Source organism: Lithobates pipiens, unplaced genomic scaffold (genome assembly GCF_037356315.1).
Source record: "Lithobates pipiens isolate NorthernLeopardFrog02 unplaced genomic scaffold, aLitPip1_a1.2 Scaffold_18, whole genome shotgun sequence".
Lineage (NCBI taxonomy): Eukaryota > Metazoa > Chordata > Amphibia > Anura > Ranidae > Lithobates > Lithobates pipiens.
This window is the reverse complement of record NW_027507758.1, coordinates 18232643-18376821: the sequence shown is the minus strand read 5'-3', so window position 1 is coordinate 18376821 and position 144179 is coordinate 18232643. Positions and strand designations below refer to the sequence as shown.

Below are 144179 nucleotides of genomic sequence, written 5' to 3'. Positions count from 1 at the left end.
AAGAATATACTGTATATAATGCCCAAGTATAAAGATTATTTTTTTTTAAAATGCACTAGCCTAAAGTGGAGGCAATAATAAATTAATATTTGCAGCTACTAGAATAAATTAAAATGTCTATGTTCCTAAAACCTGAACACGCATAAACACCCCATTACCCGCGTGTTTTATTTTGCTGGATCTTTCTTTCAGTTTCTGGCGGCAGATCTGACATTGACAGCCATAATTTATTCGATGGGCCCGAAAAAGTTTTGGCGTCACACGCATTTTTTAGTACATTGTGTTCGTTGATGGTGGATTTATGAACATCATATGAAGTTACAAACTGTTACAAAGTCCTGTAACATCCTTTCGGAGAAATATGATGAAGTTCTACAGGTGTGAATGTGCGCACAGCGTGGGACAGAGGAAACGGCGCGGAGCGAACGATCCTGGCTCTGTGTCAGCCCGCTATTGGCCCGTTTTTACCAATTAAGCTAATACATCTCATAAACATCTGTGAACCGACTTTATGAGCCCGAATATGGCTAAAAATATCATTCCGGAAACAGATGGCGCAGCGAGGGAAAAAAAAAACGGCGAGAGTGGCAGGTGCAGCTCCGCGCTCTCAGATCTTTGTAATGAATTTGTTTTATGAGGGAACACGTCAGATGCCTTGTATGCCATTAATATTCCAATTTACTCCTAATGAATAGTCATTACACCTCCTGCACCGCATTACAGAGATTAAACTTGGAACAAGACACATAGAAATGACGAGGATTAGAAGACCAAATAAATATCCACTTGGGAACTAAAAACATGCAAACATCATTCATTCTCTAGAGCAACCTTTCTCAAACTTTAACATGGAGGGACCCTTGAAATTACTTTCATGTCTCAGGGAGCCCCTAATATTAATTACATGGAAAAGTGCCCCCTTACACTGGTTACATTGGTGGTCTATGAAATGCTCCTTTCCAGTGCTGGTAAGTGGGAAAAGGGTCCACGTAAGCAGGAAGAATGCACAGCAGTGGACGTGGAAGGTAGTTCCTCCTCTGTGTTTATCCTGCCTGCTTCTGTGAGAGGCAGAAGGTGATTTCTATGGCAGGTCTTTACCGGCCCAGTGTGCCCTTCTGGTCTAATCTCATACACTGGGAGTTCTGGAAGTTTCCTGCACACAACATATGGCTGTGACTTCCAGCGGTCAGACAACTTATGTTTGCCTGGGATACCTAGATTTCTTAGTAGAACTCGGTCTCTGGGCTGTAGATCTTGGATTCTTACTTTAACCACTTGCCGCCCGCCCTATAGGGAATTGACGGTGGCAAAGTGGTTTCATAATCCTGATCGGACGTCATATGACGTGATCAGGATTATGAGCCGATGCGCGCCCCCGGGGGCGCGCATTGCGGCGATCGTTGTTGCGGGGTGTCAGTCTGACACCCGGCAACTACGATCTCGGTAAAGAGTCTCCGACGGAGACTCTTTACCACGTGATCAGCCGTGTCCAATCACGGCTGATCACAGTGTAAATGAGAAGAGCCGGTGATCGGCTTTCCCTCACTCGCGTCTGTCAGACGCGAGTAGAGGAGAGCCGATCGGCTGCTCCTCTGACAGGGGGGGTCTGTGCTGATCGATTATCAGCACAGCCCCCCCGAGGATGCCCACACTGGACCACCAGGGATGCCACCAGACCACCAGGGAAAAGGTAATCCTCCCTAGACCACCAGGGATGCCAGTCAGCACAATGGATGCCAATCAGTGCCCATAATGGATGCCAATCAGTGCCCACAATGGGCATCACTGATTGGCATGCATTATTGTTTGGCACTGATTGGCATCCATTAGTACAGTATAACACCAATGCCGCCTATGAGTGCCCACCTGTGCCGCCTATGAGTGCCCACCTGTGCCGCCTATGAGTGCCCACCTGTGCCGCCTATCAGTGCCCACCCATGCCCATCTGTGCCGCCTATCCATGCCCATCTGTGTCGCCTATCCATGCCCATCTGTGCCGCCCATCCATGCCAATCCGTGCCGCCCATCCATGCCAATCCGTGCCAGCTATCAGTGCCAATTTGTGCCACCTATCAGTGTCCATCCGTGTCGCCCATTCGTGTCGCCCATCAGTGCCGCCTATCAGTGCCGCCTATCAGTGCCACATATCAGTGTCCATCAATGCCCCCTCATCAGTGCCACTTCATTGGTGCCACATCATTGGTGCCCATCAGTGCCGCCTTATCAGTGCCCATCAGTGTAGCCCCATCAGTGCCCATCAGTGAAGGAGAAAACTTACTTATTTACAAAGTTTTGAAAACTGAAACAAAAAAAACATTTTTTTTTTCAAAATTTTCGGTATTTTTTTATTTGTAGCGCAAAAAATAAAAACCGTAGAGGTGATCAAATACCACCAAAAGAAAGCTCTATTTGTGGGGAAAAAATGATAAAAATTTCATTTGGGTACAGTGTAGCATGACCGCGCAATTGTCATTCAAAGTGCGACAGCGCTGAAAGCTCAAAATTGGTCTGGGCAGGAAGGTGTTTAAGTGCCCTGTATTGAAGTGGTTAAGGTCGAAATTCCTTTTGTTCCTCCTTCCCCTGACGTCTGATGTGGCTTGGGCCTGTTCATAGGCCATCTTCAAACACCTTCGCAGCCTTTCCACATACCTTAAATGAGAAGTTTCAGATGTATGATCCAGGGAGGTTCCGAAGGCCAAGTCTATAGGCAGTCTGGCTTCACGCCCAAACATCAACCTGTGGGGTGAATATCCCGTAGCATCACTCTTGGTGCTGTTGTAAGCATGTACCAAAGCAGTGATGTGCTTGCTCCAATGTGGCTTTTGCTCAGGGGTCAAAGTCCCCAGCATGTTCAGGAGGGTTCTGTTAAACCTTTCCGTTGAGGGTCCCCTTGGGGGTGATAGGGAGTAGTCCTAGACTTCTGGATGCCTAGTAGATCCAACAATTTTTTTTATCAAGGTGCTCTCAAAGTCTCTTCCTTGGTCTGAATGTATCCATTGAGGTAGACCATAATGGACGAAGAACTTTTCCACAAGAGTCTTTGCTACTGTGGCTGCTTGCTGATCTCTAGTGGAAAACACCTGAGTATAGCGGGTGGAGTGGTCGGTGATCAACAAGATGTTCCCTTGACCGCTCAGGTCAGATTCCACACACAAAAAATCTATACAGACCAGATCCATCGGTCCTTGGCTCTCTAAGTGACCCATTGGGATGGCTCGCTGGGGCACAGTCTTCCGCTGTATGCACCTGAGGCAGGAATGGCAATAGCTCTCCACCTCAGTTCTCATGTACGGCCAGTAGAACCTGTCTCTTACAAGCTGAAGGGTCCTTTCAGATCTTCGGGCTCTTCAGAGGGGCCCCTTCGGTAGACCACCCCTTATTGTAACTGCAAACGATCCCACTCTTTGTGAAGCTGCCGAGCTTCTCTCTGAGTGTTCTTCTGCAGAAGATCAGGCTGCTTACTCTCCAATGCCTTCAGGACCAGTCCACAAAGTGAGTCTTCCAACTGGTCTCTCCTGAGATCTCTTTTGGATAGTTTGGGTAGACCCTGTTGTATAATCTGAGAGATGTTACAGTAACATTTGGGCACCCCCATTGCGGATACTCCAACTTCCTCAGCTCTGGCTCAACCTCTTCCCAGCTGTTCCGTCCCTTCACAGAGGGCTCTTACACCTTCAGGGTTAAGTTGGGTCCAGCCTTCTGAGTGGTCTTGGGAGTAGTGGGGCCTTCTCGACAGAGCGTCTGCATCTCTTTTACCAACTCTTGGTCTGTACTTCGGGCTGAAGGTAAAGGCGGAGAGGGCAGCCAACCACCTGTGACCGGTTGCGTCCAACTTTGCGGTGGTGAGCAAGTATGTAAGGGGGTTGTTGTCTGTCTTGACCACAAACTCTGCTTCATAGAGATAATCCTTTAACTTGTCCACCGCTGCCCACTTCAAAGCCAGAATTTCAAGTTTGTGAGTAGGGTAATTCCTTTCAGCAGGGATTAGACTTTTGCTCACATAGGCAATGGGTCTCAGGTGTTCATCATACTCTTGGTAGAGCAATCCACCTAGCCTGTCTCGGCTGGCACGTGCAATTCATAGGGTTTGGCGTGGTCTGCATAGGCAAGACCGGAGCAGTGGTAAGGCTCCACTTTAGCTGCCTGAAAGCTTCATCACACTGCGGTGTCCACTGGTCTTAGATAGACTCCTCCTTCTTCCTGGGTCCCTCTTTTGGTCTTCCAGGTTTTTCTGAGTCTGCTCCAGCCTCCTCCTGGTTCTTCACAAGTTCAGTAAGTGGGTGAGCTATCTTCGCAAACCCTTCAACGAACCTCCTGTAATATGAACAGAAACCCAGGAATGATCTGAGCTCAGTCACATTTGTGGGTTTTAGCCAAGAAGTGACAGCTTCTAACTTCTTAGGGTCTGTCGCCACCCATTCTTCAGACACAATGTGCCCTAAGTAGTTTACTGAGGGCTGGTAGAATTGGCATTTTTCCATTGAGAGCTTCAGGCCCTCATCATGAAGTCTCTTCAGGACCTTCTCCATCTCCATCTTCTTCGTGTTCTTCTAGTGTTCTCCCAAACACTATGACATCATCCAGATACACCAGCACCTCAATCAAGTTCATGTCACCCACAGTCTTCTCCATCAATCTCTGGAAGGTCGCTGGGGCCCCAGGCAGGCCTTGTGGCATCCGATTGAATTCGAAGAATCCCACAGGGGTAATGAAAGCACTCTTCTGCCTATGTTTGGGACACATGCGAATCTTGGTAATATCCGCTTTTCAGATCCAGCGCGCTGAACCACTTTCCCCCTGACAGGCTCTGTAAGGCATCCTCTATCCGAGGTGTGGTGTATTGATTGGGAATGGTCCTTCGGTCCAGTGTCCTGTAGTCAATACACAACCGTAATGACCCATTCTTCTTTCACACGACCACTATGGGAGAGGCATATGGACTCCGGGACTCTCTGATAATCCCTGTTTTCTTCAGCTCAGCTAGCTGTTCTTGCAGGTCTTCAAGATCTCCCAGCGGAATCTGTCTGACTCTCTCCCGAAAGGGTTTGTCTTCCTCCAATCTAATTTTGTGCTCCGCACTCTTTGCCAATCCCATATCAAATTAACTTTTAGAAAAAGCATCTCTCCATCTCAACAGCTGGGTCTTGGCACTCTCCATCCAAGCAGGCATAAGAGGTGTGTTTTTGGGTAGAACTCTTCTGGGGGAATCTCTCCATCTTGTTCTTCACTGTTACCACACTGTGAACAGTGCTTTGGCGGGCACCCTTACAGGCACAGCTCTTATGTTGCAGACACTGACTAAAATCCTTCCTTTGCTTCTCTTCAATGCCTTGGTTGACAACACTTCAGGGATAACCTCCAGGCCTTTATGTTCCTTCTGGCTCTCCGTCTCAAGGGCGATGAAAGGACCAGGCTGTTTCCAGCTCAACTTGATGGAGGCTCTCAAACAGACTACCTCACCCAGCTGTATCAGTCTCTCACTCTTGTCCAGACGCCAGATCTTTCCCACTCCTTCTGGTGGGGCTTCCTCCTCTTGCACAAGATCCTGATACATCTGCGTCAGCATAGGGTGTATACTTGTGGAGAGAGTACTCTTCTCTAGTACAAGCGGTGTGAGTAGTCTTCCCACCAGGTTAGTGTTGGTTCCAATGATGATGGAACTCTTGTCAGCCCCTGGAGGGCGAGGGCACACTACTGCCAAGGTGTCAAAGGTTTCGGCCTTTCCTGCTGTACTCGGGTCGAAGGTAAGCTTGACAGGTAGGTAACCATCATATGGGATGTTCTGGGTACCTAGCCCCCATATCTCCAGTTCCTCCAACTTTTGTAGTGGCAGGTGTTTGAGATACTTCTCATAAAAGTCCCTGTAAAGCAATGTCACTTGAGCTCCAGTGTCCAGCAGGGCTTTGGTGTATTTGGATGGGGACACTTCTATTTGGATGTGGACAATTAATGAGGGCCCCACTAGCTTGGGAGGGAACCCAAGGGGAGGGGTATTCTTAGCTGGCTTGGTGGCTCACACCTTCACCCTTGGCTTCCGTGTACTATTCTTCTTCTTTTTTGACTTGTCTGGGGTTTCAGAGTTTTTCCGTGCTGGGGTGGGTTTGGAGTTAACTTCTTCTACAGGGCCCCCAGTTGAAGCCTTCACTGGGGCCCTCTGAAGTTTTCCGCCAGCTTTTGTTGTTTTGCTTCTGACTCTACCGGACTTGGACACACTCGTCTGTAATGCCCCAATCCTCCACATTTGAAACAGACTTTCTTCTTCATCGGTTTCATAGTGAGGTTAGTGGTAGAGGCTGCCAGGGTCTTGGGTGACGAGACTTCTTCCGTCTTTGTTTCCATCAGCCTTGCAATCAACATAGTCATCATCTCTAGTATTTCCTTCTGTGTCTGGAATAGTTTCTCCAGTCCAGGCTGACTTGTGGGTAGATGGTGGGTAGGTGAAAGCCACAATCTCTGCTCAACACTCATTGGCAGGACACTGGGTTCTCGAGTGCCTGAGGGGACATCCAATTGTGCTTTGGCCCTTGTTGTGCTGGGAGGTTGAAGTTTCCTCTGTTTCTGATCTCTCTCGATCTCCATCTTGGCTGCCTCATTAATCTCTTCAATGAGCACCTCATCTGGGGTCAGGAGATCTTCTACATACTGCTTCAACTGTAGCTTGATATAGTCACTCCTTAGTCCTGTAGTCACAGACCTCCGGAATTTTTTCTGAACCAGTTTGGCTCCAAAGTGTTCTTCAGAGCCCTCCCCCTTTGATACAGACAGCAGGCGGTCTTTTAGCTCAATGGCTCGGAATAGAAAGTTCTGGGGAGTCTCTTGACTACTCTGTGCCATATTTATCAGCTAATGCAATAGTTTAGCGGCATCTTCCTCCTCATAATAACTTTTTAGTATCCTCTTGAGCTGTGTCAGAGTCAATCCACTTTTCCTCTCCAACATGCCACTAATACTTAGGCCTGGACTAATGGCATGGATTATGGCCTCTCTGATTTTGGACTCCAAATATCCTTTTTGTAGCCCCAACTCAATTTCATGCAGGAGGTTTGTGTAGGACATTTTATATTTCTGCCCTCTCTCTCCTATCTGGCCATCAATACTGAAGTTTTTCCGGATGGTCACTTCCTGCAGGCGGCTTTAAGTGCGCCTCTTCTTTACCGACCCAGGTCTGGGCGTTGTCTGGCTGTCTTTCTGATCTCCGCATGTGACACTTAATCCATTAATGTGCTCGGCTATCATGCTGGAGGTCTCCTGAAACCTCTCCTGTATGTCATTGTATTGCCATTTCAGGTCAGCCAACTGTTGTTCTGACTGTGATTTAGCAGCGGCCCTTCCCTTCTTGTTAAGGGGTTTTATCTGCTTCCGCCCGGGACAGTCCTTTCTTGACCTGGTGGCATGCGTCAGGTAGAACTTTGTCCTTTCTGACAATTTTACACTGGTACCTTGAAAGTTTTCAGGGACACCTTTTCTCCACTCTAATAGTGCGTAAGTGCAAGAAGTCCCATAATCTGGTCTCACTGCAATCACACATGCCTTCCTGCCTCGAGACAGTACCTGTACAATTTCTTTAACCTGTTTCTCTTCCCAGTCTTCTCCTGGGAGTTCAATTGCTACACTCGCTTCTGAGCGCACGCTTTCCGCTTCGCACCACTGGACCACTGAGATAAGGTCCATACTGGCACCAAGGGGATGGGCTTGTTGGCAGAGTGGCAGGATCCCAGGAGAGCCCCTACGTGTAGCACTGACCCCCGAAGGAGCTACTGAATTTTGCTTGGGCCTGTACTCTGCTAATGAAACCTTACTGACTAGGCTCAGTCCCCTTGATACAGCTGTGGTGCGATGTTGGTTTAGAGCTAACAGTGAAAGACAACCTCAAAATACACAATATAATAACAGTATACCTTGTTATTAACTGAATGTCCTGTGTCTCCACCTGCTGTTGAAAAACAAAGAACAACACTCCACACCAGTTCACTTAACCAAAGATAACGTATTTTTACTGTAATAATGGTGAAGTAATATAATCACAGAAACTGCAATGCCTCACCGACGTAGTGCAGCAATGCAGTCTTTAGCAAAACCTTTTCTATAGGACTACAGGTCCCAGCAGTGCTGTGTCGACTGCTTAGGTTGTACAAGTGCGTAGCAAACAATGGGTAACAGCCCTCTCACCCACTGGATACTGAGAAATGTGACATCATTGCTCCGGTGCACTTCTGGCCGGCCGTCTCCGTTGCACTGCTCCACAAGTTGAACCGGGTCCTTCTGATGCTTCAAGAGATGTCTCTAGATCCTCAACCGATCCGGTCACTGTCTTGCTTCTGCACTCAGAGGGATGGCAAAGTCTGTAAATGTTCTGCAGTGGCTGTAGGCCGTGCTCTCCAGAGACCTCCTCAGCAGTCCTCACAGGCAGGCCATGCGTTCTGAAGAGTCCTAAGATGGCCATGCGTGGTCCTTTTAAAGCCTACCCAGCATACATTTCACTACAGGGTGATCATGGGTAGGTCCCCTGGCATTCTGGGTAGATAGCTCAAATATCAAAAAGTAACTCCATTTCTAGTTTTGATCACTAGATGGCGCCAAATACTAATAATAATATTATCCATAGGTTTACAAGTTAGAGCATTAGTAGGCAAAAATATGGGCACTACACTTACATTGGTGATCAGTGGGAAGAATGTCCCTTACATTGGTGATCAGTGAGAAGAATGTCCCTTACATTGGTGATCAGTGGGAAGAATGCTCCTTACATTGGTGGTCAGTGAGAAGAATGTCCCTTACATTGGTGGTCAGTGGGAAGAATGCTCCTTACATTGGTGATCAGTGAGAAGAATGTTCCTTACATTGGTGATCAGTGGGAAGAATGTCCCTTACATTGGTGATCAGTGGGAAGAATGCTCCTTACATTGGTGGTCAGTGAGAAGAATGTTCCTTACATTGGTGGTCAGTGGGAAGAATGCTCCTTACATTGGTGATCAGTGAGAAGAATGTTCCTTACATTAGTGATCAGTGGGAAGAATGTTCCTTACATTGGTGGTCAGTGGGAAGGAGGAGGACACACCCAAGGAGCTCTCTGTGAGAACCAGCCTTTTTTCAAGCCTGGGCCTTGCCTGCTAGTTTGGCCCAGGAATAATGCCTGATCCTGGGGGAGGCCCTGGGAGAGATCCCCCTGATGACACGGGGCCCAGTGAGGAGGAGGTGGAGGATCGGACTGTGGATCCGGGCCCTGGTGTGGATACAAGTGTCTTCAGTCAGAAGATTGTCAATCGCTTTAAGGCGATTGGAAGAGCAGAAGAGAAACTTAAAGTTTTGAAAGCTGAGCATAAAAACTTCAAAGCCAAATACTTCCAGGCATGGAGTGAAAATCGCACAGCTATAAAGCCTGAGTTACAGGATTTGGAGGAAAAGGTAAAGCAAACTTTATTGTTGGAAAAGCTGAAAGAAAAAAGTGGAGCATTTAAAGAAAAATTTGACAATGAGAGGATATTTGCCAGCCAGTCCTCAGCATGTTCCATCAGCCTCAGGTAATGGATGACCCGGGTCCATCTGCCTCTGCACCTCTCCCCCCATGTAAGGCCTTGGAATCGCCAGCGGCAACCAGCCAGGGGGTTGAGAGTGAGCATGGCACCCTGACCTTTATTCAGCAGATGGAGTCACCCCTGAGAGCAGACATGTTTCCCATTTCTGATGATCCATCAGAGGTCCCTGAGGATGTGCAGAAAAATCAGCCAGGGAATGGAGATGGACCTGCACCAAACACCCTGAACAGGGATGTTACTACTCCTGCATTTGCTGGGACCTGTAGTTCCTCTATCAAGTTTGCTGCATGTGTTTCACACAGTATGACTGACACCTGCAATGACATTGCCTCACCTGAGCCTCTCTGTGTCCCAGCAGAGCTGATTGATGCTGGTGGGGGAGGGGATCAGCATACTATCCTCTGCAGAAAGTCCTGTCCTGATGGAAGAGAACAGGCCAGCTGAAGATTCCACCAGCACAGCACTGGGAACTGACACTGTTGGGAACTGAGACTATACCAGCAAGTATTAAGAATTACAGTAATGATAAAACAATGAATGTGGTGTGTGGTGGTGGAGGGGTTAATATTGCTGGGAAAAATAAAAATGATATTTCTCTCTGCTCAGCAGAGGAAAGACTCATCGATTGTGCAGACCAAATCTGTACAATCGATATCTACTAGAAATGTGTCAGATGGTTCAAAACACACAAATGTCTCTTCTGCTGGGAGGAATGTGGGGAGTTATGCGTCTGTTTTTGGGAGGGTGGAAGGAATTTTGTAAATATTAGTGGTCACAATTTGGGGAGGTTTGGTGTTGGGATGGGTAGTGGGTACAGGAGGAGAAATGTGGTTCAGTTGAAGTGGGAGGGGGAGGGGACCCCACCAGTGAAGGGGATGGTGGTCGAGTTGGTTTTAGAAATGGGGTTTAAAGCCTTGGATATATTTGCTTTGATTTGCCCAGTGGGGAGTTATGAATTTTATTTGTCCTTTGTAAAACTTAAGGGCTTGGATTTATTTTGAGAACAATATAGGAGGTGCCAGGGCCTTCTGCAGTGGGGTGGTTTGGTGCCAAAGGTGATTTTGAGGCAGCCTCTGATAAAATCGGTGACGATCCTGGTTCGCAACGAATCCATACTAGAGGCTGATTTAATAGTATGCCTACGCCGATATGGTGAGGTCCTCGCTCCACTGCGGAAGGTCCTGGATGAACATGGAATATGGACAGAAGCCTGGACAGTGTCACTAAAATTGGGGGTGCTGGGAAATGTAGTTCAACATCTGCCCTGTTCAGCCTTTCTAGGGAGGGATCGGCTGACTATTTTTTACCAGGGTCAGCCTAAAGTCTGTAATAAATGCAAGGACAAAGGCCATTTTGCATCTACCTGTACCCTTAAAAAAAAGCTCACTATGCCAGGATCTGGACCATTTGGCTAAGGATTGTACCGAAATTTGGTGCAATTTGTGCCAAAAGCTTGGTCATCCTTATAGTCAGTGCCCGGAGGCATTACATAACTTGCCAGTATTGGAGGCTGAGTTGCAGAGGCTTAATAAGGAGGATGAGCCCTCTGAAACTGTTGTTGTCCCTCCTGTCTCTGTTACTTCAGGTTCTGTCCCCCCTAGTGATGTGGTCTCTGAGTCTGTCCCTCCTGTGTCTGTTGCATCTGTTGTTTCAGATTCTGTTTCCCCTGGTAATGTGGTCCCTGAGTTTGTCCCTCCTGTGTCTGTTACAGATTTTGTTTCCACTAGTTATGTGGTCCCTGAGTCTGTCTCTCATGTGGTAGTCCCTAATCCTTCTGTACGTAGATCCTCCAGACTAGCAGAAGCTGCTGGGGGGGGGGGCAGGTTTAGGGGATCTTCCCTCTCGGCCTCCAGTTCCTGTCCCTCAGCAGCGCAAACGTGGTCAGGGGAATGTGGGGGTGCTGGATGGGAGTGGGGCTGATGGAAGGGTGTCCATATCCCATATCTCACCCTCTGTTGAGGGGGATTCAGATGATGAGAGGTTTAGGAGGAATAAAAAGAAAAAGAGGAAGACAGGTACATTGGTAATTTCTTCCTCAGAGTCGGACCCAGGAGGGGTTCCTCTTGGTGATGCCTTTTCAGTTTTGTCAGGTGATGATGTATCTGATATATCTTTCTCTTTATCATCCATGGATGAGGGGGAGTCACATAGTCTAAAGAGAGCTCTTTCTGGTGATGAGAGTGTGGCAAAGGTTAAGAAATGACTACCCCAATCATCCTGATGGCAGTTCCCACTCCGATAAAGGTGGCGACCAATAATGCCGCCAGCATTAAATCTGCAAGAGCTCGCCTTATTTTTGTTCAGCGAGTTTGATACAGAGATTTTATTTTTGCAGGAGACCTGGCTCAATACTTTGGCCGATGTCCATCTAGCAAAAAGGGAGTGGAGATGTGGTCCCTCCTTTTGGTCTCTTGAGGCTGAGCCCTGCAGCGGAGTTGCGGTCCTTTTTAAAACCGATATCGTAACATGCTGGCGGGTAATTGAGGTAGAGATTGGGAGATGCATGGTCTTGGATGTCTCTGTTAGAAGGCAGGACCTGCGCCTGATTAATATTTATGGACCACAGTCAAATTGGGGCAGGAAATGCCTCCTCACAGAGATCAAGCCCTTCCTTTTAAGTCCCAGCAGGTTGTCTTTGGAGGTGACTTTAACACCATAATTAGGCCTGAAGACAGGAGAGGCTCCATAGACAGGCTGGCGTACGATAGCGTTTTTCTTAGAGATATGGTGAGACAAGCAGGCCTGGTAGATGTGCATATTAAGCATTGCCCTGGCAGCACGGGATTCACATTTTAGAGAGGGAAAAGTCAGAGTAGGATACAGTGGTGTGAAAAAGTGTTTGCCCCCTTCCTCATTTCCTGTTCCTTTGCATGTTTGTCACACTTAAGTGTTTCGGAACATCAAACCAATTTAAACAATAGTCAAGGACAACACAAGTAAACACAAAATGCAATTTGTAAATGAAGGTGTTTATTATTAAAGGTGAAAAAAAATCCAAACCATCATGGCCCTGTGTGAAAAAGTGATTGCCCCCTAAACCTAATAACTGGTTGGGCCACCCTTAGCAGCAACAACTGCAACCAAGCGTTTGCGATAACGTGCAATGAGGCTTTTACAGCGTCCTGGAGGAATTTTGGCCCACTCATCTTTGCAGAATTGTCCTAATTCAGTTACATTAGAGGGTTTTCGAGCATGAACGGCCTTTTTAAGGTCATACCACAACATCTCAATAGGATTCAGGTCAGGACTTTGGCTAGGCCACTCCAAAGTCTTCATTTTGTTTTTCTTCAGCCATTCGGTGGTGGACTTGCTGGTGTGTTTAGGATCATTGTCCTGCTGCAGAACCCAAGTTCGTTTCAGCTTGAGTACACGAACAGATGGTCGGACATTCTCCTTCAGGATCTCTTGGTAGACAGCAGAATTCATAGTTCCTTTTATCACGGCAAGTCTTCCAGGTCCTGAAGCAGCAAAACAGCCCCAGACCATCACACTACCACCACCATATTTTACGGTTGGTATAATGTTCTTTTTATGAAATGCAGTGTTCCTTCTACGCCAGATATACTTGGACACACACCTTCCAAAGAGTTCCACTTTTGTCTCATCGGTCCACAGAATGTTGTCCCAAAAGTCTTGGGGATCATCAAGATGTGTTGTGGAGAAATTGAGACGAGCTTTGATGTTCTTTTTGCTCAGCAGTGGTTTTCTCCTTGGAACTCTGCCATGCAGGCCATTTTTGCCCAGTCTTTTCCTGATGGTGGAGGCATGAACGCTGACCTTAACTGAGTGAGGCCTGCAGTTCCTTGGACGTTGTTGTGGGGTCTTTTGTGACCTCTTGGATGAGTCGTCGCTGCGCTCTTGGGGTAATTTTGGGCGGCCGGCCACTCCTGGGAAGGTTCACCACTGTTCCATGTCTTCGCCATTTGTGGATAATGGCTCTCACTGTGGTTCGCTGGATTCCCAAAGCTTTGGAAATGGCTTTATAACCCTTTCCAGACTGATAGATCTCAATTACTTTCTTTCTCAATTGTTCCTGAATTTCTTTGGGTCTTAGCATGATGTGTAGCTTTTAAGGATCTTCTGGTGGACCTTACTGTGTCAAGCAGCTCCTATTTAAGTGATGCCTTGATTGTGAACAAGTGTGGCAATAATCAGGCCTGGGTGTGGCTAGAGAAATTGAACTCAGGTGTGGACAACCACAGTTATAGTATGTTTTAACAAGGGGGGCAATCACTTTTTCACACAGGGCCATGACGGTTTGGATTTTTTTTCACCTTTAATAATAAACACCTTAATTTACAAATTGCATTTTGTGTTTACTTGTGTTGTCCTTGACTATTGTTTAAATTGGTTTGATGTTCCGAAACACTTAAGTGTGACAAACATGCAAAGGAACAGGAAATGAGGAAGGGGGCAAACACTTTTTCACACCACTGTAGATAGTTTTTTTTTTTAAAGGAGAACTCTGCTTTCTCGGCTCCTGAGTTGAGGGCGGTGGAGTTCTCTGACCACTGTATGCTGTCTGTGACTCTGAATGCCTCGGACACTCCACTCAGGGGAAGGGATACCTGGAAACTGAATTTGGCTCTCCTGGAAGACGTAGAGGTAAGACAATCCTTTGAGGCTTTTTTTCAGGCACAGGTTTCTATTCTGGACTTTTGCAGCAGTAAGTCAGAGTGGTGGGAACTTGTGAAACAAAGGGCGATTGGACTTTTCAAGGCCATAAGTAAGAAGAAGCAGCTTGGTATGTACATTGCCTACCAGCATTTGCGGAGGAAGCTTGATCGTCTTGTCTCGTATAGAGGAGATCCAGGGGAGATTTCTGAGGTGAAGTTTCTTCTTAGAAAGTGTCAATACGACCGGCATGCCTCCTTGGTTCTGGAGAGGGATTATGGAAAATATCACTCGCCTGATCCTTACCAGAACTGTAAGCAAGGCATAGCAGTTAAGACGGTCATAGGCCTGAGGGATAGTACGGGTTCCCGGGTAAAGTCCAGATCAGGGATCCTGGAGATCTTCAGATCATATTATGCAGATCTTCTAGGAAGAAAGGACCTTTGTCGGGACAAGATGGAAAGCTTTCTGGATTCTACTCTAGGATTGGGAAATGGTACGTTGTCTTTGATGGATTTGACAGAACCAATTTCAGTGGATGAGGTAGTTCATGCTATAGAGAAGCTGGCTACCAAAAAATCGCCTGGGCCAGATGGGTTGACAGCTGAATTCTACAAGTGTTTTAAGTCCATTCTGGCTCCCTTTTTAGCGGAGGTTTATAACAGCTGTCTAGAAGAGGGTTCGCTCCCTCCCTCCATGAGGCAATCCACTGTGATTCTCCTGTCAAAAGGTAAAGACGCTTTAATGATTGAGAACTGTTGCCCCATCAGTCTTCTTAATGTTGATAAAAAGATCTTGGCGAAGATTATTTTTTGGCGCTTGTCGTCAGTGGCAGGCGATTTGTTTTCCAGTCATCAGCACTGCTCGGTCCAAGGTAAAAGTACCTTTTCAGCAGTTTTAGCTGTCAGGGAGGCTTTGGAACGATGCAGGGCTGCTGGATGGAGAAAGTACTTACTGGCATTGGATCAGGTGAAGGCTTTTGCTAGAGTCAATCACAAGTACCTGTATTTGCTACTTGGTAGATACGGCCTGCAGGGGAGGTTTATAGATTGGCTGAAGACATTATATAGAGGGGCTGAGAGCTTCCCACTGCTTAATGGTTGATTTGGACGGCCTTTTGAGGTGGGCTCTGGTGTGCGCCAGGGATGTCCTCTGAGCCCCCTGTTATATGTATTCGCAATCGACCCCTTCATAAGAAGGCTAGAGAGTGGATCTTTGGGCATTGCTGGTGTGTCGCCTTTGAAGGTTGTGGCCTATGCCGATGATGTGTCTGTTATTGTCTCTGGGACGGAGGAGGCGCAGGAGGTGGTCTCTATGATAGAGCAGTACACGGAGGCTTCTGGTTCTAAAGTCAACTATGAAAAGAGTGAAGTTTTCTGGATGGGTGAGGAGGGTGAAAGCTTTGAACTTCCGGATGCCTTCCCAGAGCCCCAGCAGGAAATTAAAGTGTTGGGCATCAAATTTGGTCCTGGTGACTATGGTCATCGAAATTGGGAAAGCAGGTTGGTGTGTGCCAATGCCAAAGCAGCAAGCTGGAAGAAATCAAAGCTTTCCTTGAGGGAGAGGGTTGACTTGATCAAAACGTACCTGGTCCCATTTTTGTATATGTCAGCTTCGTCTGTATCTTGCCAGTATCTCTCTATACAAGGGCGTACAGCTGTTTTTTCCAACTGTTATGGGGAAGTAGGCAGAACCTGATCAAAAACAATGTAACTTACCTGTCTAGGTGGGAGGGTGGCCTAGGAATGGTCAACCCAATAGTTTTCTTTTCTCTGCTGTTTTTAAAGTACAATCTTGGTAACATACTAGTAGAGAACCCGCCGGGATGGGTGGGTATTTTTCAATCTTGTTTTAGGCCTTTTCTGTGATGCTGGGAAGATGGCGGGCCAGTGAAAAGTCTGAGAGTCCAACATGGCAAGCTCCCGGCTTATGTTGCCCCGTGTCTGAAAATACTTCGGCAGTGGCAGGTGACAGTGGAGGATATCAAGTCCCTCCCTAGGAAGCTTCTGGAGAAGAGGATTTTGGGCTCTGCTTTCAGTGTGTCACTGGCCTTAAGGGATTGCCCAGGCTCTGTAATGAGGGAGGAGTTGCGTTTAATCAATTTAGAAAGAATCCCCTTGAAGTTTAGGGATCAAGCCTGGCTCGCTTTCCATGGAAGGCTCTATGTGAGAGGGAACTTGAAGCATCGCCCTGTGGATGATCGGGATTGTCCTAGAGCGGAGTGTGTTGGTAAAGTGGAGTCTATGGACCACTTTTTGCTGCAGTGTCCCTTTAACATAGAGGTGTATGAAAAAAGGTGGGGAGGGCTCTAGGCATCCCCTTTTTCTATCGCATGAGTTATGCGAAGTAGGTGCATGGGGCATTCCCGACTCGCTGGGATTTTGATTTGGATACACTGTTTTTAGTTAGTATAGTTGTCCGTTACTTCATATGGAATGCACGGTGCCAGATTACCCTGCGGAAGAAAGTCCTCTCTGTTGAGGTGGTGGTGCATAATATTCTGGGTGAGGTTGGGAAAATTCGGGGTCTTGAGAAGGGCAGAGAGCCTCGGGCAGTCTGGATAAGGGCGTGGGGGAATATCAGACCTGCCTTTGGTGAACTGCCCATATCTGGGTGAGGAGCTCTTTTCTTGGTTGGTTAGTATCTTCTTTTTGAAGAAGGGCTGCATGCATAATGGGTGCGGGTTTGTTTCTTGACCTCACAAGTTTGATGTCTGGAGTAGTGGTGTGAGTCATAATAGGATTATCATCAATAATGGCATGTTCATGATGATTTATGTTTTTGCTGTAAAGTTGTTGTTTTTTTGAGAGCAGATTTGCTATATTTATTTTCATTTATGTAAATATGTATATATTTATGTATATTTATATATATTGATTTTATGCTTATTGATTGCAAGACTTTTAATAAAGAAAAATTGGGAAGGATGTGTTAATCACATCCCTGTAAAAAGCTTTAAAATAGTTACATATTCACCTTCTCTTTTTTTTTTTAAATCAGCCTCCCTGAATGCAGTTAAAGTTTAGAGTTTTAGTAATTTTCAGGGCTAAAACGAATATCTGCATCTTTAATAACTGGAGTTTAGCCAATAAAATCTAAAACTTTCTGCATATTTATAAAGGAAAAGGTCTGAAATCAGAATATAAAATGAAGCTTCCTATATTTCTGGTGGGGTTGCACTGGGTGGTCGTTTTTATATGAGAATTTCCATCAGAAGAGACGTCACTTTCCCCTGTACATGAGGGGCGAAGCCCCCCGGGGAGGGTGGCCCCTCATTATGATGCAGGGTATGATGTGTGGTGCCAGGAGGTGTTGAGCGGTTCCTTGCTGAGATTGAAAGGAATTTGGATCGGAACTGGCAGTGTTAGGATCGCCTCTGAGTCTCTCAGGTCATTTTTCATTTTTCACTGACAAGCCAGAGAAAGAGTTTAGGAGTTCTTCTGTTAATGTACTGTAAAGGGAAACAAATGTGTTTTGAGTGAGTTGTTCACATAAAAAAACTCTTTTGATGTGATTTTCAAGTTTTTACTTGTTTGCTGTTCCCTATTTTCATTTACAGATATCCATCTTCTTCCTCTAGAGGCTGCCCTTGTGTCAGGCAGCAGTGGTGGCTGGTGCTCAATATTTGGGGGGGGGGGGGGCGACAAACCAATGCCAAGGTGGACAGGAAGGTGGCGATCCCCTCCCATGGGAGGCAGACAGGAAGGAGGCGATCCACTCCCGTGGGAGGCTGACAGGAAGGCGGCGATCCCCTCCCGTGGGAGGCGGACAGGAAGGCTGTGATCAGAGGCCTCCATACCTTAGGAGGCAGATGGTAGGGCTGCCGCTCCCCGCTCTGGGGTTGTTGCTTCTGAGCAGGAAGGGGGTCCCAAGACCTGATTGGCTGGGAGTCTTAACACTCCCTGGCCAATCAGGTCTCAGGATCTGCTCCCTGATTGGCCTGGGAGGAGAATCAGGAAGACAATAGCGAATATTCATTTGCTATTGTCACACAACTGCGTGGGCCTATGACGCAGTGCTCTGTGCCCCGAGCCCACCCTTTTTTGAAGCCATTTAGAGCCTCAGACTCTAATCATGTGCTTACAAAAAAAAAAAATCCATTGAAATCCATGCGTCCGGCACACCACATGAAGATTACAGGCGGGCGTATGGAATAAGGGGCGGCACCCCTGCACCCCTTATGGACGGGCCGTCAGTAGCAAACAGGTAAACTCCCATAATAAACAGCTGCTAATATAAAAGGCAACGCAAAAAAGCTAAAAAGCATACCAGGCAGACTTGTAGATTCTCCCCTAAGTTGTATACAATAGATATCTATATCTATATATAGATGTAGCGCTGGCTCCTGACGAGCAGGAGCTATATGTTTTTCAAAGTTAAATATTCCTGAAACCACAGTTGGGTTTTGGGGCTAATTTTCTAAATTTATGGTTTCAGTACCAGTCCAGCTGGGTTGCACTGCATTCTCCTTGACCACAGGTGTCGCTGTCACGGCCGGCAAGAGTAAGAACGCAGTTTAGCTGGGTGTATTGAATGCCACTGTTCTTTCGGAAATCAGCCCAGTGGGAGTGTTCTCCTGCAGAGCATTCTGGGAGGTGGTATTTAAGGTACCGACATTACGTGCTTCGGGGGTTCCAGAGATTATTTTCAGTCTGTTTAGGCCCTCCTGGCCTGGGGTGCGGAACCATGCATTTCAAGTCTCGGGGCTGGCTAGCCCGAGGCAACGCAACTGCAGGGACAGGCCTGAATGGATTTCAGGGCCTATTGATCCAAAGGTGGTCCGGTGCCATCTCATCTAATGCCGCGTACACACGGGCGGACTGTATGGCGTACTTAGTCCGTCGAAACACATTTCAGCGGACAGTCCGCTCGTGTGTGGGCTTCAGCGGAATTTTTCAGCGTGCAGTCCGGCGTACTAAGTATTTCGGATTTTTCAAAATTCTGTCCGTCGTACTTTGGTTTCAGCGGACAATCCGCTCGTCAGTAGGCTAGTTCGACGGACTAAGAATGGCGCATGCCCAGAAAGGATTTACACGGCGGAAGGGTGCTTTGCTGTGTATTGGACTTCCTATTTCTAGTCCCGTCGTACGTGCTGTACACGTCATCGCGCAAGCTTTCGACGGACTGTTTGTGCATCCGTGTGTGGTCAAGTCCGTTCAGTCGAAAGTATGACGGACTGTCTGTCGGATTGTATGACGGACTAAGTACGCCATACAGTCCGCTCGTGTGTACACGGCATAAGGGAGAGGCCCAGCAACTGGAGAAGCACCCAGGGGAGGACACTTCAGGAGAAGGCCGTGCGCAAGGCTGGCTTCTCTGAAGGAGCCTGGAGGCTCAGTTGAAGGACACTTCATGGATCTATGCTCATGCGGTATCGCCGGACCGGCCGAGAGATACTGGTACCGTATATAGCTCTTTAAATTTGTCTATGTCCCTCAGTAATGCTCAAGTCTGTGGCAGAGACGTTACTTATCACCTAACCGGCTGCTAGGCCTAGTGAGAGGAGGTCTATCCGAGGGTTGCAAAATTCAGCTGTGAAACGGTTGCTATCCTCTGGATTTTTCAAATAAGAGGCTTTTCATTTTTGCAGTCTAAAGTACCTGAACTTACTCCTAATCCTCTACCCTAAACTGAGAGACTCTGTTTCTGTTGGAAATAAATAACCCAAAAGAAGATTCAGTGTCAGTTTCCACATTTCTTTGGGCCGTCTACCACAGGAATCCCTAGACGGAGAAGCGGTCAAGAAGGTAACGGTAAGCCCAATAAAACCAGCAGCTCCTTCGGGGGTCAGTGCTACATAGATATAGATAGAGAGAGAGATATATAGATAGATAGATAAGATTCACTTATTTTGTATTATGCTGCCCTGAACACGATCAAACATTTCCCCTTATTCTGTTGCCCCCTCTTGCACTGCAATCTGTCCAGGCCAGTTGTAAAACCCCACCCCACCCCACCCCCCCCCCCCCCCCCACAAGCCTGGTTTTATCAGCTTCTAATTGAATAATTTTGAATTATCCCCCCTGTATGTAGTTAATTTCTTGGGACGGCTGGCGAGGGTTTAGGCTGGTCACTCCTGCACAAAGTGTCACGCCGGCAACAAGTGTTTGGCACTTGTACATGGGCATTTTGACTAGGGCACTGCTACAAAAAAGTAAGTACAGACATTATTGTTCCACTGCTATTTGGCAGGAAGTTCCTCTTAATACTCTAACTTACCTCAGCCTTCCTTCTATTCACCTCTCCCCACCCTCCAACACGCTCACACTAATCTTTGTTATAAGGTCCTCTCTCCTAAAACTCTCATTTCTTTATCCCGCCTCTCTAGCCCCCAACCTGTACATATCTCCCTCTCTTCTGCCCACTCAATATCACTCCACTTACCACCTCCTGCTCATTCTAAGCCCACAGAGTATCACCACGTCCATTCCACCACAGCACCTACCCTCCTATAAATCCCACTCCCGCCTTACCACCCTCACCCTCCTACGACTCCTAATGTCTGGGGACATTGCACCAAACCCTGGCCCTCCCACACCCAATTCCCACCCCCAAAATATGCTGTCTACCTCCTCCAACAGCCGTGTCTCCCACCTTCTCATCCCAATTCCCCTGATTCCACAAGTCGGCCCCCCCTCTTTTATGTGCCCTCTGGAATGCCCGCTCAGTCTTCAACATACTAGCCTCTGTCAATGACCTTTTCCTCTCCAAATCCCTTAATCTGTTTGCTATAGCTGAAACCTGGTTCCAGGAATTCGACACTACCTCTCCAGCTGCCCTGTCCCACAATGGCCTCCTTTGGACTCACTCCACCAGACCCAGTGGATGAAAAGGAGGTGACGTCGGACTTCTCCTCTCCCCACAATGCACCTTCCAGGTACTTCCCGCACCTTCCAGGTACTTCCCACACCTCCCTCTCTTTCCCCCTGCTCTTTTCGAAATGCACTGCAGTCGTCTTTTCTCTCCTATTTGTCCGAGGGTCGCAGTTATTTATCGACCTCCTGGACCTGTGTCACGCTTTCTGGATGACTTCTCTGCATGGCTACCCTATTTTCTCTCATCTGAAGTGACTTTAACATTCCAATCAATGTTAATACTGCTACCACTTCTAGACTACTCAACCTAACGTACTCTTTTAACCTAACACAATGGACACAAACAACCACTTACTCCAACGGTAACACTCTCGACCTTGTCTTCTCCCATCGCTGCACCCCCTGCAATCTCTCGAACGCACCCTTTCTTCTCTCTGATCACAACCTTATCTGTTTCACTCTCTCCTTGTCTCCTACATCCCATGCTGCCAACCTACAAACTACTACCCACAGAAACCTTCGCAACCTCAACCCTTCCCGTCTTCACTCTGCTACTGATGGCCTTTATGACAAAATCACACCCCTGTCCTGCCCATACCTAACCACTTCCATCTACAACAACATGCTGTCATCCCTCCTAGACATACTTGCTCCTCTTTCTATAAGCAGAACAAGGCCCTGACTGCCACAACCCGGGCAAACAGAAGACACCAGAAGTCTCAGGAGACACAGCCGTGCTCTTGAGTGAGCATGGCATAAATCTAAGTCCCTGCAAGACTTTACCCTCTACAAATCTGTCCTTCTCAAATACAACTCCTGCCACCACTCTGCTAAACAAATCCATTACAACACTCTCATCAAAATCCTCTCACCCAAACCTCGTCAACTCTTTTATACCCTTAATTCCTTACTTCACCCCCCAACTGCCCCCACCCACCAACTTGCTTACCGCTCAACAGATTGCCAACCATTTCAATAGCAAAATTTACACAATTCGCAAGGAGATATCCAGCATTCAACTTCCTCCCCTACCCAACACAACAGGTCCAACACCACACTCAACACTCTCCTAAATGTTGCCCACTTACCACCAGGGCCGTCTTTAATGTTGATTGGGCCCTGGGCAAACATTTTCTTGGGGCCCCCAACTGCTATTAGACATATAACAAATAGCAGCAAGACCCAAATCAGTTTACTGCAGCAGATCAGGCAGCAATTGCAATTGGTTGCCAGAGGATACAGCATATTATTACCGATCACTGACTGGTTGCTAGAGGTTACAACACATAATTTCTGCTTCCACATTCATTGCTAGAGGTTACTGCACATCATTACTGCTCACTGAGAAACGTAAGACAGGAGATGACCAGAGACTGCGGATCTAATACAGGAGATGACCAGAGACTGCAGATCTAATACAAGAGATGATCAGAAACTGAAAATCAAATACAGGAGATGATCAGAGACTGCGGATCTAATACAGGAGATGACTAGAGACTGCGGATCTAATACAGGAGATGACCAGAAACTGAAAATCTAATACAGGAGATGACCAGAAACTGAAAATCTAATACAGGAGATGACCAGAGACTGCGGATCTAATACAGGAGATGACCAGAGACTGCAGAACTATTACAGGAGATGACCAGAGACTGCGGATCTAATTCAGGAGATGACCAGAGACTGCAGATCTAATACAGGAGATGACCAGAGACTGCAGATCTAATACAGGAGATGACCAGAAACTGAAAATCGAATACAGGAGATGACCAGAGACTGCGGATCTAATACAGGAGATGACCAGAAACTGAAAATCGAATACAGGAGTTGACCAGAGACTGCGGATCTAATACAGGAGATGACCAGAAACTAAAAATCTAATACAGGAGATGACCAGAAACTGAAAATCGAATACAGGAGATGACCAGAGACTGCGGATCTAATACAGGAGATGACCAGAGACTGCGGATCTAATACAGGAGATGACCAGAGACTGCGGATCTAATACAGGAGATGACCAGAGACTGCGGATCTAATACAGGAGATGACCAGAGACTGCGGATCTAATACAGGAGATGACCAGAGACTGCGGATCTAATACAGGAGATGACCAGAGACTGTGGATATAATACAGGAGATGACCAGGAGATGACCAGAGACTGCGGATCTAATACAGGAGGTGACCAGAGACTGTGGATATAATACAGGAGATGACCAGAGACTGCGGATCTAATACAGGAGATGACCAGAGACTGCGGATCTAATACAGGAGATGACCAGAGACTGAAGATCTAATACAGGAGATGACCAGAGACTGCGGATCTAATACAGGAGATGACCAGAGACTGCGGATCTAATACAGGAGATGACCAGAGACTGCGGATCTAATACAGGAGATGATCAGAGACTGCGGATCTAATACAGGAGATGACCAGAGACTGCGGATCTAATACAGGAGATGACCAGAGACTGCGGATCTAATACAGGAGATGACCAGAGACTGCGGATCTAATACAGGAGATGACCAGAGACTGAAGATCTAATACAGGAGATGACCAGAGACTGCGGATCTAATACAGGAGATGACCAGAGTACAGGAGGGGATAAACTAAGTAACCATTTTAAATTTTTTCATAGCAGTGCACAGCTATACTGTTCATAAAAAACAGGTTAGGGTTAATATAACAGTCATCAAGCAGTCTATGGGGAGAATTACCTACCTAGCCAGTCAGGCTCACCACCCGCTCTCATTGATTCAGGGATAGGGCCTTCAGGGGTCCAGGTGCGGGGCCCTCAGGGGTCTGGAGGCAGAGCTCGGAAAGTTCTGGGGGCGGGACTTACAAAGGTCTGGGGGCGGGACTCAAATGTCTGGGCGCGGGACTCAAATGTCTGGGGGCGGGACTAAAAGAGGTCCGAAGGTGGGGCTCTCATCTCTCCTACTCCAATGTCAGCTCCAAGCCTCCGAGCATACAGGCTGCATGGGCGGGGTCAGAGTGGCACTGGAGCTCCCGTCCCCGCCCCCATCCCTGGCTGGGGAATACAGCAATTTATTTCTGTGCTCTGCGGCGTTATCATGGCATGGTTGGAGCCCCAATTTGCAGGCAGTGCGGGCACAAGGGACAGCTGCTTTGGCGGGCCCCCCACAATGACAGGGCCCAGGGCAGCTGCCCCTTTTGCCCTGCGTTAAAGACGGCCCTGCTTACCACAGATGAAGTTAATAAACTCCTCTCCATTGCCCACCTCACTACCTGTTCCCTGGACCCTGTCCCCTCACAATTACTGCTACCACCTTCCCACTCTATCCTCAACTCCCTAACCCACATCTTCAATCTCTCCCTCTCCTCCGGCATCTTTCCTTCCCTGCTCAAACAGGCACTGGTTACCCCCATACTCAAAAAACCCTCACTAGACCCCACCTGTTTGAACAACCTAAGACCCATCTCCCTGCTCCCTTGTCCATGACCAAATGAGTCGCTACCTCATGGACAACAACCTTCTCGACCCCCTACAGTCCGGCTTCCGCCCACAACATTCTACTGAAACTGCCCTACTAAAACTCACCAGTGACCTACTAACTGCTAAAACCAATGGGCACTACTCCATACTCGTACTTTTAGACCTCTCTGCTGCCTTTGACACAGTTGACCACCTGCTGCCCCTCAGCAAATTACGCTCCCTTGGCCTCCGCGGTTCTGCTTTATCCTGGTTTTCCTCCTACCTATCTCAGTGCACTTTCAGTGTCACTTACAACTCCATCTCCTCCGCTCCCCTTCCTCTTTCTGTTGGGGTACCCCAAGGGTCTGTCCTTGGGCCCCTGCTATTCTCGCTCTATACCTCTTCATTGGGCCAGCTGATAACCTCCCATGGTTTCCAATACCACCTCTATGCTGACGACACCACCAGATCTATCTCTCCATTCCTCAACTCACCCCCTCCATCTCCTCACAGATCTCCAACTTACTGAATGACATATCAGTATGGATGTCACACCACTTCCCCAAACTCAATCTTTCTAAAACTTAGCTTGTTATATTTCCTCCTTCACGACCCCCCCCCATGACTTCACCATTAATATCAACAACACAACCATTGGTCCCTCCACACATGCCAGGGTCCTGGGTGTAATCCTTGACTCTGACCTCTCCTTCAGCCCCCACATCCAATCACTGGCTAAATCCTGCCGCCTTCACCTCCGCAACATCTCCAGAATTCCACCCTTCCTGACTAATGACACCACAAAGCAACTCGTTCACTCCATGATTATTTCCTGCTCTGACTACTGCAACTCTCTTCTTAATGGCCGACCCTTACATAGGCTCCTCCCCCCTTCAGTCTATTATGAATGCTTTCGACTGTCTGTGTCCCATCTGGGAGACTTGCCTTGACTTCCTGCCATGGATACACAAAAGGAAGTGAAAGGAAATCTCTTCAATGGGAGGGAAATAAGCAGTTTGCGTGTAGAGGAACTCAAGTGTCCTAGCAGGGCCCTGACCTCAACCCTACTGAACAACTTTGGGATAAACAAGTACACTGATAGTGAGCCAAGTCTTCTCATCCAACATCAGTACCTGACCTCACTAATGGGGCCAAATTCCCACAGACACGTTCCAAAATCTTGTCACTTGTTGGGTTCCTACATCTCTGGGGGTGACATTTTTCCTGCAGTCGATGCTATTGAATTTGGAGTTTGGAGTGTTCCCATATCAATTGCATTCTCCAAAATAAAATAAAAACCAGCAGAGATGGTGGGAACCCCTCATAATTGGCACAGCAGGTGTAAAGACCTGGGAACTCAGCTCAGGGATGGTGAGAGCTCCTCATAATGGGCACAGCAGATGTACAGACCTGGGAATTCAACACAGGGATAGTGGGAACCCCTCATAAAAAGTACAGTAGATGTACAGACCTCGGAACTCAGCACAGCGATACTGGGAACCCCTCATAATGGGCACAGCGGGTGTACAGACCTGGGAACTCAGCACAGCGATACTGGGAACCCCTCATAATGGGCACAGCAGGTGTACAAATCCAGGACCTCATCTTAGAGATGGTGGGAACCCCTCATAGTAGGCACAGCAGGTGTACAGACCCGGGAACTCAGCACAGGGATGGTGGGAACCCCTCATTAAAAGTACACCAGGTGTACAGACCCAGGAACTCAGCACAGGGATGGTGGGAACCCCTCATAATGGGCACAGCAGGTGTACAGACCTGGGAACTCAGCACAGGGATGGTGGGAACCCCTCATAATGGGCACACCAGGTGTACAGACCTGGGAATTCAACACAGGGATGGTGGGAACCCCTCATAAAAAGTACAGCAGTCGTACAGACCCAGGAACTGTTTTTTTTTTTCTGACTTCCTCTCCAGGCTTTGGTACTGCTTGGGTCGAGCGCCAGCTGAAGTGAAGACAGCGGACTGCACCTGCCTACAAATTCAGTGAGGGGATGGTGGGAACCCCTCATAATGGGCACACCAGGTGTACAGACCTGGGAACTCAGCACAGGGATGGTGGGAACCCCTCATAATGGGCACAGTAGGTGTACAGACCTGGGAACTCAGCACAGGGATGGTGGGAACCCCTCATAATGGGCACAGCAGGTGTACAGACCTGGGAACTCGGCACAGGGATGATGGGAACCCCTCATAATGGGAACAGCAGGTGTACAGACCTGGGAACTCGGCACAGGGATGGTGGGAACCCCTCATAATGGGCACAGCGGGTGTACAGACCTGGGAACTCGGCACAGGGATGATGGGAACCCCTCATAATGGGCACAGCAGGTGTACAGACCTGGGAACTCGGCACAGGGATGATGGGAACCCCTCATAATGGGCACAGCAGGTGTACAGACCCGGGAATTCAACACAGGGATGGTGGGAACCCCTCATAAAAAGTACAGCAGTCGTACAGACCCGGGAACTGTTTTTTTTTTTCTGACTTCCTCTCCAGGCTTTGGTACTGCTTGGGTCGAGCGCCAGCTGAAGTGAAGACAGCGGACTGCACCTGCCTACAAATTCAGTGAGGAGATGGTGGGAACCCCCTATAATGGGCACACCAGGTGTACAGACCTGGGAACTGAGCACAGGGATGGTGAGAACCCCTCATAATGGGCACAGCAGGTGTACAGACCTGGGAACTCAGCACAGTGATCTCAATGTAGAGTCTTTAAAAATGTTAAAAAAAAATAAAAATCATTCGGGTGGTTTAATTCTCCAACATTTACTAGACACCAAAATTTCAGTTCTGGGTGGAGTGGCTCTTTAAAACGTATTTTTCAAAAGTTAAAAAACGGTAAATGCTTCAGGTAGGAGAGACAATTCCAACACAATGACCGGTTTGCCACTCCTTATATTAGTGCGATGCGACCGCGTACAATGGACAACGCCTGGCACAATGTGACGCCAATCTCTGACCTCTTCCCTGTACATTGTGTAGCTCTGATGACCCCACACACATTGTATCTGGGGATCCATTAGTGGCCATTGTCAGGACAGGACGTCCTCGGGAAACACAGGGATGGGAGGCGGTCGGCTCCGCGTCCCCGGTTTTATAGCTGGCGAGGGCCCGGAGGTCAGGGCGGAGCGGGCTGGTGTAATCTCACATTAAGTACATCTAGTAATGAAGCCAGATGCCGAATGTCAGCGTAACCACAACATAGAGAGAGCGACCCCACCCAGACCTAGTGATATGTCAAGTTGTTTTGTTATCCTAAAAAACTCAGACAAAAAAGCACACAAAGTACTCAACAAATTCCTTCCACCAGCCTTGTTACTGAATACGCTGCAAATATTCAGCCTTCTTATCAAAGTCACTTCAGACACTTTTTCAGGGTCACCAGAAACTTTTAAAACCATTAGCTAGATTGTAAGCTCTAACGAGCCGGACCCTCTGATCCCTCCTGTATTGTTTGTATTGTAACTGTACTGTCTGCCCCCATGTTGTAAAGTGCTGCGCAAACTGTTGGCGCTATATAAATTCTGTATAATAATAATAATTAGATGTATCCACACATAGGTTGGACTTGTGTCTTTTTTCAACCTCACCTACTATGTAACTATATAGCAGGTGAGGTTGAAAAAAGACACAAGTCCATCAAGTCCATCCTATGTGTGTGATTATATGTCAGTATTACATTGTATATCTCAGTATGTTGCGGTCATTCAGGTGCTTATCTAATAGTTTCTTGAAACTATATATGCCCCTCCCCCGCTGAGACCACCGCCTGTGGAAGGGGATTCCACATCCTTGCCGCTCTTACAGTAAAGAACCCTCTATGTAGTTTAAGGTTAAATCTCTTTTCTTCTACTTTTAGTGAATGGCCACGTGTCTTGTTAAATTCTCTTTTGCAGAAAAGTTTTCTCCCTATTGTGGGGTCACCAGTCCGGTATTTGTACATTGAAATCACATATCCCCTCTCAAGCGTCTCTTCTCCAGAGAGAATAAGTTCAGAGCTCACAACCTTTCCTCATAACTAATATCCTCCAGACCCTTTATTAGCTTTGTTGTCCTTCTTTGTAGTCACTCCATTTCCAGTACATCCTTCCTGAGGATTGGTGCCCAGAACTGGACAGTATACTCCAGGTGCGGCCGGACCAGAGTCTTGTAGAGCGGGAGAATTATCGTTTTATCTCTGGAGTTGATCCCCTTTTTAATGCCAATATTCTGTTTGCTTTGTTAGCAGCAGCTTGGCATTGCATGTCATTGCTGAGCCTATCATCTACTAGGACCCCCAGGTACCTCATACCTCTCTACCATACATAGTGTCTCATACCCCTCTACTATACTCAGTGCCTCATACCTCTCTACCATACATAGTGTCTCATACCCCTCTACTATACTCAGTGCCTCATACCTCTCTACCATACATAGTGCCTCATACCTCTCTACCATACATAGTGCCTCATACCTCTCTACCATACATAGTGTCTCATACCTCTCTACTATAAGCATTGTCTCTTACCCCTCTACTATACACAGTGTCTCATTCCTCTCTACTATACGCAGTGTCTCCTACCTCTCTACTATACGCAGTGTCTCATACCCCTCTACTATACGCAGTGTCTCATACCCCTCTACTATACGCAGTGTCTCATACCCCTCTACTATACTCAGTGTCTCATAACCCTCTACTATACGCAGTGTCTCATACCCCTTTACTATACTCAGTGTCTCATACCTCTCTACTATACTCAGTGTCTCATACCCCTATACTATACGCAGTGTCTCATACCTCTCTACTATACTCAGTGTCTCATACCCCTCTACTATACGCAGTGTCTCATTTTACTATACTCAGTGTCTCATACCTCTCTACTATACTCAGTGTCTCATACCCCTATACTATACGCAGTGTCTCATACCCCTCTACTATACGCAGTGTCTCATACCCCTCTACTATACTCAGTGTCTCATAACCCTCTACTATACTCAGTGTCTCATACCTCTCTACTATATGCAGTGTCTCATACCCCTCTACTATACGCAGTGTCTCATACCCCTCTACTATACGCAGTGTCTCATACTCCTCTACTATACGCAGTGTCTCATACTTCTCTACTATACGCAGTGTCTCATACCCCTCTACTATACTCAGTGTCTCATAACCCTCTACTATACGCAGTGTCTCATACCCCTCTACTATACGCAGTGTCTCATACCCCTCTACTATACGCAGTGTCTCATACCCCTCTACTATGCGCAGTGTCTCATACCTCTCTACTATTCTCATTGTCTCATAACCCTCTACTCTACTCAGTTTCTCATAACCCTCTACTATACTCAGTGTCTCATAACCCTCTACTATACTCAGTGTCTCATACCCCTCTACTATACGCAGTGTCTCATACCCCTCTACTATACGCAGTGTCTCATACCCCTCTACTATACGCAGTGTCTCATACCCCTCTACTATACGCAGTGTCTCATACCCCTCTACTGTACGCAGTGTCTCATACCCCTCTACTATACGCAGTGTCTCATACCCCTCTACTATACTCAGTGTCTCATACCTCTCTACTATACTCAGTGTCTCATACCCCTCTACTATACGCAGTGTCTCATACCCCTCTACTATACGCAGTGTCTTATACCCCTCTACTATACGCAGTGTCTCATACCTCTCTATTAAACTCAGTGTCTCATACCTCTCTATTATACTCAGTGTCTCATTCCTCTCTATTATACTCAGTGTCTCATACCCCTCTACTATACTCAGTGCCTCATACCTCTCTACCATACGCAGTGCCTCATACCCCTCTACTATACGCAGCATCTCATACCCCTCTACTATACGCAGTGTCTCATACCTCTCTACTATACTCAGTGTCTCATACCCCTCTACTATACGCAGTGTCTCATACCTCTCTACTATACTCAGTGTTTCATACCCCTCTACTATACTCAGTGCCTCATACCTCTCTACCATACGCAGTGCCTCATACCCCTCTACTATACGCAGTGTCTCATATCTCTCTACTATAAGCTGTGTCTCATACCCCTCTACTATACTCAGTGCCTCGTACCTCTCTACTATATTCAGTACCTCATTCTTCCCTACTGTACTCAATGTCTCATTTCATTCTACTATACTCATTGGGGTCAATTCACTAACGTTTATCGAACGAGATAACACAGTCACTTGGCTCATTTGCATAAATTATTCAATTTGTCCAATCTCCCAAAAAAATTACCATTATGCTGTATCTATCGCAAAATAAAAAATGTGCCGATAAATATCGCTAAAAAAAACCATGTCCATGGCCAAGTCCAATTTACAAACGCAACAGAGAGTAATAAAAAAAGTGATATTTATCACCAGGATTTTGCTGGCGAAATCACATGCGGTATTTGTCAGAAACAGCCACGTCTTTAACAACAGATGATTCATCAGCTGTCAATGGGTTTCCCGCTGACAGCTGAATGTAAAGAAATGAAATGAAAAATTATGAAAAAAAAAACACGTGGGTCCCGTCCCCCCCAGTACATACAAGGCACTCCGGGTCTGGTATGGATTTTAAGGGGAACCCCACGCCAAATTTTAAAAAAGAACTACATAGGGTCTCCCCCAAAATCCATACCAGACCCTTATCTGAGCAGGTCAGAAAAGGGGGGGACAAGCGAGGGCGCCTGTGACATACTGGGTGGCCCCACCCCCTTTTGATATCATCTGGCCAGGAGTATGCTAGGGCAGTGATGTCGCAAGGGGCGGAGCTGGTGACATCATTGGGTGACTCCTCCCCTTAGCTATTAAAAGCGGAGTTCCACCCTAAAGTGGAACTTCCGCTCATCGTGTTCCCCCCCCTCCGGTGCCACAATTGCCACTTTTCAGGGGGGAGGGGTATGCAGATACCTGTATAATCCGAGTATTTGCACCCACTTCTGGGAATAGCTAGCCACAGATGCCCCTCGTTGTGTTCCGGGAAACACACAGTTCCCAGAACACAACGGGGACCAGTGAAGACGAGCAGCGTGACTCGCACATGTGCAGTAGGGAACCGGGCAGTGAAGCCGCAAAGCTTCACCTTCTGATTCCCTGGCAGAGGATGGCGGCGGGGGCAGCTGAGAGAAGAGAGATTGCTCGTCATCTGCTCGTCTTCAGGTAAATATCTCCTAAACCGTATAGGTTTAGGAGATATTTCTTGGACCTACAGGTAAGCCTTAATCTAGGCTTACCTGTAGGTCAAAGTGGTTTGTAAGGGTTTACAACCCCTTTAAAGCGGAGGTCCACCCTAAAGTGGACCTTCCGCTCATTGGAACCCTCCCCCCCTCCGGCGCCACAATTGGCACCTTTCAGGGGGGAAGGGGGTGCAGGTACCTGTACAGTACATGTATCTGCACCCACTTCCGGGATAGCTCTCTGCGGAAAGGGGCGTAGATTACGCCCCTTTCCGAAAGTCCCCCGCTGCCTGCTGGGAAACACACAGATCCCAGAGGCAGCGGGGTCCATCCTTATTGCGCAGCGAGACTCGCACATGCGCAGTAGGGAATCGGGAAATGAAGCCGAAAGGCTCCACTTCCTGATTCCCATACCCAAGATGGCGGCGGCAGCACCCGAGAGACGATCGAGAGATCGGCTTCGGGTGCCGACATCGCGGGCGCGCTGGACAGGTAAGTGTCCTTATTTTAAAAGTCAGCAGCTGCAGTATTTGTAGCTGCTGGCTTTTAAAAAAAAAAAACGGCGGAACTCCCGGCGGACTCCCGCTTTAAAGAATAAATCTTAAAAAAATTATCAACCTTTTAAGTGACAATAAAAGCCACCAAAAAATTTAAAAAAAATAAAAACCCACAAGAAAAACATAAAAAGAAAATGGAGGGAGTATTTATATTTGCTACATTTTTAATCATGAATGCCATGATGAAAAAATATTAATAAATTAATAAATACACATAAAAAGTTTTTTGCTTGTTTTTTTTTTTTTTGGACAGTAGTCTGGTATTAGTATTGTTTATTACTGTATGTTATTTTTGTATATTTAATTGTTAAGTCCAGAAAAAAATGGAATTACTAGGCATGCTTGATTCATTTAGTTATGAATAGAAATTCAGACTAAATTTTTCGTTATTTGGGGATTCAAATATATATCGCAATAGTAATGAACTTCAATGAATCCTAAATAAAATTACAATGAAATTGATTGATCTGAATTTGAAAATGAATTTGAAAATAATTTCAAATTTGAAAATGAATCTGAATTTAAAAAAAATGTATTTGAAATTGAAACATATTGCAATAAATACAGTAAGGTATATAAGTGAAATAAAATGATAATTCCTACTTAGGCTGTATTAAAGACTAGAATAAAATAGAAAAGATTAGAATACAATAGAATAGAAAAAAAAAAAATAGAAATTTGAATTTTGAATTATTTGAAAATAACTAATATACATGTTACATCTGCATATATGAAAGAAATTCCAAAAATGAATCATTCTATCATAACGAATATGATGAAACAAAGTGATTAAAGCGGGAGTCCGCCGGGACTCCGCGTTTTTTTTTTTTTTAAAAGTCAGCAGCTACAAATACTGCAGCTGCTGACTTTTAAAATGGTGACACTTACCTGTCCAGCGTGCCCGCGATGTCGGCACCCGAAGCCGATCTCTAGATCGACACTCGGGTGCTGCCGCCGCCATCTTGGGTATGGGAATCAGGAAATGGAGCCTTTCGGCTTCATTTCCCGGTTCCCTACTGCGCATGCGCGAGCCGCGCGGCGCAATCCGGACGGTCCCCGCTGCCTCTGGGAACTGTGTGTTTCCCAGCAGGCAGCGGGGCACTTGCGGAAAGGGGCGTAATCTACGCCCCTTTCCGCAGACAGCTATCCCAGAAGTGGGTGCAGTTACCTGGATTATCCAGGTAACTGCACCCCCCTCCCCCCTGAAAGGTGCCAATTGTGGCACCGGAGGGGGGGGGGATTCCGATGAGCGGAAGGTCCATTTTAGGGTGGACCTCCGCTTTAACTTAATGAACGAAACAAAACAAATTTTTCTATCATGCTGACCTCTACAAATTGCAATAAAATACTCTAACAAAATTACAAAATTGTGAACTGCCTCTTTAAATGTTTCAAGTTATAAGCTATTCAGGTGCTTTTTTTTTTGTATAAAACTGTAAGGCTGCTTTCACACTGGGGCGGGAGCGGCGTCGGCGGTAAAGTGCCGCTATTTTTAGCGGCGCTTTACCGTCGTTTTAGCGGCGGTCTGCGGGCGCTAGCGGGGTGGTTTTAACCCCCGCTAGCGGCCGAAAAAGGGTTAAACCCGCCCGCAAAGCGCCGCTGCAGCGGCGCTTTGCCGGCGGTATTGCCGCGTAGTGATGGCCGAACGGTTCGCCCGGCGGTCGTTTCGCGGCGAATTTCCGACTTTCGCCGTCCGCGGGTTCGAACGCCTTTTTCCGTCGTTCGCCCCGGCGGACTTACGTGTTTAATGTATACAAGAACTTTAACCTTTCGTGACACGTTTATCATGTGTTACAGGACAACCAATTGAGACATGACAGCTCATGGACACTTGGACATTCCCCCTAACCTATAAATACACCCGATCCGGTGGCCATTTTACATTCTTTCTTCTGTCACTGTAGGGAAAGGATCCTGTGTGGAGTAGGGACAGAGAAAACGCTAGCTATTTGGTACACAAAAGTTCTTTTCAGGACTGGTATAGGTGTTAGGTCAGCAGCCTGAGTTTCTTTTGTCAGTTTAGATAAAGGGACAGAGCGCTGTATGCTGCTATTTTAGGGACAGCTCAGCCAGATTAGTCTTTCTTCATCATCATCATCATCATCATCATTAGCTGTTACTATCAGGTCCACAAAAGAGCTGTTCCAGCTAATCGTTCCAGCCTACTCTTTTTTGCCAATTTGTATAGGGACAGGCAGGAAGCAGTGTGTCAGGCAGTGAGGATAATTTTAAAGACTTGCTGTTACTATTAGTTCCACAAAGGTTCTTTTCAGGACTGGTATCAGTGGTACGGTAATAGGCTTGTACACGTATAATATTCTTTCTTCCAAATATAGAAAGAATATTATACTTGACTGCTGCCCTTCTGCTGCAGTCTGCTAATCATTCACAACTCACTTGTTCCACAAAGCTCTTTATCAGGACTGGTAACTTGGTCTGTCTAGGGTGCTACGGTACATAGGCTTGGGTGCGGTACAGTCTGCTGTTCTGTAAGGACCGCTATCGGTCCACAATACATAGGGTTGCCGTGCACTACTGCTGACCGCTGCCCTATACTGCAGCAGTCCTTCAGCGGTATAGGGACTGACGCACAGTCTGCTAAACACTAATACACAACCTGCTTGGTCCACAAAAGTTCTTATAAGGACTGGTAACTTGGTATAGGGTGCTACGGTACATAGGCCTGAGTGCAGTACAGTCTGCTGTTCTGTAAGGACCGCTATCGGTCCACAATACATAGGGTTGCCGTGCACTACTGCTGACCGCTGCCCTATACTGCAGCAGTCCTTCATTGGTATAGGGACTGACGTACAGTCTGCTAATCACTAACACACAACCTGCTTGGTCCACAAAAGTTCTTATAAGGACTGGTAACTTGGTATAGGGTGCTACGGTACATAGGCCTGAGTGCAGTACAGTCTGCTGTTCTGTAAGGACCGCTATCGGTCCACAATACATAGGGTTGCCGTGCACTACTGCTGACCGCTGCCCTATACTGCAGCAGTCCTTCATTGGTATAGGGACTGACGTACAGTCTGCTAATCACTAACACACAACCTGCTTGGTCCACAAAAGTTCTTATAAGGACTGGTAACTTGGTATAGGGTGCTACGGTACATAGGCCTGAGTGCGTTACAGTCTGCTGTTCTGTAAGGACCGCTATCGGTCCACAATACATAGGGTTGCCGTGCACTACTGCTGACCGCTGCCCTATACTGCAGCAGTCCTTCAGCGGTATAGGGACTGACGCACAGTCTGCTAAACACTAACACACAACCTGCTTGGTCCACAAAAGTTTTTATAAGGACTGGTAACTTGGTATAGGGTGCTACGGTACATAGGCCTGAGTGCAGTACAGTCTGCTGTTCTGTAAGGACCGCTATCGGTCCACAATACATAGGGTTGCCGTGCACTACTGCTGACCGCTGCCCTATACTGCAGCAGTCCTTCATTGGTATAGGGACTGACGTACAGTCTGCTAATCACTAACACACAACCTGCTTGGTCCACAAAAGTTCTTATAAGGACTGGTAACTTGGTATAGGGTGCTACGGTACATAGGCCTGAGTGCGTTACAGTCTGCTGTTCTGTAAGGACCGCTATCGGTCCACAATACATAGGGTTGCCGTGCACTACTGCTGACCGCTGCCCTATACTGCAGCAGTCCTTCATTGGTATAGGGACTGACGTACAGTCTGCTAATCACTAACACACAACCTGCTTGTTCCACAAAAGTTCTTATAAGGACTGGTAACTTGGTATAGGGTGCTACGGTACATAGGCTTGAGTGCGGTACAGTCTGCTGTTCTGTAAGGACCGCTATCGGTCCACAATAGATAGGGTTGACGTGCACCACTGCTGACCGCTGCCCTATACTGCAGCAGTCCTTCAGCGGTATAGGGACTGACGTACAGTCTGCTAAACACTAATACACAACCTGCTTGGTCCACAAAAGTTCTTATAAGGACTGGTAACTTGGTATAGGGTGCTACGGTACATAGGCTTGAGTGCGGTACAGTCTGCTGTTCTGTAAGGACCGCTATCGGTCCACAATAGATAGGGTTGACGTGCACCACTGCTGACCGCTGCCCTATACTGCAGCAGTCCTTCAGCGGTATAGGGACTGACGTACAGTCTGCTAAACACTAATACACAACCTGCTTGGTCCACAAAAGTTCTTATAAGGACTGGTAACTTGGTATAGGGTGCTACGGTACATAGGCTTGAGTGCGGTACAGTCTGCTGTTCTGTAAGGACCGCTATCGGTCCACAATAGATAGGGTTGACGTGCACCACTGCTGACCGCTCACCTATACTGCAGCAGTCCTTCAGCGGTATAGGGACTAAGAGTTTTGTCACAGGGTCATTTAAAAAATGACATGCAGAGGAAGAGGCAGGCCCTTCCGCAGGGGTGGTAGGGGTAGGGCAGGAGCAACAGGCTTGAGCCAAAGTGGGAAGTTGCAGAAGGTGCGTTCAATTACTTTAAAGGATGCACCAGACTTGGTTGAGTGGCTCGCTCAGCCTTACTCTTCTGCACCCTCCTCATCCTCTCGATCTGCACCCTCTTCTTCACTCTCTGCTATGTGCACCCCCAAAGACACTACCACCAACAACACGACCACCACCACCACCACCACATACCTTCCGCTTGAGTCACTGGAATTATTTTCCGATCCATATCAAGAGGACATTTCTGATGCGCAGCCACTCTTGGTATTGGATCAGGAAGAGGAGGTAGCAACAAGCGCTACTCAGCAGTCTGACGCCAGTACCCAGATCAGCCCAAGGAGGAGGTTGGTCCCCGGTGTTGCTGCCTACTCTACTTATAGCGGTGGGGAAGGTGACGTTGATGATGACGTGTCTAGTGATGTCACGTGGGTGCCCACAAGAGAGGAAGAGGAGGGGAGTTCAGAGGGAGATATGGACCAGCAGATAGGGAGGAGAAGCAGCAATGACTTACATTGCACAGCAGGGACAAAGCAGACTGCAAATGTATCAGGAGCGAGTCATCGACCATGTACGGTCACATCTGGCGCTCCCAGGACACCGGCACATGGCTCCGCAGTGTGGGCTTTTTTTAACGTGTCCGCTGCTGACAATAGCGTTGCCATCTGCAATCTTTGCAGTCAACGCGTTAGTCGCGGTAAGCCCAATACTCACCTAGGGACGACCGCCTTAAGAAGGCACATGAGCAGCCATCACCGAGCCCAGTGGGAGCAACGGAACACACAAAGCCACACTGCAGGCTCTCACCGTCCAGCCTCGTCTTCTACTTCTCCTTCTCCTCTCTCCTCACAATTGTCCTCCACTCCACCTTCCATCACGCCAAGCTCACATTTTTCTGCAAAAAGGCAGGCTTCCGTGGGCCTAATGTTTGAGCGTAAAAAAATGATGACGCCGGATAACCCTCTTGCCCAACGGTTGGCGGCTGGCTTGTCAGAACTCATAGCCCGCCAACTACTGCCATATAAACTGGTGGACTCGGAGGCCTTTCGCAAATTTGTGGCCATTGGAACACCACAATGGAAGGTCCCAGGAAGGAAGTATTTCTCAGAGAAGGGCATCCCAGAGCTATATGGCCATGTTCAGCGGCAAGTGAATGTATCTCTGGCACACAGTGTCGGTGCCAAGATACATCTGACCACAGACACGTGGTCTAGCAAACACGGGCAGGGAAGGTATATCAGTTTTACTGCCCACTGGGTGAACCTTCTGACGGCCGTCAAGCATGTAACCCGTGGCACCCGTGTAGATTTGGTTTTACCGCCACGGATTGCATGCAGGCCTGACTCTTCTTCTCCTCCTCCTACTCCATCCTCCTCCCTCTCCTCCTCAGCTGCCTCCTCCTTTTCCGCTGCTAGCGTCTCTTCCACTGCACCGCCCAAGCTCCCCAGAACCTATTCCACATGCCAGGTGAGACGTTGCCATGCCGTGCTGCGTCTGTTGTGCCTGGAAGCAAAGAGCCACACTGGCCCGGCACTCCTTTCAGCTTTGCGTTCACAGGCAGATGAGTGGCTAACACCGCTCAATTTGACAGTTGGTAAAGTGGTGTGTGACAACGGTGCCAATCTGCTTAGCGCATTGAAACAGGGCAAAATCACGCACGTGCCGTGCATGGCACACGTCTTAAACTTGGTCGTGCAGCGATTCCTTGTCAAATACCCTGGGGTCCAGGACATCTTGCGGCAGGCAAGGAAAATCTCGGCCCATTTCAGAAGATCTTACACGGCCATGGCTCGCCTTGCTGACATTCAGCGGCGACACCATCTGCCGGTCAGACGTCTTATTTGCGATTGCCCGACGCGATGGAACTCAACCTTCTATATGCTTGATAGGCTGCTCCAGCAGAAACGTGCAGTTAACGTCTACCTGTATGAACTCTGCGAAAGAAACGGTTCTGGGGAGCTGGGTTTTTTTTCACCGCGCCAGTGGCTGCTCATGCGCGACACATGCAGACTTCTGCGGCCATTTGAGGAGATCACCAAACTGGTCAGTCGCAGCCATGGCGCCATCAGTGACATGGTACCTTATGCCTTCTTTCTGGAGCGTGCATTGCGTCGTGTCATTGATCAGGCTGTGGAGGAGCAGGAGCGGGAAGATGAGGAAGTCGCAATGCTGGATGAATTCCCAGGGGGGGCTACTCTATCTGAGACAAGTCAACAACAGGAGTCTGATGAGGAGTCAGAGGAGGATGGTGCCGGGGCGGATGAGCAGGAGCAAGAAGAGCATGCTTTAAACCTTTCTGGGATCCCTGTTGTGCGAGGATGGGGAGAGGAGAATGAAGAGGACGACATTATCCTGGATGATGAGCAGGAGCCAGGCCACCACACCGCTTCCACTTTAGTGCAAATGGGGGCCTTCATGCTCCAGTGTTTTAATAGGGACCCCCGTATAAAAAGCATGAGGGTCAAGGACCAGTACTGGGTGGCAACGTACTTAGACCCCCGGTACAAACACAAAATGGCGGAAATGTTACCGCCGTCGCAGAGGGCTGTCAGAATGCAGCACTTCCAGGCCTTGCTTCGAGAAATGCTGCATTCTGCTTTTGCGTGCGCTGGCAGAGGAGCAATTCCCACTCCCAGAGAAGGATTTGCGGGTACCAATCCAACAGCGCCTGCAAGAAGAGGCCGGTTTGAAGATGTGTTGGTGACTTCGGATATGAGGTCATTCTTTCAGCCGACCCATCGACAGGTGTCATCCGGATCCAGCATCAGGGAACGCCTAGACCGTCAGGTGTCCGACTACATTGGGTTAACGGCCGATGTGGACGCTCTGAGGAGTGATGAACCCCTAGACTACTGGGTGGGCAGGCTTGACCTCTGGCCAGAGCTTGCCCAATTTGCAATCGAACTGTTGGCTTGCCCCTCATCCAGTGTCCTGTCCGAAAGGACGTTCAGCGCAGCAGGGGGGATTGTGACCGATAAGCGTACTCGCCTAGCTCACCACAGTGTTAACTACCTCACATTTCTAAAAATGAATGAGGCATGGATCTCGGAGGAATTCAACACATGTGATCAGTAGACCATGTATATGTCTATAAACAATTTTTGGAATCAAGCACACAGACCTTCTTAATTCATTTGGCTCACTTCCCTGACCCAAAAAAGCACACCGTACTATATGCCCCTACCCTCCTCTTTGAAGAGGTTGAGCGGTGTCATATTTCTACTGGGGCTGCTTATTATGAGGGGTTCCCACCATCCCTGTGCTGTGCTGACTTCCTCCTGGGTGTTCTTATTATGAGGGGCTCCCACCATCCCTGTGCTGTGCTGACTTCCTCCTGGGGGTTCTTATTATGAGGGGATCACACCATCCCTGTGCTGTGCTGACTTCCTCCTGGGGCTGCTTACGGTGCTGCTGTCAGCGCTGTATGTCACGGAGCTGCTGTCAGCGCTGTATGTCACGGAGCTGCTGTCAGCGCTGTATGTCACGGAGCTGCTGTCAGCGCTGTATGTCACGGAGCTGCTGTCAGCGCTGTATGTCACGGAGCTGCTGTCAGCGCTGTATGTCACGGAGCTGCTGTCAGCGCTGTATGTCACGGAGCTGCTGTCAGCGCTGTATGTCACGGAGCTGCTGTCAGCGCTGTATGTCACGGAGCTGCTGTCAGCGCTGTATGTCACGGTGCTGCTGTCAGCGCTGTATGTCACGGAGCTGCTGTCAGCGCTGTATGTCACGGAGCTGCTGTCAGTGCTGTATGTCACGGAGCTGCTGTCAGCGCTGTATGTCACGGAGCTGCTGTCAGCGCTGTATGTCACGGAGCTGCTGTCAGCGCTGTATGTCACGGTGCTGCTGTCAGCGCTGTATGTCACGGAGCTGCTGTCAGCGCTGTATGTCACGGAGCTGCTGTCAGCGCTGTATGTCACGGAGCTGCTGTCAGCGCTGTATGTCACGGAGCTGCTGTCAGCGCTGTATGTCACGGAGCTGCTGTCAGCGCTGTATGTCACGGTGCTGATGTCAGTGCTCTGTATTACGGTGCTGCTGTCAGTGCTCTGTATCTCCTGCACCCTCTTGTTTGCCTACCCTGGTCCCTGACCTTCCCTCTCCTCCATTGCCTTCATTAGCTCCATAGTCCTGAATTGTCAGAACAATTTCCCAAATAAAAAAAAAATGCTTGTAGTTATCGATCCCAAATTCACCTCATACATGTATTATGCTATTGTCCAGGTGGTGGGACTACGTGCTACCCCCTAATAATTACCCCGTGGCCGCAAATTCGACCTAAAGGTTTGCGAAATTCGCCTCCCATTGAAGTCAATGGAGCCCGCGGCGAACGGTCGTTTTCGCGAACGTTTGTGTCCGTTCGCGTTTCGCGTTCGCGAAACGTCCCGTCGGAAGTTCGTCCATCACTATTGCCGCGGTGTCCCATTGATTTCAATGGGTAGGAGCGGTTTAGGAGCGGTGAATACACTGCTCCTTCACCGCTGCAAAGATGCGGCTAGCAGGACTTTTTTCACCGTCCTGCCAGCGCATCGCTCCAGTGTGAAAGCCCTCCGGCTTTCACACTGGAGTGAAAGGGGCCGGTTTTTTTCAGGCGCTACACAGGCGCTACACAGGCGCTATTTTTAGCGCTGTAACGCCTGAATACCGCCCCAGTGTGAAAGCAGCCTAAAAAAAAAAAAAAAACTGAAAAAAAGATCAGAACATGAAACTATACTAATTTGCCATTTAGAACCCATTTATATTTTTACAATGCAGTAGCGCTCAGTACTGTACATGATATGTGTTTGTAGCATTGCAGTGCCATTCATCATAAGGCAATGCACATTATTATTATTATTATTATTATTATTATTATTATTATAATACAGAATGCAATGTGCCATAACATCTTTGTGTTTCGGTAAATTACAAATTTGTGTCGTCTGATTTTCAGAAAAATTTGCATTTTGTGGAAATGCGTATTGCTTATTATACACTGTGCTGTGGCATATATTATTTGGTTTTCGTTTTTTTTTTCGTTTTTTTTTTTGCTACATGATAAAACTTTCAATAACAAAAAAAAAAAAAATTGAAAAAATATATATTTATTTGTTGTTTTCCAGCAATAAAACTTCTGATTTCTCCATACTAGTAAAAAATAAATAAAAAAAAGTATAACTAAAAGCATAACTTTTTTTTTTTTTTTATACTTGTGCAAGAATTTTTTTTATTACATTTTTTTTAGATTTGGATGGAGTGGAGGGGGATTAGAACAAGTTTTCACCCTCTCTATATTTGTTCTGTATACCATTATCATTAAAATAAAAAGTAAAAGAAAATCCAAAACTTTGAGCTGTCACCAGGACAGGAATAGAGGAGTTCTGCTGACACCCTGGAGGGATTCCCTCACCTTGGAGGGATTTTCTCTTACTTCCTGTATTGGTTATGGGACAGGAAGTGAAGGGAAATCTCCCCAATGGGGAACAAAGGGCAAAAAATAAAAAAATAAAACACACTACAACAATATACATGGGCCCTTCCTTTAAAATCACAAAAAAAAAAAACGACTGTAAATCCACCAAAATGTCATCTTTTGCTGGAAATTTCATCAAAAATCTGCAATTGTTGCCAAAATTTATAATGCGGTGAATTCAGCCAGAGTTTTTTCATCCCTCCCAATGTGACTGACAACAATATTATGTCTTCTGGTTGTCGTATCGGACCTATGTGATACCTCGCAACATTCTCCTTGTCTCTATGACAAGGCTGGCCATACACTATACAATCTGATTGTACAACCTCTTTTAGGTCTTGTTCACACATGCTTTGATCTCTGAGGAGTGATCTGGCGTTCGAATCGCTCTTCAGGGAACATTTGACAGTCTTATAATCGTCTCCTCAATACTGTGGAGAGAGAAAGATGATAGGGGACTCCGCGGGGGAGGACAGAGCAGCGAGGAGGCGGAGCCTGTGCTTTACACCCTCCTCAGCGCATGCACTGTTGGGAGTAAGTGGGAGGAGTTAGGCAGACCACACTACTAGATGCGCCGGTATTTTAATACATATTTTCCGCGTATTAGGCTGCATTCACACCTGAGCGTAGTATCTGGTTTTGAGTGTTTTTCTGGTGGGTTCTTGCATGTTTTTATGTGTGTTTCTGGCGCGTTTTTCTGAGCAATTTGTGCGTTTTTATACAGTGGTGTTTTTTTTTTGTTTTTTTATAGCCAATACAGAATACTATCATCTGTTGCATCATTTGTTGCTAGGTTTTTCTAAAAAAAATTATCGCTTTCCCATCAGATTTTATACTTTTTTTTTTTTTAATCTTATATTTAATTTATTTTTTTGTTAGTGTAAGGGGTTAGGTTTCGGGTTAGGTTAGGGTTAGGATTAGGGGTTAGGGTTATTTACTTTTTTATTTTTTTTATTTTAGCGTTAGGCGTTTAATAATACTATTACTACTACTAATAATAAATGAATAAATTAATGTAAAATAAATACACAAATAAATAAAAATATTCTTGTATAATAAATACAATAAATTAATACTATGTAATAATACATAAATAATTAGCCCTTAACTTTAACACATAACCCTTAAAAAAATATATAATAATAATAATAAATAACTAAACCCCTTAACCATGAAACAAAAAAAAAAATAAGATAGTATAATAATTATTATTCCTATATATTTTTTATTTGTTTGGGTTTGGGTGTTTATTTTATTATTATTATTATTATTATTATTATTATTAATAATAATAATTTATTTTAAATATTTTTTTAAGGTAAGAAGTTATTATTTATTTAGTATTACATATTATTAATTTTTTATATTTATTATTTATTTATGGTGTTTTTTTTTAGTCATTTTTGTATTTATTTTTTTATTACTTCATTTATTTTTCATTTACCATCGGGACAAGAAGTGAGAAAATAACTTATTTTCTTACAGTGGGAGGGGCTGAAATCAAGAGGAGGGGTTTATTTTGCCACGCCTCTAAACAAAAATGTCTTGTGTGTTTAGACACGCCCCTTACCCAGCTCAGACTCAGCTTCCAGGAATGATCCCATTAGGCGGGGGGGGGGTGGGGGGGGGAGTCTTCTCTGCTACAAACACAACTAAGTAACCAATGACAGGCAGCCATAGTCCCGCCCACCTAGCTACTAAGCACGACAAGACGCTGACAGGAATGGAAGGCGGGGTCAGTTTGCAACTTGGGAGGGGAAATAGCTGTTGTGTCATGGGATAGGCGGTCCTAATGGTCAGGGCACGCCTCTCCGGTGTTGCTAGGCCGGTGACGTCTTTCCTGGAGATGGGACGCGGTTCGGGGACGTCACTTCCTGGAGACGGGACGCGTCGCTATAGAGACAGAGCGGAGACAGAGCGGAGACGGGATTAGGGAGAGATGGAGGCGGACGGGCTGCTGATGGGGATGGAGATGGTGTCCGGCTCCGGTGTGGGCCTGAGCCCGGAACACAGCGCCGCCCTGCGGACATCACTGCTTCTCCTCCGCAGGAACATGAAGCTGTCCGCGGTTCTGTTCTGGGGGAAGATCCTCGGAGTCCGGGGGGACTATTATATCTGCCGGGGGACCGAGGAGGAGGGCGAGGAGCTCCGGGGGAGGAAGACCTTCTACAGGTGAGGAGACCCGATACATCATCTGTATGTATCTATATACTGGGAGAGGGGGCCTATAGATCCCTATATATCTATATACTGGGGAGGGACCTATAGATCCCTATATATATAATGGGGAGGGGGCTAAAGATCCCCATAGATCTACATACTGGGAAAGGGGGCCTATAGATCCCTATATATCTATATACGGAGGATGGGGCCTATAGCTTCCTATATATACACCATACTGGGGAAGGGGGGTCTATAGATCCATATATATATATATATATATATATATATATATATATATATATATATATATATATATATATATATCATACTGGGGGAGGGGGTCATGTAGATCCCTATATATACCATACTGTGGGGGGAGGCCTAAAGATCCATATATACCTATATACTAGGGAAGGGGACCTATATATACACACCATATTTGGGAAGGGGGCCTATAGATCACTATATATACATCATGCCGGGCACCTATAGATCCCTATATGTCCATATACTGGGGGGACCTGTAGACCCATATATATGACGGGGAATGGAGCTAAAGATCCCTATATATCTATATACTGGGAAGGGGACCTATAGATCCACATATACCTATATACAGGATGGGGACCCATAGATCCCTATATATACACCAGGGCTGGATTAACGTAGGGGCTATTGGAGCTGCAGCTCCAGGCCCCTACCTTAATATAGGCCCAGACACCCAAAAAGGACATGGAAAGCAATGGGTCAACGGGAAGGGATCTCCCCTGATGGGCCCTGCATTCCACATGCACCGCCTGGGCAGGGTGGTGGGATTGATAATGGGCACTGCATGAGCAGTCCTAACAGGAGCCTGGGGCACGCCAATGCAGGGCTCTTACAGAAGTCTGGGGCTTCCATAGTGTTAGACCTGCGCAGCTGCACTCTTTCAGCTCAGAGTGCACGCCAGTGCACGGCCCTTACAGAAACTTGGCAAATCAAATGCCAGGCTTCCCTAGTGTTATGCCTGTGCGGCTGCACACTTTTGAGTTTGGGGGCATGCCAGCACAGGCTCCTGGAAAGCTGAAGGGTGCCCAGTAAAAAGCCCACCAAAATCCTCAGCACCAAGCACATGATGCTTTTAATCCGGCCCTGATATACACCATACTGGGGAGGGGACCTATAGATCACTATATATAACAGGGAGGGGATATAGATCCCTATGTATCTATATACTGGGGAAGGGGACCTATTGATCCCTATATATCTATATACTGGGGAAATGGACCTATAGATCCCTATAACTATATGGGGGAACCCATAGATCCCTATATATCATACTGGGGAAGGGAACCTATAGATCCCTGTGTGTGTGTGTGTGTGTGTGTATGTATGTATATATATATATAAAACAATACTGGGGGTCTATAGAGCACTATATATATATATATATATCATACCGGGGGGAAACCTATAGATCCTTGTATATCCATATACAGGGGAGGGGTCCTATAAATCCCTATATATGATGGTGGAGGGGGCTAAAGATCCCTATATATCTATATACTGGGGAAGGGGACCTATAGATCCCTATATATCTGCATACGGGGAGGGGACTCAAAGATCCCTATATATACATCATACTGAGGGAGGGGACCTATAACTCACTATATATACCATACTGGGGGCGGGGACCTATAGTTCCAAATATATACCATACTGGGGGAAGGGGGGCTAAAGATCCCTATATATCTATATACTGGGGGAAGGGACCCATAGATTCCTATATATATCGATATATGGGGAGGGGATATATATATATATATATATATATATATATATATATATATATATATATATATATATATATATATATATATATATATATATATATATTACATTACACCATGCTGGGGAAGGGGGCTTATGGATCCCTATATATCATACTGGGGACCTATAGATCACTATATATACCATACAGGGGAGGTGACCTATAAATCCCTATATATCTATATACTGGGGAAGGGGACCTATAGATTCACATATACCTATATATGGGATGGGGACCCATAGATCCCTAGATATACACCATATGGGGGGCCTATAGATCACTATATATATATATATATATATATATATATATATATATAACACGGGGAGGTGCTAAAGATCCCTATGTATCTATATACTGGGGAAGGGGACATATAGATCCCTATATACTGGAGAAAGGGACATATAGATTCCTATAACTATATACGGGGAACCTATATATCCCTATATACAATACTGGGGAAAGGGACCTATAGATCCCTGTATGTGTGTGTGTGTGTGTATATATATATAATACTGGAGCACCTATAGATCCCTATATATCCATATACTGGGGAGGGGACCTATAAATCCATATATATGATGGGGAGGGGGCTAAAGATCCCTATATAGCTATATACTGGGGAAGGGGACCCTATCTATCTACATATGGGGAAGGAACCCATAGATCCCTATATATACACCATACTGGGGAAGGGGACCTATAGATCACTATATATGCCATACCGGGAGGGGGAGGGGACCTATAGATCCATATATATATACCATACTGGGGGAGGGGGCTAAAGATCTATATATATATATATATACCATATTGGGGGAGGAGGGCTAAAGATCCCTATATACAGGGGTCACGTCCTGGGGGAAAAAGTGTGGGAACTCCCACCCAAGATTCCCACCAAAAAAAAAAAAAAAAGATACGCTCATATGCACGAACACTTCAAAAGTGGTATTTTTCATCCAATTTTCATATTGCTCCTCCTCTAGGTTCTCTCATCATATGGCACTGAAGATAGAGGAGGGGGGGATTCAGCGGGACACACAGAGCAAGTATGCAGGAGACTGGGGGGGGGGGATGGAGAGACAGAAAATCAGGAGGGGCGGCGGGGAGGAGCATCACAAGAGGTCTGACTAAATACAATCTCTTAGCAGCAGGGACCTAATCTACCCGTCAGCTAGCTGTGATTGACAGGTAGATCGAAGAGGAAGCTGTCATGGGGCCCCCTACTGGCAATGCCTGAATGGTCAGGTGTGTGGCACTTACTATTGCGAGCTGTGTCGGCGGCTGCTGGTGTAGCACCTCCCACACACCTCACATACTTCAAAGTCTTGCAGGACGCGGCTGCTAATGGGAACTGAGTTCCTGTTGTGGAAAAAGTACAGGAACTCCGATCCCATGCGTTCCCGCAGGACTTGAGCCCTGCCTATATATCTATGTACTGGGGAAAGGGACTTATAGATCCCTATATATCTATATAGGGAAGGGAACCTATAGATCCTTATATATACATCATACTGGGGAAGGGGGGCCCATGGATTCCTATATATCGTACTAGGGGACCTATGGATCACTATATATACCACACCAGGGGGCTTAAAATCCCTATATATCTATATACCGGGGAAGGGGACCTAAATAGAAGGGGGCCTATAGACCCATATCTATATATCTCTCATACTGGGGCCTATAGATCACTATACACACACACACACACACACCATACCGGGGCACCTATAGATCTCTAGATACTGTGGAGGGGACCTATAGTTCCCTGTATATGATGGGGGAGGGGTTGAAGGTCCCTATATATCTATATACCGGGGAAGGGGACCCATAGATCCCTATAAATCTGTATATGGGGACCTATAGATCCATATATATAATGGGGGAGGGGGCTAAAGATCCATATATATCTATATACGGGGAGGGGACCTATATATCCATGTATATATCATACTGGGGGAGGGCATATAGACCCCTATATATCTATATACTGGGGAGGGACCTATCGATCCCTTTATATCATGCTGGTGGACCTATAGATCCTTATATACACCATGCTGGGGAGGGGGGCTATATATCCCTATATATCATTCTGGGCAGGGGACCTATAGATCCCTATATATCCATATATATATATATATATATATATATATATATATATATATATATATATATATATATATATATATATATATATATATACAATACTGGGGGAGGGGACCTGTAGATCCCTATATATACCATACTGGGGGAAGAGGGACCCATAGATCCATATATATACCATACTGGAGGAGGGGGCAGATAGATCCCTATATATATCATACAGGGGTAGCCTATAGGCTATATATAGAGGGGCCTATAGATCACTATATATAACATACTGGGGGATATAGATCCCTATATATAACATACTGGGGGAGGGCCTATAGATTTCTATATATAATATACTGGGGAAGGGAACCTATACATTGTATATACCCCTATATATACCATACTGGCCAGAGGGGGCTCAGACTATATCCAACCCCCAATACAAGCCATATTGAGGGGGGAGGGGGACCTTCTACAGGTGAGGGCCCCCCATAGACCATATACTGTATATACCATAGAGGGAAGGAGACCTTCTACAGCTAAGGGACCCCTATAGATTCCTGTAAACTATATATACACACCACACCCGCCATTGTGAGTGGGAGGGAGACCTTGTACTGTTGTGGGTCCCCTACAGACCATATACTACTCCCTTTTACATACCTTACTGTACCTTACCAAGGAGGACCTTCTACAGGTGAGGGGACCCTATATACTTTGGACTATATACATACCATAGTGTACAATACTGGGGGAAAGAGCTTTGATAGGTGAAGTTGCCTCTATATATAATATATACACCATACTGTACATTGCTGGGTGGGTCTTCTACAGGTGAGGGACCCCTATATATGCCACACTGTGCCTTACTAGAGAAGATAACCTTCTATAGGTGGAGACCCATATACATACCATACTTTTCATTATTGGGAGGAGGACCTCCTACGGGCAAGGCTGATGTAGTCTCACTATGGACCATATACCGCCTATATAATTCCATATATATATATATATATATATATATATATATATAATTTATTATTACACCATACTGTTTACAGGTGGAGGGGGACCATATACCCCCCATATATCATACAGTATATTACCTCCTATAGATGAGATAGGTTCCTATAGGTATTACTATATACTGTCCAGTGCTAATAGAAGTCCCAGCAGAGCTCTTGTGTTGGGGAACTCGATGACTGCCGGAGAAGTGATTTCCAGGCCCTTGATCCGGGTTGGTGGTTTATTGTTGGATATTTGGGGGTCCTCTAGGTGGGAGTTGATCTCACTAGAATCTGTTTGCTGCCTCCAAGGTTCATCCCCCTGTTCACCTTCTGTCCTCGTTTTCTTCTTTTCCTGGCAGCCTGAACTGTATGGACTGGTGTCTCCTGCCGCCACCCACCGAGGCCATCATTGCTGAGGGGCAGGTGATTAAAGGTCGATTTATGGGAGACCCATCTCATGAATATGAGCACACGGTGCGCAAGAAAGTGGGTGAAGGGGGCGCGGCCTATGAAGAGGAAGTGACGGTAAGTTGGGATCAGCTCTGTGAGCTCCGTCATACCAGATTTGAGTAAAACCGGAAGCAGCATGACCTACAATTCAACATTCTGAGCCATATGGTTTCCCATACATTGAGGATTTTCACTTCTTCATTCATTTGACTTGGATGGGGAAATCCAGACAGATGTGACAACCCTTCTGTTCTGTTTTCCCCCAATTAGAATCACATCAAAGAGGAAACGCGTCTGGTGGCCACCATCGCCATGATTGACAAGGAGGCAACCGTGGTACCGCGAGGGGCCTTCATCAAGGATCCACTTGGAGCGGTCAAAAAGAATCCATGTTTCCGAGGTAAATATGAGGGAGAATAGGAGGCCCAACAGATCCTCCGACATCGCAACCATCTACCACTAACTAAACTTGGGTCAGTTCCTGACTAACAGCGTGCTCCCTAAAACAAACAGGCAACTCTTGTCCCTTCTAGTGTTCTGTGAGCACTCAGCCACTTCACCCAGCAGCAGGATCTCACAGCAGAGAGAGAGCCCTGGACCAGAAAGGATTTGCCCCCTTAATGACCAGGCCATTTTTTGCGATACGGCACTGCGTCGCTTTAATAGACAATTGCGCAGTTGTGCGACATTGTACCCAAACAAAATTGGTGTCCTTTTTTTTTTTTCCCCACATATAGAACTTTCTTTGGTGGTTTTTGATCACCTTTGCGTTTTTTTTGGGGGGGTTTTTTGCACTATAACCAAAAAACCGACCAATTTTTGAAAAAAAAAATCAATATTTTTTTTACTTTTCGCTATAATAAATATCCCACAAAAAACAAATTTCTTCATCAGTTTAGGCCAATATGTATTCTTATAGATTATTTTGGTAAATAAAATCCCAATAAGCATATGTTGATTGGTTTGTGCAAAAGTTATCAAATTTACAAAATAGACGTGTCAGGTCACCTTGAGGCGAGGTGACAGGTGCACATCGTAGGGATCAGGAGTGCCCCGCAAGGTTGTGGACCCTAAGGCTGACTGCTGCGGACGGGAGACAGATCCCACCGAGGCTAGAGCGTAAGATTCCCTGGGGGGCGGAGTCTAAGAGCCAGCAGGTGTTCACCAGAGCCTCTAGTGGTGAGGATGGACTTGGCTGCAACTGGCTCCAGGTTGCGACCCACAGGGTCCCCCAGCTCGCACCCACAGTAGGCAACAGGAGGATAGGGATAGTGAGGGATAAAGCCAAGGTCGGGGCCACACGCAGACAGGAATAGTCAGGGACATGCCAATAGGTCAGGATCACAGGCCAACAGGGATAGTCAAGGACACGCCAATAGGTCAGGATCACAGGCAAACAGGGATAGTCAAGGACACGCCAAAGTCGGCAACGGAACAACAGAATAGCACACGGCAGGTAACAGGAAGCTAAACACACAAAGGAATACACAATGGTTGATCAGCGCATATATATATATATATATATATATATATATATATATATATATATATATATATATATATATATATATATATATATATATATATATATATATAATTTTTTTTTTAACTGGTAATGGCAGTGATCAACGATTTTTAGCGGGACTGCAACATTGCGGTGAACAGATCGGACACTTTTGACGCTTTTTTGGGACCAATGACATTTATACAGCGATCAGAGCTAAAAATAGCCACTGATTACTGTATAAATTTCACTGGCAAGGAAGAGGTTAACACTAGGGGGCAATCAAGGGGTTAAGTGTTCCCTAGGGAGGTGTTTCTAACTGTGGGGGGGAGGGGACTGACTGGGAGTAGAGAGAGATCGCTTTTCCTGATTACTAGGAACAGCAGATCTCTCTCTACTTCCCTGACAGAACGGGGATCTGTCTGTTTACATTGACAGATCCCCGTTCTGTCTCTCTGAGTAGCGATCGCGGGTGGCTGGCAGACATTGCAGCCGCCGGCCATGCGCATCGGCGTCGCTCCCCGAATAGCTCTTAAAGCGGCCGACATACAATGACAGCAATTCGCGCAGCTGTGCCAAACTGCCACAGTACAACAGCGGCGGCTGGTCGGCATGTAGTTAAGAAAACAACATGCTGACCGCACTCCAAAGTGTAGAGGATGATAATGTTGCTTTATTCCAAGTTAAAACACATCATGGTAACACCGATACAGACACGGCAGAGGCTGACGCGTTTCACGTGCAACGTGTCTGTATCGGTGTTACTATGATGTGTTTTAACTTGGAATAAAGCAACATTATCATCCTCTACACTTTGGAGTGCGGTCAGCATGTTGTTTTCTTGGCTACCCATCCAGACCGTGGCCTGGACCTGCACCTAATTAGTAGAGGAGCTCCCACCTGGAGTGGCACAACCCTGTTTCTCTGCTAGATTCCCTGAGCATCACTTACATCTGAAGGCTTAGCACAGCTGAGACTAATAAGGGCTGACTAAGGCCCCTTTCACACAAGAGGTGCGATCGGGTCCAGCTGTCTGGATTTCAGCCGGACCCGATTGGACCCTCCATTCTCCTCTACAGTGTATGAGATGTAAACAAACTTGTGTCCGTTTACACCTGGCTATGTCCGGGTCCAATATGATCCAGTAAAAAAGTAAAAAAAAACATAAGGGTACCTGTTCCCCTCCATCTGGATGGATCGGATTGGAGGGCACTCGGGTGGAAACAGACAGCAAGTCCGTTTACATCTGGCTAACCATAGAGCAGAGCAGGCTTTGTCCATGTATTATCATCCGGCCGCTCCGCTCTGCACAGCAGGGGATCAGCAGATGGATCCCCTGCTGAGCAAAACCAGACCCAACCAGAAAGGAGCCAAACAGATATTATGTGGACTTAGGAATGGAGGCTTTATCCCACCCAGAGCTCTACAACCCTCTGGGCTCAAGGACCCAGAACATGACTTCTTCAGATACCCTGAAAACAAAAAAGTCAGTTTTCTCTTTTTCAATCATAAATCCACGAGCCCCTCATCATGTGCAGGTGAGAAACCTAGGTGACCCATACACACCATCCACAGTCCTGCCAGCCAGTGCCTTACAGTGCATAGATCAGCCTTTCTCAACCTTTTCAACACAGAGGAACCCTTGAAATAGTTCTCCAGTCTCGGGTAACCCCGGCTAAAAATTTGAACTCTACAACTCGTGATACATTAGTGTGATGGTCAGTGGGAAGAATGGTCCTTACACTTGTGGTCATTGGGAAGAATTACCTCCTTACAGATAGTTAAAAAGATCAATGGTGTCGGTGGGAACTTATCTGAGAGGCAGAAATTGCCCAATGCTGAAGGAACCCCTACAACCTCTGGAGGAACCCTGGTTGAGAATCACTGGCATAGATCTATATACCCAAACGTATGTGGATCCCCCTTCAAATTACTGAGTAGACGGCTGACCTTCACAGGTACGCTATAGAGCCAAAAGTATATGGACCCCTCCAAATGGGTTCAGGTGTTTCCAGTGAAGGGTCTTGTTAATGTTACATCTTAAAAAGACATTATAGATAGTTCTGCTCTTCCAACCTTGTGGTACCAGTTTGGTGAAGACCCTTTTCTGTCCCACCATGACTGTCCTCTGTGTACAAAGCCAGCTCCATAAAGACATGATGTGACCAGTTTGGCGTGGAGGAACTCAACTGTCTTCTACAGAGCCCTGTCCTCAACCCTACTGAACACTTTTTGGGATGAATTGGATTGTGAGCCAGGTCTTCTCATCCAACATCAGTACCTAACCTCACAAATGGGCACAAATACCAACAGACACCCTCCAAAGCCTTGTGAAAGTCTTCCCAGGAGAGTGGAGTCTGGTATATTCACAAAGGGGGCAACACCATATTAATGGCCCTGGTTTTTTGAATGGGTTGTCCAACATGGTAGGATGGTCTGGTGTCCATAGACTTTTGCCCATGTAGTGTTTATAGAAAAATATTCATTCATATTTTTTTCAGGTCTTACAGTAAGTGAAGCCAAGAAGCTGAGTTCATTCTTCCACTTCACCCCAACTGTGAACCCCAAGAAACGGTCGCTGTTGGAAATGGCTGATCTGGATCCTTCAATAGACTTCCTGGACACCTTGGAACATGATATCCCCAGAGGTGAGTGAACACCAGTGATATAATTGCACCCTCAGATGTAACTGGTGGGGGGGGATTCTGTACTCAGTAAAGCAGTGCTCCCCAAATTTCTTGTGCTTCTGGCTATCGGCTCCCCAAAAAGGATTAAATACAGTTCACATGGCAATGTGTCAGAACCCCCCCCCCCCCCTGATACAGAGCCCCCATCTGGTGACTATCCACTCATAACTGAAAATGGTTCTAAAGGCTTTTTCTTTCCTTCTTGTATTCTATGCATGAAGGTAAAAAAACCTTCTGTATGTATCTCCCACCCCCAAACCCCCCTCCCCTTATACTTACCCGAGTCTAAATGCAATCAGCACGTGAGCACAGGCTGTCTCCTCTTTCTCCATCCCAACAGGGCAGATTGATAGCCAATGGCTGCCACTGCTGTCAATCAAATCCAATGACGAAGGGGGGAGGGAGGGGGGGAAGGGCTAAATTCTGCTGTCTGTGTCTACAGACATAGACAGCGAGGCTCAGGAGTAACCTCTCACGAGGACGCTCACTAAAGAGGGGGCGCCAGGAGCGCTGATAGGGGACCCAAGAAGAGGAGGATCAGAGCAGGTAAGTATAACTAGTTTTTTTTTTTTTTTTTTTACTTTTTAGAATCACTTGAAGCTCAGGTGATATTGAGGAGTGGAATATACAATCACAGCCTGCAATGTGTGTCTGTTGTCTCTGAATGTTCCAGAACTTCAGCTCTGGTAGTTGTAGGGCTTCCATGCAGGGCCGTCTTTAATATTGATTTGACCCTGGGCAAACATTTTCTTGGGCCCCCCTACATGCAATTTCGCTCTCCACATTGAGACATACAATAAATAGCAGCTAGACTCAACATCAGTTTACTGAATGAGATCAGGCAACGATTGCTATTTGTTGCCAGAGGTTACAGTGTATCATTACCGCTCACTGACTGGCTGCTAGAGGTTACAGCACACATTATGGGTCACTATTTATTTTCTAGAGGTTACAGCACATGACTTCTGCTTGTTGATTGGTTTCTAGAGATTACTGTGCATCAATACTGCTCACTACTTGGTTGCTAGAGGTTACTGGACATCTATACCACCCACTGATTGGTTCCTAGAGGTTACTGCATATCCTTACGGCTCAATGACTGGTTGCTAGAGGTTACATCACATCATCTCCCCACTGCATGCACACCATGGACTGGGGATGTGAGGGGACCCATCAATAGACAGAAAACTCTTAGGAATCCTAGGACTCCTGGGATCAGTGGCAGCACTGGGGGAGGGGGCATTTGGATCAGTGGCAGTGGGGTGGGGGGGGGTGGGATTAGTTAGGAGGCAGTACACTGTGGCAAATTCTGAATCATCTAGAGCAAAGCTCGGCAGCATTAGTAACATCATTTCACACTGAGATATCGGGACACAGCACGGGACTAAAACTTCAAGGGATAAGGGAATTTTAACTGGGATAGTTGGCAAGTATGAGGCAGCTGCTTTGGGCCCCACAATAGTAATGGGGCCCAGGGCAGCTGCCCCTTTTGCCCTGCCTTAAAAACGGTCCTGCTTCCATGCATCACATTCCAATGTAATTCACCTCTGATCTCTCCATTCCCTGCTGATTTACATGTCGAGTGACAGAGCCAGCTACCCAACTCTGTCATGTCTGGCTGCTTGTGTGTCTACAGGTTTAGGTTGATTTTGGGGCATTGCAGCAGACAGAAGTCCATATCCACTGAGAAATGAAGACAGACCAGGAGAAACGGGAATGTACTGGAGGCTGTGTGGAAAGGCGCGGATCTCAGAGGTGCTCAGATCGCTCAGGAGTCACATGACACAGGATGATCCGGGTGCAGCAGGAGCCACAGAATTTACTGGGGGGGACACAGAAGTTACAGGAGATATTGCAGCAGGGTTGCTAAACTTAGGGTTAGCAACTTCTAGATACTCCAAAGCAAAGAAGGGAGAGACACTCACTATAAAAGCCAACATCTAATTGTATTTCCTTGCAAACAAAATTCCTGTGACGTCACACAATTGCTTAGTGCTCACAGAACTCTCACCCTCTATGTGTTGTTAAATCAGCCTTAAGGTATCGTATATTGGTGGTGGCGGGCTTCCACTTCCAGACTCCCGATTACCAGGTCACTCGTAGTTCCGGATGTCATGTGAGCATAAAATAAATTCCTCCCATAGTGCAAAACGTAAAACAACTAAAGATTTATTCAAAAGCCAAATGGATTCTTACATAGACAAAGTTATAAAAGTGAATTTAAAGAGCAACAACAGCATTCCAGATGCCTCTTACCGTCCACTTCCGGTCCACTCTGTATTTCTGGTCACGCCCTAAGCGTTACGTCACGTGAATTCAGCCCCCTGATGAAGTCGTGTGATGTAATGCTTAGGGCGTGGCCGGAAATACAAAGTGTTAAGTCATGTGACTTCATCAGGGGGCTGAAGTCACGTGACGCGATGAAGTCAAGCCATGTAATGCATAGGGCGTGGCCAGAAATACAGAGCAGACCGGAAGTGATGTCAGAGGCGTCTGAAACACTGTTGTTGCTCTTTAAATGCGCTTTTATAACTTTGTTTATGTAAGAATCCATTTGGCTTTTGAATAAATCTTTAGTTGTTTTACACTATGGGAGACATTTATTTTATTCTCACATGACATCCGGAATGCCGAGTGACCTGGTAATCGGGAGTCTGGAAGTGGAAGCCCGCCACCACCATAAGATACCTTAAGGCTGATTTAACACCACATAGAGGGTGAGAGTTCTGTGAGCACTAAGCAATTGTGTGACGTCACGGGAATTTTGTTTGCAAGGAAATACAATTGAAGCGATTGTTTTATCGACACTTGGAAGAATTTATGGACTTTAGATTATTATGCAATTTTGTTTGTGATAATTAGCACGTCACTGTTTATAGGTTTCGCAATTTTGGAGATTATTCTAGAAGTTGCGCTGATCACTTTATACTTACATTTATCTATGTGCACTGCGTACACTACAGGTCTAGCAGTAGTTTCATTTCATTTATTATATATATTTCCGTTTTATTCACTTGGTAGCGCGAGGGACAACACTTTTCAACATGAAAAGCAGCCCAGTAACCACTGCAGAAGAGATTTTTGCACTTTTTGTGATGTAACAACTAAAAGCTTAAATGTATTTTATTGGGCTTGTATGTGATAGACCAACGAAAAGTGGCACATAATTGTGAAGTGGAAGGAAAATGATAAATGGTTTCCAATTTTTTTTACAAATAAATATGTGAAAAGTGTGGGGGGGGGGCATTTGTATGGCGCCCCCCGGAGTCAATACTTTGTAGAACCGCCTTTCACTGCAATTACAGCTGCCAGTCTTTTTGGGGGTGTCTCTACCAGCTTTGCACATCTAGAGAGGACATTTTTGCCCATTCTTCTTCTTTGCTAAATATCTCAAGGTCTGTCAGATGGATGGAGAGCGTCTGTGATCAGCAATTTTCAAGTCTTGCCACAGATTCTCAATGTGATTTAGGTCTGGACTGTGACTGGGCCATTTTAAAGCCCCATACACACTATCAGATTTTCTACTGATTTTTTTCCTTCAGATTTACCAAAACCATGTAGTGGGCCTGCCTGATTTCATACAAATTGAATCTCCTAAGGTTTGACCTCATATTATATGGTTTTGGTAAATCTGAAGGAAAAAGTCAGCAGAAATCTGATGGTGTGTATGGGGCTTTTCACATGAATATGCTTTGTTCTAAACCAGAGATCTCCAAACGACGGCCCTACAGCTGTTGCAGAACTACACGTCCCATGAGGCATTGTAAAACTCTGACATTCACAGACATGACTGGGCATGATGGGAATTGTAGTTCCTGAACAACTGGAGGCCCGTAGTTTGGAGACCCCTGATCTAAACCATTCCATTGTAGCTCTGGCTGTAGGTTTAGGATCGCTGTCCCGCTGATGAATGCTCTCCTTGCACGGTCGGTCAGTTTAGGTGGACGGCCATGTCTTGGTAGGTTTGCAGTTGTGCCATACTCTTTCCATTTTCGGATGATGGATTGAACAGAGCTCCGTGAGATGTTCAAAGCTTGGGAGATTTTTTATTTTTTTTATAACCTAACCCTACTTTAAACTTCTCCACAACTTTACCTTATCCTTGACCTGTCTGGTGTGTTCCTTGGCCTTCATTATGCTGTTTGTTTACTAAGGTTCTCTGACAAACCTCTGAGGGCTTCACAGAACAGCTGCATTTATACTGAGATTAAATTACACACAGGTGGACTCTATTTACTAATTACCGCATTTATCGGCGTACAACACGCACATTTTTCCCCTTAAAATCAGGGGGAAATGGTGGGTGCATGTTATACGCCGATCCCCCACTGATTGTGAGCCTTCCGGCTCTCTCAGTCCCACGTGAGCCGCCGAGAACGGGCAAGAGCTGCCGAGAGAGGCCGAAAGCCGCCGAGAACTATCGAGTGCCGCCGGGATACACAGGACATCTGGCTCTGTATCTTGGCGGCGCCATTTTTAAAGTCTGCAAATGACACTGGGGCAAGGCTGCAATGACAAGGATGCAGATGGATACTAACAAGGCTGCATTGATGGGCATTTAAATGTAATTTTTTTTTCCTTAAACTTCCCTCCTAAACTTGGGGTGCGTGTTATACGCCGTCAAGTGTTATACGCCGATAAATGCATTAGGTGATTGCTGAAGGCAATTGGTTCCACTAAAGTTTAGTTAGGGGTAACAGATGCCAGAGTAAAGGGGGCTGAATACAAATGCCCCCCACACTTTTCACATATTTATTTGTAAAAAGTAAAAAAAAAATTAGAAAACCATTTATCATTTTCCTTCCACTTCACAATTATGTGCCACTTTGTGTTGGTCTATCACATAAAATCCCAATAAAATACATTTATGTTTTTGGTTGTAACATGACAACTTGTGGAAGATTTCATGGGGTATGAATACTTTTTCAAGGCACTGTATTCCCATACTACACTGTGATTTTAGAATATATAAGCTGGCCTTTGACCTTTAGGTTCGGTTCACACCTAAGATGGATCTGTCTCACAGCAGGGGGTCGGGCACGTCTCGGTTCACCGAATTTAGCCTGAATTTTGGGCTGAATTCGGACCTGAAAAGCACCGGACCTGCTGCGGAGATATGTGGACCGGCTCCATAGAGATCTGGTGAAAATCTCCTGCTATTGCAAATCGGATGCGGGGAATCTCCATTGCTGCAGGTTTTGCTGGCTGTGGCGGTCCCAGGCCGAGTGCAATTGGTGTCACTGCGCCTGCGAGAGGAGCCGGCGCTATACGGGAAGTATCGGATTGTGTGGCTCTGCTCCCTCCGCAGCCGCGCTCCATTTAACGGCCAGCTCCATTCAGAACACTAATGCTCTGGGATGACAGGAATCCGCAATCTGGGTCGACCCGCCATCCCAGAGGGCTCCCCTGATCCGTGCCCCAACATGCAGTAAAATAGACTTTTACTCTTAAAGTAAAAAAAAAAAAAAAAAATCAGAGCTGTGAGATGAAGAGCGCACAGCCGATTTTCTCATCGGTATAAAATGTTCTCGATGTGAAGTGAGAGTCGTATTAATGTAATGCGCTGAATTCTCACAATGCCGCTAAATATGACTGCCAGTACATGGCATTTCCATCGTGTCTCTCTGCTGCCCGCCGCTCGGTGGATTCCCTTGTATGGTGCGCAGTTTCTTTTGAGATCATATAAAGCCAGAAGTGCTTTATGGGGTGATAATCCGCATCTGAGCCGGCAGGTGGTGGGAAATCCAAGTGATACATTCCTGAGGATGATGGGAGTGACAGCGAGCCGATCTGTTGTTACTGTACAGCAGACACTGTGGAAGTACGGTCACAGATGCCAGGGCAGGGTGGCCCCCAGACGCTAGGGTGGTCCCAGACACCAGGGCAGGGTGGCCCCCAGACGCTAGGGCAGAGTGGCCTCCGATACCGGGGCAGGGTGGTCACATACGCTAGGGCAGGGTGGCCCCAGAAACCAGGTCAGGGTGGTCACATACGCCAGGTCAGGGTGGTCACATACGCCAGGCCAGGGTGGTCACATACGCCAGGTCAGGGTGGTCACATACGCCAGGTCAGGGTGGTCACATACGCCAGGTCAGGGTGGTCACATACGCCAGGTCAGGGTGGTCACATACGCCAGGGCAGGGTGGCCCCAGAAACCAGGCCAGGGTGGTCACATACACCAGGCCAGGGTGGTCACATACTCCAGGTCAGGGTGGTCACATACACCAGGCCAGGGTGGTCACATACTCCAGGTCAGGGTGGTCACATACGCCAGGGCAGGGTGGCCCCCAGATGCCAGAGGCGGTACAGATGCTGGCACCAGGGCAGCCGCAGGCATCGGGGTTAGCTGGTATATGTGGCCTCATCTTTGTGGGTTCAGATTGTAAGTGGCAATTTTGCAGTCACCAGTCAGATGGCAGTTTTTATTCTTTAGCTCACATTGGTGACATCGCTGTTAGGATCTGATTAGTTGCTATTGGTAGTTTTTCTACAAAAGTAGGGATGATCTCAGGCATGTTCAGATACAAGTCCACCTGGTCTATCCCTCCAGGAAGCTGCAGACCACCAATCATAAGCAGCCAAGGCATTGCCCGTTGCACGTATGGAAGGGTCCTGTATACACACAGCTGCGGAGCAGGGAATGCCTGAGCCACTTATGATTGGTGGTCTGCAGCTTCCTGGCGGGATATCTCAGGTGGGTTTGGACTTGTATCTGAACACACCTGAGCTCAGCTCATCCCTGTTCAAAAGCAAAATACCACCGAAAGTCATTCAGTTCTGTGTGGTTGCTGGCAAGTTATTCACATGCTGGTCTGTATATCTGTTAAACCACCTCCCCAGTTCCACCCACCACACCTTCACTCCTTGTGGGAGGGGCAGAGACACAAACTATTGCAGGAAATCTCATCATTGTAGGAGGGGCAGAGACACAAACTACTACAGGGAAATCTCACCATTGTGGGAGGGGCAGAGACACAAACTACTGCAGGAAAGTCTCACCATTGTGGGAGGGGCAGAGACACAAACTACTGCAGGAAAGTCTCACCATTGTGGGAGGGGCAGAGACACAAACTACTGCGGGAAATCTCATCATTGTGGGAGCGGCAGAGACACAAACTACTGCGGGGAAGTCTCTCCATTGTGGGCGGGGCAGAGACACAAACTACTGCGGGGAAATCTCACCATTGTGGGCGGGGCAGAGACACAAACTACTGCAGGGAAGTCTCTCCATTGTGGGAGGGGCAGAGACACAAACTACTGCGGGGAAGTCTCTCCATTGTGGGAGGGGCAGAGACACAAACTACTGCGGGGAAGTCTCTCCATTGTGGGCGGGGCAGAGACACAAACTACTGCGGGGAAGTCTCTCCATTGTGGGAGCGGCAGACACACAAACTACTGCGGGGAAGTCTCTCCATTGTGGGCGGGGCAGAGACACAAACTACTGCGGGGAAATCTCACCATTGTGGGCGGGGCAGAGACACAAACTACTGCAGGGAAGTCTCTCCATTGTGGGAGGGGCAGAGACACAAACTACTGCGGGGAAGTCTCTCCATTGTGGGAGGGGCAGAGACACAAACTACTGCGGGGAAATCTCATCATTGTGGGAGGGGCAGAGACACAAACTACTGCAGGAAATATCACCATTGTGGGCGGGGCAGAGACACAAACTACTGCAGGAAATATCACCATTGTGGGCGGGGCAGAGACACAAACTACTGCAGGAAATATCACCATTGTGGGCGGGGCAGAGACACAAACTACTGCAGGAAATATCACCATTGTGGGCGGGGCAGAGACACAAACTACTGCAGGAAATATCACCATTGTGGGCGGGGCAGAGACACACATAGGGTCATATTGCAGAACAGATTTTTTAATTTCTTGCTGAGGGATAGTCTGAGACTTTTCTTTCCTCAGACACTCTGTGTCCATTGCTGTCGGAATTGGTAGCACCGGTTCTCCTGGGTCACTGTCAGACATTTTGCCTCTTCCAGTGACTGTGGATTCGGGTCTCAGCCTGGTAACACTCTAGGAGCGTCTAATAACATCTCTGTTAGTAATTACAGACCCGGATATAAGAATGGAGATTAGTTCCATTCCATCAGCCCCCGTTAGGCCGGATCAGCTGAGCACATTGAACCGCGCCCGTCTGAAGATTTCCCACGTGTCCTATGCCTACACCGCACCCTTTCCTCTGCCCCGGGGCCCCGGCCTCACACAGCTGGCCCTTGGCAGGTGCCACAAAGAAAATACAATCTGGTTTTCATTGCAAGGAAAACAAATTGCTGGGAACATTTTTCCACTCTGACGCTCGGCGGTTGGATAACAGGCTCTTCCCGAGCCGCAGACATCACAGGAACGGCTGTGCGGTGCTGTAACTAATAGCAACCAGCTAGGTGCCGGGATTTTGTAGAAGTCCAGCACTGAGGAAAACAGGCTTGAAATGGGCATTGGCTGAAATATTTAAGTTTACATTTTCTTAGTATTCCCCCAGAGATGGATTGTATGGTTTACTAAAATGGGAGAAAGTTTTCATCACGAAAAAGGAAAGCAGTCGCATTCCAGGATAAAAGCCGCCATTAAGATTTTATTATTCCATACAAATGAATATTATGATTTCTTGTATCGGATACATTGTGGTTCACCTTCTGATATTATGATGTAATTATTGTTATTGGGTGATCTGATGTAGTTATAGAACTATGTGAACTACTTCATATACATGTTTAATTTGAAATTTTTAAAATTTATTTTATAGTACTAAAGGGTGGGTTCTAAAATTGAGAGGTGTGTGTGTGTGTGTAGATATAGATATAGATATAGATAGATATATATATATATATATATATATATATATAGATATATAGATAGATATCGAGATAGATAGATAGATATCGAGATAGATAGATAGATATCGAGATAGATAGATAGATATCGAGATAGATAGATAGATATCGAGATAGATAGATAGATATCGAGATAGATAGATAGATAGATAGATAGATAGATAGATAGATAGATAGATAGATATAGATATCGAGATAGATAGATAGATATCGAGATAGATAGATAGATATCGAGATAGATAGATAGATATCGAGATAGATAGATAGATAGATATCGAGATAGATAGATAGATAGATATCGAGATAGATAGATAGATAGATATCGAGATAGATAGATAGATAGATATCGAGATAGATAGATAGATAGATATCGAGATAGATAGATAGATAGATATCGAGATAGATAGATAGATAGATATCGAGATAGATAGATAGATAGATATCGAGATAGATAGATAGATAGATATCGAGATAGATAGATAGATAGATATCGAGATAGATAGATAGATATCGAGATAGATAGATAGATATCGAGATAGATAGATAGATAGATAGATAGATATCGAGATAGATAGATAGATAGATATCGAGATAGATAGATAGATAGATAGATAGATAGATATCGAGATAGATAGATAGATATCGAGATAGATAGATAGATAGATAGATAGATATCGAGATAGATAGATAGATAGATAGATATCGAGATAGATAGATAGATAGATAGATATCGAGATAGATAGATAGATATCGAGATAGATAGATATCGAGATAGATAGATAGATATCGAGATAGATAGATAGATAGATAGATAGATAGATAGATAGATATCGAGATAGATAGATAGATAGATAGATAGATAGATAGATAGATAGATATCGAGATATATAGATAGATAGATAGATAGATATCGAGATAGATAGATAGATAGATATCGAGATAGATATCGAGATAGATAGATAGATATCGAGATAGATAGATAGATAGATAGATAGATATCGAGATAGATAGATATCGAGATAGATAGATAGATAGATATCGAGATAGATAGATAGATAGATATCGAGATAGATAGATAGATATCGAGATAGATAGATAGATAGATAGATAGATATCGAGATAGATAGATAGATATTGAGATAGATAGATAGATAGATATCGAGATAGATAGATAGATAGATATCGAGATAGATAGATAGATAGATATCGAGATAGATAGATAGATAGATATCGAGATAGATAGATAGATAGATATCGAGATAGATAGATAGATAGATATCGAGATAGATAGATAGATAGATATCGAGATAGATAGATAGATAGATATCGAGATAGATAGATAGATAGATATCGAGATAGATAGATAGATATCGAGATAGATAGATAGATATCGAGATAGATAGATAGATAGATATCGAGATAGATAGATAGATAGATATCGAGATAGATAGATAGATATCGAGATAGATAGATAGATATCGAGATAGATATCGAGATAGATAGATAGATAGATAGATAGATAGATAGATAGATATCTATATATATCTCTATCTATCTCTGTATGGGGTATATGTTATCATTTTAATATAAATTATACAAACTTGATACAATTTGTATATGTGGCAGAACCTACCTTCCCTGTTTCCCTGAAAATAAGACCTAGTGTAATTGTCGGTGATGGTTGCAATATAAGCCCTACCCTGTTTCCCAAAAATAAGCCCTACCCTGAAAATAAGACCTACAAGGACTTTAACTAGGGCTTATTTTGGGGGGTAGGGCTTATATTGCAGCCATCACTGACAATCACACTGGTCTTATTTTCGGGGAAACAGGGTAGGTTGCATACCTAATGCTGCGTATACACGACTGGACCTTCCAGCAGAAAAGGTCAGACGGAGTTATGGCGGACTTTCCGAACGAATGGACTTGCCCACACACAAGCGGACTAAAGTCTGTTCATTTTGAATGTGATAACGTACGACGGGACTAGAAAAGTAAGTTCAATAGCCAGTAGCCAATAGCTGCCCTTGCTTGCGTTGTATTTGGTCTGTTGGACCAGCACACAGATGAACGCATTTCCCGATAGGAATTGAGTCTGTCGGACAGATTTGAAACATGTTCTACTTTTAGGTCCGTCTGAAATTTTTAAAGAAAAACGATCGGATTATCCCACACATGATCGCACTATCCAACGGAATTATTCAGTCGGACCTATTCTGCCGGAAAGTCCGGTCGTGTGTACACGGCATAAGAATTTTTCAGCCAGGCTTGGGAGAGGCTGTGCATAGCCTATAGCAGGGGTCTCCAAACTGCGGCCCTTTTCTTGCTTTTATCTCCCCCTTCGAGCACTATATCATTCACTGACACCAATGAAGGGCACAATTCCTCCCAATTACATCCATGATGGGGCACAGTTCCTCATTATGACACCAACAATGGGGCCCAATGACACCAATGACAAGGGATTGTGTTACTCCCACTGATGTTGGGACATTTTGTACTACTGATCACCATAGTCCGGCTCCCCTAAAGTCTGAAGGACAGTAAACTGGCCCTTTTTTTTTTATAGAAAGTTTGGAGACCCCTGGCCTATAGGTATGACCTTGAAAAGAAGCTTTATCAAAACCTGTGCTGTGCTTACAGGGGTGGACTGACAATTTATGGGGCCCCCAGGCAATCAGAGATTATGGAGCCACACAGTATACACAGACATGTTCCTATTGGCTGAGAAGGTACTGGAGAGGCGGGGCAGCTATAATCTCAGGATTTTTAGACCAAAAGGATGTCGGTAAGGGACATTTCAGAGACGGATGTAAAAAAAAAAAAAACACAGATTTTTACATACTGTCCCTGGTTTTACTGAGCCTGGCAACCCTGATGGGGCCCCCTAGTGGCCCGGGGCCCTCGGGCAGTGCCTGAGTGGCCAAATGGTCAGTCTGCCCCTGTGTGCTTATAATACACGGAGGATGCTGGAATACACAGGCAATTATTTTGTGAAGGTAAAGTAACCATTTAAAGCAGATCTTTCCATCTATTAAATCTTCTGCCCTTGTTGTTGTTTTAACTTTGGATAGTAAAACTTTTTTTTTTCTGCCAGTAAATCCCTTATACAGCCCAATTCCTGTTTCTTGTCTGGTCATTAGCCTAGGATTATGACATCATACACAGCTCTCTCTCGAGACTTTACCAGGAAGGGAGGGGGTATGAGTCATAAGAGGGCCAATGAGAGCTGCAGAGCTGGAGGTGTGGCCTCTGTGAAAATCCTGGAAGTGAACAGGCAGAAGCTTCAGCTGCCCACAGTTAAAATGGTTGCAGCCAGACTCAGTGGAGGGATATTTCTGCAGCATATTTTGGAAGCTTCAGAATGGCAAAGATGTTTTCATTACAAGCAGACTGACGTTCCTCTTTAAACAGGCCACTTGATATAATAACAATCCTCCCCCACCTATGCCCACTCTATGAATAAGCTCACTATTAGAAAAACATGTCAGAGGGTGGAGATCAAGTGGTCTGCCTTGCATTATGATGGATTACTAAATCCTTAGGCTGCTTTCACACTGGGGCGGTGCGGGCGTCGGCGGTAAAGCGCTGCTATTTTTAGCGGCGCTTTACCGTTGTTTTAGCGGCGGTCTGCGGGCGCTAGCGGGGTGGTTTTAACCCCCGCTAGCGGCCGAAAAAGGGTTAAACCCGCCCGCAAAACGCCGATGCAGCGGCGCTTTGCAGGCGGTATTGCCGCGCTGTCCCATTGATTTCAATGGGTAGGAGCGGTTTAGGAGCGGTGAATACACCGCTCCTTCACCGCTCCAAAGATGCGGCTAGCAGGACTTTTTTCACTGTCCTGCCAGCGCACCGCCCCAGTGTGAAAGCCCTCCGGCTTTCACACTGGAGTAAAAGGGGCCGTTTTTTTTCAGGCGCTACACAGGCGCTATTTTTAGCGCTGTAACGCCTGAATACCGCCCCAGTGTGAAAGCAGCCTAAGGGTGGGTTTTATCCTGGAGTGTGGCTACTTCCCTTCTGTTTGTTATATAGTTACATAGTAGGTGAGGTCAAAAAAAGACACAAGTCCAACCCATGTGTGTGATTATATGTCAGTATTACATTGTATATCTCTGTATGTTGCAGTTGTTCAGGTGCTTATCTAATAGTTTCTTGAAACTGTCGAAGACCACCGCCTATGGAAGAGAATTCCACATCTTGGTCGCTCTTTCAGTAGAGAACTCTCTACATAGTTTAAGGTTAAACCTCTTTTCTTCTCTAATGCATGGCCACGAGTCTTGTTAAACTCCCTTCTGCGAAAAAGTTTTCTCCCTATTGTGGGGTCACCAGTCCGGTATTTATATATTTTGGGGTCACCAGTACAGTCAGGGCCGCTGATAGAAATTATGGGGCCCCATACAGCCTACCTGACGGGGCCCCCTTCAGCTCCACCCCTGGCCCCGCCCATGGTCCCTTCTTCAGCCCCGCCCTGTCCCAGCCCCTCCCCTGACCCCGCCTTGAAACAAAGTGCAGGTTTGTCTACAAGTGATAGGCATGGCTGGCACTGTCTGCAGCACATTACGGCATTGGCGGCACTGTCTGTAGCACATTACGGAATTGCCGGCATGGGTGACACTGTCTGTAGCACATTACGGCATTTGCGGCACAGGTGGCACTATCTCTGCAGGCAGCACATGCGTTATGGGCCATAAAGCATGTGCTACCGGCAGACAGTGCCGCCAATGCTGTAACGTGCTGCAAACAGTGCCAGCCGTGACACTAATGGCATAACGCATGTGCTACTTGCTGACAGTGCACCCATGCCACCAATGACATATTGTGCTGCAGACAGTGCCACCCATGCCGCCAATGGCATAATGCTATTGGTAGCATGGATGGCACTGTCTCTGCAGGCATCACATGCGTTATGACATTAGCGTCATGGGTGGCACTGTCTGCAGCACAATATGGCATTGGCAGCATGGGTGGCACTGTCTGCAGGCAGCACATGTCTTATGGGCCATAACGCATGTGCTACCTGCAGACAGTGCCACCCATGCCACCAATGCCATATTCTGCTGCAGACAGTGCCACCCATGCTGCTAATACCATCATGTATATACGCTGCTGCATCAGTAGTAGATCTTGAATTCCCCTCCAAGCAAGCACACACCTGTGTCATTTTTAGCTGGGCTCCATGAGGCACTTGTTCCCTGATCCTGCTGCTGCCTGAACTGTCCACAAATGATTCCATTCAGATGCGATCATGTCAATGATGCCAGCTACTTATTTTTTGTGTTCTGCCACCGCCGCTCGCCTCACTGGCACTTCTCGCAAGAGGAGGGGGGAGGAATCACTCCACGGCGCCAAGGGGGACAGCACGATAGAGGACGCACTGGCTGGGACTTGAGCCACAGCCAGCATGAAGAGCGTGTGCAGAAGAGGTATTCTTCCGCACCCGAAATAGAGGAAATAGTCCCTCCCCTGCCGCCACCTAGTCTGCAGATAGCTATCTGCACAAAAAAAAAAACTTAAAAATAACCGGGGGGTGGTGGGGGCTATTTGGTTGGTAGTTGAGCCGGATCGGCCATGGCTGGAGGATTTTTTTTTTTATATTAATTATTTGTCTGCTCAGCTTGCCCGGGCCCGGTACAACAGGGCCAGTCGTACTGGCCTATCAGCGGCCCTGAGTACGGTATTTGTATATTGAAATCATATCCCCTCTCAAGCGTCTCTTCTCCAGAGAGAATAAGTTCAGTGCTCGCAACCTTTCCTCATAACTAATATCCTCCAGACCATTTATTAGCTTTGTTGCCCTTCTTTGTACTCGCTCCATTTCCAGTACATCCTTCCTGAGGACTGGTGCCCAGAACTGGACAGTATACTCCAGGTGCGGCCGGACCAGAGTCTTGTAGAGCGGGAGAATTATCGTTTTATCTCTGGAGTTGATCCCCTTTTTAATGGCAATATTCTGTTTGCTTTGTTAGCAGCAGCTTGGCATTGCATGTCATTACTGATCCTATCATCTACTAGGACCCCCAGGTCCCTTTCCATCCTAGATTTGTGATTGTAAGGCAGGCCATAGACCAAGGGTGCTTAATCTGTGGCCCTCCAACTGTTGCGGAACTTCCAATCCCATCCTGAATCTGCCTTTGGGAGTCAGGCTGGTAATTGTCAGCCTTGCAATGCCTCATGGAACTTGTAGTTCCGCACCAGCTGGAAGGGCACAGGTTGAGCACCTATGCCATAGACAGCAAACTGGTATCCCTCCAGCTGTTGCGGAACTATAAGTCCCATCATGCCTCTACCTGCGGGAGTTATACTTGTAATTGTCAGCCTTGCAATGCCTCATGGAACTTGTAGTACCGCAACAGCTGGAAGGCCACAGGTTGGGCACCCATGCCATAGACCAGGGGTAGGCAACCTGGTGTTCTCCAGCTGTTGTGGAACTACATTTACCATGAGGCATTGCAAGGCTGACAGTTACAAGTATAACTCCCGCAGGCAGAGGCATGATGGGACTTATAGTTCCGCAACAGCTGGAGGGCCCCAGGTTGCCTACCCCCTGCCAGAGACGATTCCCGCTTCAACACAGACCATGCGGAAAGGGGAATCCCTCCTGCTGAGTAATTGTCTGCTCTCAGCAGGGGCGGGCTGGAGAAGACTGATTATTCCTAGCTGCTAGCGATAAACGCAAGTGAATCCAGCAGGCTGATTGTACCCAAGTTGATTGATCTACTTGCTTCATTCAGCCTGCCCACACACGGTTCGACTCTCAGCCAGTTCCTACTGAACCAGCCGAAATTTGAACCATCTATGGCCGGCCTAAGAGGAACAAACCACTGGAGGAGCTGGCACCTGGGGTGGGATTGTTGGGGGGCAGCTATATCTGCAGCAGAGCGATGGAAGTTTTATGGTATGGGAGAAAGTTTTTGTTGTTCACGACAGCATTGTGTTTCTTCTCACAGGGTGCTGGAGTCTGCAGTTCGAGCAAGGGAACGGTGTGGTCATCCTTCGTAGCCTCCTATGGATCGGACTGACTTTCTACCACGTTCCACTCACCGCACAATACGGTCATGTCTACATTGGGACCGGGGAGAGGAACAACGACCTACCCTTCATGATCTGACTACACAGGACGTCGGCACAGCGTTATCCAAAGACCTCTGGTGGAGTCGATGTAACTATAGTTGTGCTCAAGTTTGCCTCCCCTTGGAAAATTGATAATATACAGCAGGGGTCTCCAAACTGCGGCCCAAGGGCTAGATGTGGCCCTTTGTGGGCCTTTATCCAGCCCTTGGGGCACTATTCCTCCAAAATTATATGAGGCTCCAGCAATGGAGCCTCATATCAAATGATGGGATCCACTAATACTAATGATGGGATACTATTCCTCCTACTAATACGAATGATGTGGCACTTCTCATACTGACCACTAACCCTGGGGCCATATTTATTCTCATGGATGTGGGGTTCAGGACATTTTCTACCCCCACTGGCCACAATCCAGCCCCCCTAAAGTCTGAAGGACAGTAGACTGGCCTTTTGTTTAAAAAGTTTGGAGACCCCCTAATATATATAGAACATATTTTTTTAAAGAAAGCATGAGTGAGCAGGCAAAACCTATTTCTTATGGGATATATATTTTGTAACTGTAGGTTATAATAGAATGGCACAATCATAAAACAAGAGTAAGCACATTCTGTGTGAAACGCGTTAACTGTCTTCTGGTTTGGAACTGTGATGTTTGTACATTTTATGCATTGAAGACTTCAATAAATGTCATTAATCTTTCTCCTCGGAGTGTGGTCAGCCTGTTTGCTTTAGTCTTCACAAATAAAATCAAAACATACCAATGAAATGCCCCCTGTTTAAAAGTCTACACCCACTTAGTTCTTAATACTGTGTACTGCCCCCTTTACCACCAATGGCAGTGGTCAGTCATTTGTAATAGAGGTCTATGAAGCTCCGAATTCTTGCAGCTGGTAGAGCTGCCCATTCGTCTTGGCAAAATGCCTCCAGGTCATATAAAGTCTTTGGTCATCTTCCATGAACCGCATGTTTGAGATCTCCCCAGAGCGGCTCAATGATATTAAGGTCAGGAGACTGATGGCCACTCCAGGACCTTCACCTTTTTCTGCTATAACCACTGGAGGGTCAGCTGGGCCTTGTGCCATTGGGTCATTGTCATTCTTTGAAAGTCCAACAGCGTCCCATGTGCAGCGTTCATGCAGAAGGATGCAAATTGGCTGTCAGTATTTTCTGATAACACGCTGCATTCTTCTTGCCATCAATTTTCACAAGATTGCCCATGCCTTTAGAGCTCACATCCCCCATAAACATCAGTGAGTCATCACCATGCTTCACAGTGTGGATGGTATTCTTGTCACTATAGGCCTTGTTAATCCTTCTCCAAACATAGCGGCTACAGTTGTGACCATAAAGCTCTATTTTGGACTCGTCACTGCCAGAAGTGGAGAGGCATGTCAAGGTGTTGTCGACCTATCGTAACCAGGCTTTTTTTGTGGCATTGGAGCAAAGTGATGGTAAAAGCCAATTTAAAAAAAATTAAATAAATAACAAACGTGTTTTACTTACCTCCTACTGGATCCTCCTTTTCTCCGGGCCCTCTTGGCTGCTCCTAGCCCCTCCCTCCTTTTGATTGCCCCTAAGCTTGCTACAGGGGGCACCCAAGCCAAGTCAGAGCACCGTGTATCCATTCAGACACAGAGTCCCGACCTGGCCCCGCCCCCTCTATCTCCTGATTGGCTGACTGACAGTTGCCGGAGCCAACGGCACCACTGCTCTGTCTCAGCCATTCAGGAGTGTCCAGGATGGGCGAGGAAATCAAGGACATCGCTGGAGAGAGAAGGGGGGAGGGTAGGTAATTGGGGGGGGGGGGGGGTGTGTGCTGCTACTGCACACAGAACGCACGAAGCTGAAATAACCTTCTGCCTTTACAACTCCTTTAAGGTCTCTTTCTGGCAACTCGACCATGCAGCTCGTTTTTGTTCAAGTATTGTCATATTGTGTTCCTTGAAGCAAGCATGACCTCTTTTTCCAGAGCAGCCTGTATTTTTCCTATAGGTTACCGGTGGGGGGTTTTCTTTGTATCCCAAACAATTCTTCTAGAAGTTGTGGCTACATCCTTTTTTTTGGTCTACCTGATCTTGGATTGGTATCAAGAGATAATCAAATCTTCCACTTCTCAATAAGTGATTGAACAGTAGACTGACATATCCAAGATATCTTTTTTTTTTTTTTTTTGCATATCCTTTTCCATCTTTAGAAAGTTCCATGACCTTTTTACGCAGGTCTTTTGACAGTTATTTTCTAGCTTGCTCAGTGGATCCACGTGAGAGTTAAACTAATTGCAATTTAAAAAACACCATAGGTGGGGAAATTACACTTTAATTGCCATTGTAATGTGTGTGCCAAGGCCAAACATTCCAGGGGATAAAAAAAAAAAAAAAAAACTTCATCAGGACCATCTGGGTGATTTCTGGTATCATTATTTAATAAGGAGCCAAAACAACTATGTGATAATAAATGGCTTCATATGATCTCTAGCCTTAAATAAAAGACAGTTTTTTGGCAAGGTCATATTTTTCAATATCAATGGCAAAATGTCATGATTTCTGCCAGGGGAGGCAAACTTTTGAGCAGATATGTACAGTTATAAGACATTCCGGTGCTGTGCGGCATGCTTCATAGAAATACATTACCTGTCCAGAGGTACATTATTAACCTCTATTTTTTTAAATAAACCATATTCTTCCTACAAATTGTGTGTAGTTTGCTAAGAGTACCTGTCACTCACACACAACAAAGTCCATTTTGTGTGCTTCAAAAAAATGATCAGATAATGCCGTTTATCTACTAGAGGCCCACCATAGACCGAGCACATTTCTTTCCTGCAGCCACAGACAGTGGTGACAGATGAATCCCTCAAGACATGTGCGGTTCATTCAGAATAAATCAGCAAATATTTCGTTATTCGGATACAGTAGCTTGGGATTAAGCATAATCTATTCCATAAGAATGCTTGTAATCCAAAGCACTCGTATATCAAAGCGAGTTTCCCCATAGTAATCAATGGAAACGCAGATAATTGGTTCCAGTGTCACTGCTAGTGTATGCAGTACTGCATGTGGCCAGAGGTGTGTTGCGGGGGGGGGGGGGGGGGGGGGCACCAGAGACACTCGGGAACTGAGCGTCACCAGCACCCCCAGACCTCTGGCCACATGCGGTACTGCACACCCCAGAGGCTTGGATCCTCTCTAGTGTCAGTTATGTTCCCTATTCACACCAATATTGTGTCATGTCAGGCTGAGACGTCCTGTCACAGCAAGAAGAGGTGGAGCAAGCCCAAATGCACCGCAGGAAGTGGGTTTAAAGCGCGGAGGAGATGCCGGGCATGCGTGGCTGCAGAGACTGAAGCATTCCTGCTCACAGTAGGGCTCAGTGAGCTGTAAGGAGCTAAAAGTCTGTCTGAGCCCACCTCATGGACAGGGAGGATGGAAAGACACCACAGGTGGCTGCAGGCAAGAGCAAGCCAGGACCGAATAAGTGCCGTTTTCTTACCTTCTTGTATAGTTACTTTTAATGTTTTACATCGCTATACCTGCAAAAGGGGCCAGCCTGAAGTCATCTAGCTGGACGTAATGTTCTGACTAAAGTTCCACTTTAACCGGTTCCGGACGGATCGCCTTCCTGCGGCAAGGCGGCCCGACTGCGCAAAATGACGTACATGTACGTTGTTTCATGCAGTAGCCACTGCGGGGCGTACACGCACCACCGGAGGCACGATGATTGGCTGCCCCTCTGTCCAATCAGCGAGTCAGGCGGACCCAATGTTCAGCGGCAATGGCGATCGTTCCTGTAAACAGGGCAGATCGCCATTCTGACAGGGGAGAAGATGGAGATCTTGTGTCCCCGCTAAGCAGGAACATCGATCTCTGTCTTCAACCAGTCAGAGCACATCCCCCCCCACAGTTAGTAAGCACTCCCTAGGGACACACTTATACCTCCCGGGGCTGAAGTGGTTAAACAAGCCACCAGTAAGCGTCAGCACTATTTGACACTTGTTGAAGCTCGATAGCTGCTTGTTTAACCACTTCCATACCAGCTGCCACAGTTTCACTGTGGTAGGTTGGCTTCCCTGCGTGAAAACCACAATGCTGCACAGCGGGCGGGGGGGTGCCGATGCTCGTGGCTGGCGGTCACGATGACCGCCGGCCACGAGCGATCGTGTCCAGGAGACACAGAACAGGGACAAGTGTGTGTGTAAACTTCTGACAGGAGTGACAGATCGTGTGTTCCTATTAGCTAGGAACCACGATCTGTCACTTCCTGTAGTTAGTCCCTCCCCCTTCAGTTAGAATCACCTACCAAGGAACGCAATTAACCCCTTCACCGCCACCTATTGTTAGCCCCTTCACTGCCAGTGACATTTTTAATCGCACTGATTGCTGTATGAATGCCAATGTTTCCAAAAATGTGTCAAAGTTGTCTGATGTGTTCGCCATAATGTCGCAGTCACGATAAAAATCCCAGATTGCCGTCATTACTAGTTACGTCATTACTAGTTACGTCATTACTAGTTACGTCATTACTATTTACAAGTAAATAAATAAAAATGTCATAAATCTATCCCCTATTTTGTAGACGCCATAACTTTTGGCCTAAACTGAGGAATATTTTTCGAGGATATTTATAGCAAAAAGTAAAAAATATTGCTTTTTTTTTTTCAAAATCGTCGTCTTTTTTTTGTTTATAGAGCAAAAAATAAAACCCGCAGAGGTGATCAAATACCACCAAAAGAACGCTCTATTTGTGGGGGGAAAAAAAACTGTCAATTTTGTTTGGGTGCAACGTCGCACGACCGCACAATTGTCAGTTAAAGCGACGCTGTGCCGAAGAGCAAAAAGTGCTCTGGTCAGGAAGGGGGTATATTCTTCCGGGGCTGAAGTGGTTAAAGTGATAACACTCCCTCCATCATCTGTCTCAAACACCCCTCAACTGCAGCTGACTGAACCTGCAACACAGCGGCTGTCAAGGTTTGCTGTACACATTGCTCTTCACCACACTGAAGTAGAAGACCTGAGAGACCTCAAGGGAACACAGCATTGAACTGAATAGATGGAATAATGGAAAAAGGGCCTTCGCGCTACTATATAAAAAAATAAATACAAATAGGGTAAAAATACCTCTCCAATTAATCAGTGTAAGTAAATGTAGAAAATATGAATGAATAATCACAAAGTGCACGTGCAAATATAAGGTGCAAAAAATGCAGCAAGACCTAATAATATACACAAACTACCCAATAAAGTGATAAACGTGAAAAAATCCTGCGCAAATATGCCAAAAAATAGTCCTTGGAACAGCTAAGTGCAAAAACCATAAATGAATAAATATATATATAAATAAAACAAAAAACTATATTAAAAGTCCATATAATCACAAGCACCAATAGTAAAAATAAGTGGATGAAAACGGTGGTGTTAAATCCGAGGAATAAGGGCTCTCAGAACTCTCACCTCAAAAGGAAGAAAAACGAGCACATCACAAAAGGGCTATCCCACTCCACTCCTCGTCTCCAACCACCAGGGGGGTCCTTTACTGTGGCAGACTAAAGGCGATGATTTCCATACCGGGCCACTAGAGGGCCATAAGTTGCATGTACGCTTACTGCGGTGACCAGGAGGATATTCTCCGTGATATGTGGCTCAGATAGGAATAAAAGAGAAGGAGAGAGAAGGGAAGCTCCAATAGTGTAGTAGTTTGAATAAAATAATGGTTTTAATGAAAGAAAAGCAAAAATCGGACTCTCACATTTAAAAAAGTAAACAACAGCACAAGAAGTAAAAAAATGGTGGTACGGCGTCTTCCGCCAGTCCTACTTCACTTCCGGTACGTCATACGGCCACTCCCTACGCGTTGCGTCAATCACGTGACTTCTTCCCCTGAACACTTCTTCCGCCACTGCCCGCCCCCCATCCGTAGACCTGCGCCAATGCCCGCCCCCCATCTGTAGACCTGCGCCACTGCCCGCCCCCCATCCGTAGACCTGCGCCAATGCCCGCCCCCCATCCGTAGACCTGCACCACTGCCCGCCCCCCATCCGTAGACCTGCGCCAATGCCCGCCCCCCATCTGTAGACCTGCGCCACTGCCCGCCCCCATCCGTAGACCTGCACCACTGCCCGCCCCCCATCTGTAGACCTGCGCCACTGCCCGCCCCCATCCATAGACCTGAGCCATGTTCATCCTGTGTACAATATAGATCTGCACAAAGCTTTGTGAGAAAAGAAAGACGTTTATTCAATATGACCGTTCATTGTCTGTACAAGTAAGGTTTTTTACTGTAGCGCACATTATCCTTCATGATGGGGTTCCCAACTGGCATTTTCACTTTGCACCACTTAAGTCCTTTCCTGAGAATTGGCCGAGCACTGCTTACAGACCAGAGAGTCAGATACCTGCAGAGAGAAGCAGCCACATAGACAATATTATAAACAGGAGGATGGGTAAGGAGGGTAAGAGACCAACAGAAGAGACACAAACTGAGCGCATAATACAAGAGCTGCTTTTACAGAGATAACTTTTAGTAAAGAAACAAAAAAACGAGGGTTGCACAGATACTCCTTTTTTTAAATCGGCAAGTAGGAGCACTGATACTTTGTCAAGTACTCGCCGATACAAAATGAATGGGCTCAGATCGCACTGCAAAGAATCGCATATGATTTGAACAGGAAAGCGGTGCGTTTCTGGTCCGAATCGCATGTGGTTTTCCCCACCGCTCCTGTGTGAAGCCAGGCTTGTCATAGTGATTACAGCCTGGGCTCAGACAGGAGCGGGAAACTATTCTGACAGGAATCGCACCGCATTCCTATTCAAATTGCAGTCCAATTTGAGCCCATTAAATTTGTATGGGTGCAAATCGCACTGCAAAGTACTGGCTTCGGGTATCAGAGCATTTTCACAAGTACGAGTAATCATGAAAATACTCGGTGTCGGCACATATACCGGTATTGTTGCACCCCTAGTCTCTATGCTTTATTTTATTTCAAAAATCGCTTTGAAAAACAGCCCGCTAGCATTTCTGGCCCTGGCCATCTTGAGTAAGGGCAAATGAATCATGTAGCATTTACTTCCTGTAATCCATCAGCCCCTAGCTCAAGCATGCAGGAAGGTGTGCTTAGCTGGGAAAACCCCCCTCCCCTTCTAAGGACTCCTGGGATATAGGACATAATTTGCCTAGGCAAGAAACCAGGAAGTAATTGAAAAATAAATAAAATTATTATATATATATATATATATATATATATATATATATATATATATATATATATATATATATATATATATATATATATATATATATATATATATATATATATATATCAGCAGCTACAAATACTGCAGCTGCTGACTTTTAATAAATCAGACATTTGCCTGTCCCGCCCCATCTGTAGACCTGCACCACCACAAGTTTGATCGAGTACAGATCTAGGTGTGCCCCAAGAATGTTTTAATTCACTTACTCTGCCCCCACCCCCCCACAAAAAATGACATGCCAAACGTGGCATGTCAGGGGGTCACCTCCCCTTAAAGCGGAAGTTCCATTTTTGGGTGGAACTCCACTTTAACAATATAAAAGTTTAAATATAATAAACTATCGGGGAGCAGAGAGCCCCCGGCCCCTCTGTGAACTGGAAACTATAGTCTTATTCACACAGCCCCACCCCCTGTTCAGCTTCTATATTATGGCCACAGAAAGCGACGCAGGGCAGAGCTACATCGCCCTCTAGAGTTGGAGGAGACAGAGATCCTCCTCCTGTTACGGGTCAAGTCAAACCTATTCCCATCGATACATAATAAAGCTTTTATTTGGATACCCTTGACCACCTTGGCTCACCTGTTTAGCTTGAATTTCGGTTTGGGCACAACTCCCTCCGCAAGTTTGGGCCTGTGATTTGGAAAAAGACCTGGGGATAGAAAAATAAATAAAAAATATTACTGTGATCACTAGACAGACCTCAATTATTCAAAAAGACATCTAAAAACATATCACATCACCTCCTCTATGTATGACAGAGCTTGTCGGGAAAGAGGAGAGGAAGGCCCACTTCTGACCATCACACCATGAGAGGTTGTTGGCCGTTTTCCTTCAAAATCCTTGGGCAGTATTACGGATTTGGCTCCGCTTTGTGGACATAACAGGCTCCACTTTTCATGAAAAGCTTTCCACAAGATTTTCCCGCATCGATTTTTGCCTCTACCCTTTCTACATGGCCAAAATAGCGGTGGTAGTAGTAGTGGTGATGGTGGTGGTGGTTGCGGGGGGGCTGCACCAGTTAGACACAAATAGAGATTCCAGCATTGAAATCTCATCAATTAACCCCTTGGTAACTAGGCCAATTCTGACATTTCTCTCCTACATGTAAAAATCATAATGTTTTTGCTAAAAAAAAATTACATTATATGTGTTTTTTTAGCAAAGACACCAGAGAATAAAATGGCGGTCGTTGCAACTTTTTATCTTGCACGGCATTTGCGCAGCAATCTTTCAAATGCCTTTTTTTTTTTTTTAAAAAACAGTTTTGTGCTTTAAAAAAATAAACAAACAATAAAAAAAATAAACAGTAAAGTTAGCCCAATTTTTTTGCATAATGTGAAAGATGAAGTTACGTCGCGTAAATAAATACCCAACATGTCACGCTTGAAAATTGCACAAGCTCATAGAATGGCTCTCAACTTCGGAACTTAAAAATCCCCATAGACGACGATTTCAATTTTTTTACAGGTTACATGGTTTGAGTTACAAAGGAGGTCTAGGGCTAGAATTATTACTCTCGCTCTAATGATCACGGCGATACCTCACATGTGTGGTTTGAACACCGTTTTCATATGTGGGTGGGACTTACGTATGCGTTTGCTTGTGCATGCGAGCACACGGGGACAGGGGCGCTTTAAAAATATATTTTTTTTTTTATTGTTAAATTTTTCTTTTGTTTTTTTTTTGTTTTTGTTTTTTTTTACACTTAAAAAAAAAAAAAAAAATCATCACTTTTATACATATTACAAGGAATGTAAACATCCCTTGTAATAGGAATATGGCATGATTGGTCCTCTTTACAGTTTGATAAGGGAGTCAGTAAGACCCACATCTCACCTCTAGGCTGGGAAGCCTGAAATCAAAAAAATAAAACAATCTTTGTTTCCCAGACGAGGCGGCGCCGTTTGTTTGAATGCAGAGGCCGGGTGTGACGTCATAACATCGCGTCTGACACCGGAATTATCATAGAGACTCCGATGACCATCTGGTCCACCGGAAATCTCTATGGTCGCCATCCAGGGCCGGCGAATCCCGTCTCTGACTCACCGATGGAAGCGGTGAGTCGGTAGAAGCACTGGAGGGCGGCGGCAGGGGGGACGTCCCCTCTCGCTGCCCGTAAGAACGATCAAGCGGCGGAATAGCCACTATGATCATTCTTATGGTGTAGGGAATCACCAGCTGAAAAACACGATATCTGAATGGTGCCTGTAGCTGCACCCATCATTCAGATATCACTGCTCTAAGTCAAGGAGGTCGTATGACGGCCGGCGGTGGGCAAGTGGTTAAGATATAAAAATCCAGCATAATTCAAATTTTTCACATTCTAGAAAAAGCAGTTTTGTAAATGCTTTACAATGAAAGGATGACTCGTAGAGGATAATTAACTTTTTCCAATTATTTTGCACCACACTCCACTCTCAGCCATGCAGTGTTTGTTTATAAGCAGTAGGGGTGCACCGAATGGATTTTTTGGTGCCGAAACCAATACCGAAAATGACAAATACAGTAGGCCGAAAACCGAAACAGATACCGAAAATGACTGTTTTAAAAAAAATATTTTTATACAGGAGATGGTCAGAGACTCGGGACATGGCACAGGACGTGGTCAGAGACTGGGGACATGGCACAGGACGTGGTCAGAGACTGCGGACATGGCACAGGACGTGGTCAGAGACTGGGGACATGGCACAGGACGTGGTCAGAGACTGGGGACATGGCACAGGATGTGGTCAGAGACTGCGGACATGATAAAAGAGATAAGTGCAGCCAGTGTGTTGTCCACAGTGCAGGGAAGAGAGGAGAGCCGCCTCCGCCGCCTGGTTGAATAGAGCGCCGGGAACATCACAGCTTTAATTCCAATAGCTGTGTGTTCCTCGTCGCGCGCCGCCACATACAGCCCCTCCCCCTTTGTCCAGGAAACTTTGATAGACAGGTCACCCGTCCCAAGCGGCGGAGGCGGCTCTCCTGCGCTATACACCTCCCTATGATGGGCGGCGGTGGTGCTCCGCCCCCACCCAGGCCCCGCCCCAGTTTCGGCTCCATTATCGGACGTTTTTTTTCTTTTGGCAAATTGCCGAAAAGGGCATTTTTGGCCGATATGTTTCGGTGGCTGGAATTTAGGTGCATCCCTAATAAGCAAACAATCAACTTATGCAGGACATAAGAAGTAGAACGGTGACAACTCAAATATTTCTATCCTCTAACCCCCCCCACAGGGGGCAGTTGTTGGCTCAGTTCTTACCCGCTCGATGGGCCATCTTAACACACGCTACAACTTTCTTGTGTTCCTCTGCACACAGGCCCGTCACTTTGCGCGGTATCATTCCACCATCCGATCGGATGAACTGACTGAGGACAAGAACGTCCTGCGGAGAAGACAACCAAAAAAAAATAAAAAATTAAGGTGGTTGGGGTTTTATTTCCATCACATTTCATACCCTCCACACTTGCTCTGGTCATAGAAACATACAAGAGACGGCAGAAAAAAAACAAGTAGTCCATCAAGTTTGATAGAGCACAGATGTAGGTTTAACCAATAATGTTTTAATTCACTTACTGTTGACTGGCTCACTACTCCTGGTGGAAGATTACTCCAAGCAACTCTTATTGTAAAACAATACTTTAATGCTACCCTTGAGCTTTCCTCCTGCTAGTCAGATTATGCAAATATCAAGTGCCTGCAGTCTCTCCCGATATACGTTTTATCCCTCTGACCTTTTACTACGTTTGTTGGCTGTCTCTGGACTCATTCTAACATATTAATATATCTCTTTGTAAGTGAGATCTCCAGAACTGAAAATTGTATTCTAAACGAGGTCTACCTAAGGATCTATATAGAGGAATCAGGACCTCCTTCCTCCAGCTGGTGACCCCTCTAGTGATATAAAGATCTATATAGAGGAATCAGGACCTCCTTCCTCCTGCTGGTGACCCCTCTAGTGATATAAAGATCTATATAGAGGAATCAGGACCTCCTTCCTCCAGCTGGTGACCCCTCTAGTGATATAAAGATCTATATAGAGGAATCAGGACCTCCTTCCTCCTGCTGGTGACCCCTCTAGTGATATAAAGATCTATATAGAGGAATCAGGACCTCCTTCCTCCTGCTGGTGACCCCTCTAGTGATATAAAGATCTATATATATCTATATATAGAGAGAGGAATCAGGACCTCCTTCCTCCTGCTGGTGACCCCTCTAGTGATATAAAGATCTATATATATCTATATCGATAGATAGATCTATATATAGAGAGAGGAATCAGGACCTCCTTCCTCCAGCTGGTGATCCCTCTAGTGATATGAAGATCTATATTATAGTTCACAGGCTTTTATAATGAGGTTTCTCCCCATTTTACAAATCAAGATCAGACAGTTGCAAGCAAGGTATAACAGTAGTAATGAAGCAGTGGTTTAAAGAGGGGGAAGCCCTATATATATATATATATATATATATATATATATATATATATATATATATATATATATATATATATATATATATATATATATATATATATATAAAAACGGTCTCTACGAGTGATCTTTCAGAAAATAGTTGGATATTGGAGCATGTGATCAATACATAAAAAGGGACAGGTCCTCTTTGAAAGGATCTCCGGAGATAGATCAGTCTTGTGAAGATCTTACCGTGTAGTCGTATTTATGTTTGAGGTTCCAGCGACAGATCGGACATTGACCAGAGGGATTCGGAGGACACAATGATGGTTTCTCTTCTAAAATACGTCCTTCAAGCTACAAAAAATAAAAAAATAAAAAAAGTTTCTATACATTATAAAGATATGATCAGAATTTTATTATAGCCAGAAGATTTACCCCTCTACCCTTCATGGCCAGGCCATTTTTTGATACAGCACAGCGTTATTTTTAAGCTGAAAATTACGCGGTTGTGCAACGTTGTACATAAATAAAATCTACGTAATTTTTTCCCACAATTAGAGCTTTCTTTTGGAGACAATCGGTCACCTCGTTTTTTTATTTTTTGCACAACAAAAAAGGCCAACAATTTTGAAAAAAAAAAAAAAAAATTATATATATATTTATATATTTTTTTTTTTTTTTACTTTTGGCTGTAAAACATAGCCAATAAAAAAATAAATAAAGAGAGTTTCCAAAAATTAGGCCAATATGTATTCTGCTACATGTTTTTAGGTAAAAAAAAGAAAAAAAAGAAAAGAAAAAACCCAATAAGCGTATATTGATTGGTTTGTGTGAAAGTTATTGCGTCTACAAACTATGGGATATATACTTGAATTTTTATTTATCTTATTTTTGTCCTAGTAATGGCGGCGATCAGCAACTTATAGCTGGACTGTGATATTGCAGCAGGCAATCAGACACTAACGGACACTTTTTGGGGACCAGTGACACCAATACAGTGATCAGTGCTAATGACACTGGCTGGGAAGGGTTTAAGCATATAGGAGCTATCAAAGGGTTAAACGTGTGCCTAGCCAGTGTTTTGGTGTACACTGTGTTTTTTTTACTAGGGGAAGAGATGGAATTTATTCCCTGCCGTACAGGAACAGACACCTTCCCTTCCCCCTTATCAGAACAGAAATCTGCTTTGTTTACATAGGCAGATCACCGTGCTGTGTTTTGTTTGTACCGACAATCGGTGGGTGCCAGAGGACATCAAGTGCCCAGCACCCACAGATTGGCTTCTGCTGTGAATATTCGCAGCAGAGGCAACGCAACCCCTGCAGGCAGAAATGACAAATCATGTGTACATATACACACAGGCATACCCCACTTTTAAGTATACAATGGGGTTTACTAAAGCTGGAAAGTGCAAAATCAGGCTCACTTCTGCATAGAAACCAATGAGCTTCCAGGTTTTATTACCAAAACTTAATTGAACAAGCTGGGGTTAGAAGCTCATTGGTTTCTATGCAAAAGTGAGCCTGATTTTGAACTTTCCAGCTTTAGTAAATAAACCTCATTGTTGTACTTAATAGTGGGGTATGACTGTACATGATACGGCGTAAAACGGCTATAGGGCAGCCAGCAAATGGATATACAGTACTGTGCAAGTTTGAGGCAGGTATGAAAAAAAAAATGCTGTAAAATGAAGAAAGCTTTCAGAAATAGAAGTGTTAATAATTTTTATCAATTAACAAAACGAAAAAGTAAATGAACGATAGAGAAATGCAAATCAGTATTTGGCGTGACCACGCTTTGCCTTCAAACCAGCATCAATTTTTCTAGGTAGACTTGCACACAGTTTTTGAAGGAACTTGGCAGGTAGGTTGCTCCAAACATCTTGGAGAACCAAGCATAGATCTTCTGTGGTGCCCAACACACCACCCTACAGCCAACCAGGCCAAGGGTATGCGGTCTGCATTTTCCATAAAAAAAAAAAATGGTTCTACAAAATGGCATCTATAGATGTTGTGACTGTAATTGCTTCACACATGCTGTGCCTTTTACGAGAGGCTTCTATTTTCATTGCTAGGCCTGTGATCCACCACATAACTCCAAGTCCACCGCCTCGTCTTGTTTTTACCCTTGCCATGCTCCAGATGGACCTAATGGTAAGTGTCCAGGTCACCAGACAGCAACACGGGCAATGAAAGGGAGGACCCTACTAGTAGTAGTGCAGAAGAAGGAAGACTCGGGAGCCAGTGTGTCATGTTATCAAGGATTTGGGGTATTTGGAGGTCCCCAGATGGAGCTCAGCTTTAAAAACAAACCTATGTTTTGTTCATTAAGAGCAAAGAAACACGTTTGCTTGAATCTCTCACATAGCAACAAGCAAGTCACTCCATGTTGTGCAAATCAGCACCGTCTCCAGAAAGTCCATAGCCCTGTTTAAAGAAAACTTCAGACTTGAAAACCCCCTGCTCCTGCACCCCCTCCATTGGAGCAACCATTCTGTAGACCCCACTCCTTTCCAGATTCCTTTGCTCTGAAGGTCCAGTGACCTCACAGGTCCTCTTGGTCCTCCTCTTCCACCAACAATGAACAGACTCTACGGAATGACAGTGGGCCAACTCTCAGCATCACTCTTCTGTGAGTTCAGGGCAGGGGGCAGAGGCTTGACAAGCAGGTATTGGTTGGATAACATTGGGGGGGGTCAGTGAACATTCCATTCTGAAAAAGAGCAGCGCCAATATAGAAGCTGGAGCTACTGGGGGATCCATACTTTTTTTTTTGGCCCAATCTAGACTTGGGCTTTAATCTACAACTCCAATGACTTGTAGCACACACACACGCGCACACACACACACACACACACGCACGCGCACACACACGCGCACACACACACGCGCACGCACGCGCACACACACTTTTCTTGTGCTCAAAGCTGGTGAAGGGACTAGTGCAAGAGCCAAAAAAAAGGGCAAGGGGCTGCTGGGCAGTAAAAAGTAATCTTTGCGTTTTAAGCAATAAAACATCCAAACACACCACCATGCAGGTGGAGAGAATAAAATCGCAGCCCTTATGCCCCGTACACACGATCGGACATTGATCATCCGTTTTTTTTTTTCCACGACGGATGTTGGCTCAAACTTGTCTTGCATACACACGGTCACACAACGTTGATCGGAAATTGCGAACGCCAAGAACGCAGTGACGTGCAACACGTACGACAAGCTGAGAAAAATGAAGTTCAATAGCCAGTGCGGCTCTTCTGCTCGATTCCGAACATGCGTGGAATTTTGTGCGTCGGAATGGTGTACACACACACACACACACACACAGACACACACACACACACTCGGAATTTCCGGATTTTGTTGTCGGAAAATTTGAGATCCAGATCTCACATTTTGTGCGAAGGAAATTCCTTCGCACGAAATTTGGATAATCCAATGGAGCCCCCAACACGGTCGGAATTTCCGACAGAAAGCTCCCATCGAAAATTTGCCCTTGGAAAATCCAACCGTGTGTACGGGGCATTAGACTTGGAATCTAGTGCAAAACGTGAGCCAGGAGGTCCAAAATGTCACCGTGCGCCAACAAAAATAACTATGCAGACATGGAAGACTCTTCTGAAAATGCACATTGGGGGATCCAACATCCAGTAGGCAAATAGAATCAGAAGTCAGGTCACAGGTCCTGTCTCTGCAATGCCATCACCTCAGATGGACCAATGCATGGAAAGTAATAAAGAGACGAGCGGCTGGTCTCTTCTTCACTCTTATGAGCCTCATCCTGGGACAAAGCCAGAACCTCATATGCGAATAGTTTATTCGTACATAGATAACACGTCTTGCATCTTTTAATGTGTATACACTATTGAATTCTGATTTACTGCACCGCTAAAACGTGAGGAATTCAATGTCTGGCCAAAAAAAAAAAAAAAAAGAGAGAACTTCAGACACTCACAAGTTAAGCAAAAAAGCGGGCATATCGAGACAAATAAAAAGATGAAATAGAATTTATTGGCGCAAACACAGCAGTCTAATAGACCTCATTCACTGCCTCGCCGTCCAATTCTTCATCTGATTGCATTCTGAAAAAAGAGCGATGGTTATGAAACTCAGCACAGCCCTCCAAAAAAAAAAGAAGAAGAAGAAGAGGTCCCCCGGGGCATGTTGTGGCTTTGGCTTCCATAAATAGGCACAACCGTATGATATTTTTACATCAACCGAAAAAAAAAAACTTCACCCTCTGTTACCACAACAACTCCATGGAAAGTCTAGGTTTTGCCCGTCATAAAAACCCAAAAGGACACAAACATCCAACCCCAGAACTTTAGAGGTGTCATTAACCCTAAGCCTATTTTTGGCATTTGGTGTTTACAAGTTAAAATCCATATTTTTTGCTAGAAAATTACTTGGAACCCCCAAACATTATATATATATTTTTCGCAGAGAATAAAACAGCGATTGTTGCAATATTTTATGTCACACGGTATTTGCGCAGCGGTGTTTCAAACGCAACTTTTTGGGAAAAGGGACACTTTCATGAATAAAAAAAAAAGAAACAGTAAAGTTAGCCCAATTTTTTTGCGTAATGTGAAAGATAATGTTACGCCGAGTAAATAGATACCAAACATGTCACACTTTATAATTGCACGCACTCGTGGATTGACGACAAAGTACGGTACCTAAAAATCTCAATAGGCGACGCTTTAATTTTTTTTTTACGGTTACCAGGTTACAGAGGAGGTCTAGTGCTAGAATTATTGCTCTTGCTCTGACGATCGCAGCGATACCTCACATGTGTGATTTGAACACCGTTTACATATGCGAGCGCGACTTCCGTATGCGTTTTATTTGCTTTGCGAGCTCGCGGGGACGGCGGGCGCTTTAAAAAAGGTTTTTTTATTTTTTATTTTATTTGAAAATGAATAAATTGTTTTAAAAAAAAATAAAAAAAATTTGATCACTTTTATTGCTGTCACAAGGAATGTAAACATCGCCTGTGACAGTATAAGGTGGTGACAGGTCCTCTTTATGGAGGGATCGGGGAGCTAAAAGACCCCCCATCCCTCCTTTACACTTCAATGTATTCAGATCGCTGAAAACGGCGATTCTGAATACCGTATATCTTTTTAAAACCGGCGCCATTGGCAGCCGAGTAAACGGGAAGTGACGTCATGATGTCGCTTCCGTGTTTACGATGAGGATACTGGAACAAAGCCGATTACGGCGTCATTCCAGTTCCTCCCCAGCGGCCGGAGGTGTCGGATTGCAAATCGGTGCTCCCGATCGAGCAGGAGCACCGGTAACAGCGGCGAGAGGCGGTGGGAGGGGGGGACGTCCCCTCCCGCTCCTCCGGCTTTTAGCCGCTTCGGTTGTTATGGCTGGAAAGCCAATCGCCCGCTGTAAAAAACGGTACCGGGATGATGCCTGCAGGTGCGGGCATCATCCTGGTATACCCCCCCCCGGAAGCCGAGTACGCACATCTGCGTACGCTCGACGGGAAGGGGTTAAAATAAGATGTATGTCCAATACAAAAAATAAAAATAAGCGATTTTATCATCGACGCAATTATAAAAACTATTCATAAAATATACACTATATTACCAAAAGTATTGGTGCCTTTACACACACATGAACTTTAATGACATCCCAGTCTAAGCCCTTGTACACACGGTCGGAAATTCCGACGGAAAATGTCCAATCGGATCGTGTTGTCGGATAATCCGACCGTGTGTGGGCTCCATCGGACTGTTTCCGTGGGAATATCCGATGGACAAAGTTTTAGAGCTTGGCTATAAAACTTTCCGACAACATGATCCGATCGGACTTTGTCCGATCATGTGTAGAGAATTCCGATCGGACAAAGTGCCACGCATGCTCAGATCAAATTCCTACATCAAAGCTATTGGCTACTAGCCTGAACGTAGTCCTGTCCTAATGAAATAACGTCATCACGTTACGTACGATCGGATTTCCCGACAACTTTGTCCGACCGTGTGTATACAACACAAGTTTCGGACAAAATCCGACGGATTTTGTTGTCGCAATGTCCAACCGTGTGTACAAGGGCTTAGTCCGTAGGGTCCAATAATGAGTTGGCCCACCCTTTGCAGCTATAACAGCTTCACCTCTTCTGGGAAGGCCGTCCACAAGGTTTAGGAGATGCGTCTATGGGAATGTTTGATTATTCTTCCAGAAGAGCATTTGTAAGGTCAAGCAATGATGTGGATGAGAAGACCTGGCTTGCAGTCTGCACTCTAATTCATCCCAAAGGTGTTCTATCAAGTTGAGGTGAAGGCCAGTCAAGTTCCTCCACCCCAAACTCGTTCATCCATGTGTTTATGGACCTTGCTTTGTACACTGGTCCAAATCATTTGGTGGAGGGGGGATTATGGTGTGGGGGGATTGTTTTTCAGGGGTTGGGTTTGGCCCCTTAGTTACAGTGAAGGGAACTCTTAAGGAGTCAGCATACCAAGACATTTTGGACAATTTCATGCTCCCAACTTTGTGGGAACAGTTTGGGGATGGGCCCCTTCCTGGTCTAACATGACTGCGCACCAGTGCACAAAGCAAGGTCCATAAAGACATGGATGAGCTAGTTTGGGAGGAACTTGACTGGCCTGCACAGAGTCCTGACCTTAACCCTATAGAACACCTTTGGGATAAATTAGAGCGGAGACTGCAAGCCAGACCCGCTTGTCCACACCAGTGCCTGACCTCACAAATGAGTTTCTGGAAGAATGGTCAAACATTCCCATAGACACATCTCCTAAACCTCCCAGAAGAGTTGAAGCTGTTATAGCTGCAAAGGGCGGGCCAACTCAATATTGAACCCTACAGACTAAAGCCCCGTACTCACTATCAGATTTTCTGCTGATTTTTGTCTTCAAATTTACCAAAACCATATAATATGAGGTCAAACCTTAGGAGTTTCAATGTGTATGCAATCAGGCAGGTCCTTCTACTACATGGTTTTGGTAAATCTGAAGAGACAAAAAAAATGAAGAAAATCTGATAGTGTGTATGGGGCTTTGGACTGGGATGCCATTAAAGTTTATGTGTGTGTAAAGGCCGGCGTCCCAATACTTTTGGCAATATAGTGTATCTTGGTTAGAGTGCTTAGAGATGAGGGCTTTTTTTTTTTTTTTTCAGGCCTTAGTAGACCCCCTGTGTTCAGCCCTATTCAGGCAGCTGTTTGAATCCTGTCTATATTGGAAGTTGTTCCTAAACCTGACCTTAGGTCCTCCAATTCAATTGTAAAAGGGTGTCCCAATACTTTTGGTAATATAGTGTATGTTCTCATAAGGGCGTTATCAGGTTATCAATGTTGTAACTAAACTTGTACTTTGTTGATAGTACAAGTCTTAGGAGAACACATTTTATGGAGGTTTTTTTTTTTATTATTATTTATATATAAATAAAATTGGTCTCATTGATCACTCATCTTTTTTAAAATGACCAATGACACCTTAATCACCTCCTGTCCAATGTACGTTTATAAACGTCCTCGGACGGGAAGGGTGATATTGCAGTCATTGCTGCAGCAACGATCAAGATATCCTCTTTTAGGCTGGGTGCACAGTAATGCGAATTGGATACGGATTTACGCGATTGGCTTTTCCTCACTCGCGTAGAGTAGAGGAGAGTAGAGGAGAGCTGATCGGCTGCTCCTCTGACAGGGGGGGGGGGGGGGATCTGTGCTGATTATCAGCGCAGCCACCCTCGAGGATGCCCACATTGAACCACCAGGGACGCCACCAGGACCACCAGGGATGCCCACCACTAGTCACCACCAGTTATGCCACTGTAGAACACCAGGGATGCCAATCAGTGCTCACAATGGGCATCAGTGATTGGCAGGCATTATTTGGCACGGATTGGCATCCATCAGTGCCACCTACCACTGCCCACCTGTGCTGCCCATCAGTGAAGGAGAAAACTTATTTACAAAGTTTTGTAACAAACAAAAAAAAAAACTTTTTTTCTTTTTAAAATTTTCTGTCTTTTTTTTTTGTTTAGTAGAAAATAAAAACCCCGATCAAATACCACCAAAAGAAAGCTCTATTTGTGGGAACAAAATGATAAAAAATTACTTTGGGTACAGTGTAGCATAACTGCGCAATTGTCACTCAAAAAGCAACAGAGCTGAAAATTGGTCTGGGCAGGAAGGTGTATTAAGTGCCCGGTACTGAAGTGGTTAACACTGACAGGGGTGTTTACAACGCTCAGCTTTTATTGTTTCTGTAAATCCTTTATCCCAATAGAAAAATAAAAAATTGTTTGCTGTAACCAATTATAAAATGTGAGCTGGAGTTTGGTTTCAATTTGTTAGTGTGTCTAAATCTGCTAAAAACATTTAACGCTCTGCATCCAAACATTGACAACATAACATGGGTGGCTTTATGCTGTTATGCCCGGTGTGTGTGTGTGTGTGTGTGTGTGTGTGTGTGTGTGTGTGTGTGTGTGTGTGTGTGTGTGTGTGTGTGTGTGTGTGTGTGTGTGTGTGTGTGTGTGTGTGTGTGTGTGTGTGTGTCTTCCATTAACTAACATGTTTGCTGTTAGTAGCGAACTGCGCCAGGGAGACACTTTCCTCCGCCAATGGCGACGGGGAGCACATGTGAGGTCTGAACGCGATTCTGACAGCGAGAGAGAGAGAGAGGGGCTTTGATGTTCTGTAATAAGAAACATTCATCTCTGCCGCTGAGCCGAGGAGAGGGAGCGCCGATCCCCACATTAAAAACACATTTCATACAACGCTTTGTTTGATCAGCTTATACAACTTCTATGATCTGGGCTGAGGCTTCACTACTACTTCTTCTGCTATACAAATTACCATATACAGAAATCTCCTAATAGACATTTCATCCATTTCTTTGCCATGTGGAGGACACAGCAACCATGTGGAAGAAGGTGATCTGGTCAGATGAGACCAAAATTTAACTTTTTGGCCTAAAAGCAAAATGCTATGTGTGGGGGAAATCCAACACTGCACATCACCCTGAACACACCATCCCTACTGTGAAACATGATGGTGGCAGCATCATGTGGTGGGGATGCTTTTCTTCAGCAGGGACAGGGAAGCTGGTCAGAGTTGATGGGAAGATGGATGGAGCCAAATAAAGGACAATCTTAGAAGAAAACCTGTTAGAGTCTGCAAAATACTTGAGACCGGGGCGGAGGTTCACCTTCCAGCATGCCAAAAAATTCCATTTTGGTCTCCTCTGACCAGATCACCTTCTTCCACATGTTTTCTGTGTCCTCCACATGGCTTCTCACAAACTGCAAACGGGACTTCTTATGACTTTCTTTCTCCAATGTCTTTCTTCTTGTCACTCTTCCATAAAGACCAGATTTGTGGAGAGACGACTAATAGTTGTCCTGTGGACAGATTCTCCCCCCTGAGATGTGGATCTCTGCAGCTCCTCCAGAGTTACCATGGACCTCTTGGCTCTTGGATTGAACAGAGCTCCGTGAGATGTTCTAAGCTTGGGAGATTTCTTAATAACCCAACCCTGCTTTATACTTCTCCACAACTTTATCCCTGACCTGTGTGATGTGTTCCTTGGTCTTCATGATGCTGTTTGTTCACTAAGGATCTCTAACAAACCTTTGAAGGCTTCACAGAACAGCTGCATTTGTACCGAGATTAAATTAGACACAGGACTCTATTAATCAGGCGACTTCTGAAGGTAATTGGTTACACTAGATCTTAGTTAGGGGATATCAGAGTAAAGGGGCTGAATACAAATGCCCCCCCCCCACACTTTTCACATATTTGTAAAAAATTTTGAAAACCATTTATCAATTATGTGCCACTGTGTATGTCCGTCACATAAAATACACTTACGTTTTTGGTTGTAACATGACAAAAAGGTAGAAAATTTCAAGGGGTATGAATACTTTTTCAAGACACTGTAGGTATTAGGAAGCGGAAGGGACTAATTAGGTTTAACCTGGAGCTCTACTTTAACTTCTTGCCAGCTGTGCACTGTAGTTTTACTTCTGCAGTGCAGTGCTGGCTGCAGTGAATCCTGCTTAGGGTAGGGGGTCTCACACAGACTCGCCCACCTGGCCGGCGCGGTCACTGGCTCCCTTACATGCCCGTTTACCCGGTCCTGGCCAATGATTCATGGCCAGTACCCAATGATCTACGGAGCAGAAGAGAGATCTGTGTTGTTTACATACACAGATCTCTCTCCTGACAGAGGGGATGAGGCGTTTTTTTTGTTGCTATAAGTCGCTTATCGCCATCACTACTGGTATTAAAGCGGAGGTTCACAGAAAAATTGAACCTCCTCTTTTCAGACCCCCCCCCCCCCCCTCCGGTGTCACATTTGGCACCTTTCAGGGGGGAGGGGGGTGCAGATACCCATCTAAGAAAAGTATTTGCACCCACTTTCAGGCATAGACTCCCGTGGTAGTCTACACCTCTTCCCGCCCACCCCCACGCTGTCTGCCGGGACACACATGGGTCCCAGGAGATAGCGGGGACCAGTTAGGACGAGCAGCGCGACTGACGAATGCGCAGTAGGGAACCCGGGAAGTGAAGCCGCAACACTTCGCTTCCCGATTCCCTCATCGAGGATGGCGGTGGCAGCTGCTGAGAGATTGTCGGCAGCTGAAGCCGATCATCGCTGGACCCCGGGACAGGTAAGTGTCCATTTATTAAAAGTCAGCAGCTGCAATATTTGTAGCTGCTGGCTTTTAATTTTTTAATTTTTATTTTTTATTTTTTTTAGGTGGACCTCCTCTATAAAATAATAATTCCCGTATAATATCAATTATAGATAATATAATTTTCAAACCAATTCATATACACTTAATGGATTTTTTTATTTTTTTATTTATTTATTTTTTTAGAGGAGGCGACATTCACTTCCTTCGCTAGTTCCATCTACCTGGAGCCACATTCAAAATTAAACTGACTTTTATCCGTGTGTGTGGGTAAGTCCGTTCATTTCAAAAGTCCGGCGGACTAGCACACAGACGGGCGCATGCAATACATGTAATGTATTTTTGAAGAATTTAATTTATTTTAAATGGGATGTTTTAGAACAAAAAAAGTAAAAAATATTGTTTGTTTTTAAAAATTGTCAGGGTTTTTTTTTTTTTATTTATAGCCCAAGAAATAAAAAAAAAAATAATCGCAGAGGTGATCAAATACCACTAAATGAAATCGCTATTTGTGGGGGAGGGGTGATATCCGTTTTGTCTCCGTAGTGTGCTGCAGGACTGCGCAATTGTCAGTTAAAGTAGTGAAGCGACATATAGCAAAAAATAAAATAAAAAAACTGCCTGGTCATGAAGGGGGGCCAAGTCTTCCAAAGCTGAAATGGTTAAAATCTTGGGATGACCTCCTGAGATATATTATAGTCGGCTATGTAGATGTAATAGCCTGAACTTCGGCCATATGTGAGAGCTGGCAACTGAGATAATCATGTATTGCAGTGAAGTGAGGCTACGGGGCGATCCAATGGCAAAACTTTATATTTAGTTGTATATTTTTTTTTTTTTTTGCTGTTGTCGTTGTAGTGATTGCTGTCTGTGTCCCCACTGGGAAGATCCACCCCTGTGTGTCGTGGTGACCACCGTCTCTGATGGGACAGCCGAAACTTTACAGATAAAATAAAAGGGGAAATGCTCCTTTTTCCGGTTTTAGGAGATTTCTTTCAAGTCCTGTTGTGCCTTTGCTATACATACATTTAAAGCAGATCTTCAGCCTCAGATTTAAGTTCCCATCTCTCCACACAGGGCGCACTTTTTTGTATCCATTTTTCTTTTAAATATTCTAAAGGTTCTGTCCTAGCGCCCCCCCCCCCCCCCCAAATCAGGTCACTTGCCTAGGCAAATGATGGGCATTATGCCCGTTGTGCCTTCTGGGATATGCAGGTCACATATACCTTCATTGAGAAAAGAGGAGGGGGGTCGGGCCTAGCGGTGTGTCATCGTGAGACCCAGCAGCTGAACCCGGAAGAACCAGCGGGCCTCCCGATGACATCATACGAGAAGATGGTGGCAAAGGGACTAAGCGAAGGCAGAATTCTGAGAGGATTCTGCAGGACGATGCTGGAGCCACTGGGTGGGCGAGTATCTGAAATGAAATCAGAATCCCCAAGAAGGCATGCAGGGGGGTAAAAAAAAAAAAAAAAAAAAAGTGGGATAAGGGAAATCGGTTTTAAAGTAGTTCTAAAGTTTAAACATTTAAATGCAAGCAGACACATGTCCTGGGCACCTGGCAATATAGCCAATGGTGCCACTCCTCACTGACTGAAATGCAAGCAGGCATGTGCCCTGGCAATGTAGCGGCTGGTGCCACTCCTCATTGACTGAAATGCAAGCAGGCATGTGCCCTGGCAATGTAGCCGCTGGTGCCACTCCTCACTGACTGAAGTGCAAGCATGCACGTTTCTGGGGCACCCTGACGACGTAGCCCCTGGTGCCGCTCCTCACTGAGTAAAGTGCAAGCAGGCATGTGCCTGGCAATGTAGCCGCTGGTGCCACCCCTCACTGACTGAAGTGCAAGCAGCCATGTTTCTGGTGCCGCTCCTCACTGACTGAAGTGCAAGCAGCCACGTGTCCTGGCGATGTAGCCGCTCCTCACTGACTGAAGTGCAAGCAAACACGTTTCTGGGGCGTCCTGGCAATGTAGCCACTGGTGGCGCTGCTCACTGACTGAGGTGCAAGCAGCCACGTGTCCTGGCCACCCTGGCGATGTAGCCATCAGTGTTGCTCCCCACTGATTGAAGTGTAAGCAGATATGTGCCCTGGCGAAGTAGCCGCTCCCCACTGATTGAAGTCCAAGTAGGCACGTTTCTGGGGTGCCCTGGCAACGTAGCCATTGGTGTCGCTCCCCACTGATTGCAGTCCATGCAGGCACGTGTCCTGGGTTCCCTGACAATGTAGCTGCTGGTGTCGCTCCCCACTGACTGAAGTGTAAGCAGACACGTGCCCTGGCGATGTAGCCACTGGTGCCATTCCTCATTGACTGAAGTGCAAGCAGACACGTGTCCTGGCGATGTAGCCACTCCTCATTGACTGAAGTGCAAGCAGACACGTGTCCTGGGCACCTTGGGGATGTAGGCACTCGTACCGCTCCCCACTGACTAAAGTTGCTCTTTGTCTATTGTCTATTTTACACGAAAACGTGCTGATCCATGGTGTGCTAGCAAAGATGATCTGTGATGCCTCCAGTCAGTCATTGCTGCAGCACCCACTTCTTATGAGGAATGCGAGTAATGAGAATGTGGTCGCTGGGGACACATTCACCCCCCCAGTTCTGTTATACCTCAGGGAAGGGGAATCAAGCCACCAGCCAGTAGGCCTCCACGTTTGTGGCCAAGTTTCTATAGTTTTCATATCCACGATTGACTCCTACTGCGTCCTCATTCATCTGTTTTTCTCCCCTTTATGATCTCCTCTGAGCCCGTTCCACCACCACGTCTGCAAGGTGTCTGTTATTTATTCTATGAAAACATTGCATGTCCAGAAGTAGCTTTGTGTTCCCATTAAATCCCGCAGTTTACCACACACACTAAAATTACTACACGCCACCCACCAGCTCTGTTCCAAGTGCCAAATTGATTCAACTGTCCAAGTCCCCAAAGCTGGATTTCATTATTCCCGAAAACGTCGGCTCCTTTCCAGCTGCAAGACGATCAACTGACAGGACAGCCCGACACATACTGGTGGTGGGCATCGCCAGGCAATGAAGGGACTTGTGTATAGGAGAAGCCTCTAAGCTGAAAAAATAAAACTAAAAATTAACAGGAAAAAAACAAAAGTCTGAAGGTTCTCATGTATCCTGGTCACGGTACAGCTAGTAGTAGTCGGTCACATTTGAATGAATTTGTTTTGCAACGTTGAAGAGGTTTCACAGCGTATCAAAGATACTGTTCTAATGAGTGTCAGAAACATATCCCACCATTTATATCACGGACACCTCCACCCCATCACCATGGAATGTGGAAATGTTGATTTTCAAAGAACAGAATGGTGGCACCTCCCTGTTCTTGTGACATAACCTCATCCTTTGATGCCAGGAGTCTGTGTAGGTGTTAATCGACTGAGTCATACGGCTGAAGGTGTGAATTGTCCTCAAATCACTGGGGGGTAGAAGTGTTAAAACAGTATTTAACAACAACACAACCATCACCGCCTTCCGCCACGTGACTCAAAGGATTGACACATATACTAGAACTGGGTGGTTCCACAACTTTCACATCCTCCAACCCTGTTTCTTTGAAAAAAAATAAAGGATAATTAAAAGTTCATTTTTTTTTTTTTTTATTTAAACCAACATGTCATTCTTACCTTCCCTGTGCAGCTGGTTTTGCACAGAGTGGTCCCGAACCTCCTCTTCTGGGGTCCCCCAGTATCACTCCTGGCTCCTCCTCTACTCCAGTGCCCCCATCAGAGAAGTGCTTTCCCTCAAGGCATGCTCCCGTATCCTGCTGCTGCCTCCATTGACACAGACAGCAGGACTCTGTTCTGCCCCCCCCCCCCCCCCCGCCGCATCATTGGATTTGATTGACACCAGCGGGAGCCAATGGCTGCGCTGCTATCAATCTATCCAATCAAGACCCAAGATACCAGCTGGAGCGGGTGTGCCCGTCTCCGGCGCAGGAACGATCGAGCTCAGGTAAGTAGAAGGGGGGCTCTGGTGCATCACAAGAGGGTTTTCACCTCAATGCATAGAGTGTATTGAGGTGAAAAATCACAACCCCTTTAACATTTACACAGCGTCTCTCTGTGAGCGCCATCAGCTCAATGTGTTTGGCTCTGGCACTGGCAGATGGCCTCGTCACATCTGGAACGCACCGGGCGGAAGTGACGTCACTGCAGCAAGGGTCCTGATGAGAGTGCGGAAACAGGCGCACATTACCCCATTCTCCACTCACTTCACTGGCTCCACCAGGATTGAGTACAAGTTGTCTCTTCTCACACACCAATGTATCCATGGGCATGCTCCCCCCCACCTACCTCAAAGAACTTCTCAAACCATTAAAACACGACACCTCCCCTCCGCTCCTTTCAGTCAAACCTTCTTCATATACCCAGAACTAGACTCGGGACAATGGGAGGACAGGGCCTTTTGTGCAGCTGCCTCTCTGGAACACCAATGATCGGGCACCATTCCCCCCACCCTCTCTGGAACACCAATGATCGGGCACCATTCCCCCCACCCTCTCTGGAACACCAATGATCGGGCACCATTTCCCCCCACCCTCTCTGGAACACCAATGATCGGGCCCCACCCCCTCTGGAACACCAATGATCGGGCCCCACCCCCTCTGGAACACCAATGATCGGGCCCCACCCCCCCACCACCCTCTCTGGAACACCAATGATCGGGCACCATTCCCCCCCACCCCCTCTGGAACACCAATGATCGGGCACCATTCCCCCCAACCCCCTCTGGAACACCAATGATCGGGCACCATTCCCCCCCAACCCCCTCTGGAACACCAATGATCGGGCACCATTCCCCCCCAACCCCCTCTGGAACACCAATGATCAGGCACCATTCCCCCCCAACCCCCTCTGGAACACCAATGATCAGACACCATTCCCCCCCAACCCCCTCTGGAACACCAATGATCAGACACCATTCCCCCCCAACCCCCTCTGAAACACCAATGATCAGACACCATTCCCCCCCAACCCCCTCTGGAACACCAATGATCAGACACCATTCCCCCCCAACCCCCTCTGGAACACCAATGATCAGACACCATTCCCTCCCCCACCCCCTCTGGAACACCAATGAAGGGGCACCATCCCTCCCACCCTCTCTGGAACACCAATGATCGGGCACCATCCCCCCCCACCCTCTCTGGAACACCAATGATCGGGCACCATCCCCCCCCCCCCCACCCTCTCTGGAACACCAATGAAGGGGCACCATCCCTCCCACCCTCTCTGGAACACCAATGAAGGGGCACCATCCCTCCCACCCTCTCTGGAACACCAATGAAGGGGCACCATCCCTCCCACCCTCTCTGGAACACCAATGATCGGGCACCATTCCCCCCCACCCCTCTGGAACACCAATGATGGGGCACTATTCCCCCCCACCACTTCCGTAACACCAATGATGGGGCACCATTTCCCCCCTCACCCCCTCCGGAACACCAATGATGGGGCACTCTGCCGCCCCCCCCCCCCCCCCCCCAGAAATACTTAGTATCATGGCACTTGTTATCACAGAAACGAATGTACTGTACTGAGTATTGTATAGTCATTAGTCGCTACCTTATCACTTCACGCAGGTACAGCTCGGCTCTCACGGCTGCTTCTTGCCTCTGTCTATTCCCTTGAAGCAGCAGTGGGCGGGCTGAGAATATCGGGGGGGCGCTGAAGTCAGCGTGGAGGTGAGGCGCGGACGTGCCTGGCCACGTGAGCGCCACTGTATTCTCACGAGAACTCATGTACACAGGAGGATTCTAACGACCTGGCTGGGAGGAAGGTGCAGACCAAGTAATCGATAATGAAAATCGTTGACAACGATTTTCATTATCGATTAATCGCTTCCGCCCTAATGTTAAACAGGAACAACCATCCCTGAACAGGGGGTAGTGGCCTTCAACACTGTCTGACCTCTACATATAATGCAGTTTTATGGATTATGTAACTAGCACAGGGGGGGGAAAATCACAGCTTTCACGCCTCCCATCCTGTTCTTGGACAATCAACACAATCAACATCACCCATTCCATGGTGAACGAATTAAGGCGTTGGTGCCACCTGTTTGGGCATCTTCCTGAAACTGGAGGAGAAGCTACAAAACATCAACATTCCAGAACAAGTCCAGTTCAATGTGACCAACTACTATATCTGTACCATGAGCCGGATAAACGAGAATCATCGCTCAACATTTCTTCTTCCTATTCTTGCTCTATACCTCTTCCCTGGGCCAGTTGATAACCTCCCATGGCTTCCAATACCACCTCTATGCCGATAACACCACCAGATCTACCTCTCCACTCAACTCACCCCCTCCATCTCCTCACAGATCTCAAACTTACTGAATGACATATCAGTATGGATGTCACACCACTTCCTCAAACTTAATCATTATAAAACTGAGCTTGTTATATTTCCTCCTTCCCGGTCCCCCCCCCATGACTTCACCATTAATATCAACAACACAACCATTGGTCCCTCCACACATGCCAGGGTCCTGGGTGTAATCCTTGACTCTGACCTCTCCTTCAGCCCCCACATCCAATCACTGGCTAAATCCTGCCGCCTTCACCTCCGCAACATCTCCAGAATTCCACCTTCCTGACTAATGACACCACAAAACAACTTATTCACTCCTTGATTATGTCCCACCTTGACTACTGCAACTCTCTCCTTAATGGCCGACCCTTACACAGGCTCCTCCCCCCTTCAGTCTATTATGAATGCTGCTGATAGACTAATACACCTCACTAATCGTTCCGTGACTGCCACCCCTCTCTGCCAATCCCTTCACTGGCTCCCCCTCCCCCACCGTGCAAAATTCTAAACGCTAACCACAACATACAAGGCCAGTCATAACATCACCCCCATCTACATCACAAACCTCATCTGCAGATATCGCCCAAATCATCCCCTCCGCTCCTCTGAGGACCTCCTGCTCTATAGCTCCCTTGTTACCTCCTCTCATGCTCGCCTTCAAGACTTCTCCAGAACCTCTCCCATCCTCTGGAACTCCCTGCTCCAGTCTGTCCGATCAGCCCCCACCCTGTCCACCTTTAGGAGATCCCTGAAAACTCACTTATTCAGGGAAGCCTATCCCACACCCACCTAACAACTGTCCCCGAGAAACCCCCCCATCAAATCATTCTCTGCAACTGTTACAATACAGAAGGGACAGGAGGGTCCGGCTCATAGAGCTTACATTCTAAATGGAGGGGGTGGTACAAAAGGTAATTGTGCTGTCCCCCCTCTACATTGTAAAGCACTGCGTAAACTGGTGGCGCTATATAAATCGTGAATAATAATAATTTCTTCTTTGGGATTTTTATTTTTCGGCTCAGGAGGGTTCCAGTGCCAAAACAAGAAGACAGAATCCTACAAACAGCGGCAGTATTATTGTCTGCTCTCCCCGGAGCGACCAGATAGCCGTCATTTTCCCACGCCTGAAAGGAGATAAAAGCATACGCTTGGCACGACGCTTTGGACAACACCACAGCATTTTCCACTTCTTCACTCCAACAGTGAGAGGGAGAAGCGAGGGGTCCAGATCTAGACCATTCAAGTTTGTTACGTTATTCTGCTTTCTGGCTTTGTAGTAGGGCTGAAACAACTAATCGATTAATCGACAACTAATCAATTATGAAATGAATCGATTACTATTTTCATAATTGATCAGCCAGTAACATAATGGGGTTAAAAAAATATATATATATTAGCCCTTTATAGTACAGAAAGAGCAAATAATTGCTACTGTAAATATTACTTTCACAGTTCTACAGTAGAAAAAAAAAAATGAACCCCTTACAGTAGTGATTATCTTCTTTTTTTTGTACTATAAAAGGGCTAATTTTATTTTTTTTAACCCCATTATGTTACTAAATGTCTTATGCCGCGTACACATGGCCGGACTTTTTGACAGCAAAGGTCCAACAGAACGACTCCGTCGGACAACTCGATCGTGTGTGGGCTCCATCGGACCTTTGCTTGCCAAAAATCCGGCGGACATTAGAAATAGAACACGTTTTAAATTTTTCCACCGGAACTCCGCCGGACCGAGAAATCCATTCGTGTGTATGCTAGTCCGACGGACGAAAACCGACGCTAGAGCAGCTATTGGCTGCTGGCTATGAACTTCCTTACTCTAGTCTGGTCGTAGGTCATCACGTTCCAATCCGTCGGACTTTGGTGCGATTGTGTGTGGCCAAGTCCGTTCATTCGGAAAGTCCGTCGGAACTCCGCTGAAAGTCCGTCGGAAAGACTGTCTGACCTAGTCCCTCGAAAAGTCCGGTCGTGTGTACGCGGCATTAGACGTGGTTCACATCTACGTGTTTTTTTGCAGAAACACACTACAGTTCATTTACATGATTTCCTATGGGACCGGTGCTTTTTTTGGTTCCATATACTTCAATAGAGAAGCTGCAGAGAAGCATGTAGTGCGTTTTTGCAGCAATTCGTGTTTTTTATTATGCCCAACACATTGGCCAAAAAAAAAAAAAAATGCAAATCGCAGCAAAATCATGTGTGCAAAAATCAAAACGCACAGCAAAAAGCACTGCGGAAACCGATCAAATGCAAAAACTGCATAGGTGTGTACCGAGCCTTATGCTGGCCACACCGATCAATTTTCAGACAAAAAAAAATCTTTGTACATTCGCTGAACGAAAGAATGTTTGAACTTCTCACTTGTTTTTAACATTCTGTTTTTAAAATGAATGTAATTTCTGAATGAAAACCACAAACTGTCTGAAAATTCCTTTGACCAAGAAGTTTTCCATTTCCAAATTGTCCCATCACTGTGTTGAAAATGAACGTCGATTTGACCCCACTAACTATTAGAAAATAGAATGCACGTTCTTAAAATTGATTTTTATTTTTTTTTTTGAAGGAAGACTTCACTTTTTTTTTTAAATTAAAAACAATCTCTGAGTCTGATATTTACCAGATTCACCCTCTAATAATATATACAGTTGATCTCCTCTAATAGTATATACAGTATATCTCTTCTGTCTGTTATTCTCAGACTGGATTAGAGATTTTGCTCCCTAACCATATAGTTGGTTATTTATATTTACTACTGCATAGAGATATTTAAGAATAAATTGCCTTTTTTTTTTAAACTTGACATAGTAACTAAATTATACACCACACTTTTTTTTTTTTAACCAATTAATCGAAACAATAAATCGGCCAACTAATCGATTATGAAAATAATCGTTAGTTGCAGCCCTACTTTGTAGAGAATCATCCTGGGCAAGTCCAACACACAGACGTGACCAGAGGTCCATACAACCCTTCTGTTTATGTGTGTGCCCCTCCTCTGCAACAACCAATACTATTAAATTGCTCTCGTGTTGTGCTTAATACACCATATATGTGCCTGTATTAAATTCCCGACCAGCCGCCGCAGTTGTGCTGCGGACAGTTGGCTCTCCTGCGCGAACCACCGTCATTGTACGTCGGGCGCGTACACAGCGATCTGTGAGTGCGCGTATCCATTTGCTACCATGGGGAGCCAATCAGCGGGTCTGGCAGGCTCAATGTCCGCCAGCCACCAGCGATCGCTTCATAGAAGAGGCAGAATGGGGATCTACCAGTATAAAACAAACAGATCTCCGTTCTGTAAGGGGAGTAGAGCGAGATTGTTTTCCTAGCGATTGGGAACAGCGATCTCTCTCTACTCTTAAGCCCCACAGAGAACAACAGATTTTCTGCCGATTTTTATCGTCGGATTTACCAAAACCACATAATACGAGGTCAAACCTTAGGAGACTTAAGTCCCTCCCTCCCCCCCACACACACAGTTTGAGAACACCTCCTTAGGGAACATTAACCACTACAATACAGGGCACTTTCGCCCCCTTCCTTCCCAGCCCAATTTTCAGATTTCATTGCTCTCGCAATTTCAATGACAATTTCAATGACAATGTACAATGCTACACTGTACCCAAATTAAATTTTTATCATTTTGTTTGTACAAATAAAGCTTTATTGTGGTGGTATATATTCACGACATGTGATATAAGCGGAAAAAAAAAGAGCGGAAATTTGGAAAAAAATAACAATATTTTCTTCTTTCTATTTTAGAAATCCAATAAAATCGAATTTTGTCATAAATTTAAGCCAAAATTTATTCTGCTACATGTCTGGTAAAAAAATAAATAAAAATAAAATCGGTTATGTGTATAATTGGTTTATGTGATCACGCACATATGTATGCAAAATGATCATGTACATATGTGTGCAGATAATCATTGGGACATGTGATTTTAGTGAGACATATGTGGGGGACATGTGTTTTTATTATTGGGGACATATGTGGGGACATTGTGTTTATACTGTGTGGTGTGTTGTGTGTTTTCACTAGACTGGTGATCAGTGAGTAAAAAGCTGTAAAAAACAGCTCATACTCACTGATCCCCAGCCGGCTACAGCGATCCGCTCTCCTCTCCTCAGCGACAACTTCCGTGTGAGGAGAGGAGAGCCGATTGCCTAGCAACCGGCTTTGTTTACATCACATGACGGCCTTGATTGGACACGGCCATCATGTGATCAGGAGGGCCAATCGCAGAGCCCTCCTGCCGATCCAAAATGCCCCGTGTCCGGGTGACATGAGCGCATCGGGATTGCGCCGCTGCGCGGGCACGCGATCCCCCTGCCTATGAAGGACGTTCAGGAACGTCCACTCAGAGTAGAGAGCTCCCACCCGACCGTATATATACATTGGCTGAGTGGGAAGTAGTTAAACCCTTTGATTTCGCCCCTGTGTTAACCCCTTCACCACCAGTGACATTTATACAATAATCGGTGCATTTTTATAGCACTGATCGCTGTATAAATAAATGTCACTGGTCCCAAAAAAAAAAAAAAAAAAAAGTCAAAAAGTGTCCGATCTGTCCGCTGCAATGTTGTAATCCCGCCAAAAAAAAAAAAAAAACGCAAATCGCTGCCATTACTAGTAAAAAAAAAAAATAATAATAATAAAAATGCCATAAATCTATCCTGTATTTTGAAGACAAGATAACTTTTGAACAAACCCATCAATATACGCTAATTGGGAATTTTTTTTAACCAAAAATATGTAGAACACATGTACTAAACTGAGGAAGTTTTTTTTTTTTTTAATAAATGAAAATTTGGGATATTATAGCAAAAAAAAAAAAAAAAGAAGAAGAAAGGTATAGAATTATATATTATATATAAACACACACACACATTATATATATTATTTTTTTCCCCCCATAATTATCGCTTTTTTTTTTTTGTTTATAGCGCAAAAAATAAAAACCGCAGGAGGTGATCAAATACCACCAAAAGAGCTCTATTTGTGGGGAAAAAAATTTTGTTTGGGTACAAAGTCACACCGCCGCAGTGCCGTCTCGCAAAAAAAAATGGCCTGTCAGGATATGGGGGGGGGGGGTGTAAAACCTTCCGGGGCTGAAGTGGTTAAACAAGATTAGAATAAGGTGGCCAATATAGTCCTTATGAGAAAAGTGTCAAAAATGAAGAATCAGATCTTCGTGTAAAGATTTCACTCTCCAGAAGACATCTTTTGTGACGCAAGACTTATGGCGCGTACACACGATCGGACATTCCGACAACAAAATCCATGGATTTTTTCCGACGGATGTTGGCTCAAACTTGTCTTGCACACACACACACACACACACACACACACACACACACACACACACACACACACACACAAAGTTGGTCGGAAATTCCGAACGTCAATAACCCGGTGACGTACAACACGTAAGACGAGCCGAGAAAAATGAAGTTCAATAGCCAGTGCGGCTCTTCTGCTTGATTCCGTGTCCCAGATGATTGCCACACTTCTGGTGCCGTGGTGCGTCAGGGGGAAGTGGGAGCTGGAATCCTCCGAAAAGAGGGTAACGCTCCCCCTCCCCCAAAAAAAATAAAAATAAAATTACATGCCAAGGGGTCACCTTCCCTTAAAGTGGAAGTTCCATTTTTGGGTGGAACGCCGCTTTAAGGACCGCCCCCCAGGTACGTTTACTGCAGTAAAGCGGCCTATAGTAAAGCCCCCGATAGTTTTCAACCAAGAAAGCTGCCATCTTTGCCTCTATTTAATCTACAACTGCCATGATGCTGCACATGTGATCAGTTATGACACCAGCCATTGGATGGTTGGACAGTTTTGTTGAAAGCACAACCAATGAGAGTGTTATATTTGCAGCACGTGCCGGAAATGAACCTGTTTTATGGAGGGGTTTACTTCTGCTTTAAGTGCAAAATCATGTACCTGTACTATCAATGTGCTGGATGTTTAAAAACCCTGGCCTCAGGATTGGAAGCTTCACCCCCCCCCCCCCCCCCCCCATGGTGCAGTAATAAGAAGGACCTCAGGGATGACCTCCCACCAACAGTCTCAAGTTTCTCATTTCCACATGAAGTGTCCTCTACAAATACAAAAACCTTGTAAAAAAACAAAGAGTTGGAAATTCATTACTCACCACCGTCACCTTCCCTTCCTTCTTCTCCACCACTAGAAACAAAAACACAAATACTGTCTGTGAGTGATTCAAATCCAATAGAATTATACGAGGGGGGGGCAATAAAATTGTGACAGAAGAGCTAACACCTGGGTCTATGGGCACCCCAGACTCCCTTCCGTCTCCCCCAATTACTGGATTGGGCCCCCCCACTTCTATAGTCTCCTCAGACACACCCCCCTCCCCGAACGACTGCACCCCAACTACTGAATCCCGTCATCTCTATAGGCACCCCCCCCCCCCCAACAACTGGACCTGACTTCTATAACCACCCCAGACATACAACACCCCCCCCCAAACAACTGGACCCCACTTCTATAACCACCACAGACTGACCACCCACTTCTATAGGCACCCCAGACATACACCCACCCACCCCCCCAAACGACTGGACTCCCAACTACTGAATCCCTCCACCTCTATAGGCACCCCCAACGACTGGCCCCCACCTCTATAGGCACCCCAGACTGACCACTCCCCCCTAAACGACTGGATTGGCCCCTCCACTTCCATAGTCACCTCAGACAGACCCCCCCCCCCCCCCGAAACAACTGGACCCTAACTACTGAATCGCTTTACCTCTATAGGCACCAACTGACACCCCGCAACAACTGGACCCCACTTCTATAACCACCCCCCACTTCTATAGGCACCCCAGACATACAACACCGCCCCCGAATGACTGGACTCCCAACTACTGAATCCCTCCACCTCTATAGGCACCCCCGACTGACACCCACCCCCCCCCCCCACGACAGGCCCCCACCTCTATAGGCACCCCAGGCTGACCACCACCCCCCCCAAACAACTGGATTGGCCCCCCGACTTCTATAGGCACCCCAGACATACACACCCCTCAACTGGACTGACCACCCCCCCCCCCCCCCCAACTACTAAATCCCTTCACCTCTATAGGCACCCCTGACTGACACCCCCCCCCCCCCCCAACAACTGGACCCCACTTCTATAACAACTCCAGACTGACAGCCCCCCAAACTAGGGGATTGCCCCCCCCCCCACCGCTATAGGCACCCCAGACATACACACCCCCCTCCCCGAACAACTGTACTGGCCCTCCAACTACTGAATCCCTCCAGCTCTATAGGCACCCCAGACTGACCACCACCCCACTTTTATAGGCACCTCAGACATACACACCCCTCCCCGAATGACTGGACTGGCCCCGCAACTACTGCATCCCTCCACCTCTATTGGCACCCCCGACTGACACCCCCCGATTGGACCCCACTTCTATGGGCACCAGTGGCGGCCTGTGCATTCTGGGCACACGGCAACGCCCCCCCCAATCCATCCATCCATGCGCCCGGCCCCTTTCATGGATGGATGACGGGAAGGGGCGGTACATTTTGAAGCACCTGATTAGAGCCAGAGGCTTTAATAGGCTTCAAAATAGGGTGGGCTTGAGGCGCAGAGAGTGCCCCCTGATCCCACCCAATTGTGTGACCACAGCGAATTAATTTTCACTATTTTCACACTAACCTTCCTCCCCGCCAATCAGGAGGCAGGGCGGCGGACCCGTTTTCTGATTGGCCAAAGCGCCGGTCCACCCTATTTTATGCCTGGCGCTTAGGAAGAGGAGAGGAGCGCTGGACCAGAGGTCACCGCCACTCTGGTGCACTTGGAGAGGAGCTGCTGCCTGGCGGTAAGTGCCAGGGGGTGCTGCCAGAGCCGCGAGCCCCGCCGGTGTGGCTACATTTGATGGGGGGGAGGGGAGTTCAGTATTTTTCAGTTTGTTTACTCCCCCCAAAAAATGTTTAGCACCAGCCGCCACTGATAGGCACCCAAGACTGACCCCCCAATTCTATAAGCACACCAGCAACTACCATGACCCCCGACCCCAACCTCCACGGCCACCCCCCTTCACGTCGTGTAGTGAGCCCGGGCTCTCCTCACTCACAGTCCCGCAGGCCCCGGCTGGGCACCGCCGCCGCCGGTCTCCATCCCTCCCGGCTAAGCAGCCCCAACCCGGCCCGGAGGAGCCGGCTGACAGGTGACAGCAGCAAGCTGGGGGCCGCCATCTTCTTCTCCGGAGAACGTCACTTCCGTTTCCTGCGTCCTTCTCCAAGGAGTCCGCAACACCGGCGTTACGTCGGACTAGGCGACCCGTCAGAATGGGTAACGGAAGTGACGTTCTGCCGCCGCCATCTTGCTACACCCCGCACTCCTCCATAGTAACGATACAGGGGGCATGCGGACATCTTATTACACCCACTGGAATTTTGCATTTTACACCCATTTTTAACATTAATAAAGTGAGTTACTATAGGGAAATACAGTACTTAGAACCACTTTGGAATGTAGCAGAATACTTATTGGCTCAAATTGATGAATACATATGATTTTTTTTTTTATATTTTTTGTTGGATGTGTATTATAGCAGAAAGTAAACGTAGCACTGACCCCCGAAAGAGCAGCTGGTTTTTCTGGGCTTACCGTTTACCTTCTCCACCTCATTGTTCTTGTCTAGGGGGTTCCCGAGGTTGATGGCCCAATAAACAGCAGAGACCGACACTCGAATCCCTTAGGGAATTTTTATTTCAATAAAACGATGAACAGAAACACAGTCTCTCAGTAGGGAATAGAGGGTATGGGTAGGAAATCTCTCAGTAGGGAATAGAGGGTATGGGTAGGAAAGCTCTCAGTAGGGAATAGAGGGTATGGGTAGAAAGCTCTCAGTAGGGAATAGCGGGTATGGGTAGAAAGCTCTCAGTAGGGAATAGAGGGTATGGGTAGGAAAGCTCTCAGTAGGGAATAGAGGGTATGGGTAGGAAAGCTCTCAGTAGGGAATAGAGGGTATGGGTAGAAAGCTCTCAGTAGGGAATAGAGGGTATGGGTAGGAAAGCTCTCAGTAGGGAATAGAGGGTATGGGTAGAAAGCTCTCAGTAGGGAATAGAGGGTATGGGTAGGAAAGCTCTCAGTAGGGAATAGAGGGTATGGGTAGGAAAGCTCTCAGTAGGGAATAGAGGGTATGGGTAGGAAAGCTCTCAGTAGGGAATAGAGGGTATGGGTAGGAAAGCTCTCAGTAGGGAATAGCGGGTATGGGTAGGAAAGCTCTCAGTAGGGAATAGAGGGTATGGGTAGGAAAGCTCTCAGTAGGGAATAGCGGGTATGGGTAGGAAAGCTCAGGTACTCTTGGAAGTGCTGACACTTGAAATGTCTCTCTCTAGATGATCCAGGGAATAGCCATTCGCAACTGGATATTTCATCTATCGGATAAATCCCTGTTTGTGGATTCAGGTGATTTAAGCTTAGCAAAGTCTCTGCCACAGACTTGATTGTAGAACTTTAAATTAGCACAGAACCTTAGGTGTAACTGAAGGATGAAATTAGGAACTTTCTTACAGGACCAGTATCTTACAGCCAGTTCAGCGATACCGTAAGAATGTGGATTTACTTGGTGTCCTTTCAGCTCAGCTTCCAGGCTCTTACCGAGCAGCCAGTCTCGTGTGTGGCTCTCTTACTGAGTCCTCCCCTGGTTGCGTTTTGAGTTGCTGGGCCTCTCCAAACCCGAGACGGCACCGGACCACCTTCAAATCCTCCTTCCAGTTACTGTGCCTCGAGATAGCCTGTCCCGAGACTCGGAAACGGAAGGACCCGCACCCCAGGCCATGAGGGCCTCTGGGGGCTGGTCAGGAGGACCAGGACCATGGAGTCAGAACATACTTCTGGACCAGAACCCAGAACCACATGACCTCTGCACCTTAAAGTGGTTGTAAACCCATGGGGGGGGGGGGGGAGCAACCTGCAAGTCAAAGGCATAATGAGTTAGTATGCATAGCATAGTAGCTCATTATGAATAACTTACCCGAGAACAAAGCCCCTGACTTCCGGGTCTCGCGGCCGGATCAGCGATGACGTCACTCCCACGCATGCACATGGGAGCCGACACTCGCGGCATATCGCCACAATCTGCGGCCTGCCCAGTGCGCCTGCGCCCGCATGCACCGTAGACAGCGGTGGCTGTCTTTTTGGAAATATCTCCTAAACCGTATAGGTTTAGGAGATATTACTTGGACCTACAGGTAAGCCTTAATCTAGGCTTACCTGTAGGTCAAAGTGGTTTGTAAGCAACCACTTTAAGTACCCTCTCCCGAAATACACAGTGAGACAACGCACCCACTGATTGGCTCCGAGAGAGAGATCGGTACCCAATGCGTCCAACCAGACTGCGTTCCAATGCCTGTCAAAGGTGATACCTACACCTCTGACCAGGCAGAACATAGTACAGCCCAGACAAACTAATGCCAAGACCACAATTTACTGAAATTAACCCCAACTATGGTCTTAGGAAAAAACGAAATTTACAAAACATAGTGCATGCTCTTCAGGAGCCCGGCGCTACATAAAAAATATGATTTTTGTTTTCAAAATTGACGCTCTCTTTTTTTCTTTATAGTGCAAAAAAAAATTAAAGACCGCAGAGGTGATCAAATACCACCAAAAGAAGGCTCTATTTATGGGGAAAAAAGGACGCCAATTATTATTATTATTATTATTACTGTGGGGGGGGGAGCGCCGATCGCTACACAGAGAGGTAGAACAGGGATCTGCCCATGTAAACCAGGCGGATCCCCCTTCTGGCAGGGGACAACATTGAGATCTGCTGTTCCTAGTGATCAGGAACAGCGATCTGTGTTGTCCCAGTGAGCCCATCCCCCCCACACAGTTAGAACACACCCAGGGAACACAGTTAACTCCTTGATCGCCCCCTAGCTTTAACCCCTTTCCTTTCCAGTGTAATTTATACATAGCTCCCAAATGTCCCTGATTTGGAGGGACTGTCCCTTATTTGGAGCAATGTCCCTCTGTCCCTCTTTCGCCCTCATTTGTCCCTCATTTTGGTCTGATCTATATAGTTGTATATAAAATGCACTTTTTATCTTTCAAAAAGTGTTTTCCAGCACTAAACCTTTCATCTGATTTCTAAATTGCTGCATTTGTAAATTCCAAAAGCCAATATAAAAGGAATAGTAGTGGTAAAAAAAGCGCTTGTGGGTTTAACCAATCTTGTTTTTTTTTTTTTTTGCACAATTCTCCTTTAAGGGGGCGTGGCAAGGGGGTGTGTCCTATGCCTGCATACTTTTGCAGGTAGGTGTCCCTCATTCCCATCTCAAAAAGTTGGGAGGTATGTTTATACAATAATCGTTGCATTTTTATAGCACTGATCACTGTATTGGTGTCACTGGTCCCCAAAAAAGTGTGACTTAGCTTCAGATTTGTCCGCCACAATGACGCAGTCCCGCAAAAAAAAAAAAATTGCAGATCAGTACCATTACCAGTAAAAACAATTTTAAAAAAACTCTAAATTCCATAAACCTATCCCCTATTTTGTAGACACTATAACTTTTGCGCAAAGCAATCAATAGAAGCTTATTGCAATTTATTATTTTTACTTTTTTTTTTACCAAAAACATGTAGCAGAATACATATTGGCCGAAACCGATGAAATTCGTTTTTTTTACCTTTTTTTTCCGGATGTGTTTTATAGCAGAAAGTTAAAAAATATTGTTTTTTTTTGTTTGTTTTTTTAAAACTGTCAGTCTTTTTTTTGTTTATAGCGCAAAAAATAAAAAAAATCGCAGAGGTGATCAAATACCACCAAAAGAAAGCTCTATTTATGGGAAGGAGGACATCAATTTTATTTGGGTGCAACGTCCCATGACCGCGCAAATTGTCAGTTAACCACTTAAGCCCCGGACCAGAGCACATTTTGCGATTCGCCACTGCGGGGCTTTAGCTGACAATTGCGTGGTCGTGCGACATCCTACATGGGCAGATCCCTGTTCTACCTCTCTGTGTAGCGATCTGCGCCCCCCCCCCCCACAGTAATAATAATAATAATTGGCGTCCTTTTTCCCCCACAAATAGAGTTTTCTTTTGGTGGTATTTGATCACCTCTGCGGTTTTTATTTTTTGCGCTATAAACAAAAAAAGAGCGACAATTTTGAAAAAAAAAAACACAATATTTTTTACTTTTTGCTATAATAAATATCCCCAAAAAATATATAAAAAAACATTTTTTTTTCCTCAGTTTAGGCCGATACGTATTCTTCCACATATTTTTGTTAAAAAAAAGAAGCTTTTATTGATTGGTTTGCCCAAAAGTTATAGCGGCTACAAAATAGGGGTTCATTTTATGGCATTTTTATTATTATTATTTTAATTTTTTTATTGGTAATGGCGGCGATCTGCGATTTCTATTTGGACTGCGACATTATGGCGGACACGTCGGACAATTTTAACACATTTTTGGGACCATTGTCATTTTTACAGCGATCAGTGCTATAAAAATGCACTGATTACTGTAAAAAATGACACTGGCAGTGAAGGGGTTAACCACTATCTGGTTAGGAAGGAGTTAAGTGTGTCCTGGGGAGTGATTCTAACTGTTAATTCAAACTGTTGAAATTAACTGTTAATTTCAATTTGGAACAAAACAATCTGCACCTGTCTACAGCAGACAGACAGCTTGTTGCATGGAATATGGCATCCCCAGCAATGTTCTGATAGTTACGGAGAATGTCATCTGTGTTGAGTTGCAAGTAATGCCGCACATCTGTAATGCCGCACATTGGTGCTTTCACTGAGGGATGTGATGGGTTTTATTCCCTGCTTTGTGGGGAAAGTAAATCCAATAATTCCCCCGCTGGCAGGACAGAGTTCTAAGTTGTTTACATACAAGAGCCCTGTCCTGTGTGCTTTCCAGACGATCGCCAGGTGCTGGCGGTGATTTTTTGGCTGGCACCCGCTGATTGGCATCTGCTGTGTTTAATCACAGCACTAGACATGTGCAATTCATTTAGTTTCTAATTCATGTTTTCAACAAAATTCAGCAAATAACAAAATAACAAATTTCGAAAAGTAAATTTTGGAAATTTGGAAATTTTTGGAATTGACGAAAAACCCGTTTAACTAATTTTTTTTTGAAAATTCAGAAATTCGAAAATCTAAAAACGTGAAAATCCAAAAATAAGAATGAAAAACCCAAGATTCAAAAGGAACGGAAATACAAAAATTAGAAAATCCGAAAATCTGAAATAATAACTAACAACTATTACTAACTATTAAATTGTAGCTATTGGAATTTTCTTTGCAAATTTGGCTGTCAGTGAACGTAACGAATACGAATTTATCAGAAATAACGAATGCCGCATCTATACGAATGGAATGTAACAAATTAATAATAATTAATAATAATAATAATAATAAAACTTTTTATGATCATTATTATTAATTCATTACGTTCAGGACCGTTTTTAAGGCAGGGCAAAAGGGGCAGCTGCCCTGGGCCCCATCATTGTTGTGAGGCCCAAAGCAGCTGCCTCATACTTGCCAACTATCCCAGTTTAAATTCCCTTATCCCTTGAAGTTTTAGTCCCGTGCTGTGTCCCGATATCCCAGTGTAAACTTCTGCTGCTGCTACCCAGCTCTGCCCTATTGCCATATACAGGTGACTCACCTGCAGAGCTTGTGTTTACCTGTAAATAACCTGCATTGATATGTAAATAGTGGCGGCATTAATATGTAAATAGCTGTGAACCACGGCATTGATATATAAATAGAGGCAGTATTCATATGTTTATCATGTCCCCCTCAGGTCACATCCACCATTACTTCTGCTGAATGCTGCCCACTGGGGAGGTAAAGGAGCATGCTTGTAAGTCCTGCCTACAACTGTGATCATTAAGCCTAACATCAGCCTGTTCTGCAAAAGTAAGCAAATTGGAGGTGGAACCCTTCTTCAAAATAACAAGGTGCCACAGCACCCTGAATTTTGATGCATGAGAATACGCAGGCAGGCAGTGAGGAGATGATGTGCTGTAACCTTTAGCAACAAATCAATGAGCAGTAATGCTGTGCACTAACCTCTTGCAACCAATCAGTGAGCAGTAATAATTTGCAGTAACCTCTAACAACCAATTAGTGAGTGGTATAAATGTTCAGTAACCTCTAGCAATAAATCAGTGAGCAGTATTGATGTACAGTAATCTCTAGCAACCAATCAACAAGCAGAAGTCATGTGCTGTAACCACGAAAATAACAGTGACCCATAATGTGTGCTGCAACCTCTAGCAGCCAGTCAGTGAGCGGTAATGATACACTGTAACCTCTGGCAAAAAAATCACAATCACTGCCTGATCTAAATCAGTAAACTGATTTTGAGTCTAGCTGCTATTTATTGTATGTCTCAATGCAAGTGGAGAGCAAAATTGCGTGGAAGAGGGGGCCCAAGAAAATGTTTGCCCAGGGTCCAGTCAATATTAAAGACGGCCCTGATTACGTTCCATTTGTTGAGATACGACATTCGTTATTTCGGATAATTCGAAACTTCTCTGATTTCGAGGGACTGTCACTGATTTGGAGCAATGTCCCTCTGTCCCTTTTTCCCCCATGATTTGTCCCTCATTTTGGTCTGATGCATATAGTTGTATATAAAATGTACTTTTTATCTTTCAAAAAGTGTTTTCCAGCGCTAAACCTTTCATCTGATTTCTAAATTGCTGAATTTGTAAATTCCAAAAGCCAATATAAAGGAATAGTAGTGGTAAAAAAAAAAAAAAGCACTTGCGAGTTTAACCAATCTTGATTTTTTTTGCACAATTCTCCTTTAAGGGGGCGTGGCAAGGGGCATGTCCTATGCCTGCATGCTTTTGCTGATAGGTGTCCCTCATTCCCATCTCAAAAAGTTGGGAGGTGTGGCTGAAGGTATACCCAGCATGCAATGCTTCTGGGCTTATCTTGGCATTACTGTGAAGCTCATAGCTCCCAACTGTCCCTGTTTTTTTGATGAACTGTCCCTGATATGGAGCAACGTCCCTCTGTCCCTCTTTCCTCCTCATTTTAGTCTGATCCATATAGTTGTATATGAAATGCACTTTTTATCTTTCAAAAAGTGTTTCCCAGCGCTAAACCTTTCATCTGATTTCTAAATTACTACATTTGTACATTATAAAAGCCAATATAAAGGAATAGAAGTGGTAAAAAAACACTTGTGGGTTTAACCAATCTTTTCTTTTTTTTGTACAATTCTCCTTTAAGGGGGCGTGGCAGGGTGTGTGTCCTATGCCTACATACATTTGCTAGTAGGTGTCCCTCATTCCCATCTCCGAATGTTGGGAGGTGTGGAAGCTGGATCCTTGTTTTTGAAGGATTTCCCACACTATGACATCATTGTCTGGATAAGATGAACAGGTACAGCGAAGTCCGCCAAACTCTTCATGGCAACAAGCTGGAAGAAAGTGTTTCCTTAGCAGCCGCCCGTTCTCATGAGACCGCACAGTTCTCCGCACGCAGGATCTCACTGACCTCAGACAATTCCTTTCCCAAGACGCTTTCAAGTGATTGCAAACATTGCCTCACATTCTTCAAAACTGGAGTTGAATCTGCTTATGATTTCCTTTCTTTGTTCCACAACCCCCCCCCCCATCAACATGATAATGAATTTTTTTTGTATAAAACCCTTTCTGTTTTTTTAACATTCTTTATTTTAATCCCAGTGATGTCATCACTGGGTCTCTCTTCTTCTCTATGTAATGCAGTGCAGATCATGGCTGGTGGGAGGTGCCATCAGGGGGCTGTACAGAGCTTCCTGAGAAGATCACACCCACCCCGGCTCTCCGGAGCTCTCAGCCCCTGATGCAAGCAAGTGGGTGGGCTCTTGGGAGGAGTTATGCAAATAGCGAAATGCTTTGATGGGTGGATGTCAGTCTGGAGAAATGGGCGTTCCTAGGCAGGCTGTGTTTGCATGATGATGCCCTTGTGTGATGCTGAGCCTCTTTTATTGAAGAAACTAAAATCCAATGAATGGAAAGGGGTGGGGCGGGTGGGTAAGGCCAGACCGGGGGGGAAAGCGCTAGATGGCGCTGGATGTCCTCCAGTCAGGAAATGAGGCAGGCTTTATGTGACTTGCTGCCACTTCTAATGCACATTGTGAGAAGCTCACAGTGTGCAGTGAAATCAGAGGAAGCCATTTCTGTCCAGGAGAGGAGCCGCTGCAACTGTGCAAGACTGAAGGGGAGACCAGAGGTCAGATTCAGTCGTGAGGGATTGATAGAACCAACAAAGCATTCTGCAGCCTGGAGCCCTTCTCCCTGTTGGAGCTCTGCAGTCCTCTGTCCTTTTCCCTATTGGAGCTCTGTAGTCCTCTGTGCTTCTTTCCCTTGGAGCTCTGCAGTCCTCTGTCCTTCTCTCTTTTGGAGCTCTGCAGTCCTCTGCCCTTCTTTCCCTTGGAGCTCTGCAGTCCTCTGCTTTTTTCCTTGTTGGAGCACTGCAGTCCTCTGCCCTTCTTTCCCTTGGAGCTCTGCAGTCCTCTGTCCTTCTTTCCTTGTTGGAGCTCTGCAATCCTCTGCCCTTCTTTCCCTGTTGGAGCTCTGCAGTCCTCTGCCCTTCTGTCCCTGTTGGAGCTCTGCAGTCCCCTGTCCTTCTCTTTTGGAGCTCTGCAGTCCTCTGTCCTTTCCCTGTTGGAGCTCTGCAGTCCTCTGTCCTTCTTTCCCCTGGAGCTCTGAAGTCCTCTGCCCTTCTTTCTCTCGGAGCTCTGCAGTCCTCTGTCCTTCTCCCTGTTGGAGCTCTGCAGTCCTCTGTCCTTCTTTCTCTTGGAGCTCTGCAGTCCTCTGTCCTTCTCTCTTTTGGAGCTCTGCAGTTCTCTGCCCTTCTTTCTCTTGGAGCTCTGCAGTCCTCTGTCCTTCTTTTCCTTGGAGCTCTGCAGTCCTCTGTCCTTCTTTCCCTTTGAGCTCTGCAGTCCTCTGTCCTTCTCCCTGTTGGAGCTCTGCAGTCCTCTGCCCTTCTTTTCCTTGGAGCTCTGCAATCCTCTGTCCTTCTCCCTGTTGGAGCTCTGCAGTCCTCTGTCCTTCACCTTGTTAGAGCTCTGCAGTCCTCTGCCCTTCTTTCCCTTTGAGCTCTGCAGTCTTCTGTCCTTATTTCCCTGTTGGAGCTCTGCAGTCCTCTGTCCTTCTTTCCCTTGGAGCTCTGCAGTCATCTGTACTTCTTTCCCTTTGAGCTCTGATGTCCTCTGTCCTTCTTTCCCTGTTGGAGCTCTGCAGACCTCTGCCCTTCTTTCCCTTGGAGCTCTGCAGTCCTCTGCTTTTTTCTCTGTTGGAGCACTGCAGTCCCCTGCGCTTCTTTCCTTTGAAGCTCTGCAGTCCTCTGTCCTTTTCCCTGTTGGAGCTCTGCAATCCTCTGCCCTTCTGTCCCTGTTGAAGCTCTGCAGTCCCCTGTCCTTCTCTTTTGGAGCTCTGCAGTCCTCTGTCCTTTTCCCTGTTAGAGCTCTGCAGTACTCTGCCCTTCTTTCCCTGTTGGAGCTCTGCAGTCCTCTGTCCTTCTTTCCCATGGAGCTCTGCAGTCCTCTGCCCTTCTTTCCCTTGCAGCTCTGCTGTTCTCTGTCCTTGTTTCCCTTGAAACTCTGCAGTCCTCTGTTCTTCTCCCTGTTGTGGCTCTACAGTCCTCTGTCATTCTTTCCCTTGTGACTTTACAGTCCTCTGACCTCCCTGTTGGAAATCTGCAGTCCTCTATCCTTCTCCCTGTGGGGGCTCTGCAATCCCCTGTCCTTCTCCCTGTGGGGGCTCTGCAGTCATCTGTCCTTCTCCCTGTGGGGGCTCTGCAGTCCCCTGTCCTTCTCCCTGTGGGGGCTCTGCAGTCCTCTGTCCTTCTCCCTGTGGGGGCTCTGCAGTCCTCTGTCCTTCTCCCTGTGGGGGCTCTGCAGTCCTCTGTCCTTCTTTCCCATGGAGCTCTGCAGTCCTCTGCCCTTCTTTCCCTTGCAGCTCTGCTGTTCTCTGTCCTTGTTTCCCTTGAAACTCTGCAGTCCTCTGTTCTTCTCCCTGTTGTGGCTCTACAGTCCTCTGTCATTCTTTCCCTTGTGACTTTACAGTCCTCTGACCTCCCTGTTGGAAATCTGCAGTCCTCTATCCTTCTCCCTGTGGGGGCTCTGCAATCCCCTGTCCTTCTCCCTGTGGGGGCTCTGCAGTCATCTGTCCTTCTCCCTGTGGGGGCTCTGCAGTCCCCTGTCCTTCTCCCTGTGGGGGCTCTGCAGTCCTCTGTCCTTCTCCCTGTGGGGGCTCTGCAGTCCTCTGTCCTTCTCCCTGTGGGGGCTCTGCAGTCCTCTGTCCTTCTCCCTGTGGGGGCTCTGCAGTCCTCTGTCCCCCCCCCCCCCCATCGGGGCTCTGAATCCTAAGTACTTTCTGTTGGGGTTCTGCAGTCACCTCTCCTGACGAGTCCTGGAAAGCAGAAGGAGATTTCCAGCCAGAATGAATATCAGACAACTGACTTCACATGGAGAGGCAGCAGACTGGATCTGGCTCCTTCTCACCGTGCAATTCCAGATACGGCATGAAGGGAAACAATACGGAATAACAGAGCCGGACTCTGAGTAACCCCCCGGATTGTGATATCCTCAGATCCATCAGAGGACAATGACCTACAGGGAAATCTTCTTCCCAGACCCCAGTCCAGAAAGACGTACTGGTATATTCCTCCAGGAACCGCATACACCCACAAAAGCACCTTTTGCATGTCATTGTGTCGTGACATGCAAAAGGTACAGAGCCAGTGAGAACGGCTCTATACTACATGATCTTGTTGACAGCATCGCAGAATGCAAGCAAAGGCTGCCATTAACCAGAAAGGATGATCAGGAAGCACACTCATTCAGATTGGGCCAAAACATTATATCACCTTGGGGTGGCTACTTTCCAAAAAGGCGATCTTTTTTTATTTTTTTACAGAATCTTTTAATCTTTTCGTCTTTTTTCCTTTATACAGTAAAAATAAAAAAAATAAAAAACTCGAGGTTATTAAGAACTACAAAAAAAGGATTATCCGTCTTAAAAAATATATATACAATTCATTAGTGTAGTGCTAAATGAGTAATTGTCATGCCGCATACACACAACCGGACTTTCCGTCAGACTAGGTCCGACAGGATCAGTCCGTCGGACAATCCGAGCGTTCGTTTTTTGGGGAAAAAAAAAATCAGACGGACCTAGAAATAAAACATGTTTGAAATCTTTCCAACGGACTCGAATCCGGTCAAAAAATCTGTTCATCTGTGTGCTGGTCCGACGGACCAAATACAGCGCAAGGACAGCTGTTGGCTACTGGCTATTGAACTTCCTTGTTTAGTCCCATCTTACATCATCACGTTCAAACCGAACGTACTTTCGAATGGACTTAGTCCGTTCATGTGTGGCCAAGTCCGTTCGTTCGGAAAGTCCATCGTCCAACGTCGGACCAAGTCCGTCCAAAAGTCTGGTCGGGTGTATGCAGCATCAGTCAAACTATCACAGCAATGAAGACTGAAAATATGTCCTGTTAATGAAGGGGGTGAAACATGTCAGTTCTGAGGTGGTGCAATACACCTATCCAGTGGCGTAACTAGAACCTTCAGGGCCCCGATGCAAGAAACCATGAAGGGCCCCCCTGAACCCCAGCCAGGGCCCTTCCCTCCGAGTCCGGCGGTGGAACTCCAGGGCGTGGTCACAGGTATGACCTTTGTGAGCCCTGTAGTTCCACCACTGGCATCAGTAGTTTTTTTTATTATTTTCTTTTTAATTTTTAGGTGCCCCATTGGGGGACTGTCCCTAGGCAGGATGGGGTCCCCAGAAGAGATGAGGTCCTTTTCTCCAGGGCAGATGAAGTTACTGCCCCAGGTGAGAAGGGGTCTCTGTCCCCAGGGGAGGTGGGGGTCCCTGTCCCCACGTGAGAAGGGGTCCCTGTTCCCAGGGGGAGATGGAGGGGGTAAGTAATGGTGTGTGGGGGATGGGGTCCTCTCACTCACCATGATCAAGCTGCAGGCCGCGCACTCATCCATGTTGGCCTGGGCTCCATCCAGTGTGCCGGACGGGCGATCAGCATATCTCCCAGAAAGACCTTTCATCATCTGTGTATGACGGGGGAGGAGAGGGGCTGGCAGACAAGCCTGCAGTGTCCTCCGGGGGGTCTCATAGGGCTGCACTGCATCTGTGTGCTTAAAGTTTGTTTACCTGGGAGAAGTATGCAGTGCAGAGTGGGCCGGACTTGGGGGGGGGGCGGGACTCTGGCTGGGGAGAACAGACATCGGACTGAGCGGCAATGCATGGAGCAGGAGAGGGGTACTCTGAGGAGCCGGCCGAGGACACAGGTCATGCAGGGAATGCACAACTAAAGAGCAGCCAGTGCGATAGTCAAGCGTGGAGCTCTGCTAGTCACCCTCCACCTCCAGCCACCCGTGTGCATGGTGCACTGGTACTCCTAGCTGCCTATGCTGCTGCCGGCCATATGTAGAGGGGGCTGCATGGGCCCCCTGCATCACAGGGCCCGGATGGGGTCGCAACTGCTGCACCCCCTATAGTTACGCTCCTGCACCTATCATCAGACTAACACAGGATAATTGTGCTTCAATGGATTTCTAATTGGCATTGGCTCTAGATGGGCACCAGCTGGCAACAAATCCCCCCAGGCCAGCTGGCATTCCAGTACAAGAGCATTTCCCACACATCTGTCCAGTTGTTCAAACACAAAAACATTTAAAAGATAATATAAGATGCCAATAGCTTGGTTTTATTTTACATATCCATAGCTAGGAACTTAACATTTGAGAAAAAAAATACATTTGATCATATTTATAAAAAACGGCAAATCAGAAATACACGGAGGAGATACAACCGATGAGATGATGAGACAAGGGCCTCATCCCCCACAACCCTGGCTGGTGGTTGTGAGGATCTGCGGGCGGGGGGCTTATCAGAATTTGGAAGCCCCCTTTAACAAGGGGACCCCCAGATACCCCCCCATTTCAAATGGTAAGGGGGGTACAAAAGTACCCCTACCATTTCACAAAGAAAGTGTAAAAAAATTGTTAAAAAAGACACACATCGTTGCGAAAGTCCTTTATTTAAAAAAAATTAAAAATAAAAGGATTCCAGCGGTGGTAATCCACTCTTGCTATCCAGCAATGGATGATCATCTATCCGGGGTCCAGCGATGGCTGATCTGATCCAGCGATGGGTGATCTCTCCATCCAGAGCAGCGCTTCCATCCTCTGTCTCCACCGTAGACACTGCGGCAGCCTGACATTTTTTATCTGAGGAGGGCGGGGCCACCCGTCACCTGACCCCGCCCCCCTCTGACGCAAGGGGAAAGTCCGGCTTCCCCAATGACGTGCGGGTGACCCCGCCCCCCTTTGATGTAATGGAAACCTGCGTTACATCAGAGGGGGGGCCGGGTCACCCACATGTCATTGGGAAAGCCGGGCTTTCCCCTTGCGTCAGAGGGGGGCGGGGTCAGGTGACGGGTGGCAGGCCCTTGTCTTCATCAACATGGGGACAAGGTGCTTTGAGGGGGACCCCAAAGCATCCTCCCAATGTTGAGGGCATGTGGCCTGGTACGGTTCAGGAGGGGGGGGGGGCGCTCCCTCTTTTCCTGTGGCCTGCCAGGTTGCGTGCTCGGATAAAGGGTCTGGTATGGATTTTTAGGGGGAACTCCACGGCATTTTAAAAAAAAAAATTGGAGTGGAGTTCCCCTTAAAATCCATACCAGACCCAAAGGGCCTGGTAATTGAATTTGGGGGAATTTGGGGGACTTTCAATGACTGTTCTCTGTGTTACGGGGAGCCGACAACTGATTATAGCTGCAAGTGATTTTAAATGACTTTTTTTCCTGCAGAAATGAAACTTTGTGCAGGGACAGTTCTAAGCACGGGAAACATGCGCCCCTTCACAGGCATACTATAGACACCCCCCAGGTATGAAATTTACAGGAATATTACACTTTTATTGTTTCACTTTAAGCATTATTAAAATCACTACTCCCGAAAAAACTGCCATTTTTAAAACTTATTTTTGTATTGATCCATGTCCCCTGGGGCAGGACCCGGGTCCCCAAACACTTTTTATGGCAATAACTTGCATATTAGCCTTTAAAATTAGCACTTTTGATTTTGAACGTTCGAGTCCCATAGACTTTAATAGGGTTCTAAAGTTCACAGGAAGTTTAGGTCTGTTCGCAGGTTCTGGTGCGAACCGAACAGGGGAGTGTTCGGCTCATCCTTACCCCAGAGGTTCTCCCCCCCCCCCCCCCCAGTGTATAGATTGCATTCAGATTTTTGCCACCGAAATGCATTATTTCTACATTGAACCTCATTTTCCATATAGTTGCCCCTCCCCCCATTAATTTGTTCAGATCTTTTTGCAAGGTTTCCACATCCTGCTGAGAAGTTATTGCCCTGCTTAGCTTAGTATCGTCCGAAAATACAGAGATTGAACTGTTTACCCCATCCTCCAGGTCATTTATGAACAAATTCCCCCTGACATTTCCTTCCATCCCTCCATAATTTTGTTCCCATACCCCCATTATTTGGCTGACATAACCTTATCATTTTTTTCCCATATCCCCATCATTTTGTTTCTAAACCCCCATCATTTTGGTTCTGTACCCTTATAAATTTTGTTCCCCATATCCTCATCATTCAGGTCCTTTTACCTCCATCATTTGGTTCCCACTCCCCGATTGTTTGGTACCAGTCCCCCATTTTTTTCCTATTCCTCCATCATTTTGTTCCCATATCCCCATAATTTTGTTCCTGTATTCCCCTCATTTTGTTTCCATACCCCCATTATTTCTGTCCTGTACCCCCATCATGTTTTCCCCTCCCTTAATCATTGTGGTCCCATGCCCCATCATTTTGTTCCCATATGTTTCTTTCTGCACCCCCATCATTTGGGTCCTGTACCCCTATCATTTTGTACCCATATACCCCCATCATTTGGTTCTTATACTCCTAATGTCGCGTACACACGACTGGACTTTACGACAGACTTTCGGCGGAGTTCCGATGGACTTTCCAAACGAACGGACTTGGCCACACACAATCACACCAAAGTACAACGGATTGGAACGTGATGACGTACGACCGGACTAGAACAAGGAAGTTCATAGCCAGTAACCAATAGCTGCCCTAGCGTTGGTTTTCATCCGTCCGACTAGCATACAGACAAACTGATTTTTGGACCGGACTTGAGTCCGTCGGAAAGATTTGAAACATGTTTTAAATCTAAAGTCCGTCTGATTTTTAGACAGCAAAGGTCCAATGAAGCCCACACACAAGGCCTGGCCTCCATGCTTCCCAGTCTTGCTTTGTGACACTGCCTGGTGGGTGGAAGGCCTAGGCGGCGGGGCGCGTGATTCAGCAATACACGTGGAAACGTTTTGTTATACAATATGACCATTCCATTCGTTGATCCTAAGCAAAAACATCCATCTCATTTATTTTAATAGCGAAAAAACAGCTTTGAAATGATAATTTTTCATTCCTGTCATGTGACCTAATCCAGAGATTAACCCCAAATAGACCACTAAACCCATAACTGACTATGGAACCTTCATACTATTCATGTGCTAGACTGGAAGTACAATGCGGGTGGGAATTTAAAACACGGTTGGCAACGTCTATGAATGTCAATAAACATGGCCAATTATATCACAGCTGTCATTTATTATATACTGGCTCTGTGAAATCACAGTGTTTAAATAAACATTATACCGACTATAACCGCTGAAAGAGAATAGTGAGAACCGATGCCGCGCAGCAGCCAATTAAACTGTATAAAATGTCTGTGTGACATTTCAATAAAGCTTATTAAAAAAAAAAAAAAAGCGAGAAAGAGAATGCTGCGGACCGGTACAGAACGGCGATTTCCACTACACACCACCCACTGCATTATAAAGGGTGGCTGGTGTGAATAGAAGCTTAATGCAAGGTTTCTCAGCCAAGGGTTTGATGGAACCTTTACGGTTCCTCCAGAGCAGGGGTCTTCAAAATTACAAAACAAATGGCCAGTTTATTGTCCTTCAGATCTTATGGGGGGCCAGAATGTGGCCAACAGGAGTGGAAATTTTCCTGGCATCAGTGGGAGTAAACATTTGGTGCCAGTGGAAGGAATAGCGCCTTAATATTGGTATCACTGGCAGGAATAGTGCCCCATTATTGGTGTCAGTGGGAAAATTGGTGCCTCATTGTTGGCGTCAGCTGGCAGAATTTTGTCCCATATGAGTGGAAGGAATAGTGCCCCATTATTGGTGTCAGTAATAAAAATGGTGCCCCATTGTTTGTGTCAGTGGGGAAATTGGTGCCTCATTGTTGGTGTCAGCTGGCAGAATTGTGTCCCATATCAGTGGAAAGAACAGTGCCCCATTATTGGTGTCAGTGGGAAAATTGGTGCCTCATTGTTGGTGTCAGCTGGCAGAATAGTGTCCAGTATCAGTGGAAGGAATAGTGGAATGGCCGGAATCAGGAAAGCAAAGGGCCGTATCCGGCCCCATGGCCGCAGTTTGGAGACCACTGCTCCAGAGGTTGCGAGGGGTTCCTTGAGCAATGAGCAATTTCTGCTTCTCTGATAAGTTCCCACTGACACCATTGATCTTTTTAGCTATCTGTAAGGGGGTAATTCTTCCCAATGACCACAAGTGTGAGGAGCATTCTCCTCACTGATCATCACACTAATGTACCATGGAATTCATAGTTTCATAGTTAGTTTCATAGTTAGTAAGGTTGAATAAAGACACCAGTCCATCCAGTTCAACCTGAGTGAGAACTGGGGGAATTGTAGATATAGAAATTATTAGCAAGGTTTCCTGAGACTGGAAAGTTATTTCAAGGGTTCCTTTGTGTTGAAACGGTTGGGAAAGTATGCTTTAATGCATCAAACACCAAAATAAATGAAGCGTTTCTGGAGTCAGCAGATTAATCCCCCGTTACCACTTGAGCATACGTGTCTTCAGCAGTCAAGCTTCAGACGTTTTTGTTTTGGCCAATGGAAGGCAGTTTCACCTTTGACCTCATAATTCCTCATTGTTCTTGTATCTGTTTTACATTTATTTTTTTCTGTTTGGAGTGTTTTGTGCTATCAGAGCTCCTGAGCCATGTCCGCTATGCCAACTTCTTCCCAGGCCTTCTGCTGCTGGTCACAGTTCTTGTAATCATCATTTCTGGGGCTGTAGATGTTCTTGTGGGCCCTCACCAGGTGGATGAAAGTCTCCTCACAAAGGTGGATGAAAGTCTCCTCACAAAGGTGGAGGAAAGTCTCCTCACAAAGGTGGACGAAAGTCTCCTCACAAAGGTGGACGAAAGTCTCCTCACAAAGGTGGACGAAAGTCTCCTCACCAGGTAGACGAAAATCTCCTCACCAGGTAGACGAAACTCTCCTCACAAAGGTAGACGAAAGTCTCCTCACAAAGGTGGACGAAAGTCTCCTCACAAAGGTGGACGAAAGTCTCCTCACAAAGGTGGACGAAAGTCTCCTCACAAAGGTGGACGAAAGTCTCCTCACAAAGGTGGACGAAAGTCTCCTCACAAAGGTGGACGAAAGTCTCCTCACAAAGGTGGACGAAAGTCTCCTCACAAAGGTGGACGAAAGTCTCCTCATCAGGTAGACGAAAGTCTCCTCACAAAGGTAGACGAAAGTCTCCTCACAAAGGTGGACGAAAGTCTCCTCACAAAGGTGTATTATTAGAGAACTGGAGTTAGGGACTTTAAATGAAGGTATGGCCTGGTAAGGTCAATTCTTCCATCCCTTGGGACTTTAAATGAAATTGTGGCCTGGTAAGGTCACATATTTCCATCCCTATACATATCAAGAGAAAAGAGCGAACAAAGGGGTGGGACTTTAAATGAAGCACATGGTTACAATAAAGTAGTTTGGTGATCATGATAGGGATTTATTGATTGCCAAAATATACAAACAAGGTATAGAATATATAGATACGTTAAAATAGTAACATGGGTAGAACAATACATCGTAATTATAACTTGAGTACACACATAATGGCAAGGCAATCATATTCCAAATTACACCAAAAACGCATTTAAGGTAAAGCCATAATACAAAGTAATGCCTGCAAAGCCTCGGGCCTCTTAGATCCTTATATGGGATGTTAGGGGTTAGCTAGCAAAGCTATCTAGATATAGACAAGTAGCAAATTGTATGGCAGCTCTATGCATTTCGTGGCTAGAAGGCCCCTCGTCAGGAGCCAGCACTTGATGTACCTAAAAATAAAAATATTGATATAAATTTAGATAATGGAGTGAACACACATATGGGCAGGGGTGGAATTAAACACCCCCATACCACATGCAAGTTAACTTACTCGAGTTTGTGCGGTGGTGGTATGGTGCCAAGTAACGTTGGCCATCTAACAGTATCCCCCATCGGGAGCCGCGGCAGGCAATTAGGGGGGGGCATCCCACGGGCCCCACTCAGGGCGGGCATGGAACCAAGGCAACCTATGTGTAAGGTTAAGGATAAGGTGAACCAAAAGATTTGCAACAAGGAAGTAATTGATTGATGGAGGTGAGAAAAAAAATCAGTGTTGGGAACTAAAGGGAGTGATAGGGCTGATGCCTAAGGAGAAGTAGGGTGAGGAGAGTTTAAAAAAGGCGAGTTACCATCAGTGAAGTGGAAAAGTGACAGATGCCACAAGAAACGAAAGTGCAGTTAACTAAATACCTGTATAGAGTGTTTCAGTGGAATTAGGAGGGGAGAAGTCCTAGGCTGTGTTTAAACTAGTGTAGAGTGGAGCCTTGTGTGTCACAGCCCGCCCGGAAGGCGCCCATATAGACGCCATCCCACTCTACACTAGTTTCAACACAGCCTAGGACTTCTCCCCTCCTAATTCCACTGAAACACTCTATACAGGTATTTAGTTAACTGCACTTTCGTTTCTTGTGGCATCTGTCACTTTTCCATTTCACTGATGGTAACTCGCCTTTTTTAAACTCTCCTCACCCTACTTCTCCTTAGGCATCAGCCCTATCACTCCCCTTAGTTCCCAACACTGATTTTTTTCTCACCTCCATCAATCAATTACTTCCTTGTTGCGAATCTTTTGGTTCACCTTATCCTTAACCTTACACATAGGTTGCCTTGGTTCCATGCCCGCCCTGAGTGGGGCCCGTGGGATGCCCCCCCCTAATTGCCTGCCGCGGCTCCCGATGGGGGATACTGTTAGATGGCCAACGTTACTTGGCACCACACCACTACCGCACAAACTCGAGTAAGTTAACTTGCATGTGGTATGGGGGTGTTTAATTCCACCCCTGCCCATATGTGTGTTCACTCCATTATCTAAATTTATATCAATATTTTTATTTTTAGGTACATCAAGTGCTGGCTCCTGACGAGTGGCCTTCTAGCCACGAAATGCATAGAGCTGCCATACAATTTGCTACTTGTCTATATCTAGATAGCTTTGCTAGCTAACCCCTAACATCCCATATAAGGATCTAAGAGGCCCGAGGCTTTGCAGGCATTACTTTGTATTATGGCTTTACCTTAAATGCGTTTTTGGTGTAATTTGGAATATGATTGCCTTGCCATTACAGTGGTGTGAAAAAGTGTTTGCCCCCTTCCTCATTTCCTGTTCCTTTGCATGTTTGTCACACTTAAGTGTTTCGGAACATCAAACCAATTTAAACAATAGTCAAGGACAACACAAGTAAACACAAAATGCAATTTGTAAATGAAGGTGTTTATTATTAAAGGTGAAAAAAAATCCAAACCATCATGGCCCTGTGTGAAAAAGTGATTGCCCCCCTTGTTAAAACATACTATAACTGTGGTTGTCCACACCTGAGTTCAATTTCTCTAGCCACACCCAGGCCTGATTATTGCCACACCTGTTCACAATCAAGGCATCACTTAAATAGGAGCTGCTTGACACAGTAAGGTCCACCAGAAGATCCTTAAAAGCTACACATCATGCAGAGACCCAAAGAAATTCAGGAACAATTGAGAAAGAAAGTAATTGAGATCTATCAGTCTGGAAAGGGTTATAAAGCCATTTCCAAAGCTTTGGGAATCCAGCGAACCACAGTGAGAGCCATTATCCACAAATGGCGAAGACATGGAACAGTGGTGAACCTTCCCAGGAGTGGCCGGCCGCCCAAAATTACCCCAAGAGCGCAGCGACGACTCATCCAAGAGGTCACAAAAGACCCCACAACAACGTCCAAGGAACTGCAGGCCTCACTTGCCTCAGTTAAGGTCAGCGTTCATGCCTCCACCATCAGGAAAAGACTGGGCAAAAATGGCCTGCATGGCAGAGTTTCAAGGAGAAAACCACTGCTGAGCAAAAAGAACATCAAAGCTCGTCTCAATTTCTCCACAACACATCTTGATGATCCCCAAGACTTTTGGGACAACATTCTGTGGACCGATGAGACAAAAGTGGAACTCTTTGGAAGGTGTGTGTCCTTGTATATCTGGCGTAGAAGGTACACTGCATTTCATAAAAAGAACATTATACCAACCGTAAAATATGGTGGTGGTAGTGTGATGGTCTGGGGCTGTTTTGCTGCTTCAGGACCTGGAAGACTTGCCGTGATAAAAGGAACTATGAATTCTGCTGTCTACCAAGAGATCCTGAAGGAGAATGTCCGACCATCTGTTCGTGTACTCAAGCTGAAACGAACTTGGGTTCTGCAGCAGGACAATGATCCTAAACACACCAGCAAGTCCACCACCGAATGGCTGAAGAAAAACAAAATGAAGACTTTGGAGTGGCCTAGCCAAAGTCCTGACCTGAATCCTATTGAGATGTTGTGGTATGACCTTAAAAAGTCCGTTCATGCTCGAAAACCCTCTAATGTAACTGAATTAGGACAATTCTGCAAAGATGAGTGGGCCAAAATTCCTCCAGGACGCTGTAAAAGCCTCATTGCACGTTATCGCAAACGCTTGGTTGCAGTTGTTGCTGCTAAGGGTGGCCCAACCAGTTATTAGGTTTAGGGGGCAATCACTTTTTCACACAGGGCCATGATGGTTTGGATTTTTTTTCACCTTTAATAATAAACACCTTCATTTACAAATTGCATTTTGTGTTTACTTGTGTTGTCCTTGACTATTGTTTAAATTGGTTTGATGTTCAGAAACACTTAAGTGTGACAAACATGCAAAGGAACAGGAAATGAGGAAGGGGCAAACACTTTTTCACACCACTGTATGTGTGTACTCAAGTTATAATTACGATGTATTGTTCTACCCATGTTACTATTTTAACGTATCTATATATTCTATACCTTGTTTGTATATTTTGGCAATCAATAAATCCCTATCATGATCACCAAACTACTTTATTGTAACCATGTGCTTCATTTAAAGTCCCACCCCTTTGTTCGCTCTTTTCTCCTCACAAAGGTGAACAAAAGTCTCCTCACCAGGTGGATGAAAGTCTCCTCACCATGTGGAATAAAGTCTCCTCACCATGTGGAATAAAGTCTCCTCACCATGTGGAATAAAGTCTCCTCACCATGTGGAATAAAGTCTCCTCACCCAGCACTGACACTCCTGAGTCCTTCATTTTGTTCACAGGCCTGAGGTTGATGATAGAAAACTGGTTGCTGGTGCAAAAACACATGAAAAATGTGCCAAAATGTCTGTGTTGTGTGTTTTCATCCCAGCCACATGTACAATTTGCTTTGTTCCGAATTTGTTTTCTTAACAAATTTCGACAAGTTAGTTAATTCGGAAATATAGGAATTAACGAAAACCGTTTAACATATTTTTCCGAATATTCGTAAATTCTAAAATCCGTAAACTCTGAAATTCGAAAATTCGATAATACGAACATTCAAAAATCTGAAAAAAGAACGAAAATTCAAAGCAGGAAAAATCCACAAATGAAAAAACCCAAAAATGAGAAAATCTGAAATAACAACTAACTAATTTTGGTAGAAACTGTTGCGCACAACTTTTGCCCGGTAAGTCTAATATAAATTTTAGGAAGCTGCTCACATATAAAAGTGTTCCCTGCACTCAAAAATCTAAATAAACAGTGTTTATGTGGCGCTACCTAGATAACGGAATAATTTCTTATAAATATAAGTTTTTAGTGAAATAAATAAATTAAGATAAATAATAATAGTGCATTAAAAAAATATATATAGATGTAAAATTGCGAAGGAAATATTGCCAATATCAAGGGATGCAAAATAAATATGGATAAATATATCAATATGTGCGAATGTGCAAATGTGCAAAAATATGATTGTTAAATCCACTAATGCCGCGTACACAGGAGCGGATTGTATGGCGTACTTAGTCCGTCATACAATCCGACGGACAGTCCGTCGTACTTTCCACTGAACGGACTTGACCACACACGGATACACAAATAGTCAGTCGAAAGCTTGCGCGATGACGTGTACAGCACGTACGACGGGACTAGAAATAGGAAGTCCAATACACAGCAAAGCACCCTTCCGCCCTGTAAATCCTTTCTGGGCATGCGTCATTCTTAGTCCGTCCGACTAGCATACTGACGACCGTATTGTCCGCTGAAACCAAAGTACGACGGACAGAATTTCGAAAAAACCGAAATACTTAGTACTCCGGACTGCACGCTGAAAAAGTCCGCTGAAGCCCACACACGAGCGGACTGTCCGCTGAAATGTGTTTCGACGGACTAAGTACGCCATACAGTCCGCTCGTGTGTACGCGGCATAAGAAAGATTGTGTTACTCCCAATAAGGATTAAATCCAATATCACAAACATAAAAAATGTATTGGATCTATAAAGTATTAAATATGTGCAAATGTGCAAAAAGTGCAATAGATACAACACACAATGACATAAAACATATGAAATAGCTGGTGTTGCTCCAAACAAACACAAACATCAAAGTGCAAAGTGCATATAAATCAGTCCGTACAACTGTATCCAGAATGTGCACACAGTCCAACAGGAAATGATGACCATGCAAAGTGAATAAAGGTGCAAACTAATCCGTCTCTCCACACTTCAGTGCTTAGGGTGCACCCCTTATTTCCCCCAGCCTCTCACCTCAAAGCAAGGTCCCAAGGGACCGGACAACACTTCAAGAATAATGGACAGTCTTCCACCTCCTCCTAAGTATAGTCATCAGGAATCAGCTTTATATCTCCATAACTCCCAGTCCAGTTTGTACCATAATGAGGAAAGAGAATAAAGGGGGGCCTCCAATGTGTAGTATAATTTAAACAGCGTTTATTTGTAAAAATCTCCACACTTACATTAAAATCCAATGAATCGCGGATGTAAACAATGATACTTCCGGTCTCGGCCTCGACCGGAAGTGACGATCGACACCTAGCTCCTCCCTGATGCGTTGCGTCACATACCACGAGAAACCCTTTGAGAAAGTCACGTGGCATGTGACGCAACGCGTCAAGGAGGAGCTAGGTGTCGATCGTCACTTCCGGTCGCGGCCGAGACCGGAAGTATCATTGTTTACATCCGCGATTCATTGGATTTTAATGTAAGTGTGGAGATTTTTACAAATAAACGCTGTTTAAATTATACTAAACATTGGAGGCCCCCCTTTATTCTCTTTCCTCATTATGGTACAAACCGGACTGGGAGTTATGGAGATATAAAGCTGATTCCTGGTGACTATACTTAAGAGGAGGTGGAAGACTGTCCATTATTCTTGAAGTGTTGTCCAGTCCCTTGGGGCCTTGCTTTGAGGTGAGAGGCTGGGGGAAATAAGGGGTGCACCCTAAGCACTGAAGTGTGGAGAGACGGATTAGTTTGCACCTTTATTCACTTTGCATGGTCATCATTTCCTGTTGGACTGTGTGCACATTCTGGATACAGTTGTACGGACTGATTTATATGCACTTTGCACTTTGATGTTTGTTTGGAGCAACACCAGCTATTTCATATGTTTTATGTCATCATGTTATGCCACATCATTTTATTCCCACTCCCCGATTGTTTGGTACCAGTCCCCCATTTTTTTCCTATTCCTCCATCATTTTGTTCCCATATCCCCATAATTTTGTTCCTGTATTCCCCTCATTTTTTTCCCATACCCCCATTATTTCTGTCCTGTACTCCCATCATGTTTTCCCCTCCCTTAATCATTGTGTTCCCATGCTCCATCATTTTGTTCCCATATCACCATATGTTTCTTTCTGCACCCCCATCATTTGGGTCCTGTACCCCTATCATTTTGTACCCATATACCCCCATCATTTGGTTCTTATACTCCTAATGCTGCGTACACACGACTGGACTTTACGACGGACTAGGTCCGACGGTCTTCCCGACAGACTTTCGGCGGAGTTCCGATGGACTTTCCAAACAAACGGACTTGGCCACACACCATCACACCAAAGTACGACGGATTGGAACGTAATGATGTACGACCGGACTAGAATAAGGAAGTTCATAGCCAGTAGCCAATAGCTGCCCTAGCGTTGGTTTTCATCCGTCCGACTAGCATACAGACAAACTGATTTTTGGACCGGACTTGAGTCCGTCGGAAAGATTTGAAACATGTTTTAAATCTAAAGTCCGTCTGATTTTTAGACAGCAAAGGTCCAATGAAGCCCACACACAATTGTCTGGTGGATTTGTTCCGTCAGACCTAGTCCGTCGAAAAGTCCGGTCGTGTGTACGCAGCATAAGAAGTACAAGTCCCCCCAGATCAGACTTCCCGCTTTAGATAATCTGGTTCTTCTACTCAGAGATGTAATGTGACTCAACATGAATAGCAGAGAGTAGGAGTGAGGGTGAAGGCCTGGCCTCCATGCTTCCCAGTCTTGCTTTGTGACACTGTCTGGTGGGTGGAAGGCCGAGGCGGCGGGGCGCGTGATTCAGCAATACACGTGGAAACGTTTTGTTATACAATATGACCATTTCATTCGTTGATCCTAAGCAAAAACATCCATCTCATTTATTTTAATAGCGAAAAAACAGCTTGGAAATGATAATTTTTCATTCCTGTCATGTGACCTAATCCAGAGATTAACCCCAAATAGACCACTAAACCCATAACTGACTATTGAACCTTCATACTATTCATGTGCTAGACTGGAAGTACAATGCAGGTGGGAATTTAAAACACGGTTGGCAACGTCTATGAATGTCAATAAACATGGCCAATGATATCACAGCTGTCATTTATTATATACTGGCTCTGTGAAATCACAGTGTTTAAATAAACATTATACCGACTATAACCGCTGAAAGAGAATAGTGAGAACCGATGCCGCGCAGCAGCCAATTAAACTGTATAAAATGTCTGTGTGACATTTCAATAAAGCTCATTAAAAAAAAAAAAAAAGCGAGAAAGAGAATGCTGCGGACCGGTACAGAACGGCGATTTCCACTACACACCACCCACTGCATTATAAAGGGTGGCTGGTGTGAATAGAAGCTTAATGCAAGGTTTCTTAGCCAAGGGTTTAATGGAACCTTTACGGTTCCTCCAGAGCAGGGGTCTTCAAAATTACTAAACAAAGGGCCAGTTTATTGTCCTTCAGATCTTATGGGGGCCAGAATGTGGCCAACATGAGTGGAAATTTTCCTGGCATCAGTGGGAGTAAACATTTGGTGCCAGTGGAAGGAATAGCGCCTTAATATTGGTATCACTGGCAGGAATAGTGCCCCATTATTGGTGTCAGTGGGAAAATTGGTGCCTCATTGTTGGCGTCAGCTGGCAGAATTTTGTTCCATATGAGTGGAAGGAATAGTGCCCCATTATTGGTGTCAGTAATAAAAATGGTGCCCCATTGTTTGTGTCAGTGGGGAAATTGCTGCCTCATTGTTGGTGTCAGCTGGCAGAATTGTGTCCCATATCAGTGGAAAGAACAGTGCCCCATTATTGGTGTCAGTGGGAAAATTGGTGCCTCATTGTTGGTGTCAGCTGGCAGAATTGTGTCCCATATCAGTGGAAAGAACAGTGCCCCATTATTGGTGTCAGTGGGAAAAATCTAACATATACAGAGAGATAATATTTCAATGAGTACAGAGTTTGCACATTTATATGAAAATTCATAGCGGTGAACAGATAAGTACAATAGGACCAGAAATAATAATGATATAAAAGTCATGACTCACCCCAGGACTTTTGTACCCCTCAACACAGAGACAACCAAGTGCGAGACACCCAAAGTTTGGGTGCCCCCCCTGGGGGCGGGCACGGGGGGTGAAATATGTGGGAGGACACACTTTGCGCTACAGGTGGAAATGAATAATGTAAAATAAAATAACCAGTTTAAGATTGCTGCCAAAGAAATTTGTAGCCCATGGACAGAGTGGTCTAGTATCCAGAAGTTAAGATATTAGAAGATAGCTTAGAGTAAGCAAAGAAATTCTATCATACCAAACAGAGCACCCAGTGGTCCATGGTCCACATACAAAAAAGTGATAAATACAAGGAACAGGGAAGATGAATTGGTAAACAAAACCTACCCCAGATTTGCCAAGGTAAGTATGAGATTAAATATGAAGCATCACACTTCACTAAGCTTTGTATGGCCAGACATATCTTCAACACAGAGCCCCAGCGAACTCCAGAAGAATTACTCTATGGGTGAAATTGATATAAAAATAGAACCATGAATACAGCTGAGGGGAATCAGTGCATTAAAAGTAAAAAGGTTTAGAGGGAGGGGAAGGGGAGGATAGGAAAGGGGTAGGAGAGAAACCTCCCCTCACCCTCTCCCCCTGATATGGCAGCCATCTTACCTTCAAAACGATGGCAGAGTGCATGTGTGTCTCTCTCCATAGGCGCCACTCTGAGAGTGACATTCAAACAGTGGCGCCTTACACACCCCCAACCCGGAAGTAATCAGAGCGTCAGTGGGCGCTCCCTCTCATCATCCCCAGGTACTGCGCAGGCGTGAAATACGCGCGTGCGCATAGATGAGCTCCCCGTGAAAAGATGGTATGGAGGAGGAGCTAGGAAGCAGGGCAGGGCGGGAGCTTGAACACCAATCGGCGCCCGTCCGCCGTCACTTTGACCTGGGGTGAGGTATTTCCGGGTCAGGTGACCAGCGCAGCACGTATCTTCGTGCGCGCTCCTCCTCCCTGTTGGACAAAGTGTCCGCAATGGAATGAGGAGGGCGTGGCTTATGCAAATAGCCAAGTAGACGTCCTCCTATGGTCACCACATGTCCGCCCATGGGGGGGAGAACAAACTCCTCAAGTCGCTCGAGTAGGGAACAGGCCTGGGGGGAGCCAAGACAAATACAATGGGAGATAAAGAGTGCAGAGTACGACAAAATAACAGGTGTCAATCAACGGCCGACTCGGGCACCAAGGGGACAGATCGTACCAAAGTCCCACATAGGTAGCCAGGGCCAGCAGCCGATGGCACCAGAAAAAATATCCGTAATAAGGTATATAGAACCTGCCCACCAGGAATTCGCCTAAATCTTAGTTAATACTAACCTCTCGATCCAAAGAAAGAGAGGGAGGGGTGAATAGTAATAAATAGAGTAAATTAGATTTAGGATACTGGGTATATCCCGAAGGGTTTGAGCCCCGGTAAGGAAAGAAGAAATTAATGAAATTATTGAAATACAAGGAAATGAAAAATGGGGAAAGGAAAAGAGGGGGAAAAACAGGAAACAAAAAGTAGTAAATAATAAGTGATTGAAATGAAAGTGTGGGGAGGAGAGAAGAGGCAAGAGAAGGAAAAGAAGAAAAAAGAAAAAAGAAGAAGTGGGAACAGAACTTTTGCCTTGACATTCCTGTAAAGGGAAAACACACATTTGTAAGCAATAGCGTTGGCAGGAAAGTATTAGTTGGCACCCCCTTTGTTTTTGTGTTTTTCAAAGGAAGCACTTGAGTGGGCTTCATTTAAGCCAGGGGGAGTAAGAGCATTTAACTGCTCTATCCATAGAACTTCTCATCTAAGGATAGCCCTATCCCAATCCCCCCCTCTAGGGTCCTGTGGAATAACCTCTAGAACTAGGAATTTTACCTTTTCAAATTGGAATCTGTGATGTATGCCGATATGGCGACCTACCATAGTCATCTTGCCATTAATTGAGTAGTATAGGTGGTCCCCCAGACCTTGACGCAGTTCCCTGATGGTCTTTCCTACGTAGAAGGCCTGGCAGGCACAGACCATCAGGTAAACTAACCCCCTAGTGCCGCAATCGGCATGGTGAGGGGGCGAGAAGATCTCACCGTTAGGTAGGATCACTGTCCCCCCTCCTGAATCCACGAGCATTTAGGACAATATCCACATTTGTAAGTACCTCTTGGTCCTTCCAAAGGCCTGGAATGGGCTCTATAGTGGCTGCTCGTCAGCCTGTCTCGAAGAGAGACAGCTTTCCTAAAGACCAGTTCAGGAGTAGATTTGACATAATTCCCTATCACATGGTGTTCCGTCAAGAGATGCCAATGTTCAGATAAAATGTGACAAAGTTGTTGATGGTGTGAGGAATATTTAGTGATTATTTTAACAGTAGGGGGGTGTTGTTCACGTGGAGGGCCATAAAGTAGCGACTGACGGCTCAGAGAAAAAGCCTTATTAAAGGCTTTCCTGAGGTTTGTACGACTATAGCCTCTAGCCAAGAGGCGATTACGTAGTAGATTAGCTTGCGCGTGAAAGTCCCCGTCCTCTGAGCAGTTTCGCCTTAGTCTCAAGTATTGAGCATAAGGGATACTGCGGACCAGAGGACGGGGATGTGCACTGGAAGCGTGTAAGATCGCGTTGCCAGCTGTTGGCTTGCAAAAGAGATCTGTAATGAGGACACCTGATGGATGTTTAAAAATATTTAGGTCCAAAAATGAAATGTTAGTATGGTCCACCATGTAGGTGAACTGTAAGTTGAATTTGTTCCTATTGAGACTGTCAATAAAGATTTTGAGGTCTTGTTTAGTACCGGTCCATACAATGAACAGATCGTCAATGTACCTATACCAGCATAGTACCGAATCCAAAAAATGTTGTAAGGTGTCCTCACTAAAGATGTATCTCTCCCATGCACCTAAATAAAGATTTGCGTAGGAGGGAGCACATGAAGTGCCCATGGCCACGCCCTGAACTTGTAGATATAACTGATTCATAAACAAAAAATAGTTCCTAGTTAAGATGAATTTAAGTAGTTTTAAAATAAAACTATTTAAAGGCCAGGATGTATGGTCCTGTCCTTCAGGAAGGTCTCTACCATCCGTACGCCCTGCTCGTGGGGGATGTTTGAGTATAAGGCCTCGACATCAACTGCCATGAGGAGGGCGTCCGGAGGGACCTGGATGTCCTCAATATGTTTGAGTAAATCAGTGGTATCTTTGATATAAGAAGGCAGCCCTAGAACATGGGGCTTGAGAAAAGTATCGACAAAGCGGCTGGCATTCTCAGTCAGAGAACCCAGGCCTGAAACAATTGGTCGGTCTGGAGGGATTTAAATATTCTTGTGAGTCTTAGGTAGTGTATAAAAAGGTTGGTGTTCGTGGGCTAGTGATGTTAATGTATTTCAGGGTCTCCTCATCGATAAAGCCCTCCCAAAATGCGCTAATCACCAATTGACGAAATTCAGCAACAAAGGACTCTATCATAATGGGTTCAATAGGAGAGTACCAAGAAGTATTGTGCAAAACCAAGTTGCACATAGTCTGGTATTGTAAGTGTGTCATAAGGACCAAGTTCCCGCCCTTGTCCGATTGTTTAATAATTAGATTAGGATGTTTTTGAAGTTTCCTATACCAGACTATGTGCAACTTAGTTTTGCACAATACTTCTTGGTACTCTCCTATTGAACCCATTATGATAGAGTCCTTTGTTGCCGAATTTCTACTTTTTGTTTCCTGTTTTTCCCCCTCTTTTCCTTTCCTCATTTTTCATTTCCTTGTATTTCAATAATTTCATGAATTTCATCTTTCCTCATCGGGGCTCAAACCCTTCAGGATATACCCAGTATCCTAATTGTAATTTACTCTATTTATTACTATTCACCCCTCCCTCTCTTTCTTTGGATCGAGAGGTTAGTATTAACTAAGATTTAGGTGAATTCTTGGTGGACAGGTTCTATATACCTTATTACGGATATTTTTTCTGGTGCCATCGGCTGCTGGCCCTGGCTACCTATGTGGGACTTTGGTACGATCTGTCCCCTTGGTGCCCGAGTCGGCCGTTGATTGACACCTGTTATTTTGTCGTACTCTGCACTCTTTATCTCCCATTGTATTTGTCTTGGCTCCCCCCAGGCCTGTCCCCTACTCGAGCGACTTGAGGAGATTGTTCTCCCCCCCATGGGCGGACAAGTGGTGACCATAGGAGGACGTCTGCTTGGCTATTTGCATAAGCCACGCCCTCCTCATTCCATTGCGGACACTTTGTCCGACAGGGAGGAGGAGCGCGCATGAAGATACGTGCTGCGCTGGTCACCTGACCCGGAAATACCTCACCCCAGGTCAAAGTGACAGCGGACGGGCGCCGATTGGTGTTCAAGCGCCCGCCCTGCCCTGCTTCCTAGCTCCTCCTCCATACCATCTTTTCACGGGGAGCTCATCTATGCGCACGCGCGTATTTCGCGCCTGCGCAGTACCTGGGGATGATGAGAGGGAGCGCCCACTGACGCTCTGATTACTTCCGGGTTGGGGGTGTATAAGGCGCCGCTGTTTGAATGTCACTCTCAGAGTGGCGCCTATGGAGAGAGACACACATGCACTCTGCCATCGTTTTGAAGGTAAGATGGCTGCCATATCAGGGGGAGAGGGTGAGGGGTGGTTTCTCTCCTACCCCTTTCCTATCCTCCCCTTCCCCTCCCTCTAAACCTTTTTACTTTTAATGCACTGATTCCCCTCAGATGTATTCATGGTTCTATTTTTATATCAATTTCACCCATAGAGTAATTCTTCTGGAGTTCGCTGGGGCTCTGTGTTGAAGATATGTCTGGCCATACAAAGCTTAGTGAAGTGTGATGCTTCATATTTAATCTCATACTTACCTTGGCAAATCTGGGGTAGGTTTTGTTTACCAATTCATCTTCCCTGTTCCTTGTATTTATCACTTTTTTGTATGTGGACCATGGACCACTGGGTGCTCTGTTTGGTATGATAGAATTTCTTTGCTTACTCTAAGCTATCTTCTAATATCTTAACTTCTGGATACTAGACCACTCTGTCCATGGGCTACAAATTTCTTTGGCAGCAATCTTAAATGGGTTATTTTATTTTACATTATTCATTTCCACCTGTAGCGCAAAGTGTGTCCTCCCACATATTTCACCCCCCGTGCCCGCCCCCAGGGGGGGCACCCAAACTTTGGGTGTCTCGCAGTTGGTCGTCTCTGTGTTGAGGGGTACAAAAGTCCTGGGGTGAGTCATGACTTTTATATGATTATTATTTCTGGTCCTATTGTACTTATCTGTTAATCGCTATGAATTTTCATATAATTGTGCAAACTCTGTACTCATTGAAATATTATCTCTCTGAATATGTTAGATTTGTAGGTGACGTTTCCTGAGGAAGCGGCGTTTTCTGTGCCGCGAAACCGGTCGAACTATACGTCTACTCTACATCCATGTAAAAAATCCCTCTTGTTTGGGGTTTTCAACCACCTTTTGTACAACATTGTCCATCTAATGGATTGATTATTTTGTTGTTTGTTTTGATTTATGTCTGTATGTTTTCTTTTTACTACTTCTGTGTAGTTATTTAAATTAAAAAGTTTTTGAATTTTAATCTTAATTTTCATTTTTTAATATTATCTGATACCGAAATAGTCCCTACTGTTCCCACTGACCTTAGGAAATCTTCTCTCTGAGTCTTTTTCCTATTGTTGAGCTTTATGCTTCTTCTTAAAATGTAAGCTAGTTATTATTATTTATTATTTAACATTTCGGATTTTCGTTCTTTAGAATTTTCAGATTTTCTCTTTCTTGTTTTCGGATTTTATGAATTTTCGAATTTACAGATTTTCAGATTTTAGAATTTTTGGAATTTTCGAATTGATGGATTTTCGGATTTACAAATTTTCGATTTTCTGCATTTTCAAATTTACGAGTTTTCGAAATTTATGAATTTTTGAATATAGAATTTCCAAATTTTTGGATTTACTAATTTACGACTATCGAATTTTCGAATATCAAATTTTCAAAATTTCCAAATTTACGAATTTTCAAATATAGAATTTACGAGTTTTCATATTTTCGAATTTAAAAATTTACGAATTTTCAAATATACAATTTACAAATTCTCGGATTTAAGAATTTACAAATTTACGGATATCCAAATTTCGATCGTAACCAATGACCCGAAAAACAAAAAAAATAAAAAATAAAAATGAATGAAACTAAAACAAAAACGAACACAGTTTTCGGCAGTGCACATGTCTAATAATAAGGACTTTAGTTCTACTTGAAACAAGATTAAAAAAAAGGAAATAATACAAAGATATCTTCGGGATCAGAGGATTTTGGTTGGACGGCTGTAGAAGGACCTCTGAACCTGACGCAGATGTTGGGTCTGTCCGATCCCCGGGCCAAGAAGCTTGATAATGAGAAGCAGAGGGTACATCTTCTGTTTCTTGTAATAATAATCCCTCCTGGATCCAGTTATGTTATTCTGTCAGCGGCCAGGAGAGACCGGCCTTCCTGCCCGAGGCTCCTTCCAAGTCACATGTCACCGATCGGAGATCCTTCTATAGATGGCGGCATGTACGGGTGCATAAACGGTATAGCACTGTTTAGGTGAACAAAAAAAAGACAAAAATTTGTTAAGCATAACCTTAGAAACTCCAGCGGGATCGGTTTGGAAGAATCAAAAAACAAAAACATGGCCAAGACAAATAGAGAGGAAGAATCTCCGTAACGGTGGAACAGACAGCAATAAAACCTGACAGGGGTTCTAATCCCTCTCCACTCTATCCAAAACAAACAAACAAAAATAATTGCCTTTAGTTATACTTTAACTACTTGCTGACCAGCCGCCGTCAATATACGGCGGCTGGTTGGCTCCCCTGCGCCAACCGCCGTAGGTGTACCGAGGCCGCTTTAAGGGGTATGGGGAAGGTGCTTTCGGCCGCAGTGTCCGCCAGTGAACCTGCAATCTGCATTGCAAAACATCCAGTGCACAGGGGAGACGTTGGGGGTCTTTTAGACCCTACATATCTCAATAAAGAGAACCTGTCACTTAAACATCATCACATAGGGTACTGTTTGTTCCCTATGTGATGAAAAAGTAAAAGTTAAGTAAAAAAAAATACACCAATTCCAAATTTTTGTTGAGGCCCCCCACATATACACACTGCAGATGGACACTGGGGAAGGCTGCAGATGGACACTGGGGAAGGCTGCAGATGGACACTGGGGAAGGCTGTGTCCATCTGCAGCCTTCCCCAGTGTCCATCTGCAGCCTTGCAGTGACCATCTGCAGCCTTCCCCAGCGTCCATCTGCAGCCTTGCAGTGACCATTTGCAGCCTTCCCCAGTGTCCATCTGCAGCCTTCCCCAGTGTCCATCTGCAGCCTTGAAGTGACCATCTGAAGCCTTCCCCAGTGTCCATCTGCAGCCTTCCCCCAACGTCCATCTGCAGCCTTCCCCAGCGTCCATCTGCAGCCTTCCCCAGCGTCCATTTGCAGCCTTCCCCAGTGTCCACCTGCAGCCTTCCCCAGTGTCCATCTGCAGCCTTCCCCAGTGTCCATCTGCAGCCTTACCCAGTGTCCATCTGCAGCCTTCCCCAGTGTCCATCTGCAGCCTTGCAGTGACCATCTGCAGCTTTCCCCAGCGTCCATCTGCAGCTTTCCCCAGCGTCCATCTGCAGCCTTCCCCAGTGTCCATCTGCAGCCTTCCCCAGTGACCATCTGCAGCCTTCCCCAGTGTCCATCTGCAGCCTTCCCCAGTGACCATCTGCAGCCTTCCCCAGTGACCATCTGCAGCTTTCGCCAGTGACCATCTGCAGCCTTCGCCAGCGTCCATCTGCAGCCTTCCCCAGCGTCCATCTGCAGCCTTCCCCAGTGACCATCTGCAGCCTTCCCCAGCGACCATCTGCAGCCTTCGCCAGCGTCCATCTGCAGCCTTCGCCAGCGTCCATCTGCAGCCTTCCCCAGCGTCCATCTGCAGCCTTCCCCAGCGTCCATCTGCAGCCTTCCCCAGCGTCCATCTGCAGCCTTCCCCAGCGTCCATCTGCAGCCTTCCCCAGCGTCCATCTGCAGCCTTCCCCAGTGTCCACCTGCAGCCTTGCACAAAATTGCAGCATGTTTAGGTTTTGAATTTGCAGCCGCCGCCGAGATATTCAGCTCCTCTCCCCGCCGACAGACCGAGCGAAGCCGAGTGTACTGTCTACTCGGCTACTGAGCTCCGCTTGCAGTCGCGTCCCTGTCCCGCCCCTTGGCCAGGCTCCTATGATGGAAACAACACCGGGCCAATGGCAGGACGTAAAGGCTAGGAGGTGGGACTGGGCATCACTGCGAGTGGAGCCGAGTCTAGCCGAGTACACACTCGGCTCGGCTCAGCCAATGTCAGCGGCGCTCCTGTTGCCCCCACAGACAGCAGGGATCGGCATATAACACGCACCCGCGTTTTTCCTCTGATTTTAATGGGATAAATGGGGAATATAATATTGGTGGGTTTCGTGTAATCTTCAGGCCTTGAATGATTTTTTTAAACATGTGTGCAAAAAAGAAACCCTGCAAAAACGGCTCTGGCCGCGAAAGCGTTGATTCCTAAATCCTGGCCTAGGCCAGGATTACATCACTGCCTGCCAGCATGTTCATACATGCCATGGGTCTTGGCCAGTACCCCCCTGTAGCGTTTTTGTGCATGCGCAACATCCTGTACACTGGCTCCTGAGATGTGTGATGTAGCAACCAAAATCAGTAGTTGCGCAGGGTTTTTTGGCTGGGCGGTGTGGTTGTGTGGCGGGTGCAGGGGGGGGAGGGGTAAGCTCACTTGCTGGTTGCTGCCTGGCTTACCAGTGCCTATTAATGCTGACCACTAAACTCACCTGCCTGACACACACACACACTGACCTACCTACCTGACATACACTGACCTGACATACACTGACCTACCTGACATACACACACTAACCTACCTACCTGACATACACTGACCTACCTACACTGACCTACCTGCCATACACACACTGACCTACCTACCTGAAATACTGACCGACCTGACATACACACACTGACCTACCTGACACACACTGACCTACCTACCTGATATTGACCTACCTACCTGGCACACACTGATCTACCTGCCATACACTGACCTACCTGACACACTCTGACCTACATTGACCTACCTGACACATACACTGACCTACCTGACATACACACACTGACCTACCTGACATACACTGACCTACCTACCTGACACACACCTACCTGACATACACTGACCTACCAACCTACCTGACATACACTGACCTACCTGACATACACTGACCTGCCTACCTTACACACACTGACCTACTTGACATACACTGACTTACCTACCTGACATACACTGACCTGCCTACCTTGCACACACTGACCTACTTGACATACACTGACCTACCTACCTGACCTACACTGACCTACTTAGCTGGCATACACTGATCTACCTACCTGACATACACCGACTTCCCTGACCTACCTATAGTGCGAGGCAGCCAGAGGAGAGGAGTAGAGCCGCCTGCCCGAGCGCCGAGCGGGGATCGTCATGATGGACGTCACACGTACCGCGGTCCCCACATTAGACCAGTGGGACCTCCATCATAGGCGCTGCAGGTTCCAGAAGGCGGGACCTGCTATGTGACTCGGCCGCACCCGGGGTCCCTCGAAATCAGATTGGTCGGTGGCACTCGGGGCTAATAGAACAGCGCCCACCCGAGACCCGGAGATTTTTGGGGACCCACTCTGGGCTTCAGCCACTGTCAGCCCCCCCCCCCCCGCCAATGCCACTGGCAGGATCCTTGGACAGGTAAGTGTCCTTATATTAAAAGTCAGTCGCTACAGTATTTGTAACTGCTGACTTAATATTTTGGGTTGGAGGGACTGGAGCTCCTCTTTAAGTCCACATTGCCCACATTGCTTAGATAATATTATTATAACAATTATTATAACAAGGCGGCGGATTTATGTGATTAAAAACGAATCCCTGAAGCGATTTCTGCAGCGCCTCCCTCCTCGGGGGACAGGGCCCGGGTAAAATAACAGTATTTAGGCAATTGTTAAAAATGATATCCCCGCTATTCTACAGCCAGCAATCCTCCGGGAGGACGGCGACGCCGGTAATGGACTCCTAAGTTTGTGCTGACCGCCAACTGTTCCATACGGTTCATTGGCAATAATGCCGCGGGGCCGCAGCAATAAGAGGAATCTATATACAAATGGAAATTAAAGTAAATATGAGCAGATAATTAGTCTTATCGCCCATTCTGTGCTTCTCTCTATACAGGCCTAGTGCCAGGAATGTGATCTGTAATCATCCAATGTCAGGGGTGCGGAGAGCTCCACACTGTACAGACCACATCCACCCCAAATCACCGGAGCAACACTGACACCCAGTGGACACTTTCCATACTGCCGGAGGAGGGAGGAATCGCAGCGCCGCAGCCACAGATGGCGAATTATAAAATACATATTTCCGCTATGAGATCTTCCTCTCTGTAAAAAGTTTGCCATAAAAAGGCACGATAACACAAACAGATGATAAGCAAATGTTACATTCCGAAACGTAAAAGGGAATTTATTCTCAAATACTGTATAAAAAGTTGGAGTGGGAGGGGGACGGGAAGGGGGAGTTAAATGGCGGTCTGTTGGATATTACTGCCGGCCTTTCTATCAAATTATTCACCTGTGAAATGGTAAGTTGGCAAAATACTAAGGGTGCCAATCTGATAGATACCCATAGCAACCAGTCACCGCAGAGGTGCCCATAGCAACAAATTACCTCACATGTGCCCATAGCAACCAGTCACCTCACAGGTGTCCATAGTAACCAGTCACCTCACAGGTGCCCTTAGAAACCAATCACCTCACAGGTGCCCATAGAAACCAGTCACCTCACAGGTGCCCTTAGAAACCAGTCACCTCACAGGTGCCCATAGCAACCAGTCACCTCACAGGTGCCCATAGTAACCAGTCACCTCTCTTCCAATAGCAATCAGGTTCCTTGAAGCTGCCCACAGAAACCAGTCACGCCATAGCTGCCAATAACAACCAGCTACCATACAGCTGCCCATATCAACTAATAATCTCACAGCTACCCATAGCAACCAGGTACTGCACAGGAGCCCATAGCAACCAGTCACCTCACAGGTGCCCATAGCAACCAGTCACCTCACAGGTGCCCATCGCAACCAGTCACCTCACAGGTGCCCATCGCAACCAGGTACCTCGCTGCTGCCCACAGCAAATAGCCACCTCACAGCTACCCATAGCAGCCTGGCATGTCACAGCTGCCCATAGCAACCAGGTACCTAGAAGTTGCCCAAAGTAACCAGTTACCTGACAGCTTCCCATCGCAACCAGTCACTGCACAGCTGCGCATAGCAACCAGTGACCATACAACTGCCCTTAGCAACCAGTCACTGCACAGCTGCACATAGCAACCAGTGACCGTACAACTGCCCTTAGCAACCATTCACTGTACAGCTGCCCATTGCAAGCAGTCATCTCAAAGCTGCCCTTAACAACAAGTCACCTCGCAGATGCCTGTAGCCACATCACTGCTACCCATAGAAACCAGGTACTTTACAGCTGCCTATAGCAACCAGTCATTCACAGCTGCCTATAGCAACCAGTCAGCTTACAGCTGCCCATAGCAACCAGTCACCTTACAACTGCCTATAGCAACCAGTCACCTTACAACTGCCCATAACAACTAGTCACCATACAACTGCCCTTAACAACCAGTCACCTTACAGCTGCCTATAGTAACCAGTCACCTTACAATTGCCTATAGCAACCAGTCACCTTACAACATAGCAA

General features: G+C 46.0%; 2 protein-coding genes across 2 annotated transcripts; one reads left to right on the top strand and one right to left on the bottom strand.

Moving 5' to 3' along the window:
• Nucleotides 1-43894: 43894 nt before the first annotated feature.
• RSPH9 (radial spoke head component 9) lies at nucleotides 43895-70369 on the top strand. The gene is made up of 5 exons (XM_077485415.1): nucleotides 43895-44204; nucleotides 49466-49631; nucleotides 49827-49956; nucleotides 53562-53708; nucleotides 69538-70369. Exons 1-5 carry the CDS (start codon nucleotides 43972-43974, stop codon nucleotides 69696-69698), a joined length of 837 nt encoding a protein of 278 aa, XP_077341541.1. The 5' UTR covers nucleotides 43895-43971; the 3' UTR covers nucleotides 69699-70369.
• A 5500-nt stretch (nucleotides 70370-75869) lies between these two features.
• MRPS18A (mitochondrial ribosomal protein S18A) lies at nucleotides 75870-106578 on the bottom strand. Its single transcript, XM_077485414.1, has 6 exons — nucleotides 106417-106578; nucleotides 104460-104491; nucleotides 81560-81664; nucleotides 80154-80277; nucleotides 77492-77561; nucleotides 75870-76052 (listed from the first exon to the last, which is right to left on the bottom strand). Exons 1-6 carry the CDS (start codon nucleotides 106535-106537, stop codon nucleotides 75908-75910), a joined length of 597 nt encoding a protein of 198 aa, XP_077341540.1. The 5' UTR covers nucleotides 106538-106578; the 3' UTR covers nucleotides 75870-75907.
• Nucleotides 106579-144179: the final 37601 nt, after the last annotated feature.

What these genes read in the sequence shown, in the direction of transcription:
- RSPH9 (XM_077485415.1), top strand. Translation starts at nt 43,972, where the DNA reads ATGGAGGCGGACGGGCTGCTGATGGGGATGGAGATGGTGTCCGGCTCC. An exon ending in GGGAGGAAGACCTTCTACAG is followed by an intron (nt 44,205 to 49,465) that starts GTGAGGAGACCC and finishes TTTTCCTGGCAG; the next exon opens with CCTGAACTGTATGGACTGGT. An exon ending in CCTATGAAGAGGAAGTGACG is followed by an intron (nt 49,632 to 49,826) that starts GTAAGTTGGGAT and finishes TCCCCCAATTAG; the next exon opens with AATCACATCAAAGAGGAAAC.
- MRPS18A (XM_077485414.1), bottom strand. Translation starts at nt 106,537, where the DNA reads ATGGCGGCCCCCAGCTTGCTGCTGTCACCTGTCAGCCGGCTCCTCCGG. An exon ending in AACATAAATACGACTACACG is followed by an intron (nt 80,278 to 81,559) that starts GTAAGATCTTCA and finishes TCTTCTCCGCAG; the next exon opens with GACGTTCTTGTCCTCAGTCA. An exon ending in TAAGATGGCCCATCGAGCGG is followed by an intron (nt 77,562 to 80,153) that starts GTAAGAACTGAG and finishes TTCTATCCCCAG; the next exon opens with GTCTTTTTCCAAATCACAGG.